This window comes from Dasypus novemcinctus, chromosome 12, assembly GCF_030445035.2.
Source record: "Dasypus novemcinctus isolate mDasNov1 chromosome 12, mDasNov1.1.hap2, whole genome shotgun sequence".
NCBI lineage: Eukaryota > Metazoa > Chordata > Mammalia > Cingulata > Dasypodidae > Dasypus > Dasypus novemcinctus.
This window is the reverse complement of record NC_080684.1, coordinates 96997774-97124387: the sequence shown is the minus strand read 5'-3', so window position 1 is coordinate 97124387 and position 126614 is coordinate 96997774. Positions and strand designations below refer to the sequence as shown.

The following is a 126614-nucleotide window of genomic DNA, read 5'->3' as shown; positions in this document are numbered from 1 at the left end:
ACAATGAAAACTTAAAGATACTTAGAACTAAAACATAATAAACCGTTGCATACCAAAACTGTAGGTTGCAGTTAAAGCAATATTTAAGAAAAATTTATGGCCTTAAGAGCTTACAGTAGGAACAAACAAGGCTGAGAATTCATGAACTAAGCATTCTAAACTAAGAAGTAAAATAAGAATAGTAGAATAAACCCCAAGAAAAGAAAAAGAAAGGAAGTAATCAAGAACAGAAATTAAGTGGAGAACAAATATTTAGTAGAGAGGATTAACAAGGCAAAAAGTTGGTTTATTGAAAAGATTAATAAAATTAATCTCCTCCTAGAGCAAGTGAGTAAGAAGAACCAGCGCTGAGGTACAAATAAATGATATTGGATGAAAAGGGGGGACATAACAGAAATTAAAAAGGACAGATAAAAATATGTAAAATAATACTATGGGTAGTTTTATATCAATAAGTTTGAAAACCTAAGCAAAACAGGGAACTTCCTAGAAAGAGATATCAAGACTCAAGAAGTAACAAAAATTCTGAATAGCCCCATGTCCATTAAAGAAATTGAATTAGTTTCTATTAATTCTACCCCCATTACTTCCAAAATCAGACCCAGAAGGCTATAACAAATTTTCAAATATTTGAGGAAGAAAGACCCCAAAACACAGTGGCTTGAAGAAGACAGAAGTTTATTTCTCTCCTGTGCAGAGGTGAGTGGTCCAGCTCTGCCATCCTCAAGCGATGACTTCCAGCGTTGCTTCAGCATTTCTGTTTCCTAGCCAGTGGGAGAGGGTATGACGCACAGGACAAATGGTTTAGTTTTCAAGGAGATGGCTCAGAAGTTGCACACATCACTTCCATTCCTACTCTTCCCCCCAAACTTGCCACATGGAGCTGAGCTCAGTAATTAAAGAAGCAGAGGAGCGCGATGTGGCTCAAGCAGTTGAGCGCCTGCTTCCCACGTGGAAGATGCTGGGTTCAGTTCCTGGTACGTCCTAAAAACAAAAAAACAAACAAGCAAACAAACGAGAAAACCAACTCAGGGAAGCCAACGTGGCTCAGTGGTTGAGTGTCGGCATCCTACATACAAGGTCCTGGGTTCAATCTCTGGCCCTGGTACCTAAAGAAAAAAAAAGCAGCAGCAGAGAGTGGAGCCTGAGGGGCAGCCAGCAGCACCCCCAAAGTGACTGTTAGAATTATGCAGGGGTGATGGAACAGTAGGAAATGTGTTCATGTAATTCAGCACATCTCCAGAGACACAGGAAAAACGTCTAATAAAAGCAAACACTCTTCTGATCAAAACAAGACAAAACAAGAACTGCCGATATGCAGAAAAGCATGGAAACTTCTTTACTTGGTAACAATACCTGTCAAAAGCCTGCAGTAAACATCATATAAATGGTGCGACACTGAAAGCGTTCTTTTCAAAGCAGAGATGAGAAGAGGATTCTGCGTCACTGAGTCTATTCAACGTTGCACTAAAGGTTCTAGACAAACCAAGGAATTAACATTGTGAAAATTGGGAAGGAAGCAATAAAACTGTCATTTTTCTCCAATAAGACTGTCTACAGAGACAGCCTCAGACTTGTTAGTAGAAAAATCTATGAATAAATGATAAAAAGAATTTCCTTTCTGGTTGCCATATTTATAGGTCCAATCTCCCAAACCTGACATTTTTTTTTTACGTATAAGCAACAAATAGAAAATGCAATAAAAAAAAAAAAACAACTTTTAGTTACAATGGCATTGAAATTAATAAGGTATAGACAAATAAATTTTATGAAAAATATACATGGCCTTTCTGGGGCAAATTATAAAATTTTATTGAAAGGTATTAAGGAGAAATATGCTGTAGCAGTTTGAGATGGTTATGAATTCCAAAAATAGATACTGGGTTATGTTTATCATCTGGTCTGTACCTGGGCAAGATTAAGTTATGATTAGGGCCTTGATTGGGCCACGGCATTAGGGTGGCCCTAATGGCATGGTAAGGCATGGCAAAGGACAGAGTTGAAGCTTTTCCATGCTGGGGGTTTTTGATGTTGGGGTTTGATGCTGAAGGGTTAAGCTCCAGGAAGAGAGGAACCCAGGAAGCCTGAGCCCTCGCAGCCGTCGGCAGCCATCCTGCTCCCACACGTGGAAATAGACTTTGGTGAGGGAAGTCACTTATGCTTATGGCCTGGCATCTGTAAGCTCCTACCCCAAATAAACACCCTTTATAAAAACCAACCCGTTTCTGGCATTCTGCAGCAGCACCTTTGGCTGAGTAACACACATGCCATGTTAATGAACAGGAAAGCTCAGTATTATAAAGATGTCAAATCTCCTCATATCCCTCTATAAATTGAATACAGTTTTAATCAGAATCCTGACATGGTTTTTCTTAGACCTTGACAAGCTTTTTCTAAAGGCGATTTGGAAGAGCAAAGGTCAGTGATAACTGTAAACAATTTTGAAAATAATTTTGAAATATGTAAAGCAAAATTTAAAAAGTTTCAGAAGAAAATGTAGGAGAATATCTCCATGAAATTGGGGTAGGTAGGGACTCCTTAGGCCAGATTCGAAGAGCTTACGTCATTAGGGGAGAACATTTAAATTTGGCTACATTCAAATTAAAATTTCTGTTTATTAAAAGTCACAACTTATTAAAAGACATTCCCCGAGAATCAACTGGCTATATGGAATTTATAAAAAGGTCTCTGTGTATTTTATTATTTAAAAATTGTGTATCACAATCCTTTGTGTTGGTAAGATTGATAATAAACGCATGCACCTATGTATACGAATACATATGAATACTTTTTTCTCCAAAGAGCGGTTATAAAACATTTGCCAGCACACCATGGGGGTGGGGATTGCGCCTCCCAAATCCTCAGGCTGAGGTGGGAGGAGGGAGCAGACTGGCTTGAAGGACCCCAGGACAGAGAAGTAGGGCGAAGGAAAGGGTGATCCAAGGAGGTGGGATTGGATTGAAAATAAGGAAGGACTTTCTAACAGGCTAGGCTGGTCAAGACATGTCCGCCAAGGGAATGAGCTCCCTGTCATTGGAGGTATGTAAGCCGGGCCAGGCAGCTGCTTCCTGCGTGGTGGAGGGTGCTCAGGTAGGCATTGGATAAAGATCACCTTTATGCCCCCTTCAGCGATGCGCACTCAGAAGACTCACAGTCCAGTGATTCAGTGAGTTTTGCCAAGGCTAAAGAGGATGGGCTGGGTGGATAAGCAGCCCATGATGCGTCCATGCGGCGGAGCACTGCTCACCACTAAAAAGGGACAAGCCACGACGAACGCTGCAACGTGGCTGGCTCTCAAGACCATGCCGCGTGAGAGAAGCCTTGCACAGGAAGCCCCACTGTGTGAGTCCACTTGCATGAAATTCTAGAAACGCTAGTGGCAGAAAGCAGCTGAGCCTGCAGCAGGCAGAGAGAGAGGGCGCGAGGGAACGGCCCGGGGAGGTGGAATGTTCTGTCATGCTCCACATCTTGTTGGGCAGGGGGCCGAGTGGTTCACGGGCGCGTGTTGTCAAAAGGAACGGAATTGTGCACTCTAAATGGGTACAATTTATTGTATGCAAATTATATCTCAGTGCAGACACTTAAGAAGAAGAAAAGGAAAATGAGAACTGACCCAAGGTCAAGGCTGCTGCCCTAGGACCTCCGCTTCGCCATCTCTGGAATGAGGGATTGGCCGAGGAGAGCTGGATGCACTCCCAGTGCCGTGGTGGTGAGCCCCGGTTCCCTCCTCTGTAAAATGGCGAACGCTAGGGAGCACCCCAGAGGCTGTCCTGTGGATGACCAAATGCTGCCCAAGGGCCGAGGGCGCGGCTGCCGCTTTGGAAGCACAAAAAGAATGTGGATATAGGGCAGGGTCCAGGATAAGGCTCTTAGGTGGCACGTGAGGGGGGGACACGTCGGGGGGCAGGGGTCGCCTGGCCTTCCTGACTCTGGGCTGGGCGCCTGACATGGAGCGAGCCCATGGTCTCATCTCAGCCTGGCCGAACTCAGAAGGAGAGACACCAGCGTGCTGGCAGATTTTCATAACTGACTTGCCAAGGGTTGAAGCAGGTCCTTGGGGAACTCGCAGGTCCCCTCCTGCAAAAGTCCTTTTTAGGACCCTGAAGTGTCTGTGGATGAGAGGTTTGGCCACCAGGCAGGACTTGCCTTCTTGGACACAGCCCGAGGCACCAGAGGCCAGACAAGCCTGCAGATACCAGGTGCAAGGGACTCTGCCCTCCCCGCTACTGGGTGCAGGGCCCTCCCCGTGCACTGGGTGCAGGCGCCAGGGCTCCAGGCCCTCCTGCAGGTTGTGTTCCCCAGCTTGTCCTGAGGGGCTGGTCTGGGATGTGACCAGTGAGTCCGACCCTAGGAGCTGGAAAGATGCTGGGGGTGGGAAGCGGTGACCGTAGACAGTAACGAGCTCGGCCGAGTGGGGGCCGAATGGGAGACCCAGTGCCCCTCCGGAGCCCACCCAGAGAGCCCTCGTGTCTATGGGGGAGGAGGCCCCCCCACCCCCCAGAACCACGAGCTGCTGAGCTCGGGCTCTGCTCCCCAAACAGCAACTGGGGGTGCCAGAAGGTCTTGGGATGTCGGGTTTGATTTCAGGCTGGGTGAGTCGACTGCCTTCTCAGGGCCTCAGTTTCTGCATCTGTAAAATGGGGCCATGGTGTTGGGTTTCACAGGGCAGCTGCGAGGTGGAAAGGAGCAATGGCTCAGAACTTTCCAGGAAAGTGCCTGGCTCATGGGGGGCACTGCCCAGCACTTCCTTCTATTGCCCCTTCTCGGTCAAGTCCCTCCACCAGGGGACCCCACTGCCCACTCCGGCCTCCTACATGGCCCCCCACATCCTTCCACACAGGGAGGCCCCTGCTTGGAGGAGCCTTTGCTGACGCCACCCCTCCGACCCACCACCTTTTTGAGTGCCAGCCTAAATGCCGCCTCGGGGCCCGCAGCTTTCCCTCCTTGCTGAGGCCCCTCCCTGGAACTCCCCTGTGGCCCCCTCGCTTCCTGCCTGCCTTACAGACACCCAGGTCTGTCCTGCCCTCTCTGGAGGTCCAGGGACAGGCTGTTTCTCTGGCATCCTGGGAGCGCCTGGTGCCAGGCCGGGCGCGCAGTAGGTGCTCACTGAAGCTTCTAGCTTAGCGTGGACGGGATGAGTCCTTGGCGCCTGCTAGTTGCCGGAGCACAGTCTCTCCAGCCAGGAGGGTCCCAGGGCGGGGGAGCGGGCGGGGGCGGCCAGCGCCCAGGGCGGCCCAGCACCTGAGGGCCGGGCCTCCTGCCAGACCGCACGCCCCGCCTTCCGCCAACGGCCCCGGGGCAGCGCCTTGGCTAAGTTCCCCTTCCGCTTCCTCCCGCCGCGCCCGTGCCTCTCCAGCCCTCCCTGCCTGCAGAGCCGCGCGCCCCAGCCCGCACGGCGCGCCCCAGGCCCCGACACCATGCAGGCCATCAAGTGTGTGGTGGTGGGAGACGGGTAGGTACCTGCAGGGCCCTCCTCCCAGCCCCCTAGGAGGGCCCTCCTGCCCCCGGCGTGCCTCGGAAAGCCCCCTGCCCGGCAAATGGAGGAGACCCCGGGAGGCGGATGGGAGGCTCTTTCTTCTCCCAGGGAGGACATCCCAGGGTGGGCTGCGGGCAGCTGGACCCTCTGCTGGCCCGGCTGGGGGGTGAAGGCCTGGCGGTGGGTGCTGGGGTCCCTGGCCAGTGCCGGGGCGACCCTCGCCTTCTGCTCTGTGGATGCAGGTGGGGATGGGGCTTTGTCCCGGGCTGGCCCGGACTCAGGCATGGGCTTGCTGCCGCTGCTGGGCTGCCTGGGGCTGGCCGAGCACCTCTCTGAACCTCAGCTCACCCATCAGGGTGCAGGCGGCGGGCCACGCCCCTAGGGTGGGGGCGGCAGCACTGGGGGTATTTTGAGTGGCATCCCCGCTCTTCCTGCCCCGGCCTCCTCTTCCCTCCCCCTGGCTGGGGAGGATGTGGGGGTGAGGGGGATGGGGTGAGGAGCAGAAGGGGGAGGGGACATTGAACCTCCAGAGACAGAGTCAGGGGAGGAGGCGAGAAGGGACGGGAGGGGGAGAGTGTGGGGGGCGGGGGACAGATGCCAACAGCCTCGGGCTGTCATGCGCCCTCTCTGGGCCTCAGTTTCCCCATCTGCAGAGTGACAGGCCCCACGCATTGAACCTCTCGTACCTGCCAGCGGCTGAGTCCAGGGGCCAGCCCACAGGCACGTGGCCACTGGCTCTGACAGGTCTGGAGGCAGCCTCAGCTGACTTGGAGGCACTGGCCCTTATCTGGGCTGTTATCTGCCCGGCCCCTGCTCACTTCTGCTTTGTGTCTGATCAGGGGAAGGGATCAGGGGCTGCGGTCCAGCCATTCAGTGTTACCTTGAGGGCAACGGTGCGCAGCCCTCAAACAGGAAGTGACAAAATGGAGCGGCGGAGGGCCCCAAGCTGCCCCTTCAGCCTTCCTTCGGCTTCCCCCTGTGCTACCTGCGCCCCCTTTTCACAGCCGGGAGTGGGGTGGGAAAGAGAACAAGACTAACGACACGAATAATCAGCATTTATTCAGCACTCACTGGGGCCACGCCTCCGCTTTATCCTCCCTCCCAGCCTCCGATCAGGCCCATTTTACAGGTGGGAAAAGTTAAGGAATTTGCTGGAGACCTGAAATCACCGACTCCAAAGCCCCGTGCGCCAAGTCCTTCTCCAGGCCTCGTGGGGTTTAATTCTCAGCTCGCCCAGGGGGAGGGCTCTTAGCTGAGGCAGGGGGAGGCTGAGGGACTTGCCCAAGGTGCTGCCCTGGTAGGTGGTAAGTCGGGATTCGAACCCCGCACCACCACCAGTGTGTTCAAAACGCGGATCCCCAGGCCTGCCCCCCATCCAGGGTCAGAATCTCAGGGGCAGGACCCCGACGTCCACACTTGAACGGCTCTCGCGGGGTCCCCAGGTTGAGAACACTGACTGGGGAGCCTCCGAAGGGGAGGCCCTGGCCCTGCGGTCTTCCCGCCGGGTGGGCACCCATGTCTTGGCAGGGCCGTGACTGCTGTCCTCTCCACTTCCTGTCTTTCAGAGCCGTGGGAAAGACCTGCCTCCTCATCAGCTACACCACCAACGCCTTCCCGGGGGAGTACATCCCCACCGTGTGAGTGCCTGGGGGGCGCGGGGCGGCGGGGGCGGGGAGGGGCGCACGGCCGCGTCCACCCCCGCTCAGGCACCTCCTGGGCCTGGGTACCCGGGGCTCTGGCAGCCGGGTGATGCCCTGGCAGAGCTGCCCTAATCCAGCTGGGGAGGCAGCCACGGACGATGGAGAAGAGGGCTGGGAACAGGGGGTGCCCTGGGCCCCCGGCTCGAAGGGAGACTGCGCCCAGTGAGGAGGGCTAGGGTTGGGGGGGCCTGAGGCTGGGCCTGGCCTCCCAAAATCAAGGTGGGGAGGGCTCCTTCTCTGGGCTGGGTGGGGTGGGTTTTAGGGAGCCTGGGGGGCCCTCAGGCTCGAGACCAGATAAGCTAGAGGAGCTCGGAACTGGGCAGTGGCCAGGCCAGGCGAACAGCTGAGGCTGAACCCGGGAACCGGGATCCCCCCCCACAGGCCCAGCCAGCCAATCAGACACTGGGAACTTATGCTGCTGCCCCCTGATTGGCCCTCCCTTCTGCCATTAGAGGCGAGTCAGGTGGGACCCGGAGCCCAGGGAGGGGCAGGGATTTACTCACCCAGCCCCCAGCACGGGTTTATAGCCTGTGTCGGAGTCAACCCCCACTTCACAGACAGGGAGACTGAGGCACGTTCTGCGGCTGGCCTGTGCTGCGTACCTGCCCTCGGGGTGCCTGTGACAGGGGAAGTTAGCCCCACCCCCTTTATCCCCCACCTCATAACCCCCGTGCAAACCCACCCAAGCCCGGGTGAGACTTTCAAAGTGAAAATCTCTCCCCTGTGGCTCCCTTCCCGCTTAGAGCCCGTCTCCTGTCGCGGGTTCAGATCCTGGAAGGACATCTCCCACCCCCACCCCTCCCCCAGCCTCTCTCCTCCCACACGCCCCCTTGCCCACCCTCTGCAGGTGCGCCCCCCGCACTCTGCGGCCTTCCCCACGCCTGGGCGTGCCCGTGTCCGCTACCTGGCAGCCCTGCTGTCCTCCGGCTCCCTCCGTGGGTGTCGGTGCCCTGACCCTGTCTAAGGCGGCCCCTCCCTCCTCGCGTCCCCCGCCATCTACCCCAGCCCCCACCTTGATCTGACGGCCCTGCTGCTCCTCTCTGCCTCCCCGGCTGGGCGGGACGCTCCATGGCAAGCTGTCCAGGTGGATTTGTGGCACCGGTTTCTAGAACAGTGCGGAGCGCGTCTCAGGGCCCCTCCGGCCTGCCCTGAGAAGGTGCTGGAGCTTGGCCGCCAGTGGGCCGTGCCCTGTGGGTGCCGGGGAGGAAGGGCACACTAGGGTGGGATCGCCCACTATTTGGATTTCACCTTCATTTGCGCCTGCCGCTCCACTGAACTGGTAAATCGAGCCTGGAATTTCCATGGCCAGGGCGGAGTCCAGCCTCTCTCGCTGGGTCCGGGGGCCCTGCTGCGCCTTCTGGCCCCGCAGGCCGCACCCCGGCCTCTGGGTGGTCCCCTGGCTGGGCCGAGCTGCCTGGGCCACCCTGCTGGTGCTCACGCAGCCCTTCTGTGCCATGCGCACGTCCCTCCATCTCCAGCCACCCTCACCCACCGCCTGGAGCCATTCTTAGAGCCACCCCGCTGGTCCCCCAAAGACTTCCAACCCAGCAGCCAGGAGGGGCCTTTGGAAACCCCAACCCCGTCAGCCGCCCGGCCCGGGGCAGCCGGTGGTCCCATCGCCCTGAGGACAGAGACAGAACGCTCACTGTGGCCCCTGCCCCCACTCGACCCTCCTTCGCCCCGCACGCCCCTTGGTCTCTGGGCTTCAGCCCTGGGACATCTGCCCCGTCCTGAGGGGTGGCCGGGGGCTGTGGTCAGGTGAGGCTCTGGCCCCTCCCAGCCCCATTCCAGGTCACGCTGCCCGGGTGGCTGGTCCCAGCAGCACCTGGCCTGCGGCCCTGGGGAGCAGACTCTGGTGAAACACCCGAGCTGTGTGACCTCGGGCAGGCCACTCGGCGTCTCTGAGACTCGGTTTCCTTGTGTGTAAAACGGGGACAATGCTTGACTCTCCCCTCTGGGGCCGCTGCAGTGACGGAGGTTTGAAGGGCTGAGCAGGGCCGGTGCCCTGGGTGCTTGGGACACGGGGGCTCCCTGCGCGCCGCACACTCGCGCCAGCCCCCGGGCCTGCACTGAGTCTCCTCTACGGAAGAGCAGCAGTGCTAACACAAGGGCTTTGCTAAATTGGGCCACAGGATCTGGTCCTTGCTCTGCCACTGCTGCGAGATCAGGTCCTTTCTTGTCTGTGAGCCTCAGTTTCCTCACCTGGAAAACGGGGCTGAGGGCTGACACGGTGGAAGGGGTCCCCTGTGGCACTCCACGCGGCTCTGGCAGCTGGTCCTCCGGGAAGGGCCTGGTGTGGCGGGGGGGGGGGGGGGGGCAGAGGCGTCAAAAACGCCTCCGCAGCAGCTCCCAAAGCGGGCTGGAAAGTCCTGTGTCTCTTTGGAGCCTCCTAATGGCCCCAAGAGGTCGGGCTGTTTTCACAGAGGCTCAGAGACGCTAGGTGCCTGGCCCAGGGTCACACAGCCACAAGGAGCTCTTTTCCCTCCTCCCAAAGCTGGCAGCTGTCCCAGGGCGAAGCAACCTTCTGCTGTTCATTCGTCCACTGATTTGTCACTAATGGATAGCACAGAGGGAGCAGGGCTCAAATCTGGGCTCCTATGCTAAAGAGCTGGGTGACCTTGGAGAAGTGATCTGACCCACTGGGGCCTCAGTTTCTCCATCTGTCTAATGGGAATAACTTGAGGTCCTTTCATTTAGAAACATGTGAGCCTTCAAGACCTCATGTACAAAGGCCTCTAGGCCCTGCCTGGCACTGAGGAGCTGCAGGTGCCATTACAAGGACCTGGACCGCAGCTCTTGCCCCGTGACCCCTGAGGGATGGGTGCCTTTGGCTCAAGGAATCCTGGGGGGCTTTTGGCACTGGAATTTCAGGTTGGATGTTATAGGAGAGAATGTCCTAACAGCCTCTGCTTGTCCCAAAGGAGTGCTGGGCAAAGCTAGAGACCACACAGGCACCCCTTTTCCAACTAAGCCCAGCCGTGTCTCCCGCGGCAGCACCCTTTTCCTGAAACGATGGGGTGTTGAGCCCCTCGTGTGCGCCAGGCTCTGGGGCGGCCCCCGGTGCCTTGAGGAACGGGCCGCTTGGTGCCTGCTCCCTGGGGCTCAGACCAAGGTGCTGAGTGCACCAGGGAGTGCTGGGGGGCCGTGCGCCCTGACCTGGCCTGCGGGTCAGCAAAGGCTTCCTGGAGGAAGGGACTGGAGAAATGAGCAAGAGTCAGCCGGGCCGGGGAAGGAGGAAGGCGAGTGGAAGGTCAGAAGTGGGTGTCTGCAGGAGCTTTCCAGGCAGGAGGGAGCGAGGCCGTTTGAGGAACCGAGAGGTGACCAGTAAGACTTTCCAGGGCTGAGCCAAGTCAGAGTGTTAAAAACATCAGCCTGCTCACTTTTGGGGGAGGGAAGGTTGTCTTTCTCAGGAGAGGCCCATCAGAGTGACTCTGAAGCATTAGGGTGCTAAGCAGCATTCTAGGAGGGCTGCACGGAGGAGGTGGCATCCAAAGCGTTTTGGTTCTGTTTGGGTTAAAGCCATTCTACCTGCCTTCACGAGGTGGCAAGCCTGAGACAGCAGGGCTCTTTCTGGGTAGGGGATAGGGAAGGATGTGGCTGGGAAGGTTTCCCCACAAAGGAGGAACTGCCTGGGCAGAGTGTTGAAGCATGAATAGGAGGCAAGGGTGAAAAGGGGATAGACGGGCATTCCAGAAAGAGGCACAGTCGGGAACAGCCTGGAGAGTGTGGAGAACCATGTGCCGGAATAGGTGGGGAATAGTTGGGCAAGCAGAGGGGGAGAAGAACCTCAGTGAGAACAAATATGGGAAGAGAAGTTGAGGAGCTGGAGATCTCAGTGGACCAGGTCAGGGGCATGAGAAGCAGGGCTTGTGAGAGTGACCACACTGAGGAGAGAGAAGGTAGTTGTTCCTAACTCCCAGGGGCAGCGGATAGGTGCATCCCTGGAGGCACAGCTTTGGCATGGAGCAGTGAGCACTGGATGTGGAGTCAGGTGGCGCTGACTGACTTTTTACCCAGTTTGGACACTCGCTGGCTGTGTGGCCTTGGGCAAGTTGCTGTACCTCTCGGATCCCAGTTTTCTCTTCTGCAGCATGAACTAGTACCTTCCTCTCAGGGATGTGTATATTGAGAAATTTTTAAGTCCAGCCCACCCTCCCCAACAGCGCTTAGAGCCCCAGGCTCTGCCCTCTTAGAGACCCCCGGACTTCCCCTTCCCTGTCATTTGTTCATTTGTCAGGCTCCTTGTAACATGTCCAAGTATCTTACCCAGACAGTGAGGCGCTGGGTCAGGCTTGTGCTCCTCAGGATCTCCAGCACCTGGCAGTGCGCCTGACACATAGTAGGTGCCCAACAAGTTTCTACCGAGTTGGATTAACAACAGCCACCTGCATCTGGAAGTTTGTTTGCTCTGGAGACCTCTCTGGTGCCAACAGAGAGACCTTAGCAGTTGCTGTAGGCGCCCCACCTCTGTCTGCTTGGCACCTGTCTTTCCAGCGCGTGCCGGTGGCATTTCCCGAAACCGCCTGTGAGCAAGAGCTTCCGGTGTGCGCTGTGGGGCGGCCGGAAGGTCAGGAAGTCAGAGCCCCAGGGGCAGCCCTCTGCCAGTGGGAGCTGGAGGGAGGCACAGATGCCAGGGGGACCCCGTCTGTGCTGATTCCCAGGTGTCCCAGCAGGAGTGAGCCCCGGTCGTCCCCAGCAATGAAGCTCAGCAGCGTGTCCTCGTTGGCGGCTGTCCCTTCCCTGTCTCTCCCCCACTTCCCTCTCCTGCTGCTTAGGATGACCTCACAAATAAACCACCTGCACCACCTCCCCATCTCAGGTTTGCTTCTGCGGGGTGGGGGCGGCACCCTAAGGCAGGGGGGAACATTCAACAACTCTCCAACCAAAGTGCCCAGCGTAAGAAATGAGTGGACTTCTGATGGCGCCGTGGAGGGAGTGGTACGCAGCCTTGAAAGCCACGTTTCCAAAGAACAGTTAAGGGCAGAAAACGATCAAGAGATGTTCCCTTCTTTTTGCGTACCTGCATTTTAGGTTTTTAAGATAATGAATTGGTAGTGAGAGAGTAAAAGAAAACCCCACCGCACAGTGCTGTGTATCACCAGCTGCTGCCCCTCCCGGGGTCAAGATCTCTGCCGTCGGACAGTGCAGTGGTGTTTGAGACTGACCGTTCCTTCCGTCTCGCCTGCTCCCATAGGTTTGACAACTATTCGGCCAATGTGATGGTGGACAGCAAGCCGGTGAACCTGGGGCTGTGGGATACCGCCGGGCAGGAGGACTACGACCGCCTCCGGCCGCTCTCCTACCCGCAGACGGTGTGCTGCCCCTACCTGCTCCTTGGGTGCTGGGAGTTAGGCTCCTGGGCTTTGCATTGTCTGTTCCCCCTGCTTAGGATGCCCTTCCAGTCAGCTCAGCCTGGTGAACCCTGACTCTCCCCTGTCATGCTGCTCCCCTGAGAAGCCTTACACCTCTCTGGGCAGAGCCAGTCCCCTGTAATCACTGCGCCCCGTCTTCCCAGCCCTCTGCCTCCTGGGCTCTGCCACCCCCTGGCTCACAGGGGTGGGCAGATCCTGGACAGGGCCCAGTCGGGAGCCCAGGACAGTGACCTCCGGGGTGCAGAGGGACAGAAGTGGGGGGGCATGCCTGGAGGCGCCCTTGGCCCTCCCCCAGGGTGGCTGGAGGGTGGGGCTGTAGCCAGAGGGCAGGGAGGTGCGGTGGGTGGGAGTCCCTGGGTGGGAGTGGCGCAATCCCAGTCGGCCCCTGCTTGGGTGCACCCGGGGAGCCCTTTGGCCTTGGCCAGCCTCCGTGGGGTGGGGAGCGGCCGACGCTGCTGCTGTCCCGGGCTGAAGCCCTCAGCACAGGGCCTGTCCTGAGCGTTAGATTCTAAACCAGAGCAGCAGCTGGCTCAGGGGGGCCTCCCTGCTCCGTGCCCCGACGCCCGCCCCTGGGCCGCTCGGGCTCTGGATGGCTGCTGAGGTGGGGGGGCGGGCCCAGCGCCCTCCCCTCACAGGCCTGCCCGCTCACCCAGGACGTCTTCCTCATCTGCTTCTCCCTCGTCAGCCCCGCCTCCTATGAGAACGTCAGGGCCAAGGTGAGCGGGCTGGGCGGGGCGGGCTACCTGGGGCAGGTGGCCCTGCGGGAGGCTGGGCCGCACGTCAGGCCTGTCCCTGGGGCAGCCGGCGCTGTGGGGGGTGCAGGGAGGGGCCCCAGGGCCAACCAGGGCACCCAGAGGGGTCTCGGAGGGTGCTGGAAGAGTTGGCTTTGCTCCCCACCTTCCACACCCGTGGCCCCTCTCCCCCCACAACCACGGACCCCGCTCCCCGCGGCCTCCTGCTCACCTCATCTCTGTACAAAAGCTTACCCCCTTCCCCACAACCACGTGCCCTCCTCCCTGCACAAGCTCCTGTCCCTTCTCCCCCACCCTCACCCCGCACCCCGCCTCTTCTCCCTCCCACTCTTCTGCCCTGTTTCCACTCAGTGCCATGTTCCCCTGCTGCCCCCAACCTCATGCCCCCTGCCCCCCCAACCTCGTGCCCCTGTCCCCCCAACCTCGTGCCCCCTGCCCCCCCAACCTCGTGCCCCTGCCCCCCAACCTGGTGCCCCTGCCCCCCAACCTGGTGCCCCCTGCCCTCCAACCTCGTGCCCCTGCCCCCCAACCTCGTGCCCCCTGCCCCCCAACCTCGTGCCCCCTGCCCCCCAACCTCGTGCCCCCTGCCCCCCAACCTGGTGCCCCCTGCCCCCCAACCTCGTGCCCCTGCCCCCCAACCTGGTGCCCCCTGCCCCCCAACCTCGTGCCCCTGCCCCCCAACCTCGTGCTCCCTGCCCCCCAACCTGGTGCCCCCCTGCCCTCCAACCTCGTGCCCCTGCCCCCCAACCTCGTGCCCCTGCCCCCCAACCTGGTGCCCCCTGCCCTCCAACCTCGTGCCCCTGCCCCCCAACCTCGTGCTCCCTGCCCCCCAACCTGGTGCCCCCTGCCCCCCAACCTCGTGCCCCCTGCCCTCCAACCTCGTGCCCCCTGCCCCCCCACCTCGTGCCCCCTGCCCCCAACCTGGTGCCCCCTGCCCTCCAACCTCGTGCCCCTGCCCCCCAACCTCGTGCCCCTGCCCCCCAACCTGGTGCCCCCTGCCCTCCAACCTCGTGCCCCTGCCCCCCAACCTCGTGCTCCCTGCCCCCCAACCTGGTGCCCCCTGCCCCCCAACCTCGTGCCCCCTGCCCCACAACCTCGTGCCCCTGCCCCCCAACCTGGTGCCCCCTGCCCCCCAACCTCGTGCCCCTGCCCCCCAACCTGGTGCCCCCTGCCCCCCAACCTCGTTCCCCCTGCCCCCCAACCTTGTGCCCCTGCCCCCCAACCTAGTGCCCCCTGCCCTCCAACCTCGTGCCCCCTGCCCCCCAACCTCGTGCCCCTGCCCCCCAACCTCGTGCTCCCTGCCCCCCAACCTGGTGCCCCCTGCCCCCCAACCTCGTGCCCCTGCCCCCCAACCTCGTGCCCCCTGCCCCCCAACCTCGTGCCCCCTGCCCCCCAACCTGGTGCCCCCTGCCCCCAACCTCGTGCCCCCTGCCCCCAACCTCGTGCCCCCTGCCCCCCAACCTCGTGCCCCCTGCCCCCAACCTCGTGCCCCTGCCCCCCAACCTGGTGCCCCCTGCCCCCCAACCTCGTGCCCCCTGCCCCCCAATCTGGTGCCCCCTGCCCCCCAACCTCGTGCCCCCTGCCCCCCAACCTGGTGCCCCCTGCCCCCCAACCTCGTGCCCCCTGCCCCCCAATCTGGTGCCCCCCTGCCCCCCAACCTCGTGCCCCCTGCCCCCCAACCTCGTGCCCCCTGCCCCCCAACCTCGTGCCCCTGCCCCCCAACCTGGTGCCCCCTGCCCCCCAACCTCGTGCCCCCTGCCCCCCAATCTGGTGCCCCCTGCCCCCCAACCTCGTGCCCCTGCCCCCCAACCTCGTGCCCCTGCCCCCCAACCTCGTGCTCCCTGCCCCCCAACCTGGTGCCCCCTGCCCCCCAACCTCGTGCCCCTGCCCCCCAACCTCGTGCCCCCTGCCCCCCAACCTCGTGCCCCCTGCCCCCCAATCTGGTGCCCCCTGCCCCCCAACCTCGTGCCCCCTGCCCCCCAACCTCGTGCCCCTGCCCCCCAACCTGGTGCTCCCTGCCCCCCAACCTGGTGCCCCCTGCCCCCCAACCTCGTGCCCCCTGCCCCCAACCTCGTGCCCCCTGCCCCCCAACCTCGTGCCCCTGCCCCCCAACCTCGTGCCCCTGCCCCCCAACCTGGTGCCCCCTGCCCCCCAACCTCGTGCCCCTGCCCCCCAACCTGGTGCCCCCTGCCCTCCAACCTCGTGCCCCCTGTCCCCCAAACTCGTGCCCCTGCCCCCCAACCTCGTGCCCCCTGCCCTCCAACCTCGTGCCCCCTGCCCCCCAACCTCGTGCCCCTGCCCCCCAACCTGGTGCCCCCTGCCCCCCAACCTCGTGCCCCCTGCCCCCAACCTGGTGCCCCCTGCCCCCCAACCTCGTGCCCCTGCCCCCCAACCTGGTGCCCCCTGCCCCCCAACCTCGTGCCCCCTGCCCCCCAACCTGGTGCCCCCTGCCCTCCAACCTCGTGCCCCTGCCCCCCAACCTCGTGCCCCTGCCCCCCAACCTGGTGCCCCCTGCCCTCCAACCTCGTGCCCCCTGCCTCCCAACCTGGTGCCCCCTGCCCCCCAACCTCATGCCCCCTGCCCCCAACCTGGTGCCCCCTGCCCCCCAACCTCGTGCCCCCTGCCCCCCAACCTGGTGCCCCCTGCCCCCCAACCTCGTGCCCCTGCCCCCCAACCTGGTGCCCCTGCCCCCCAACCTCGTGCCCCTGCCCCCCAACCTGGTGCCCCCTGCCCCCCAACCTGGTGCCCCCTGCCCCCCAACCTGGTGCCCCTGCCCCCCAACCTGGTGCCCCCTGCCCCCCAACCTCGTGCCCCCTGCCCCCCAACCTCGTGCCCCCTGCCCCCAACCTGGTGCCCCCTGCCCCCCAACCTCGTGCCCCCTGGCCCCCTGCCCCCCAACCTCGTGCCCCCTGCCCCCCAACCTGGTGCCCCCTGCGCACCACATGTGACCCCTGCACCCACAACCTGGTGCCCCCTGCCCCCCACAACCTGGTGCCCCCTGCCCCCCACTCTGGCATCCCCTGTCCCCACACAACCTGGTGCCCCCTGCCCCCCAATCTCATGCCCCCCCAACCTGGTGCCGCCACCCCTGCCCAGTGGTTCCCCGAGGTGCGACACCACTGCCCCAGCACCCCCATCATACTGGTGGGCACCAAGCTGGACCTGCGGGACGACAAGGACACCATCGAGAAGCTGAAGGAGAAGAAGCTGGCACCCATCACCTACCCGCAAGGCCTGGCCCTGGCCAAGGAGATTGGTACGGGGCTCGGGCTCAGAGAGGAGGGCTGGGTGCTGGCGCGGGGAGGGCACCCCGGCCTCGCGGCAATGACAGACCCAGGCTCCAGGCCAGGCTGTGCCATTCAGACCCTGGCTGTGCTGTTTGACCCTGGGCCAGTCACACAGCCTCTCTGTGCCTTTGTTTCCTCATCAACAAAGCATGTGACAGCTACAGTTCCTCATAGTGTGGCTGGGAGAAATAAGCGAGTTAGTGCAGGTGAAGCTGCTAGAGCAGGGTCTGCACAAGGGAAGCACTCTATTATTATTATTATTACCTTACGTGGGCATTGAAAATAAGGGAGTAAGGTGTGTTTGAACAGAAGAAGTAAGGATGGAGAGGGGTGTGCTGAGGTTGCTTGTAGGATGGGCAGCCAAGACAAGCTTGGGTCTCCTGGGAAGGCTTCCTGGAGGAGGTGTCCTTGTTGGATTTGAAGGAGGACGCATGCCCTTCCGCCTCTTCCCGGCTCCCCTTTCCCCCTCCCCTGGCTTCTCTGCTCGGCTTCTCTTTGCCTCCAGGTTGCTGGGCCAGGGAAGTGAGGTGACTCCTCAAGGTCACGCAGTGTAGGTGGCGGGGCACGCTCTGAATCCAGGGCGTTGAATTGCTGGCGTAGGGCCTTGGAGTAGCGGGGGCTGCTGGATCTAGGGGGATGGCGACCAGTGGGTGGCCAGGGCCCCGGCCGCTCGTGGCCTCCGGCCCGGGGATGGGACCTCACCCGGGCCTGGGCTTGGCAGCCGCTCGAATCCTGCAGGCCTCCCCACCCCCTCCCCCTCTTCCTCCGCCGGAAGTGGGAGGGCCCTGGGACTGCACCTCTTCACAGGAAGAGAAACCGCAGCCACCGCCCCAGGACCAGCGGGCGCCATCTTGCCCGGGGCCTCCCTGGCCTGGCCCGGCTCCTGGCCCACTGCTCTCTCCTTGCACCGTAGCGGGGAGAGCGCCCCTGTCTTCTCTTCCTTCCACCCAGCCTGTCCCCCAAGGACTCCTTCCTAAGACCATAGCCCTGGGCTTGCTGGCACCTGCCCCTTCCTACTGGAAGCGCAGGCCTTGAGTGCGGAACTTGGATTCTAGTCTGGGCTCCAGCACCGACTGGCTGTGTGTCCTCGGATCACTTGCTCTCCCTCTCTGGACCTCAGACTCCCCATCAGCACAGCTGGCCATAATCCCCAAAGGCCCTTCCTCCTCATAAGGCCGTGACTCAGGGTCCTGCCTGGGCCCCTTCCCAGTCCCTCTTGGACCTAATCCCAGGTGGAGATGGTGCAGGGACAGTGACCTTGACGTAGTCTCAGACCTGCCCGGCCATGAAGGCCACGGGAATCGCCGGGCTGATGAGGGCAGTGGCCGCCTTTGCCACCCCTGCCATGTCCGCTGCCCGCCCCCGGATGACGAGCTGGGGGGCAGCTCCTACCCCAGCTGATGCCCGTGGCTGGCGTGGATCGAGCCCTGGGCTGCCGGGCCCCACCTGTCCCGCCGCTGCATTCTCACGGCAACTCTGAGGGATCACTCTTATCACCCCCACTTTGCAGACGAGGAAACTGAGGCTCGGGTAGGAGACCTCACTGGCTCAAGGCCACCTGGGCAGGTGCAGCAGAGCCTGGACTTGAACTTGGGCCGCCGGGCCCCTCTGCCCGGTAAACGAGGGCGTCTGTCGCCGCCTTGCCTCCCCTGTGCCCTTTCTGCCTCCCCCGTCCCGGCCTCAGTTATGACAAGCAGCATGTCCTAGAGGAGTGAGGCCAGCAGCAGGGCCCTGGCCAGGTGCCAGGGCAGGTCAGCGGCTGAAGCGAGCCCAGGGGCCGGCTCAGGGCAGGGCGAGTCCTGAGGGGCGAGAGGACGGTGCCGGGGGAGGAAGGTGGGGGGAGGGGGGGGAGACAGAAGGAGTGGGCACTGGCTGATGGTCCCCTTCAGGAGACAGTGGCCAGGTACCTGGGGACCGCCGTAAGCAGAGTGCGGCTGGGAGATGTGGGCCAGCCTTGGGGCGTCTGTGCTGCCAGCCAAGTCCTGGGACCCTCTTCCCCCGTACCCTGGGACCCGCTGCCCCTGCGCCCTGGGACCCACTGCCCCCGCGCCCCGGGACCCTCTGCCCCCCAAGCCCCGGGACCCTTTTCCCCCATGCCCTGGGACCCTTTGCCCCCCATGCCCTGGGACCCGCAGCCCCATGCCCTGGGTCCTGCCTTCCAGGCGGGGCCCTGGCTCCCCTCTTCCCGGCTGCGCCTTTGGGCCCGTGGCCTCCCCTCTCCGGGCTGGTCCCCCCTTGCTGAGATGGGGAAGCACACACAGTAGGGCTGCAGGGCTGCTGGGCACCCAGCTGGGGGCCTGCCCGGAGCAGGTGCTGACGCGCGTCCCGCCCTCCTCCCCCGCTGAAGAGCGGCCGGGGAGGATGCAAAGTTCCCCCTTCTCGCCCCTCTCCTTCCTCTTGTTTCTGAAATAGGCCCCCGGGCCCGCAGCAGGGGTTTTTGCAGTTCCTCACTTCAGGGAAACCATTTGGGTTGTAGTGGACACAGGAAGTCACACAGGTTCCTTCCGGAAGGTCAAGGAACGCTGGCCCTGGGAGCGGGGCCAGCCTGCCTTCCCCACTGCCCGTGCCCCGGGCTCCCTCCCTGGTGATCGAGCAGGGGAAGGCCGCCCTCCAGCTCCCCGGCCCCTCGCCGAGGGCCCCCAGCCCACACCGGTCCCGTCCAGTGTGTTGACTTGGACAAGCGTCTCCTCTCTGAGCCTCAATTTCCTCATCTGTAAGATGAAGATGACTCTGACGTTGTCACGCTGGGCCTTGGGCCTCCAGAGAGCACTTGTGCCAAAACGGGGAGCCTGGAGGCCGGCAGGCACGTGGCTGCCTTCTAGAAGAAAAGGGAGGCCCCGACACTGTAGCCGCACCCTTCTTTCTCTTGCTGGGACACTCTCAAGCTGCCTGCCTGCCTTCCCAAACCCCGGGCTCACGGGCGCGAGGTGCCGCGGGCGCCCCGTGGGCTCTGGCCTCTCCGCAGAATTCAGGCTCCCTCTTCTAGACACGGGGCAACTGAGGCCCAGGGAGCCGGAGGCCCTGGTCAGGCGGCCCAGCTCCCCGAGGGCACCGGGCGCGCGGCCCGGGAGGGGGGCGCTGCCCCGGCCCTGACCCAGGCCTCCGTTCTGCCACCCCCAGACTCGGTGAAGTACCTCGAGTGCTCGGCCCTCACCCAGCGGGGCCTCAAAACCGTCTTCGACGAGGCGATCCGGGCCGTGCTGTGCCCCCAGCCCACGCGGCCGCAGAAGCGCCCCTGCAGCCTCCTCTAGGGGTAAGGGCCCGTCCCCACCATCCCGGGGCCCCTTCTTCCCCCCCGCAGGCTGAGGCTGGGAGGGGCTGAGCAGTGGCTGCAGTATCGGGGCCAGGGACAGAAGGCGTCCTATCGAGGTGGCCTCGGTTTCCCCAGCCTTCTGGTCACTTGCCCGAGTCAGTCGCAGCCTGGGAAGCAGGTTTCCCGGAAGGGAGACCCACGGCGTTGGGTGGGTGGGCGGAGCTGGGCTGGGCCACGGGTGTCACGGAGCCGCCACCTGCCCGTCCCTGCAGGGAAGGGTGGGGAGGACGAGGCAGGGGAGCTCCTTGGAGGGGGGAGGCCTGACACCCACATAGGTGGGCGGGGCCGGGGCAGACCGAGCTAAGAGGCTCCTGGGGTAGAAGAGGGTGAGCAGGGGTGGGCTGGCGGTGCGGAGGGGGCTGCTCAGAGGCCGGCACTGGGGGGATGGAGGTTCCTGGTAGGGGGGGCGGTGCAGGGCAGGGGGGGGGGCAAACGAGCCAGCACCGAACCCGCTCCCCTCATTCTCTGCCCCTGCCTGCTTCCTTCCAGGCTGCACCCCGGCCCTCCCAGCCAGATGGCCCTGACCTCTCAGGACCCCACCCACGGCCCGGCGGTGCCCCGGCCAGCCATGCTGTCCCCTTCCTGTGGCGTTTTTTTTTTAGCAGATGGTGGCAGAGCTTGGCCGATTGCCCTCTCTGTGGCCGGACAGGTGTGACTCTGCAGCCGCTGCCCCTCAACCCCCCCCCACCCTCCCGCCTCCCCACAGGCAGAGGGGGGCCCCAGGACCCTGGAGCCAGCGCCAGCCGCCGCATGCGTCAGCACCACCCACTTGCCCCGGTCCTGCCCAGCGCCCGCGTCCCCTCTGGAAACTGCGCCAGGTGGCTGCTGGCCACTACTCGCACACCTCCAGGCACGGGGTGCTCACTCCCTCCCAGACTGTCTGCTCTCTTAGTGACGAACCTGCTTGTCTGAAAGTTCTCCCTCCTACCGAGTTGAAGTGAGTGCCTCAGAAGTGTGCCCGCCTGGTGTTAAGTCTCCTTTCTGGGCAACATTAAACAGCTTAAATTCTCCGAATCTCTGTGGCTATTTGCCCAGCCATTCAGGAGTCTGGGTCCGACTCACCTTGGCCTCTTTCTAGACTTTCACTCTGTTTAGGGGGCTTATGAACTGGGTTTACCTTGCCAGTGAGGACTTTTGCTAATGGAAATAGAAAACTCAATTCAACTTGCTTAAGCAGAAAATAAATGTATTGACTCAAGTTTGGAAAGAGCATGATTCAGGCCCGGCTTGATCAAGGGCCCAACGGGGTTGTTCAGGCTCACTTTCCGGTACCTCTTGGCTCTCCCTTTGGCCAGCTGGTTTCACGCTCAGGCAGGAGGCTACTCTCAAGGCTTCATCCTTCCAGGTTCAAGTTCCGCAAAAAGGAGCCAGTGTCTTTGCCATGGCAAGGTTCTAGTTAAGGGTTACTGTGATTGGGCAGGTTTAGGTCTTGAACCTGTCTACCCTTCAGCCGGTCACATTTGCCAGGGGGATGCTGTGCTCTGATTGGCCAGGCCTGCCCCACAGGTCACTAGAACAAGGAGTGGAGCCAGCGCCGATGGAACCAGGGATTTCACACGAGGGCAGCGACTGGTTCCCAAATGGAAATCAAGACCCTTGCTGGAAATTGGGCCCCCTTGCTGGAAATGGGGGTTGGGTAGCCACAAAGTCCTCCGTCGCTGGGGCTTACGGAAAGTGTCCTGACCTGTGGGGGCAGTGTCGGTCCCCCAGGCACTAAGCCACAGTGCGTTTCTCTAGAAGGAAGGTGACTGCTTTTCCTCCGTAGCGGGGCCCATGGTCAGAGAGTGCACACCGCTGCCAGGCTGCCCAGGTGTGAGTCCTCTCTCTCCCTCTGCGTGGCTGAGAGTGGGGCCTCAGTTTCCCCACCCATAGAGTCGGGGTGTTGGTACCAAAGCACCCACCTCAGGGTTTATAGGGACTAAAGAAGCCACCAGTGCCAGGCACAGAGCCAGCCCCAGCAAGCGCCAGGCTGGCCGCTCCGGAAATTGCTCCTCTCTGCCTGCTCTTGCCGGGCGTCGTCCAGCATGTTTGTACCGACTGCCTACTCTGTGCAAGGCACCAGGGGTCCAGTGGTACATGCGAGGGCCTGCCCTCAGGGGGCTGGTAGTCTAGAAGGGCTCAGGTCAAAGAGATACGAGAGCCCACCCCCAAACACCGCAGTGCCCCGCATCCCAGCGAGGCTGCTGGGTGTCCACGTCTGCTTCCGCAGAGCTCCCGGCCGCACCCCTGCCCAACCGCCCGAGTGTCCCAAAGTTCCCAGGTAGGGCCCCTCCAGCCCACTCTCCTCCCAGGAGCCCCACCCTCTTGAAAGGGCCTGGGTGCGGGTGCCATGGGGAGGTCCTTTGCTTTGCTTAGCGTCAGCTCAGACAAGGTCATTGTCTTTAAAGATACTTCTCCAAAACAAAAAGAAAACATTAAAACCCACATACACAACACAAACGGACTCGGGGAGTCGGACCCTAGCCCCAAATAAAAGTTTGACAGCTATAAATGCCCGGAGGCCAAGGGCGAGCGGGGCTCCTGTGCGGATTCATTTCGGGTGGCAGTCACTCTGGTAACCTCAACAAATAGACCCTCCCTCGGTGCACGCCCCCCCCCCACCCCGCACACAGGCCACCTCGCCCTTCTCACCCCGGCCTTCTGAGGGTGGGACTCAAGGTCCCCTTTTGCAGAGAAGGAAATGGAGGTACAGCAGGCAAACCCATAAGGCCGACACGTTGCTTGCCGGGCCCCTGCCACTGCTCCCACCCTCCTGGCTAGCAGAATCCAGCGCTGAACCTAGCCGCAGGTGAAATGCTCGTTTACCCAGCCGGCTTTGCAGCTGGGGTTCCAAGGATGCACAGCTCTGGCTGACGTCAGTGAAAGTCGTCTGGAAAGTTGGTTTCTGTGAAAGGTTTTGCTTTCTTCCCAAGAAAAACGTCAGACCCAACTGGCATTGCACTTTGTCCTGTCCCTTTTCCTTGCCTTGACTATTAATGGGATGTCTGGAGCTGCAGCAGCCATCCTGAGACCCTGACGTCACAAGCAAGAAGATACAAGCTAACGGGCTAAAAGTGGGAGAGCAGACCCAGAGAAAGAGCCCGGGTCCCTGACGGCATTGGCTGGCAGCTGAGCCAGTGCCAGTGGCTGCCTGGTTGTGGGAACAAAACAGAACCGCGAGCCCCCATTCATTTATGCCCCTGTTGGTCGAGCTTTCTGTGAGCTGACAGTGCTTGTATGGAGGCCTTTGGGCCAGTGTTCTTTCAACGATGTCATCGTGCCCAGCAGTCACTGAATGTGGAGCGTCATTCGTTTCTGTTCTGCACGTTGGCTGAGCACCGAGGTCCTTCAGATAAGAAAGAGAAACCTTGAGAGAAGTCTGGGAGGGAGATTGTTTTGAAACAGGAAGCAGTGTTGGTTGTGGGTGGCAGCCGACGACGTGGTGAGGCTTGCTCGAGAACAGCTGCTCCCAGCCGCCCACCTAGTGCCAGGCCTGGGCTGGGCGTGGGGCTGCGATGCGTCAGACTGGGCCCCGGATGGCGATGAACTCACCGCCGGGTGGGCGAGGAGAGCACCTGCCAGGTAAGACCACTTCACCAAGGGCTCGGACAAGGAGGGCCTCCTGGTTCCCTCCTCTGAACCAGAGACCCTGGGGTCCCCAGGGGCCCCCCATTCCCCTAACCCCAGCATTCAACTGGCCACCAAGCCCGGCCACCTCGGCTCCCGACAGCCGTCGCAGCCATCCCCTCATCCAGCCCACTGCTACTTCACGGCCTCGGCCTCCCTCCCTGGGCAGTGGCTGCAGCCTCCTCCCCGGTCTCCCTGCCTCCACTCCCTCTGCCCGTGGTCCATCCTCCACCGGTGGGGGTGTGGGGGGGCTTTCCCATTTACAAACACAATTGTGCTGCCCAGGTGCCTTGATGTGTCCTGCTGCCGTCAAGCTTGCTAAGACAACCGTAGGTTCATCCAGTCAGTCCATCATTTCAGCCAGCACTTACCGAGGCTGTGTGCCAAACGCAGGCTTGGAGAGGGGCGTCAGCCGTGGGCCTGCTCTCGGGGCGCTCACAGCCCAGTGGGGGGGTGCTGGCTCAGCAGATAGCCCGGGGAACTAGGACCTATCTGTCGGGTCTCCTGAGAACCTCACACGCACATGGCCTCTCTTCCTGTCACCTCCTCTCCTTGCCCCCACTGCCAGCCTTGGCCATGCCACCATGGTTTCTTTCCTGCATTACTGCTAAGGCCTCCTGTCATAGCCAGCTATTGCCACAATAGTGTTGTGTAACAAATCACCCCAAAGTTTCAAGGCAAACAGCGGCAAGCCTTCATTCTCGTGATCGCGGGGCTGCAGGTTTGGCAGTGGATCAGATGCTGGAGGACGGGTTTGGCTGGGGGGGTCTGGGTCAGGCTGGGGGCTGGGCGGGCTGCTCCTCCCTGCAGGCTGTGCTAGGTGGACGCCCGGTGTTTCTTATCCTCCTAACACTAGCGGTGTCTGGGGTATGTTCTTCCCAGGTGGAGCCCAGGGCACAGGAGGCCACGCCATCTGCACAAGCACATCGAAGGCCTCCACTCACATTCCATGGGGCTGGGACAGAGAAGCAAACTCCCCCCACAGTGGGGGGGGAGGGATATTGGCTAACAGCAATCCCAGCTTTAACGTTCCGGTCTCCTTGCTTCTATTCTTGCCCCCGCCCTCCCCACCAAGCAACCAGAGGGGTCACGTGAAAACACACATCAGATCAAAGCACTCCCCTGGTGAACACCAAGTGGCCTTACAGGACACTTAGAAGGAAATCCCCAGCCTGACCTACGGGCCTGGCACGGTGTCACCGCTGCCACCTCCAGAATCCATCTCGTGTCATTTTTCCCTCTCTATGCAAAGCTCCAGCCATAAAGAACTGCTTCCAGTATTTTCATTAGACGTCAAGTCCTTCTCTACCACAGGACCTTTGCTCAAACCGTCCCCTCCACCTGGAACACAATCACACACAGCCCTCCCACAGTCGGATCTCAAACACCACCTCCTGTTTCTTTTTCTGTCTCTCTCTGGGCCCCTGTTGAGGAACAGTCCTTCTCTGTGCTTGTCATTGAGCATTTATTGAATGGCTTTATTTGTTTAACAAGTAGTTCCCTGCTAGACTGTAAGCTCCAGGAGAGCAGGGACCTGTCTGTTTGCTCCAGAGTTTGACACCAGCGCCCTGGTGAGTGCTGGGTACCCAGCAGATGCTGGATCAATGCTCGCTGCTCGTCCCAACTCCTTTGCAGGTGAAGGACTGGACTTTGATGGAGAGAGATGCAGTCATTCCACCAGTCGAGCCCAGCCTTCCAGCCCTCCCTGTGCCTGGACGACGGCAGCCCTGGAACAAAAGACCCTTGTGTGGTGCGGAATTCAAGGGCTGTCGTTCTCAGGCACTGTGCTTTGGGGTGGGGTGTCAGCCAGCCAGGGACCCTGAGCCAATGCCGTGTGGGTCTGGAGCCCCTGCCGTCCACTCCTGTGCTTTCACCTCTCCTCTCTACCCTCCATACACCCCCCTCCTACAAAGGAGTGGTCGCCTCTGGGAACATGTGAGTCCATCAGCCTCGTGGGATGTGGGACTTCTGGCTGGGTGGGAGAGGCAGGCCCAGGAGGCTCCAGAAGCCCCCGGGAAGGAGAAGTGAGCAGTTCCCCTCAGGGCCCAAAGCGCCATTTAACTCATCCCCCTTGTGCTAAGCACGTGCTCTATGTCCCCTGCGACAGGAGCCAGAGGTGCAGCGAAGAGTGAGACAGAGCTCCCCGCTCCTGGGCTCAGAGGCTAGGGGCCGACAGACAGGTGCATAAACAGCTGCCACGTGGCTAGGCCCACGGGTGCCGGAGCATATTGCCTACAGAAAAGTAGAGGCTTCCGACCTCAAGTTGCCAGGGGAGAGCAGTTTCCACTCTCTCCCCCTCAATGAAAAGCAGCTCACAGCAAGAAGAACAAGAAACAGAAACACAAACTCCCATCTTCCAAGAAACTAGTGATCCTGAATCACCCTGCTCAAGGGCTGGGAGCAGATGCAGGGGCAGTAAGTGACTGAACAGAGCCGGGGGAAGGTAAGCCTAAGTGCCCGCTGCCATGTGGCCGGGCCAGGTGAGGGATCTGGAGATGAAAGTGATGCATGCCCTGGCTTGGCAGAATCCAGAGAGCCTCAGAATTAAGGGGTGCAGGCACCGTAGATGGTGAGTCTGGAGGCTGAAAACGGAGGGCTGCTTGGAAGCCCCCTATATCCACAGTAAGTACAGGATACCTTAACAAAGGAGCATTCAGAAAACAGAAGAGAGGTCTTGAAAATGAAAAGCAGATTGACCAAAAATTTAAAAAATATCAGAAGGGTTGGAAGATAAAAATAAAATAAGCAAGCACGCAAACAAATAAAAAAGCTAAAAACACACAAAATTCCCAGGAGATAGAACGAAAAGGTGAGGTGGGCAACAAGAAAATTAAAGGATGAATCCAGGGGACCCAACATCACCTCATAGGAGTTCCAGAAATAAATCATAGAAAAAATTTTCCCAGAAATGAGGAATAGAAATATCCAGTTTAAAACAGTCCACTGAGTGCCCCAAAAAATAAAGAACAAAAGTCCTGACCAAAGCCCACTGTTGTGAAACATCTGAAATTCAGGCATAGAGCAAATATCCTAAAAGCTTTGAAAATAAAGAAAAATTGCTATGTAAAATTATTACAATAGATTGGGAATAAGAATAACATTGGACCTCTCAGCAGAAGCCTGGAACTGAGTCAAAGGGATTTGAATGTAGAATTCTATACCCAGCCGTACTATCAAAAGTGTGAGAGGAGGATTCTTTCTAAACGTGCTTTCTTGGGAAGCTACTGGATTATATGCGCCACCAAAATTAGGGAGTAAAGCATCAAAGAGCAAGACATAGGATCTAAGGAGCAATCTAACACAAGAAAAAGCTGCAGTGAATCCCAGCCACAACGGTGAGAAGAGCATCTCAAACGTCAGCTGTGCTCAGAGCTAGGGAGCAGGCAGTCCAGATGGGGGGAGAAGTTTGGGAGTCTCCAAGAAAAAACTGTCACTGCCACTGAACTCTGGAAATCGCACTGTGAGGTTTTTATGAAGCTGTAGGATGTGTGGGAGCCCTTGTTCCAAGAAAACTAAGATATTCAAAGCAAACGAAGCCAATGAAAACTTAGGCAATCATTAACTCCTGACTGAGCAGGATATAATATTTGCATTGCATTGATAATGAAAACACTGACTATGCCTTTTAACAGAAAATTATAGTCTGTTGAGAGGATGGGGAGAAGGGATGAGAGTATGCAAGAAATCTAAATCCCTCCTCTCCCTCATCTACCATAGTAGGAAGTCAGTAGAAAAGGTGTAAAATTGGAGAATCAGGAGATGGAAGGCAGCACATGGTACAGTTATCCCACCGACGTGGCAGGGATTGAGGGCGCAGTGTCCCTGCAATCTGGGAAATCCGTGTGAATTTTTTTGGCCCTCCCTTTGTACCAGAGAAGAAACCTGAATTTCTTCTTTTATGGGGTGTTTACAGTACCTTGTTGTAAAATGTGGGCTAAGTGTTTGGTCATAGACTATATGTAGGCTAGGATCAAGGAAAAATATTTCTTGGCGTTCTGGTTGTCCTGCATTGTCTAGAGGCAATGAATGACACCTTAAAGGGGCATCCCTAGCTGACGAGGTATTTTCTGACCTCCGGCACAAAGCACTGACGGCTTCCGTCAAGGAAAAGTGCTTTGGTCCCCCAGGATTTCTTACTGAACTTCCAGAAGGCAGGCAGCTGGTACACGTCCTTTCCTTTCAAAGCTCGAGCGTCAGCGGCTTCATACAGGGCTGACTTTATCAGGACTCCTAGGACACGGGCGCAAAGAAGCAGGGTGCCCTATCCCCCGTTGGTTTAAAACCTGGGTTTGCTCCTCTTCTCGGCTCGTGTGTGTCCTCTGAGGCATTTTTTCCCCAGTAGCTGTTTCGGTTTGTAGCCCTTCTCTTCCGTCAGTTTCTTCGGGGTCTCAGGAAGCTCCCTGGCTCCCTCTGCATCGGCAGACGCTGCCTCTCCCGTTACTTTTACGTTGTGTAGACTAAACCTTTTTAAAAATTTTCAGATCAGGCTTTGCTAGCCTGAAATCCGTAAGGGTAGACTCATCACCTACATTTTCCTGTAGGGAATCCTATAAGGACTTAGCCTTTTCTCATGTGATGTCAGAGCTCACCAGAATGTCTTTTTGATAGCAATCCTGCACCCCAAAGAACATTGCACTTTGTACGTGCGAGAGATGAGGATCTCGGGGTTTATGCAAATGATTTGCAGTTGATGGCGTAGCTTATGATATCAAAAGCTAAAAGATGTTGATCTTATCCAACACTATACATACGTTATGCATTTCTGAGTTTCTTAATTTTTCTGTGTGGTCTGCTGGCCTTTGGGTATCATCTGCAGCTTCTGCAAAACTCCCCAAACTTCCCATTTAATTTCTTATGCCGACCTGCAAAATATTGGAACAGTGATGGGGAAAGTCACGACGTGGAAGGAATAACTGTATAAGGCGAAAGAGCCAAGAGGGTGGGCTTGCCTCTGGGACCAGGGGTGGGCCAGGGATGCTTTTTAATTAATTGATAATTAATTTTGTTATGAGCCTTTTTAGAACGGCTGGCTTTTTAAAATTTACTTGCAAACAATATTTTGATAAAAATAAGAGAATATTTAAAAAGGAAGCCCAAAGGAGGTAGCTCTTGGGGGTGGGAGGGCTTCAGGGAAGGCTCCCCAGAGCAGGTGTTGCTGAAACCCATTGAAGGGGGAATACAGGGACCGTGGGAACAGCCCGCACGAAGGGCCCGAGGCGGGTCTAGGGTCAGAAAGAAGGCTTTAGAACGGGGAGGGGAGGAGGCGGAGGAGAAGCAGGCAGAAGGCAAGTTACGCGGGGCACTTGGGTCATGGGGGGGGGACTGCAGGTTTCATTCCATGAACAAGTGGTCATCGGCATAAGCGTGACATGTTTTCAACAGCCACCCTTGGTGCTGAGCAGGAAGTGAGCAAGGGTCCAACAAGAGGTGGCGGCGGCTTGACCCAGAAGGGAGGCTGTGGGGGTGGAGAGCAGTGGCCAGGCTAGAGGCATGAGCGTTCCAGGCAGAGGCAATCAGCCTTGGTGCTGAAGGGGAGGAGCTGACAGTCATTTCCTTCATTTAACCTTCTCTAGGTCAGAACTAGGTCAGAAGGTGGAGCATATTCTACTGAAGAAGAAACTGAAGTTCAGAGTGGCTGAGGGCCTTTACCAGGACACACTCCTTGATTAGTGCAGAGCTGGGGCTCAAACTCAGATGCCCAACCCATCTCCCTTTACCTGCAGAAGCTGAGATGGGGCAAGGATCATGCGAACATACAGCTCCTCTGTGTCCCTGGGAACTGCTGCTGTGTAAATGCATTAACTCATCCCATTGTCATAGCAACCCTAAGAAGTAGATGAGGGACTGAGGCTCAGAGAGGTTAAGTCACTTACTCAAGGTCTCACAGTCGGAAAGTAGCAACGTTGAAATTCAAACCTAGCAGGAGTCAGTAGGGACTAATGAGCCGAGAGCTGCCCTTGACGGGGACTTCCCAGGTGCTTTGGCTCATCTCAGCTCGTCTTATTTTAGAGAACAGACCTCAGCCTCAGTCGCTGGCACCCCACCCCCACCCGCACTGTGGTCTCCGGCCTGGGGGGGGGAGAGGAGGGAGGAAGGGGGCTCTGTTCTGGCTCTGTCTGGGGGGAGGAGCCTGGGCCCCCCTCCAGCACACTGGCAACTCTGACAGCACGAGGCACCAGTTCAGGCCTGAATCCCAGGGTTCTCGAGCTCCACTTAGAGGCTCCCAGACTCCCCTGAGGCCAGCGGCCGCCCCTGCCTGGACTCCCCTCTCCTCACAGGTGTGGAGTTGCTTCCTCTCTCTGAACTGCCACCCCCAGGGGGAGGGCCGGGCAGGGCCCCCAGGGTCACATCTGCCTGGGGGAAGCCCCCGGGTGGGGTGGGCCCCTGACTGGGTGCTGTCCCCTCCTGCCACCGCCCTGCTGCTAAGCGTCCATCTATCCTCTTTTCCTCAAACGTGTATCAAGCACCTACTGTGCGCCAGGCCTGGGACCCCGCGTGTGGACTCGGCATGGAGTCTGCCCTTCACAGCTCGCTGCCCAGCACAGAAGACGAACACCCTTTCTGAGCCGAGTGCCCGGATGGGAGGCCAGGGTGGGGGGCTCTGGGAGGTCTGGAGGAGGCACCTACCTAATCCCGGGCAAGGAAGGCTCCCAGGAGGAGGCAGCTGCCCGGCTGGGACCTGAAGGAGGACTTGGTGGCACGCCTGGGGGTGAGGTATTTGCATGTTTTTCTCACCTCCTCAGAGAGGCCTTCCTTGATTGCCCATCTACACTGGCTCTCCTTCCCCTCTCCTTCCCTGCTTCTGCTGCCTTTCCTGGCTCTGAGGTTGTGTAATAGTTTGTGTGTATGTGTGTATTTGTTTACTGCCTGTCTCCTCCGCGTGAGTCCCCAGAAGCAGGGGCCTTGCTTGTTCACCACTTTATCCCCAGAGCCTGGGAGATCAGCACACTGAGTAGCTGTTGAATGGATGAGTGGCTGTGTGGATGAGTGCATGGATGGATGGGTGGGTGGATGAATGAGGCTGGGTGTGCCTGAGCACAGGTGGGTGGGGGAAATCGGCAGACAGGGTGGCTGGGGCGGGTGGCAGGGCTCCAATGGCGCAAAGCCTGGTGGGGCTGCAGGGGTTGCTGTCTTCTGAGCACACAAAAAGCCCTGGGAGGGCCCTGGGCGGGGGGTGGGGAGGAGACAGCGCCGTGAAACCTGCCCCCCAACCCAGAGGACCGGCTCCCAGAGCGCAGCATGTGGAGGCTGACTTGGAGCCCACCTAGACCTCCTGCCAGGTACAAATGGGGAGACTGAGGCCTGGAGGAAGGGCCTGATGGGGGCATGCGGCAAGGGGAGGGGCACCGGCAAGAGGCCAGGTGGCTCCAGGAGCAGGTGAGCATGTGTCTGGTCCCACTGTGCGCTGCAGCATCCAAACAGCACCTGTTTAGATCCTGTTCTCTGAGGGCCTACTGTGTGTCAGCCCTGGTACCTAGGGACAAAGCAGGCGCAGCCCTGGTCCTAGGAACGAGCCACTGTGGAAAGAGGCCTGGGCGCACCTGGAACACAGTAGGTGCTCAGTCAGGACTCGTTTCCTTCTTCCCTCCCTCTCTTTTCCTGTTGCTCCCCTTGCCCTCCCCACGCAGGGGCTGCCGTCACGGGCTGGCGGAAGAGCACACCTCTGGAAGGAGGCCGTTTGGCTCCACCATCCGCGGGCTGTGCCATTGGAGAAAACTGCTTCCCCTCTCTGAGCCAGGGTCTCTGAAGGTGTGGGGTGCAAAGAAGCGGGCACCTGGGAAGGGCCTCGTGGGACACAGGTGTCACTCATAACGATGCGACCCGCAGGCGCTAATAAATGCCGGGGTTCAAAGAGGAGCCTGGAGATGACCTAGTCTCCCCTCCCCACCATTCAGATGAGGAAACTGAGGCCCAGAGCAGGGGGGATCCACAGTCACTCGGCCAGTGAGTTCAAGCTGGGACACGGCGGCCAGAGGCAGCCAGGCCTGTGCTCAGGCCCCGGGGCAGAGCGCCTTAGACCAGAGCCTGGCCAGCTCGGGCCGGGGCCAAACTCGCCCACCGCCAGCTTTCCGACAGCCTGCCAGCTAGCAATGGTTTTTATAGGCAAACATTCGTGATACCCTTGATAGGAAACGCTAATTTTGAACTCCAGTTGAGCCGAGTTTTATTACCCCAAACAGAATTCCCTTCTTTTTAGTCGATCTGTATTAAAAAAAATTATCCTCATTATTATTATATTTTGAATTTTGTCAGTTAAAAAATGGCAGAGATGTGTTTTCTCCGTGATAGCCTCGATTTGGCCTCTCGGGTTCTCAAAGTCTAAAATATTTATTTTTGGCCTTGTCGTCAACGCCTCACCCTGCCCAGGGCTCCCCAGATCCAGCCCCCTGGAGGCTTGACATCCCCCGGCCCCCCGCCCCCGCCCTCCTCCATCGGTCCAGCAGGGCCACAGGCCCGCAGGCTCCCCACCAGTGCTCGCGGGCCCTGCGCTGCCCGCCCCCCTCTCAGCACCCCCCAACCACGCTCCCGCCTGGCCTCTGCACACAGCTGTCACTCTGGGCAGAGGGGGGGCCTGTGCCACCACGGCCTGGGGGGCGACCCTCCCTGGCTCTCGGCCCCCACCCCGAGCCCACCCTCTTCTCCAGCTCATGCGGGAGCCAAGGCCTGCGTGGGTGGCAGAAATCTCCCCGGTAACAGGGTCTGCCCCCCTGCCCGCGCCCAGCCTCCCCCCCTGGCGTGCCCCGCCTCGCTCACCCGGCACCTGCTCTCCGGCCCCTCGGCCCCTCCTCCCGGCCCCTCCCGGGCCCCCACTCCTCTCCCTCCTTCGCAGGCGCTCCATGTCACCATCTGTGGCACAATCCTTCTCTGTCACTCTCCCTGCCACCCCCTCGTTCTCCTTCTTCCTTCCCGGCTCTCCATCCCGCTGCATCTCTCCCTCGCGCCCCTTCTCCCGCTCTCCTTTCCTCCTCCTTTCTGCCCGTCACGCATCCCTCCTCACTCCCCCTCATTCTGCCTTTCCACCCACTCACCGTCTCTCCCTCCCTCTCCCTCCACCTCCGGCTGCCCCCCCCCTTTCCGTCTATTTCTACATATCAGCTTCTTACAGGCCCCCGGGCCCCTTTTCTCCCTCCGCCCCCACCCCGGCCCTCGCCTGCCGTCCCCCCATCTGTGCCCCTGCCCCCCTCAGGATGTGTCCTGGAGAAGGGGGTGATGCACCAGGCGCTGGTGGGAAGTCGGGGCTGGAGGCCAGACGGGAGAAGCTCTGTGGGCAGACGTGGCCGCGGCGGGCCTAGGAGGGGGCCAGGCCGCGAGGGAGCAAGGAGTGGGCGCCGCGTGGGGCCCCGGCGACGGGGTGCTGCGGGAGCTTCCGGGGCCGGGCAGGGAGAGGGGGCAGCAGAATGAGGACTGACCTGGCGGCAAGGAGGGCCGCCTTCACCCCGTGGGCAGGTAAGGAGGCTGGGGCCCGGGAGGAGGCCCGGAGGGGGGGTGCTGGTGCCTGCCTCTGCCCAAGATGAAGCGGCGTGGGGAGGCCAGGGAGGAAGGAGAAGGGCCTTCCCACCTCCTCTCGGGGGGCTGCAGGGATGGGGCATTAACCGGAGGATCCCGGGCTCCGATTCTAGAATCTTGGAATCACAGAACAGCAGAATCTCAGGGTTGGAAGAAACCAGACCCCTCATAGCGTTTGGCCTCCCCAGCTCACAGGCCAGCTTTCCTGCTCCCCCACCGGGCCGGGCACTGTGCTCAGCACACTCCCATTTAATCCTTACCACCACCCTGGGAGGTGCGTCCGGCCTTTCTTCACATTCATAGAAAACTGAGGCCCAGTGAGGGGAAGTGACTTGCCCAAAGTCACACAGCAATTTGGCATCACCACTTGGGAGGCAGGGTCCAGGCACCCCCGCCTGGAGTCTGTGGAGCGTGTTCCTAGGGGTCTGCCCCCAGGCCTGGGGGGGAGTGGGCCAGTTGGCACTGAGTGGGGAAGGTCTGGGGGTGCAGGCACAGCCAGGTGGGCCTCAGTCCTGGCTTCCTCTCAGCCTGAGGCCATCAGAGGAGCCAGCATGGCCAGGAGGGTGCAGGAGCAGACGGGCTTTGGGTGCGAATTCGGCTTCCCTCTCTCTAGCTGGGTGACGTTGGGCAATTTCCTCAACCTCTCCCAGCCTCGGCACCCTCCTCCCTAAAAGCCTCCCCCTGGCTGTGCAGGGACTCGGTGTGAGTGGGAGGTCTCTGCCAGGACGAGCGCCCGGGCGCCTCCGAGCTCCGCGTGCTGACCCGCGTGTTTCTGCATGGGCAGATGCGCCGGACGCCGTCCCAGGTGCTTGCTGTCAAGTCAATAAACCGTTCAGGCTCCCTGCACCCCAAAGTCCACCCTCTATGGGGGTGGGGTGGGGGGCAGACTCACACGGAGCTAGACTGGAGGGCCCGGTACTCCCGAGGGGCCAGCCGGGGTGGCTGTGGGGCTTGGGGCAGCCTCTCACCCTCTCTGGGCCCGTCTTCCCCAGAACAGTCCTCACAGGAGTCTGCCCCCAGCTTTCAGGCTAGCTGGTGCCAAAGATAAACCAGACAGGGAGGGCAAGTCCCTCCTCCCGGAGAAGAAACTAGATCACGCACAGGGTTCCAGCTCCTTAAAGAGGAGGCGGCACCGAAATTGCAGGTCTGGCTTACGTGCGTGGAAAGCTATAATTTCCCAGCCGCTGGCACGTGGCCTGTTGCACTTTGATGGATAAGATGGGCCCAGACACAGATGGAGGCAGGGAGTCTTTGGGGGGGTCAGGGGTCCTGGGGGAGAGGGGCATCTCCTCTCCTGGCTCAAAGCGAGGGGCTGCCTGGGCACCCTGGGCTCCTGCCAGGCCAGCCGTGTGTGTGCTAGTGCGTGTACTTGTGCATGCGGTGGCACACGCGCGTGCCCAGCAGGTGGGGGGGTGGGGGCGGCTGGCCTCCCCGGGCATCTGTCCTAAGGCTCAGCTGTTAAGAGAGGCCTCGCTCACTGCTCCTCTTGGGAGCCTGGCGCTCCCTTTCTCCAGCCGTGGCGGGCAACTGCCTGACCCTCGGGGGTGCTATAGTGAGGACGGGGGCGCAGTGTGGCCAGGTGGATGGTGACCTGAGGCCCTCCCAGCTGAGCAAGCCGGTCTGATTCTGGCATTCTGGAATTCTGACATCTTCTGAGTCAACGCTGGTGAGTCCAAACAATCTGTCTCTAAGTGTGCACGACTGCTCGGAGAACCTGAATTCTCTCTCTAGGCCTCTGAGAGTCGGGGGGTTTGGGGCTATGATTCCGATAGTTGAGGATTCCGAGGGGCAGTGAGGAGAGTGGGTGCAGCCGGGCCCGCTGGCCAGCTGCGTGTGACACAAAGGCAAGGGCCCTCCCCAAGCCTGGCCTCTGTCGGAGGGCCCGCGAAGTGGGGGTGGCGGGGGAGGCCCCTTGCCAGCTGCATGCCCGAGCACGGGGCCCGGCCATCGCTCCCTGCCTGCTGTCCTCACAGGACACCATAAGACCCGCCTGTCCCTGGCTTCGCCTCACGCCCGCGACAGCCGGGGCTCGTTAAAAAGGAGCTGGCCGCTTTGTTAGGGCCCTGCGTGCCTGCTGCACAGATCCTCCTGCCTCACTGCTGCTGCCCCAGGCTCAGGGGAGCTGGCAAGGGACTGGCGTGAGGTGGGGGACTTCCCTGGGCTCGGGAGGGGCTATTCTGAACCCCACCAGCTGGGGGTGTCACCAGGAGGACCCATCAGCCAAGTGGGGATCCTTTGCCATCCTCAGCCCAGGCCCTCGGCAGCCCCGGCCACCTGCGAGCCCACCCAGCCCGGCATTTGGTGGGAGTCGGTGCTCCTCCCCTCCCCAGAAGCCCCGCCCCTGGAGGCCCCCCACCCCAGCGGGCCCACGCGGCCTCGGATCCGCTGGAGGAACTGCAGGCCCGGTGTGGGTGCAGGGGAGGCGCTTCTCTGCGTTTCTTCGTCCCTCAAAGTTTCCTGCTCCAGAGGGGACTCGAGGTGTGGTGGTGGGTCCACGGGAAGAAGGGGTGGGGGAGAGGTTCCGGGCCCAGAGGAGGCTCCGGCTCGCAGCCTTGGCCTGACGGGACCCCGGGAGCCAGGCAGTGCTGTGGAGGGAGGCGAGCACAGGCTCAGGGGTGTGCCTTGTCAGAGGGGCCCGGAACTCCACTGCGGGCCATTCAGTCCTCCTTCGGGTCAAGTGTCGTCCTCCCTAGTTCCACTTTGATCCAGTTGATGCCACGCACACTGCTGCAGAGCTTGTGCAGTGTGTGAAGAGACAGGTGGGAGTCAGTGGGGAACAATGCTCAAAGCTGCATAAGAGAGGGTCTCCACTTAAGGAGCTTAAAGTTTAGCTGGGAAGCCAGGAAAAAGATGCTAACGAAGTAAACGGAAAAGCTGGTTTCCACTGGGTCTGAAGGGTAAGCTCCTACTCATCCGTCAAGACCCACCTGAAATGTCCTCCTCTCTGGGAAACCTTCTGCCTCAGCCCGGAGGGAGGCAGCTGCCTTGTCGCTGCAGCCCCTGTCAAGTGTAGTGGCAAGCCCTCATCACGAGGCGGCCTCTGGGGAAGAGGGGACGAAGCTGTCCACCCGCCAGGTTCACAGCCAGCCTGGGCGGGGCCTTTGCCTGGATGGACGGGGGACAGTGGCATGAGCGGGGGTGAGGGGGTGTCCCAGGGCTCCGACTCCCAGAGTCTGTGGCTCTTCACTCCCTTGGGAATCTGAAGGCACTATTGAAAGCTCGGGACTCTGCCCAGAAAAGACACGGGCATTTTAACTTTCACACAATTTCAGGGGCTCATGGATCCTCTGAAGTTCATCTGGAGTCCTGGTTCAAGTTTAGGGCTCTGGGCTCTGAAGCCGTGTTTTTCACATGGGAGGGCTGAGACCTGTTGGTGGGCCGTGCGGTCATGAAACAGGTCCTGCCCGCTGGGGCATCAGATGAAAAAGGAGCAAATATTGTGTTTTGAAGCAACCCGCCTTCGGCAATTGGCCTGCTATGTAAAATGAATTTCTTAATATTGGGCGTAGGCATCAAAAAAAAAAAAAATAGAAAAACACTAATGTGGAGGAAAGGGCATATGCCATCAGTGAGTGGTGGCATGGTTCACTCATTCTTTATTCAGCATTTATGGGGCGCCTCCTGTGTGCCCAGGCCAGGGGACACAGTGGCGAAGAGGCTGCACCGGTGCCCGCCTCTTGGAGCCAGGAGAGCTGGCGCTCCGCTCCACGCCTGCGCTGTGCCTCTCTGAGACTCGGTTTCCTTACTTGAGAAACAGGGAGCACAACCCCTCCCTTGCTGGGCTGGGCAGAGGGAACGAGATGGTGGGTGTCAGGCTGTCCAGGTTCAGTGTCAGGGCAGCGGAGGGCACCTACCGCCATGACCGGGCTGTGTCCTTCCTCCCGCAGGCCCATAGCTGACCGCCGGCCGCCCTCTGCTCGGCCATGGACCCCCCCGGCTACCCCTCACCGGGCCCCACGACCTCGGGAGCCGGGAACGCCTCGCCGGCCTGGCCCGCGGCTGCCGCCCCGGGAAACGCGTCGTCAGGCCCGAGCCCGGCAGGGCTGGTGGTCAGCGGCGTCCTCATCCCGCTGGTCTACCTGGTGGTGTGCGTGGTGGGCCTGCTGGGCAACTCGCTGGTCATCTACGTGGTGCTGCGGCACACGGCCAGCCCGTCGGTCACCAACGTCTACATCCTCAACCTGGCGCTGGCCGACGAGCTCTTCATGCTCGGCCTGCCCTTCCTGGCCGCCCAGAACGCCCTGTCCTACTGGCCCTTCGGCTCCCTCATGTGCCGCCTGGTCATGGCCGTGGACGGCATCAACCAGTTCACCAGCATCTTCTGCCTCACCGTCATGAGCGTGGACCGCTACCTGGCAGTGGTGCACCCCGGCCGCTCGGCCCGCTGGCGCACGGCGCCCGTGGCGCGCACAGTCAGCGCGGCCGTCTGGGTGGCCTCGGCTGTGGTGGTGCTGCCCGTGGTGGTCTTCTCGGGGGTGCCCCGGGGCATGAGCACCTGCCACATGCAGTGGCCCGAGCCGGCGGCGGCCTGGCGGGCCGGCTTCATCATCTACACGGCCGCCCTGGGCTTCTTCGGGCCCCTGCTGGTCATCTGCCTGTGCTACCTGCTCATCCTGGTCAAGGTGCGCTCGGCCGGGCGGCGGGTGCGGGCGCCCTCGTGCCAGCGGCGGCGGCGCTCGGAGCGCAGGGTCACGCGCATGGTGGTGGCCGTGGTGGCCCTCTTCGTCCTCTGCTGGATGCCCTTCTACGTGCTCAACATCGTCAACGTGCTGTGCCCGCTGCCCGAGGAGCCCGCCTTCTTCGGCCTCTACTTCCTGGTGGTGGCGCTGCCCTACGCCAACAGCTGCGCCAACCCCATCCTCTACGGCTTCCTCTCCTACCGCTTCAAGCAGGGCTTCCGCCGGGTCCTGCTGAGGCCTTCCCGCCGCGTGCGCAGCCAGGAGCCCGCTGCGGGGCCTCCGGAGAAGACGGAGGAGGAGGAGGAGGAGGAGGAGGAGGACGGGGCGGAGGGCAAGGAGCTGAACGGCCCGGTCAGCCAGATCACACAGCCCGGCAGCAGCGGGCAGGAGCGGCCGCTCAGCAGCGCGGCGGGGAAGGAGCAGCAGCTCCTGCCCCAGGAGCCCCCGGCGGGGGAGAAACCCAGCGCGCCGCACAGCAGCTATCTGTAGGGGCCAGTGAAGGGCAGGCGTGGCCCCAGGAAGGGGCAGTGGCAGCACGTGCCCAGGGCTGGCCACGCCGGCGGCAGGGTGTTTGCAGGCTTCTGATTCCAGCGCTGCTGGGACTCACAGTGTAACCTTGGGTCGGCGGCTCTCCCTCTCCGGGCCTTGTTTTCCCCGATGTGACTCGGGGGTGGGGTAACTGGCCTGGATGAGCGCTGACCGAGGAGAGGCCTATGGAGGGGTGGCATGGGGTGGCATCTCCGCTGGGCTGACCTTCCTGAGGCCCAGGTGAAGGGGTCAGGCTGGCCGTCCCCCACTCTCAGAGACCCCAAGCATCCTGGGGGATTGGGCTGATTCTTGGCCTTCAACTAAGGCTTGGGTTTCCTGGGCTCAGAGTGAAGGACGTGGGGGACGCTGGCGGCCGGACTGGGGCCCAAGCAGAAGGAAGTCTTCCGTGGTGAGGGGGCAGTGGTAGAACTGCTCAGGCGCCAGCTCTGCTCTGCTGTGTGGCCTCATGCCAGCTCTGCTCCTCTCTGGGCTGGCTGGGCCACCCAGTGACCCCCAGGCCCTCTGGGCCAGACCGCTAGTGCAGGGGAAGCCCGCACTCCTGGACATGGCGACCAGAGGCGGATTTTCTGGGAAGCCGATCAGCCAAGCTTCCCAGCCAAGCTTCTGGAACTCTCACTGCGGGGGCCCTGTGGCCCTCCGCCTACTTTTATACTTGTAATTTTGTATTCCTTTTCTTAAAGGGGTCCCCATATTGTATAAGATTAGGCCACACAAAGCCTGGCTCAGCCCCTGATGCAGGCAGCTCACATTCCCAAAGAAGTTCATTTTGTGTCCTTTAGATGAGGGGCGGGGTCCCCATGTCTTTGCCGGTTCCAGGAGTCTCCTGACAGGAGGGACCAGCCTCTTCCCCACCCTGTGTGACCCACCCCCACCAGAGACCAAGGCAGGAGCCCAGTCCCTGCAGGCTGCAGGCTGGCCCTATAGCCTGGGAGGCAGAGGTGTCCAGACAGCACTGAGGAGGAGGAAGAGGAGGAAGGAGGAAGAGGAGGGAGGGGGAGTGAGGGAGGGGGAGAAAGGGAGGGAGGGGGAGAGAGGGGAGAAGAGGTGGGGGGAAGGAGGGAGGGGGAGGGGGAAAAGGTGGGGGGAAGGAGGGAGGGGGAGGGGGAAGAGAGGGAGGGAGGGGGAGAGAGGGAGCGGAAAGGAGGGAAGAGGAGGGAGGTGGGGAGAGAGAGGGGGTGAGGGAGGGGGAGAGAGGGAGAAGGAAGAAGAGGGAGGGGGAGAGAGGGAGGGGAGGAGGAGGGAGGAGGAAGAGGAGGGAGGTGGAAGAAGAAGAGGAAAAGAAAAGAGGAGGCGACATCTGCTGTGACCTTGGAGCTGTCCTTGGTCCCTCTGAGCTCCTTGCAGTGTCTGGAACAGGACGCCATGCCTGGCCTGGCCCATCTGAGGGAAGGCTGCCCTCTGGGGGGAGGAGCAAATGCCCTGGCCGCGGGGGCCGCCCGGCGCTGGCGAGGGGTGCCCAGCCTTGCTGGAGGCCCTGTGATGGCACCGAGAAAAGGTCCAGAGGTGAGGAGGAGGGGCAGCACAGCCTCCGCCCTCAATACTCTTAGTGGGGACAGATCAGGGAGGCCGGGAGAAGTCAGGGCAAGTGGGGGCTGGAGTGGGACCATGGGAGGGGCTGTGGCCCAGGGCAGGGCCCAGGCGGGCCATGCTCCCTCCCCAGAGACGACCCTGCCCAGCCAGGTGAGGCCGCCCTGGGGAAGGGGCACTTCTGGCTGAATTCCCCCCGCACTTACCCCACCCCCAGCCCTCATCGAGGAGGGCAGGGGGTCCTCAGGGAAAACAGGTGACCCAGCAGCTGGGGGGCCTGGCTCTTCAATCCACCCCGAGATCCTCGGCTAGCCTTGACCTCTCTGGGCCTCAGTTTCCCCCGATGAAGCGGGGGTGGGCTTTCCCAGCCTGCCTGCCTTGCCTCCTGGGATCCGGGAAGGAAAGTGGACTGGACAGTCCGGGTGCTCACTGCGGTGGGGGGGAGGGGGGAGCGAATCTTAAAGGGGAGGTGCCCCGCCTTGGCCTGCTCCCCCGTCCCTTGGAGGTGCGGGGGTGGGGGAGGGTGGGATGGGGGTGTGGGGGGGTGAGGACACTGCAGGCCAGGAGCCAGGAGGAGGTGGGGCTCAGAGGCCAAGGAACAGGGAGGCAGGGCTGGGAAGAGGCCCCACCCTTAAGGGACAGAGGCGTTCCTAAAACCAGACTTTGTCTGGAGGTTGGAGGCAGAGCCACCCATCCGTGGGGCTTGGGATCAGGTCACCCACGGGAGGAGCCGTGGGGCTGAGGGAGGGGACAGCCCAGCCCTCGCCTGCCCGTGTCTGCCCACCCCTGCGCAGGTGAGCACTGTTCTGCAAGGAGAGCTGGGGAAGATGGGAAATCCTTTGCTGCTCCTGCTCTTAGCTCTTGTCAATAAAGATGGTGACACCTGGCAACACAGCCGTGGCCCGGGCCAATCTGTCTGTGAGACACGTGGGTCTGTGTGGGACGTTGGGCATCTGTCACATCTGCCTGGATGAGGACGCTCCCTTTCTGTCCATCTCTCATGGTGTGTGGCCTCCTAGAGTCTGGGAGCTCCAGGGACAAGGAGAACACCCCTAGCAGCCTGTGGCCCACATCCTTATGGATCTGGGTCCAAAAGCAGTAGATTCGCTCTCTCCCTGTGTCCAAATAGCAAATCTCACGGAAGGAGGCTGGTTGACTCCTGCTTGCTCATACGACTGTCTCTCAGGCCAGTCCCCGAGGACAACGGCAGGGCAGGCAGGCCAGGCAGCAACCAGCGCTGTCTAGGTGTGTGCTGGGTTCCCTGTGTGCAGTCGTGTGTGTGTGTGTGTGTGTGTGTGTGTGTGTGTGGTTTGGGTAAGCACAGTGCAGGGCTCACAGTAGGTGCTCGGGGCACCTCAGCGGTGTCCAGGAGTGAATGTGTATCAGGCGTGTTAACATGCGGGACCTGCTGGGCGTGTGGCGGGTGGGCACCTGGGGTGGGAGCAGGGGGGGCTGCTGGGAGCAGTGCGGGGGGCCGCCGGGACAGGGTCGGTCCCTGCTCTGGGCTCCCACAGCCCCCAGGCTTCCCCACTCCCGGGGGCGCCACTGCCCAGGCATGCTCGCCCATGCATGGGGGGTGGGGGGTGTCCCACTGGGCTTGTCCCTCCCAGGGACGATGCCTGATCCATCTGTGTTCCCAGGGCCTGGTGGCACCATGGGCCCTTCAGATGAGTATTTTGAGTAAAGGAATGGAGGGGGGCTGCCACATTTCATGACTCCAGGAGACTCTAGTCCTGCTTGTGCCAATGGAGTGGCCCTAAAGTGAGTGTGGGGAGCACAGGGCATGGAAGGCCCCTGCATGGGGGCTGGGGTGGATTCTGGGCTTTACAGGGCCTCCGGGAGCTACACGGTGAGGGAGGCTCCGGAGGTGGCAGGGACTCTCCCTGCCTGACTTCCGCTCTCCAGCCGTCAACGCTGCTCAGCCCAAGCCCTTACCTTGAACTTGTCTCTCAGAGGCAGTTGCCAGGCAACAGCCCACCGCCATCAGGCTCTGGACCAGGGCTCTGTGTGTCAGCCTCGGTGGAGACGAGCTGCGAGTCTTCAGGGCCTGGGGTCAGGGAGACCAAGGTCCCCGGTGCTTTGGGCCCCTCCCCAGCTGGAAGGGGTGGGGGAGATGGCGGCCACTGTCCCTTGGGGGGATGAAAAACTGGGCTCCACGGACTTCAGACCCACCTGGAATCACTCTAACAGAGATGAGAACCAGGCTGTGAGGAGAGGATCGTCCTTGGCCTCGTGCCAGGTCACAGTCCCACCAAGGCCTCCCGTCACTGGCTGCAGGGGAAACGCATCCCCTAAAAGTCACGGGACCCAGAGTCAGGAGGCCTGGGCCCGGGGCTGCACTTGCCAGGAGCCAATGGGGTGGCCTTGGGCGTGTCCTTGCCCTCTCTGAGCACAGTGCATTAGTTGACAAAGATTTTTCTAAGCACCAGCTGTATGCAGGGCCCCAATACTGGGCTGGGGCACTGTGGAGGCAAACAGCGCTCCTGCTCTCTCATAAGGAACTCTCTGTGGTAGTTCGAGTTACCCCCCCAGAAAAAACCAATCTCAATCTTAATGGGTCCCTGTGGGTGTGGCCCATTGTAATCGGATCTTTTGAAGATGTTATTTTTAGTTAACATGTGGTCAATTAAAGCAGTTTAGGCCTTAATCCAGATTCCTGGAGGTCTTATAAAGAGAAGAAACTGGAAGCCAGGCTCAGAGACGTCCTCAGGGAGAAGCAGGAACCTGGAAGAGAAAGGAGATGACATCCTCATGTGAAGGGAAAGCCAAGACACTCCAAGGCTTGCACCAAGGCACCCCAAGGCTTGCATCCAGCTGACCAGAATGCCACTGGCCCCAGAGGGAAGGAAGTCTCGGAGCCTTTGAAAATATGAGCCAATAAATTCCTGTTGTTCAAGCCAAGCCCTTGTATTATATTTATCTTAGCAGCCCTGGCAAACTTCGACACTATGGTTAGCCCCTGAGCTGAGTGGGGAAGGAAGGAGAAGCGCAATGCGTGGTGTCCTCTGGGAGAGCCCGATGGGGGAAGGGGTGCGGTGGGGGCTGAACTGAGAGCAGTGGGTGTGCCGGGCAGAGGAACCTGCTCTTGCAAAGGCCGGGGGCTGGAGGAATACAGGGAATGAAAGGGACATGCGCAGAGGACGGATGGAGCAGAGGCTGGGGCAGACTGGCCTCCCAGGGACAATGAAGAGACTGGCCCCTCCCCTTCCGGTTCTCCCTTTGGACTAACTGCCTCATTGCTTCATTCATTCTTTCAACAAGTGCTTATTGGGTGGAAAGCCAAGGGCAGAGAAGCTCAAGGCCTGTTTTCCCAGAGTAAGGAAGTTGCAGCAAAGAGAGGGTGTTTCCTATGCACACAGATGGACTCTGGGATGGCCTGAGTTTGAATCCTGACTCCTCCCCTCATTGGCTGCTTGACCTTGGGCCAGTTAATTAACCTCTGTGCCTCAGTTTCCTCCTCTTTAAGGCCAGGATGATAGTAAATGTCCCTATTTTGTTAACAGTCCCAGCCCACGGTAGGTGCTGGGTGAGTGCTCAGTGATGAGAAGTGCGCTGACAGAAGCCAGGATCAGCCCACGGTGGGGTGGAAGTCTCCCCAAGAAAGGGTACAGCCCAGCTGACTGTTAGGGAGAAGCAGAGCTTGTCCACGGGGAAGGAGGGGTGGAGGGCCTTCCAGGTCCAGAGAAAAAGCCCTGATATCCATTTTACAGCTGAGGACCGTGAGGGCCGGGAAGGACCCTGGTTTCCCAGGCCCCAATCCTGTGCTCCCAGTTTAAAAAACAGAAACCTATGAAAAGGTGAAGGTGCTTGGGGGCATGGGTGGACAGGAGTGCTGCTGGGTGAGGAGAGGCCCTGGCGGCCCGCGGGCTGTGGCAGATGTCCCCCAGGCAGCCACCGTCCAGCCAGCCCCGAGGCAACAGGGCAGAGGGCACGCAGCGGGAAAGTCAGATGGACACACCCGTGCAGCGGGCAGGCCAGCTGGACCTTTTCACAGGCTCACAAGCGCCCAGGCCACACTCAAGGTCCTCCAGGGTCTCAGACGCCTGGGGTCCCGGCTCACAGAACCCCGCACGTACCCTGTCGGCAGGCCGGAGCCCATGTCCTCCACCGCCATCTCGTTACGGGCTGGGAAAATGAGGCCTGACTTGGGGGAGTGCGCCAGAGCCAGGCAGTCGGGGCTGGCTCAGGTGGGGGAAGGGGCAGCACGTGGCCTCTCAGCCCTGCTATCTACTTTGATGACCACAAAATAGGTCAATATTTGCTCCTGGCAAGTGCTGGCTCCGCACACTCGGTCAACATGGCGAGGCCCTGGCCCCATCGCAGAGGCGCCAGAGGCCGCTCGGTTTCTCCATCGGTGAGATAAGGCGTAGTCTCCGCGCCGCCGCCCCCTCGCCTTCCGCGGGCTCCTGCGACTCCTCCAGCAGCAGCGAGGCAGCTCTCCAGAGGAGAAGGAAACAAACGCACAACGCCCGCCGGCGTGGGCGGCGCTGGCAGGTGAGCCACAGGTACGACGGAACACCAGCTCCACCACTTCTCAGCTCTGCACGCCTTCGGGCCAGCCTCGCAAACCCTTGGAGCCTCAATTCTCTTATCCGTGCCGCGGGCTCCACACTCCCTGCTCCCAGGACTGGCCCGGGAAGAGCCGAGCGTGGTGCTCTAAGTGTCCGGCAGGGGGCGCCGCGGGACCTCAGGCCTCGCCCCTCGCCGTGTGGCGCCCGCCCGGAAACTCCGCTCGGACGAACCCGGCTCTATTCGGCCGGACTCGGATATACTCGGTCAGATTCGGCTGTGTTCGTCTGGGCACGTCTGGGCTCGGCGGCACTCGGCTAGGTTCGGCCGGCCTGGACTGCTTCCGGTCGTCTTCGGCTGCACTCGACTAGTTTCGGCTCTGCTCGGCCAAGCTCGGCCTAGTTCGGTCCTGCTCGGTTCCGTGACGCTCTGGACGCGCAAAGATCCCTCCCCCGCGGTGCAGAGGCTCCTCCCTTTCTCTTCGTTTGGCTTCCCCGAGGGAGGTGGGGGTGGCGGCCTCAGAGTCGCGCCACGTCCTTCACGCTGGCCTTTCCGCCGCAGGGGCGCGGTTTAGCTGCTCCGTGGGCTGTGCCGAGGGAGCCGCGAGCCTGGCCGTGACTGGGCCGCGGTCTTTCTCCATCGCCTGAGGCTGAAACTGGGTGGGGGTGGAGGGGACGGCCGGGGCTTGGAGCGGGGTTGTCGGTCGCCTTAGGTTCGGGGGAGAAGGGGGAGATGCTGGCGCTGGCCGCACACGCCCTGGCGGCGCCATGGCCCTGGCTCTGCCGCTAGCCGGCTGTGGGGCGGGAGCCGGGTGCCGCGCGTCAGCGTCGCTGAGCGTGTTTCTCCCCCTGCGACAGCAGGGAGTACGGAGCGCCTGGAAGGTGCTGGTTCTTGCCTTCCCTGGGCCTCTTGGGGTTCAGTTCCCCTCCGTAAAGTAAAATGGCCTCAAACTCGTCCAACCTAGACTGACTCCGTCGGTGGGGATCAACCGAGGACGGAAAAACAGCCTCGAGGGTGAAATTCCCGGGGCCAGGCAGCTCGTCGGTGGAGGGCCTGGGTGGAAGCAGTGCCGGGGTTCTCCCCGCAGGAGGGCAGCGGCTGGGCCGAGGGAGTGTCCCACTGGGCTCTGCCAGCTTGCAGGGAGTGCTGCGGTTTGGAGGAGGAAGTGAGCGAATGGGAGCCCAGCCAGACCGAGGTCACAGGGCCGTCGCAGCCCCTCGGAGGGGAGTGGGGCTGCTGGGGAGCCCGCGGGCCGGCGGGTGCTGTCCCCGGGCGGGAGGTGGCGCTCAAGTTTTCTTTTGTTTAGTGTCTTAATTGGTTACTGCCCTTGAACAGTTAGTTCTGGGGCTTATGATTCACAATTTATTTAGCTGATTCCAGGAATCAGATGTTCTGTTCTAACATTTTTTTTTTATAGGAACACATTTTTCTAAATCAATGACTCCATGAAGCACATAGATGTCGTCATGTGTACACCTGCCCCCAACCCTGGGATATTATGTGGGGGAGGCAGAGTAGGATCTTGTCATTGGTTCTGACATGAGTCTGTGCCTCGTTTTCCTCCTCTGTACAATGGGGAGAATAAGAGTGCCCACCTCAGAGGGATGCTGGAAGAGTAGATGAGTTAACAGTGTAAACCCTGGGCCCCGGGCCTGGACAGGGTAAAAGCTGTCTTCTGTGGGCAGGGGCAGAGAGCAGGGTGGGGAAACGCGGCACATGTCCTGGGTTTCTGACCTCGGTGACGAGTTCAGCTGTTCTGTTTTGGGGTTACAGCTTTGGAGTTACTGCAGGGTGCTGAGGGGCATCCAGCTCCCCCTGCTGGCCTTGCGTTTGCCTGGATTCCAGGGAGGGCTTCCAGGCGTGCATCAGGGGAAAGGGCTGACGCCCTCACCACGCGCAGGGTTAACCAGAGAAGCGCAGCAAGAAGGCCAGTCTGGGGCACCCTCATTGGGAGGCCCACCAGGCTGCTCAGATGGTCTTGTTCTCAGAACCATCTGGCCAGGACCCACAAGGCTCAGAGAGGTTGGGAGCCTTGCCTGAGGTCACACAGCCAGGAGGAGGTGTTGCTGAAACACCCAGGTCTGGGGCTCTGGCTCCACGTGTCCCGGCCCCCTGGGGAGATTTTCAAAATGACTGGGCCAGCTGAGGAATGACCTAGAAATGGAGAACTTCCAGCAAGGAGGGAAGATAAAGAAGTATGATTTCCGGTGTCTTGCTCTCATCTTCCCTGTCTCTAGCCAGCTGCTCTGGACCAAATAGGACAAGGGGCCCTTCTCTAGGGTGTTGGTGTGGCCGGGAGCCAAAGGAGCTGGCCCTAGACCCTAGGCGAGTCACATGCCCCTCCAGACCTCAGCCTCCCCATCTGTAAGGTGGGTGAGGGGTTGCTGAGTACAGCAGGGTGCACCATACCCACCCCTGACAAATCACTCCTGGTTTGTCATCAGGAGTGATACCCCAGACTGCTGCTCCCTGTCCCCCGGCCATCTTCTCCCTCCTTCCCCCTTTTACCGCAGAACGTTTTCTCAGACATTCAGGCTCTCTAAGCCAGAAGGCTCAGAGACAGCCAGGAGTCCCCTCCTGGGAGTCGCCCCCCAGTGCTGCTGACTCAGCCCTTTTCCCTCCGTGGCGGCAGCGTGGGGACCACAGTTCCCCTTGGCTCCCCATCTCTGCAGCCCTGGCTCTGTGCCCTGGGCAAGCTGCCCTGGGCCGGCCACGTAGCGGGCACAGCTGGTGGGGGCATGTGGGCCTGCCGTGTTCCCAGCAGCCAGAGTCCTTCAAATAGCTTTCCTTTGGGCATCTGCTGAACTTCTGAAGAGGCCGGGGGTGGGGGGGGGGCGGGGAATACTCCAAGTGGGTTGGGGGACGGGGTTGGGGAACAGGAGCCCAAGGCTGGGTGTTGGCAGGGCCTGGGCTCTCCCTGCCGCTTGTACTCCACAGTCTGCTGTGTGACCTTGAACCAAAGACTTGCTCTCCTTGGGCCACTGTCAGTCAGATTAAGGAATCAGCTTTGATTCTAAGGGCCCTTGCAGGCCTGATGCTCTGCTGTTTGATTATCCCCCAATCAAACAGGAAAACTGCGTCTGAGAGATGAGTCCTGTCAAGGACACACAGCCCAGGGGCTGCTCCATCCTCCTCATTTTGCCCAGCTGTGGGAAGTGGGGGCCACAGACTAAAACATCCGCCCCATCTCTGCACTTCCCGCGGGCAGTGCTGTCACTGCCTCCCTCTTCTGATGGGACAGAACCCTGAACTGCAGCAGTGGCCCCACCCTCACCCCCACCCGCAGGCTGTGGGCTCCCCTTCCCTAGCTTTGTGACTTGGTCTGGTCACCTCAGCTCCCTTTCTCCAAGCTGGGGCAGGAGTTGTTAAAATAATGGCTGTGAGCACCCCTCGAGTGCCAAGGTGGAATGAGAGAGGAGGGGAGGGCGGAGGACAGTCGAGAGGGTCTTGCATGGGGGTCTCTGATCCCAGGAAGCCAGGCCGTACCTCAGAGCCAGGGCTGCGGCCTTTGCTAAGCCGCCCCAAGCCTAACCTGAAGGAAACTGAGGCAGGACCCTGCCCTGGCCCAGGGCACACACGCTGCTCGCCTATGAACTTCTGGGAGTCATTTCCCCAGGGAATTGGCCCTAGAAGACCAGGGGGGTGAGTCAATAATGGCAGAATCCCAGGCAGGGCAGGAGGGCTGTGGGGGGTAGGAGTGTTGACCCGGCTGCCCCCCTCAGATGACACCTGAGGAAGTGGTGCCTGCTCATTAGCTCAGCATTTACAGAGCCCTCCAGTGTGCTCGGGGGCTGGATTCTGCAGGCACCCAGGGTCCTAGGGGCAAGGTCACTTGCTGGTGGGTGGCAGTGCCAGGATTTCAACCTGGACTGTAGGACCCTGTGCCCAAGGCCTGCCCGATCCAGAACAAAGCCCTTCAGCTCCCAGAGGAGGGGGTTCTGGCTCTGCCTCCCCCTTGCTGAGCAACTTCAGGCATTCCCTCCCCCCAAGGCCTCAGTTTCCCTGTCTGTATATCAAGGGGCCTCAGACCCCCTCCCACCGTGACTTTCAAAGGCCTTTGAACTGAACAAGACCCCACTGGGCCACCAAAGTGCCAAGCAGAGGAAACCCAGGGTTCCCCGTAGCTCCCAGTTCTGAAGAACTCCAAGGCTGGAGAGGAGGGAGCAGGGGGGAGGGGCCACGGGAAGGCAGCTCGTTGCGGCCCGCTCCCTCCGCCCTCCCGCCAGCCCTGCCTCCCTCCCTCCTCTCCAGGGCTCCTGGGTCTGCGCCAGAAACAAGTTATTACCACAGACATGGGCCAAGGAGCCAGAGGCGGCCCGGAGGCCGGGGACCGGTGAGCCAGCTGTGCAAGGCTGCAGGATCTGGTGAGTGACACGGAGGCTCGGCAGCCTCTGCCTGCAGACCCGGGGCCTGGGGTCAGGGCCTGGAAGTCGATCTCCCTCTCCTCTTCCTGGCCACCTCCCAGACCCTGCTTTCTCTCTGTCTGACTCTGGCCAGCCCCTCTAAGCTCTCCCTTCCCCACCGGCTCCTGCCTGGATACACACCAGCTCAGCTCGGCCAGGCCTATCTGGACAGAGGGGGTCGCCCTGGCTCTTCCTTCCCCCACCCCTGCCCTCAGAGGTCCCATCTCTGGGGTGGAGGCAGCAGGGACCCCAAAAGTCATTCCTGATGACATGGTCCCCCAAACCTGGTCCCTGCTCAGGCCATCGATGCTCACAGCTGTGGATATTATTTCTGCTGCTAAAGGCTGCTACCAGGGGAGCTGCTTCCTGCCCCTGCGAGCACAGTTCTCTCCTAGCTGGCTGGGGCCAGTGGGAAAACGAGAAGTCCCCAAACCATGCCAGTCCCCTGGGAGTTCTGCGGCTTCCTATCCCTGCCAGGCACGGGGAGAGATCTGTGTTGGGTGGAGGGAGGAACAGACTTTTTACTAGGAGACTTCTACAGGCTGACCCTTCTCCTTGTCCATGCCAGGGAGCAGGAAGCCCAGGCACGGCTAGGTCACAGCTCGTAAACTGCCCTGGGATCTCAGGCCTCAGCTTTTCCCATGAGGTCACATGTAGGGCTAGGGAAAAAGGGGGAATTCTGCTCTTCTCAAAACCACTGGAATGCATAGTTTACAAAGAAAAGATGAGGGCAAGGGGAGGATAATGTGACCTCTGGGGACTTGGCCTGCCTTGAATAGAATGGGAAACCTGACTTGCAGAGGGGCCCCTTCTGCTCCTTTAAAAACTAGCTCCCACTCCAGTGTTCAGCTACCTCCAGCTGAGATAGGGTTGGCATTAAAAAAAAAATTACCTTCTCTACACATATTAACCACAGAAAAATATTTTTGAATTGTGCTAAATGTTAAAGAACAAAAAGGAAATAAACAAAGAAACGCACCAAGTGTAAAAACCAGTCTGGTTTCAAAAGTCGAGTTTCTGATCCTGTGATAACGTGGTGGCGTCAGCCCCCAGAGCCTCCACCACCTCAAAAGCTCCTTGCCGGGCTTCCTGTCTGCCGGGCCCCAGGCCTGATGCCAGCAGCTAGTGTCCAGGCTCCTCCAGGCCCCTCTCCTGCAACGCTGGACGTCTTCTCGGCCAAGGCCAAAGATACATCCTCACAAACCCTTGGACCTCTCTGATCCTTCTGACTTTTCCAGACCTCTTAGTCCTACGCCTTTATTCCACTTTCCCACCTTGGCAGCCGATTGGCGGGTCTGTGATTATTGACACAATCACCTCCCAGTGAATTCGCTCTCCGGCAGGAGCCTTCCCTGCAGGACCTCTTTATGAGTTTGAGTTGCGTAGGTTGTTGGTTGTTCACAGCACAAAGGTGCTAAGAGGTTAAGGGAGGCTAACACCAGCCTTGCTGAGAGGCACACCCTCAGCACTGCATTCCTCCGGAAGGATGGTTTTCTTGTTTCTAATTTGTCCATTCAGTGGGTGCCTTCTTCCACTTTGCACAAAGGCCCTGTAGAGGGTAGCAGGGCATGCAGCCCACGCCTCCAAACGGTTGTATTGGACTTCTCTGTGATAACATAGCATCACCATCATACAGTCTCCCCTTATTTTCTCTGATGGACACGGCTTCCCATCTGCAAGAAAAAAATGAACTTTCCCATTTCCTTTGTCAGGAACAGGGTGCTCACCTGCGTGGGCTTAGCTATGTGTCCCCTCCCCTAAAGAATCCTTTGTCTTTGTCCCAAGTGTCCATGAACCTACCTCATGCCATCCTGGTGGCAGGTGCTTGCTAGAGATGGCAGGGTTTGTTTGCAACACATGGGCGACCCCAGCATCCTCCGCCCCCTCCGCAGCAAAGGCCTCCTGCGACCCTTGTCTGCTCTGGGCTGTGGGTGTCTTTAGAGGGTCTCCTCCTTCCTAGGCCCACAGGGGCAGAAGCCTCTGAATACTAGGTGCTGGAAGACTCAGCCTCCAGGCCCCGTCCTGCCTAAGGTCTGCTTCTTAACCTTAGGAAATTGGTTCCCTGCTTAGGCCTTGGTATTCTCATTTGTGAAATGGAGGCAATAACAATTCCTCACCAAGGCATGTCAGGAGTGGACTTGCTATGGGTGGCAGCACCCATTCTGGGCACTGGCACATTAAAGATGCTAATGTAAATATAGTTTCTATCCCTTCTTCCATGTTCTAGGTCACCATGGGGACAGTTGCCCTGAGTCCCCACTGGGCGGTGCTCCTGCTCCCTCTCTTGGTGTATGGAGTTTCCACTGAAGAGCCTACCACTGGGGAAGCTGTGACCTCCAATTCTCCTGGGGGTTGTCGAATGTGCTGTGACTCTGTGGACTCCTTGGCCCCAGCTGATGCTGCAGATGTGTCTGTGGCCTCTCCATCTGCCCTCCCGTACATCCTGCCTGAGGTTAGGCCCTACATTAACATCACTATCCTTAAGGGTGAGTACCCACACGTGGTTCAGCTTAGGGCCTGCACTGGACTGGCCAAGTTGGAGAAGGGAGGCCATGGGGGCTCTGCCTGGATTAGAGGAGGTGAGGTGCTGGGAACAGGAGAAAATACTACAGAATACTATCTCAGACTCTTTCTTCCATTCACACATTTAATGAGCACCTGCTTTGTGCCAGGGCTGTTCTAAACACTGGGATTCAACAGTGAGCAAACCAGACAAAGATGTGCACTATAAGGTTTTCATTCTAGCCAGGGAGGCAGACAATGAAAAATAAGTATATTAGGTAAGTTAATAAAATGGAATGTTAGATGGTGATAAATGCTATGGAAAATGAAAAGATACAGCAGGGAGAACTGTGGGGAGATACAGTAGGAAAAAATTGGCCCCTCCATTAAAATAAGTATTGGACTGGGAGAAACTGTCTGAATAAACTATTTTGGAATTCTAGAGTCTAGTGGAACACTTGCAGCATCCAGGGGAAAACTGCAGTATATATCATTTAATTTCAACTTCCCTGTAGCAGCAATCATTCCCTATTACTCTATGACCAGCAGTGATTCAGCTTGCTGGTGCCAGGATGAGCTATAAGGACCTAGTCCTCCAAAATCTGGGCATATGTGCTCCAATTGCTGATTACTGCTTTGATAAATTACTTTAAATTGCAGGGGTTGGGGGCAACAGGAAGGGCAGCTGTTGTTTCAGCCCCCTTTGGGCAACAGTACAGAGGCATCCTGAAGAGGCACTACTTCTTTTTTTTTTTTTTAACTTCTTTTTTATTTTTCTGTTCTCCATCTGGGAGTAAAAATAGTTTAAAAAAGTCACAACTGATGATTCCAGCCTTAAGCACAAAAAAAAAATCCCAGCATAATACTAGGAATATCCAATTATCAACAAAATATTATAAATCACAATAAGAAACAGGAAAATATGGCTTATGGGGGAGGGGAAAAATGACAGAGACCATTCCTGAGGAAGCACAAACATTGGAACTGTTAACCAAAGACATTAAATCAACTATCTTAAATATGTCCAATGAACTCAAGTAATCCATAACAAATAACTAAAGGAAATAATCAAAGCATTGTCTAAACAAAATAAAGAGCAACAAATTATAAAAAGGAGCCAAAGAAATTCTGGAGCTGAAAAGTACAGTAACTGAAATGAAAAACTCACTAGACAGATTCAGTGATAGCTTTTGAGCAGGCAGAAGAAAGGATCAATAAACTTGAAGAAAAGACCACTGAAATTCCGCAGTGTGGGGAACAAAAAGACAAAAGAACAGAGAAAAAGGAACAGGGTCTGAGATGTCCTTAGGACACCATTAAGCATACCAAAATATACATCATTAGAGTCCCAGAAGGACAAGAGGGAGATGGAGACAGAGAAGGAGACAGAGACAGAGGGAGAAAAGGGTAGAAAAAGTATTTGAAGAAATAATAACTCAAAACTCCCCAAGTCTGTTGAAAGACATGAAATACACATCTAGGAATCCCCATGAACTCCAGGGAGGATAGCCTCAAAGAGATGTAAACCAAGACCCATTATAGTGAACATTGTCAAAATCCAAAGACAAAGAGTATTTTGAAAGCAGAAAGAGTGAAATAACTTGTCATGCAAGGGATCCTCAGTAAGATTAGCTGTGGGTTCCTCATCGGAAAACATGGAGGCTGTGACAGTAGGATGACATATTTATTGTCCTTAAAAGGAAAACAAAAACCTGTCAACCAAGAATTCTATATCCAGCAAAATTATCCTTCAGAAATGAAGGAGAAATTTACAGATAACATAAAGCTGAAGGAGTTTGTTACTAGAAGACTTGCCCCATAAGAAATGCTAAAGGGAGTCCTTCAAGCTGAAACAAAAGGACACTGAACAGTAACTTGAAGCTATAGTAAAAATGAGGACCATTATTAAGAGTAGCTACATAGGTAAACATAAAATCCTGTGTTATTATTTATACTTTTGGTTTGTAACTGCCCCCTCCCCCCATGACTTAAAAGGTAAATGTGTAAAATAATAATTAAAATCTATGTTATTGGGCATAAATGTATAAAGATGTAACTGGAGACAATAACAATATAAAGGGGAAGGGACAGAGAGATATATAGGAGTAGAACATTTGTATGCTACTGAAACTTGGTTGGTCCTATTTGAAATAGATTGTGGTAGTTTAAGATGTTAATTGTAATTACAAAGGTAACTACTAAGAAAATAAATTAAAAACAGAAAATGAGAGAAGGGGGGAGTCAGAATGGTACATTATAAAAAATAAACTAAATTTTAAAAAGGCATTAATAAAGTAGTTGAAAAAACATGAGAAATATAGAAAACAATAGCTAAATGGCTATTATCAGTTCCTTATCAGTTATTACCTTAAAGGTAAATGGATTGGGAAGTGGATTTGGCTCAACTGATAGAGTGTCCACCTACCATATGGGAGGTCCAGTGGTCAAACCCAGGGCCTCCTAACCCGTGTGGTGAGCTGGCCCATGTGCAATGCTGATGCGTGCAAGGAGTGCCCTGGCACGCAGGGGTGTCCCCCACATAGGGGAGCCCGATGTTCAAGGAGTGTGCCCTGCGTGGAGAGCCACCCTGCACAAAAAAAGCACAGCCTGCCCAGGAGTGGTGCCGCACACACGGAGAGCTGACACAGCAAGATGATGCAACAAAAAGAGACACAGATACCTGGTGCTGCTGACAAGAATGCAAGCGAACACAGAAGAACACACAGCGAATGGACACAGAGAGCAGACAATGGGGCGGGCAGGGGGGAGGGGAGAGAAATAAATAAAAAGTAAATCTTCTAAAAAAAGGTAAATGGATTAAGCGATCTTATTAAGAGGCAGATGTTGGCAGATTGAATGAAAAAACATCATCCATTTCTATGCTAGCTATATTACTTCAGATATAAAGACACAAAGAGGTTGAAAGTAAAGGGATAGAAGATATTCCATGCAAACAGTAATCAAAAGAGAGCTGGAGTGGCTATATTATCATCAGACAAAATAGACTTTAAGGAAAATAAGGTTACAAGATACAAAGAAGGATGTTGTAATAATAATTCGATACTTCAATGCAACAAACAATTGATAGAACACCCAAACAGAAGATCAGTAAGAAAACAGAGGACTTGAACAACACTATAAACCAATTAGACTTAATGGACATATATTGAACTCTACCTGACAACAGCAAAATACACATTCTTCTCAAGTGCGCATGGAGCATTCTCCAGGATATACCATGTGTTAGGCCAATAAAATCTTTATAAACATTGAAATAATATAAAGTAACTTCTCTGAGTACAATGAAATGAAGCTAGATATCAATAATAGAAAGAAAACTGGAAAATTTACAAAAATGTGGAAATTAAACAACACACAATTAACCAATGAGTCAAACAAAAAAAATTATAGGGGAAAACTAGAAAATACTTAGAGATGAATGAAAATGAAAACACAACATACCAAAACTTATGGGATGCAGTGAAGGCAGTGCTCAGAGGGAAATTTTTATCTATAAATGCCTACTTTAAAAAAGAAGAAAGATCACAAATCAATAACCTAACTCCACACCCATAGAGGCTAGAAAAAGAGTTAACTAAACCCAACATTAGCAGAAGAAAGAAAATGGTAAAGATTAAAGCAGACATAAATGAAATAGAGAATAGAAAAATAGAGAATCAATGAAACCACAAGTTGTTTTATTTAAGGATCAATAAAATAGACAAGGCTTTAGCCAGAATGACAAAAAAGGGGGAAATACAAATAATATCAGAAATAAAGGTGGGATATTATTATTGACCTTATAAAGAGGATTATAAGAGGGTATTATGAACAATTTATGCCAACAAATTAGAAAACCTGGGTGAAATGGACAAATTCCTAGAAACATACAAATTACCTATTCTCTAGAAGATGATCTCACAGACCTATAACAAGTAAAGAATTGAATCAAGAATCAAAAACTTCCGGAAAACGGACTTTGGCCCAGTGGTTGGGGTGTCCGTCTACCACATGGGAGGTCCGCGGTTCAAGCCCCGGGCCCCCTTGACCCGTGTGGGGCTGGCCCATGCGCAGTGCTGATGTGCGCAAGGAGTGCCGTGCTACACAGGGGTGTCCCCCGCGTAGGGGAGCCCCACGCGCAGGGAGTGTGCCCATGAGGAGAGCCGCCCAGCGCGAAGGAGGGAGCAGCCTGCTGAGGAATGGCGCCGCCCACACTTCCCGTGCCGCTGACGACAACAGAAGCGGACAAAAGAAAACAAGACGCAGCAAAAAGACACAGAAAACAGACAACCAGGGGAGGGGAGGGGAATTAAATAAATAAAAGTAAATCTTTAAAAAAAAAAAAAAGAATCAAAAACTTCCCAACAAATGAAAATCCAGGACCAGATAGCTTCACTACTGAATTCTAGCAAACATTTAAAGAATTAATGCCATCATTCTCAAACTCTTCCAAAAACTATGAGGAAGGAGCGCTTCCTAACCCATTCTATGAGGCTAGCATTACCCTGATACCAAAGCCAGATAAAGATAGCACAAGAAAAGAAAATTACAGAATTTGGATTCAGGGATCCCCATGATTACATGAGACAATTTTATAACCTCACATAATATTTACAGATGTCTTTGGTCGGTTCTGTTACCCTAGAGAACCTTGACCAGTACAAATATGGATTCAAAAATCCTCAACAAAATACTGGCAAACTAAATCCAACAGTATATTAAAAGGATAAACACCATGACAAAGTGGGATTTGTTCCAGGAATGCAAGGATAGCGATACCGAGCAAAAGCAAGTTCTTTTTTCCTGATGCATCTTTAAAGCCAATTCTTGAGACATCAGGATTTCAACGAAAGAAGGAGTTTTGGTTGCACAAGCAATGGAGCACAGTGGCCTCCTGGCCCAAAACTGTCTCCTGTGAGCCACAGCAATTTTAAATCTAGCCCCACTTGGATTTAATTGCTTAGTTGATAGACAAAGGTGCCTAGTTTTGAAGTGAAAATGAAGCCTGAAAGTTAAGAATTCACAAATAATTATGATTATAAACTCATTATGTAGATGCCTTTGTACTATAAAATAGCATAAGGTTATTATCTGAAATTGCTGAAAATGGCTGGATTTGGCCTAGACCTGCTATTATGATGGTCGTTTAAACAGGTCTCACCTCTGATTATTGTTACTCTAGACTTAGCCCCTCCCTTGTGTATACTTAACTATTGTGATGGTTTATTCTAAACTGAACTTACCTTTGTTTAAGGTTATGTCAAGACTAGTCTCACCCTTGTGTATACTTGCCAATGTGATGGTAGCCACTCTACTCTCTCCTGTTTGAATCCATAAAAACTCCTGCTCCCCATTTTTGGGGAAGGCAGATTGGAGACACCTTATCTCCTGCTCTTTTGCCTACACACAAAAAAAAGCTCTAGCCCTTAATAACCACCTCTCAATCTCTCTGCTTCTTCTGCTGTACATAGCTGCTATTGTTTTCATCTTTCTAATTTATTTGTATTTATATTTTATATATATGGAGTCAAACAATATGTAATACCTTTTGTCTAGTTTCTTTCACTTAGTATATTTCTTTTTTTTTAAAAAAAAAAACCCTTAATGAAAGATTATTAATATGTTAACTATACACTATTGGCCATATTTTCACTTATATTTTTGCCTATATTAATATTTTATAACATTAATGCACATTTGCTCAGTTTCAAGGAAAAACTGTCTTATATATGCAATATTACCCATACTCATATTTCACATGAGGTTTTGCTATGCAGTCCCATGTTACCTTTTTAAGTTTTCCTTAAAAATGTTCCCTTTCAACCACTGTCATACCCATATATTAGCATTGCTAGTTACACTGTGATGTGCTTTCACCATTTCTATTCATTTTCAAAGATTTCTGAACAACCTTTTTTTTTTTTTAACCAATTCTGCACAGGTTAACCCTCAAATTTCCATTCTCTAACTTCATTGTATTTTCTGGTGAACTATATTCTAGTTGTTAACTCCATGAGTTTACACAATATATTTAGTTCATAATAGCACAATCGTAAATAAAGTTTATGATTTTAAAATATTGGTGAATATTTTAAATTCATCTTCATATTTGAAGGGCAGTTTTGCTGAATACAGAATTCTCAGCTGGCAATTTTTCTCTTTCGGTATCCTAATTATATCATACCACTCTCTTCTTGCCTCCATAGTTCCTGTTGAGAAATCTGCACTAAGTCTTACTTGGTATCCTTTGATGTGATGGTTTGTTTCTCCCTTACTGCTCTCAGAATTTTCTCTTTATTTTTGATGTTTGACATTATGAGTAGTATGTGTTTTGGAGTAGGTCTATTTGGATTTATTCTGATTGGGGTATACGATGCTTCTTGGACATGTAAATTCATTTCTTTCATGAGAGTAGGGAACTTTTCAGCCATTATTTCTTCAATTACTCCTTTCCCCTCTTTCCTTTCTCTTCTTCTGGAACTCCCATGACATGTATGTTGTTGTCCTTCATGTTTTTGTTCAACTCCCTGAGCCCCTGCTCATTTTTTTCCCATTCTTTTCTCTCTCTTCAGTAGTTCTGTCTGTTCTGTCTTCTGCATCACTTATTCATTCCTTTATCATTTCAAGTCTGCTGCTGCATGCCTGTAATTATGTGTTTATCTCATTAATTTTGTCTTTTATTCCCATAAGCTCTGTTATTTTTCTATTCAGGTTTTCATATTTTTCTTTGTGCTTTCCTAGTGTCCTCTTGATGTCCTTTATCACTTTAGCCTTATTGTCTTTCAACTTGTTGATTTGATTTAGGAGATTTGTATGAACCTCATTGATTAGTTGTCTCAAACCCTGTGTCTCATCTGGGGCTTTCATATATTCTTTTGCTTGGGTCACATCTTCCATTTTCTTAGCATAGCGTGTAATTTTTTTGCTGATGGCTAGGCATCTGATTATGATGGTGAGTTTACTCTGATGCTCAGTTTCTCTTTCTTGCATAGGGATTTAGTGGCAGGAGGCTGCGTGTTACGCTATTCTTTGATTCTTGGTTTAACCTGTTTTAGATCTTTAGGATTATCCCTGTTTAGATGCTCAAATCCAGGCCATGGACCCAGTGATTGTTTGCAGACCCACTTCTAAGGGCTTTGGGGTGGGAACCTGTAAAGGCCTGAGGAAGCCTCTCTTGTTTACTTTTAATTTCCTTGCATGCAATTCCTTGGTCCATCAGAAGATGGGACTTCTCAGCAGCCCTCTTTGTTCAAAGCCTGGTTGGAATGTTTGCTGCAGCCCTGAAATGTGACAGAGCTTTCTGCCTCAAGGTTAGTCAGCGCCTTGCAAATCAAACTTTCTCAGAGGCTGTTCTCTAACCTTTGCCTGCAGACCCTTCCCTTTTCCCCAGTAGGACGTAGTTCCACTCCCCTCTGCGTCCTCAAAAACCAGTCCTGGTGAGTAGGGAGGGTGTTTGTGAGAGCTGGATCTCTTTAGTCCTGTGCTGGCTCCCAGGGTAAACAATGGCAAACAATGATGCAGCCCCACCCAATTTGGAAGGACTTGTGGGGCACAGTCCACCAAACTTGTTGGCTAAAAGGCTGTATTCCTCTCCCTTCCCTTTCTTGGGGAGGTGGCCCCTTGTGGCCCCCTCTGTCCGTTGCCACTGGCCAGAGGCCAGAGAAGTCAAATCTATCTGTTCTGAGGGTGGGGGGATGGGCACTGGCAGCTGCAGTTTTTACTCACAGGGTTATCCTGTTGAGAGCCTTTCCTTTTCCTCTCTTCTGGGTGGTGCCCAGTCTTCCTCTGGTGCCTAAACCCTAAAAAAAATTTTGTCACGCTGTTTCTGCCTGTCTTCTAGCTATTTTCTGGGAAAGAACTAAAACCTGTGTCTCTCTAATCCTCCATCTTCCTGGAAACCACTCCCTAGACTTTTTAAGGGCCTGTATAATGCCTGGAAACTCAGAGCTAAATCTAACCAACTCAAAAGGTGCTGGAAGAGCAGCTTGATTCTGAAAGACCACCCCAATTAAAGAAGCTAAAAAGAATCAGACTTCAATTAAAAGGTAAATCTAAAGACTAAGGAGAATCAGGATACATGGAAAAAAGCATTATTAGTATCTTAAAACTTTAAGTACTATAGAGACCCAGAAAAATAAATTTATTTTATCAAGAAAAATCTTTAAATTTCTGTGGAGCACTATCTAATTTAACCTGACTAGTCAGTTTTTATAAACAGCATAGCTAACATGGAATCTAAAATAATAAATGATAGTGTGAAATTCTGTACAGAATTGTTGTAATACCTGGATGCATTTCAAAGTGCTTTGGGCATGAGATAGAAAAGGATTTGCAACATCCCCTAAGGCACTGGGATAAGCCTAAAAGTAGTAAACTTCTTCATCTAGGAAATCCCTCCTACTTTCTCAAACAATAGGAGCTTCCAATTTATTGAAATGGTAGTGTTACCAGATTTTATTTAGGCTCTTGGCTATGCTGCAGAAATGAATTTCAAGAGCACGCTGGGTGAGTTAGGTCAGTAATTTATTCAGGCAGGAAGGGATGAGAAATGGGAGAAAATAACAGAAAATAACAGAGCAGGGGTCCCACATAGAGAAGAAGGGGGTGAAAAGGGATGAAGAGGGCTGATTTACAAGCTACAATTTCCCATTATAGATTATAAACTCCCAGGTTTACTTGTGTGGCCACATGGCAGGGGAAAAATGGCAAGAGTGGCGCACAGAGGGCAGGGAACAGGTCCAAAGGCAGGAGAGCAGGGCGAGTATGTGCTCAAGCCTCACGATTTGCTTTTTTTTCCCCTTTTTTCACTGTTTCTTCTTTTCTTTTTTTTTTAAAGATTTATTTATTTATTTCTCTCCCCACCCCGCCCCACTCTGGTTGTCTGTTCTCTGTGTCTATTTGCTGCGTCGTCGTCTTTGTCCGCTTATGTTGTTGTCAGCGGCACGGGAATCTGTGTTTATTTTTGTTTTGTCATCTTGTTGTGTGTCAGCTCTCCGTGTGGGCGGCGCCATTCCTGGGCAGGCTGCACTTTCTTTCGCGCTGGGCGGCTCTCCTTATGGGGCGCACTCCTTGCGCGTGGGGGCTCTCCTACAGGGGACACCCCTGCGTGGCAGGGCACTCCTTGGCGCGCATCAGCACTGTGCATGGGCCAGCTCCACACGGGTCAGGAGGCCCGGGGTTTGAACCGCGGACCTCCCATGGGGTAGAGGGACGCCCTAACCACTGGGCCAAGTCCGTTTCCGCGATTTGCTTTTAAACTGCTAATTATTCCACCCCTTTGCTAATGGCAGGGGAGGGAGTGTCAGCTGTTCTGTTTTGATTGATTACCTCACCCATCAATCCCTTAGTGAGGACCCAATGATAAATTTCCTAGGGAACATCCCGGGCTTTTCCTTGCTCCCAGGAAGAAGACTTTGTTCTGGATAGCAGAATCTTGGGGGTGGGGGTCTTCCAGCAGCCATCCTGGGGGTTACTGATGTCACGTGGTCTCTCTGTCAGGTTCCAGATCTATTAATTCCCTATCTTACTAGCCTGCTTCAGTAGAACTATGCAAGGTAAACCTGTGAAAAAGAAACAAGCTAGTAAGCTGAGCTCTTGATCTAGAGGCTTGCACTCCTGAAACTTATTTCTATTATGATGAAGCTAAACTAGCTGTAAGCAACGCCTACGCGTCACCTCTAGAGAACCTCTCTGCTACTCCTCTGTGGACTGCCTCTCTAAGCCAGACTCACTGCCTTCACCCCTATGTGGGGCAGGACTCCAGGGGTCAAGTTTTCCCCGGCAACGTGGAACTTAACTTCCAGAGCTAGGTTAAGAGGATGGGCCTCTCTGACAACATGGGATTAGATTAAAAAAGGGGAAAAGAAATAAAGCAGGATAAAGTTTTAATGGCTAGGAGATTTCAAATAGAGTCAAGAGGTCATGCTGGAAGTTACCTCTTATGGAGATTTAAAGCCTTGCCCCATTGCCTTGCTAAGAGTAAGAACTGCTTCCTGAAGAGGATTTGGTTTAAGTTCTTATAAAATGATTTATGGAAGGTGATTTATTGAAAATGAGTATATAGGTAACATGTATGCTCATCCTGAATTACCTACTGTCCACTACGTTAAATCTTTGGGTGCAATCCTGAATGAGGTCCAGAGCTTTGCTTCTAATCACCTTGAATTCCCCACAGTCCTCCCATTGCATTGAATTGAACCAGGAGCCTTGGGTGTGGCTTTGCATCTAAAAGGTCACCATCCTGTATGTCATCTCAGCCCCAAGTGAACTGGGCCCCACCTAGTGTTATGTGTCACTCATTCTTCTCTCAAATTGGAGGGAATCCCACTGTCAATCTTCCACACCAGAGTGAAACAACAGGTGTTCCAGGGGGAGGCAAAATTACTTTCAGAAAACATGCTCTGCCCAGGGAAAGATTATCTGGCGCCCAGCGAGATAATCTAGACTTTTGGGTTTTCCTCCTCATCAAACCCCACTAAATACCAGCATAGCAACCTTAATTTTGTTCCTTGAGATTTTGTCTTTCACAGCTTCCCTTGCCTCATGAGTAAGTTATCTTAAAACTAATCACATCTTTTTATTTCTAAGTGCTTGCAGGCTACTGGACTCTTTATAGCATAGCAGCCTCAAGACCAGTGACCCAGTCAAAGGAATGTCCAATCAACAGTCTCTCCATTGCATGGATCTCACCTTTTGATGTGGGCTATGTGTGGGAGGCTCTTTGTCCCTTCGGAGATAACTTTAACCTAAGCTGTCTGTCCTGACGTGTGGGTGTGGGATGGTGAGAGGTTGCAGCCCTGCCCTTGGTAACCATGGCAACGACTCCAGTCCCAGGAAACCGTTTATCAGTGCAAACTCTATATACATACCAGTCAGTCCAGGGAAACTGATGGTGGTGATGCCAAAACTTAAGGGAACTTGGACTTGGCCTCGAATGGGAAATATAATATAGCCTGTGCATAAATTCAAAATCATCTAATTCTGTATTCAAGTGTGCCCAGTCTCTAGAAATCCTGTTAAGCGATATGGGCTTTGAATGTTCAGAAAGGATGTAAGACTTAATGTATATTCAAGGCTGCATCCAGACACAATGTGGGCAAGAAGCTAATTCAAGCTCACCTGAGGTGTGGGCGATATGTTAATTCAAAACCTATCTGGTACTCAGGCAAAGACTTAACTAACAAAGAAAGTAGTTTTCTGTGATAAAAGTACCATTTGACTCCCCACCCTGTATAAAAGGCACTTGAAAATGTTGCTCGAGGCTCGGGTATGAAACAGAAAGCTCCCCAGTCCCTCCGTCCGTCAATAAACCATTTTTCCTTCTCAAAATCATTCCTGAGTCATCGCCTTTCTATACACAAATAATTGAACCTCTCTCAAATTCTACAACATTTTCACCAGAAAAACCGGTAACATTGCCCCTTGCCAGCAGGAAGCAGTTAAAAGCAGTCTTTGTCCCTTCCCCAAGACTGGTGAATGAGCCTATTCCAGGGGAGATTTGAATCACAGCAATTTAAATCCAGCCCCACTTTGGTTTAGTTGCTTAGTTGATGGACAGAACCTAGTTTTGAAGTGAAAATGAAGCTGAAGTTAAAAATGTAACCTAAAGAATTAACAAATAATTATGATTATAAACTCATTATATAGTTGCCTTTTTATCATAAAATAGCAAAAGGTTAATATCTGAAATTGCTGAAACTGACTAGATTTAACTTAAACCCCTTATTTTGATGGTCATTCTAAACAGTTCTTGTTGTAGACATCGAGAGGGGTTCAATTATTTGTGTTTAGAGAGGCCAGGACTCAGGAATAATTTTGGGAAGGAGAAAGGATTTATTTACAACTGGCTGAGCTTGAAGCTTCTCATTCAAAATCCGAGCCCTGAATAGAATTTTGGCTCCTTTTTATACAGATGATGTAAGGGTGAGGAGTCAAATATTGCTTTTATGAAAGAAAACGGCTTTTCTTTGTTAGTTAAGTGTTTGTCTGAGTACCAGATAGGTTTTGAATTAACATATCGCCCACATTCCAGGTGAGCTGGAATTAACATCTCGCCCACATTCCATCTGGATGCAACTTTGAGTACACATTTAGTCTACATCCTTTTTGAACATTCAAAGCCTATAGGGCCTATATTACTTAATTGGATTTCTAGGCACACTTGGATACAGAATTAGCTAAATCTGAATTCATGCACAGGCACAGGCTATATTAGTCTCGTCTCTGATTATGGTTACTCTAGACTTAGCTTCTCCCTTGTGTATGCTTACTATTGTGATGGTTATTTTAAACTGAACTTACCTTTGTTGATGGTCATTTCAGATCTAGGCTCTCCCTTGTGAGTACTTTCCATTACAATGTCAACCACTCTACTGTCCCCTGTTCACATCCGTAAAAACTCTTGCTGCCCTTGCTTCAGGGAAGGTAGATCTGAGATACCCCAGTCTCCTGTCCTTCCGCCAGCCTTAAGAAACCTACTTTCTCTCATGACCATCCCTGTGTGGACTCCAGTTCACCTGCTCCCGGCAAGAACCCAGAGGGACTCCTGTGGGGTTTTTTCATCTAGATCTGCAGAAATTCTAATATTTTATAACATCAGGATGCTAATGAATAATTGGGGTGGAGCTGGACACAGGTTCCTTCATTAGTAAACATTAAGGGGCTGACCAGGGGTGGGTATGGTAGCAAACCAGGGTCAGTCACAAGGATTTGGGATAGGGATGTACAGAACAAAGGACAGTTACAAGGTCTTTCATTTGGATGTTAAACGGGAGAGCAGAGTGGTTACCATCCCAATAGTAAGCATACACAAGGGTGAGACTACTCTAGCTTCAGTCATTTCAGGTATTAATTTTACTATTGGTAATAGAAGAAACATCTGTATAATGATCATAATCATTATACAGATCTATATAGCAGATCTGTATGACAAATCATAATCATTTGTTAATTCCTAACTCTTGGTTATGTTCCCCTGCCTTGGTTTGTTACTTCCCCAGTCTTGGGGATCTGGGTGACAGCTCTGGATGCTTCCTGCTGAAAAGGGGCGTTGGCCCGAGGGGTTGGGGAAATGGAACTTGTTAGATTGTAGTTGTACATATTCTTCAACTTCAGGTTTTGGCTGGAGTAGTACTGTTCTCTCAGTAGTTCTGTTATGGCAAGGCTGGGAAAAGAGAGACAAGTTTTATTGGTGACTGTGCCTGTACTTACTAGTAACACCATTAGCCCTGCTTGGAAGCCATGATCCTCTTCTTGGGGGAAGCCAGCTAAACAGATCAAATACACCGTAGGAGGGGAGTGGCAGCATCTATCGCATTAACTTGACTTTTCTTATGTTCTAATACGTTAGTTACATTATCAGAATCATCTGGTCTGTAACATTCGCTTTTTTTTTTTTTTTTTTTTTGAGATACTAGAGTGCTAGAGTTTGAACCCGGGACCTCATTTGTGGGGGACTGGCTATTTTTTATAGTACTGCTTTACCCATTAGTCTCATTTCAATAATTGAGAGATATGGTCGTTTTTTTGCCCTCTCTAATTCCATATGCTTAAAAAAATTTTTTTTTTTTTTAATTTTTAAAGAAGCTTTAGATTACATAAATGTTACATAAAAAATATAGAGGTTGTATCCACTTTAACTGTCTGGACATCACCATCCCAGGGTCCACAGGATGGAGGAATAAAATATGGATTACAGTGGATTTACTGATATTCTACTATGAAACTATTGTGACTAGTAATGGAAGAAACTGTAGCATTGATGTGGAGAAAGTGGCCACAGGTAGCTGCTGAGGGCAGGGAGAGGGAAGAAGACGTGATGTGGGGGCATTTTCGGGACTTGGAGTTGTCCTAAATGATATTGCAGAGACAGATGCTGGTCATTATATATCCTGCCATAACCCACTGAAGGTACTGGAGGAGAGTGTAGACTACAATGTAAACCACTAACTATCCATGTGGTGCAGCAGTGCTCCAAAATGTATTCACCAAATACAATGAATGCCACAATGATGAAAGAGGTTGTTGATGTGGGAGGAGTGGGTGAGGGAGGGTGGGGGGTATATGGAACCTCTTATATTTTTTTAATGTAACATTTAAAAAAAATAAAGAGATCATAGAAAAATATGTATATATAGGGGATTCCCATATGCCCCACTACCTCCCTCTCCCACACTTTCCCACATTAACAACATCCTTCATTAATGTGGTACATTTGTTATAATTGATGACTGTAATAAATGTACCACATATTGAAGCATTGCTACTACCTGTGGACTACAGTTACCCTATAGTTTACACTTTGTTCCGCACAATTATGTAGGTTATGACAAAATATGTAATGTCATATGTCATGTAGGACAATTTCAATGTCCCGAAAAAGCCCCCGTATTACACCTATTCTTCCTTTCCCTCCCCTCAGAACCTCTAGTGGCCACTGCCTTTATATCAATAATAGAAAGTTCTCCCATTGTTAGAATAATAATAAGTCTATAGTGGAATAATAGTAAGTCTACTTTAGTCCATTGTTCATTCCCCAGTCTTGAGGATTTTGGCATGGTGATACCCATTCTGCTTCTAATTGAGAGAGAGGTTTTGGATCACAGATGGGTCACAACTGTGGCAGGGGAGGATCCCTGGTGCCAGGTGTCTGTGATGGGGAATGCATGGGGAGGGGTGCTCCTGGGGCATGCCTCTGAGGCATATGAATATGTTCAAGTATTCATGGAGCATTGCCTTGGTGGGTGGAGATCCACACAATAACTGAAAGAATACATTCTCTAATAGGACAGCCAGAATCCTCCGAGTGCAAGGCAGTGTCTAGTGAAGTGTAAAATTGTTCAAGGCTTCTATCCCAAGTGTGACATCCTCCATGCCTAATAATAGGAGAAATAGAGCTGCTGGGTGATCATACCAATTGAGCTCTTAATGAAGATAGATTTGGTCCTGATAGTAAAGTTTTATAAATAGTTCCTTGAGCCCAGGGTAATCCTAAAGTGCATCTGCCTAACCAACCTGAGGCAACCAGGACCATAAGTTGATGCCGTGTAACCACTGAGTTCCATTCGAAGCTACCCAGCAAAATCAGGTCTGTTTAACCAATCTGTTCTGAACCAGTAAAAACTTTCTTGTAGTATTATAGTTTGGAGACATTGCTCTGGAGGCAGCCATCCCATTTTTCTTGCCGTAAAGGGATTATTATGCTGAGAATGGTTCTGTTGTTCCCAGCAAAGAGAGCTGTCTGGCTCAATCTTCCAGATCCAGGTGTTCGCCATACCACACATCCTAAAGTTGTAAATGCCCCTCTTTTTCTTTAACAGTTGGAGGGTCAACCTTTTTGTCTAAATGATTTGCATATGGAGTAGCTTTTTTAAATTGTCATATTATAAGACATAGAAATTCTATGTCCTGGGGTTTCTAAAGTAATTAGCTATTTCTTTGGGTCTGTATTAGTTATGTTTAGGGTGTCTAAGGTTCCTTTCTGTTTTCGCATCTCTTTGATTAATTTTCTTAGTTCTTCCCAGTCATTCCCTGGAGGGGTGATATGCACCAAGGTGGCTCAGAAACACTAGATATAGGTAATTGGCCACATACCCAACAATCTGATTTATTCATTGAATTAGCATAAGCTTGTGCCCATTGCAAAAAGACATTAGTGTTGACAATATGTCAGTTCCTTGGGCTATACAATAGCAAGGATAGAAAACAAGGATATAAGGCCAGAAATACATGTTGGGAAAAATTTAATAACTTTATACCGTATTTTATCTATTGGCTAAAAGTGGAAGTATCCCACTCTTTAGTCAACATACTTCTAGTAAAATTTAGAATGTAATGTGCTTAACAATACTCAAAGTAAATGCCCTAATGATTATCATTTCTTATCTGTTCCCTGAAGATGTATTTTGAATCTTCTAGAGGTTTGCACTAATAATCTGTCTGCTGAAAGTTCATCAGCTTCCTCTCCCTCAAGACTGACAGTAATTTATTCATTTGGTATTTGTTCTGTGAAGGAATTTGAGAAGGGTTGGTTAGAGGGTACTGTTTTTACCCTACTGTGGCAGTATGATATTATTTATGAATTCCAAAAGGAGATATTGATTATGTTTTAAACAGTTCTGTTCCTCTGAGCATGATACTCTTTGACTGATTTAAATTCAAAGACTTTACATTTACTTGATTAAATCAAGATTAGGGCTTTGATTCGACCACTTCATTAGGGCATGCAGGGTGAGTCCCGGCTCCCTTGGTGGGCTATATAAACGGATGCTCAATCCAAAACACAGAAGTAGATGAACAGAGAAGATACACAGAAAAAGAGATGGCTTCACAGACACAGCAGAGGCCCCCGGAAGAGAGATGAGCCAGCCATCTGCCAGATAGTCTACAGCTGACCTTGTGAAGAGACCAGAGCAGCTGAGCCCAGAAAGAAACAAGCCCTGGGAGAGAGAAGATCCGTATGCCAGCCTGCAGCTGAGGTCAGAAGAAGTGGGATCTACGGGGCCTTAAGAGGGAAGAGGAAGGCTGAACCCCTGCAGATGTCGCCCGCCATCTTGCTTCAACACGTGGCAACAGAGTTTGGTAAGGAAGTAATCTTCAGCTGGACTCTTTAGTTCTCTGCATTTAGGCCCTCTAATGTAATTCTTCAGCCACTGGTACATGACATCTCTTCCATAGTGAGTGCTTGGATGTAAGTAAGAACTCTTTCCATTAAGTGTTCAGGGATAAGGATGATTCCCTCTTCATTAACAATCCGTCCTGCCTCAGTTCCTCTGTGTGGAGGGTTTGACTGAGAACTGGCATCTGTTTCTTTTAAGTCAAAGCCCCACTCTTGCTTTCAACAGATTGTGGGCTGAATACTGAGGAGAAAAGTTTTTTAGTTTTATATCTGCTAACAGAGAGAAGCCTTACTGTGAGGATGGAGGTTTTAATTTGCTGCTTTTGCCTCTAAATCTGCTATTTGATTACCTTTAATAGAGACTCTTTCTCCTTTTTTTTAAAAGTTTATTTTTATTTATTTATTCCCCCCTTGTTGTTTTGCACTTGTTGTCTGCTCTCTGTGTCTGTTCGTTGTGTGCTCTTCTTTTTTTAGGAGGCACCGGGAACCGAGCCCAGGACCTCCCATGTGTGAGTCCCCCGACTGCTTGAGTCACATCCACTTCCACCTTTCTCCTTTTTGATGACTTAACAATGTAGTCTGGCAACTTATTTAGGTAACATTACTACTTCTAATAAGGCTAAGATGATGCCTGTGTGTTTGATTTCCTTTTTACCAGCTGTTAAGAGTCCTCTTTCCTTCCAGATGGCCCCATGAGCATCAACTATCTTAAAAGCATACTTAGAGTCTGTAGATGCTTATTCACTGTCCCTTTCCCAAATGTAAAGCTCTGGTGAGTGTAGTAGGCTCTGCCTGTTGTGTGGATTTACCTGGTAAGAAGGCCTAACTCTCCAAGACTGTTTGTAGAGTTACTATTGCATGGCTGGCTTTTCAAAGCCCTTAATCCATGAAGCTGCTTCCAGCAGTGTACATCTCAATGTCTGGATGTTCTAAAGGTTAGTTGACTAAGTCTGGACAGCTGGAATAAACTGCATCAATAATTTGTATACAGTCATGTACCCGTTCGTTCCCCTTTTTCACTTGGCAGTAAGGTAGCTGGACTTAAACTAGGAGAAGCTTTGAGGGGATGTTTGGATTATCTAGCAGAATAGTTTGATAGTCACCGAACAGCGGTGAGCTCATAGCCAGCTTCTGTTCCAACAGGGGCAGTGGAAACAGGGGCCTATGCTCAGTGGTGGGTCGTCCTAGAGGGAATTTTCCCGCTTCTTTGAGAATGTCACAGGTGGCTGCTAGAGCCCTTAGGCATACTGGCCATCCTTGGGCTGTTGCCAGTTGTTTAGAAAATTAGGCTACTGGGCATCTGGCATTTCCTAATTTTTGAGTAAGCACCCCTAACCCAAGTCCTTGCCTTTCATATACAAAAAGGCCAAAATGCTTCCTTGGGTCCGGGGGCCCCAGGGTTGAGCTGTTAAACGTTCCCTTTTTATCTCCTGGAAGGCATTTTTACATTCTCTGGTACAATCTAGAGGGTCCTGCTCAGACCCTCTCAGGGCTTTATATAAGGGTTTTGCTATGAGTCCAAAATTAGGCATCCAAATCCTACAGAATCCTGCATTGCTAAGAGCCCTCCAAGCTGCCTTCTTGTAAGTGGTTCTGCCACTCGGGCAGAAGCTTCCCTCCCATCCTGCAATAGATTTCTCCATCCTGTGGATAGTTCAAAACCTAAATATTTTACTGAGGGTTGTGAAATTTGAGCCTTTCTCAGACTTTGTAACCTCAGTCTGCCAAAAAATTCAGTCTGGATAGTCATTTTCTACTTTGACTGGCAATTAAGGTATCTACATACTGTAATACTACTCCACTTGTAGGAGCAATTCTCTTAAATCTCTAGCTGGAGCTTCTCCACATATTGTGGAGGCATTCTTAAATCCTTGTGGATGAACAGTCCAACAGTCTTGCTGTTTTGTGTTAGTAGCGGGTCTTCCTATTCAAAAACAAAAGCTTCCTGAGCTCCTGGGTTAAGGGGTATGCAATAAAAGGCATCTTTTAAATCAAAGACCATGAACTAGCGATCTCCAGATAACGGAGAGAGTAAAGTATATGGATTCAGAACTACTGGGTGGATGTCTTCTACAGTTTGATTAATAGCTCAGAGAGCTTGCACAAACCAGTATCATTTAGGGTGCCTGACTTCCGTCCTGGTCATATTGGAGCGGTATGTGAAGACTGACAGAGTCCTATTAATTGATATTTGAAAAACGTCTCTATTAAAGGAGCAGTTCCTCCTCTGGACTCTAATGTAAGTGGGTGTTGTTTAATATGTCGTACAGTTTCACTGTTTTCGCACGCCAGGGTTTTCCATTAGCCCACGCCTCCGGTTTCACTGCTTTCAAGATCTCTTCTGGGATAGGGTGATCTGCTCATCTTCCTCAGCGAACAGCAGTGCAGCTTGCAAAGTATGAACTTGGCTTGGCGGTACTGCTATCAACAAATAATCTGGGGAGGTTACCTGGGCATTTAATTTAGATAACAGGTCTCTTCTCAGCAAGGGAACTGGTCATTCCGATACATATAGAAAACTATGCTTTAAATTTCTGGTCCCAATTAAGCAGTCTTAAATGCTGCAAAAATTCCTTGTTTGTACTTTTATCGGATACTCCTGTTATGGTAACTGAGCGATTAGAAATCACACTGGTTTTTTATTGAATACCGAGTACATGGCTTCTGTATCCACAAGAAAGCCAATTAATTGTTTTCCCACCTGTATAGTCCCCCGAGGCTCTTGGGAGATAGAGAAAAGTTGTGTTTCTTCTAGCAGAACCCCCGGGAGCCTTCATTCTGAGTCACTGTCCAGAGCATCCTCTCGTCGAGGGCCCAGGGATCTTGCCTTTCTGCTCGTGTCTTGTTGTGGTTGCTTCATTAGAGCCCCAGGAGTGCTGTTTGCCTCTTAAGACAAAGATCCTCAAGCACTGCTTGCGTTCAGAAGTACCTGTCTTCTTTGGCTTCGTCCCTGTTACTAAAGACTTTAAAGGTGATTTCAACTAGCCTAGAGAAAGGCAAGCCTAGCCCATTATCAACGTTCTACAGCTTTCTCTTTAAATCAGGAAAACTCTGAGCAATAAAGGCCCTATTTATTTTTCTGGCATTCTCTGGACTTTCTGGATCTGTGTCTGTGTACTGCTGGTAAGTAGCGTAAGTCCTTTCAAGGAAAGCTGAGGCACTTTCTTTTGGCTCTTGTATTTCTTCATTAATCTTTTGTTAGGTTTATGGGTTTGGGGACCTCATTTCTTAGCCCCACAACAATCCAACACTCTTTATGATGTTCCAGTGTAGCCCTGTCACCAGCGTCCTTTGGGTTCCATTCAGGACGCCCCACCACTGAATTTGCCCCAGGATACGCCGCATTGCCAGGATTCTCTCCCGTTTCCTGCCTGCTTCCGGCTTTGCCTTTTTTATCACCGTTCTGCGTTCTTCCCCTGTCCTCAGTACTTTAGTGTTGATTAGAGCCTGATTATCTGCCCAATCAGGGTTAAGAGTTGCAAAAACTGAAGCAACTAAGCTTCCTATTTTCTTTGGGTCTTCTCTATAGAATTGGGTATTATTTCTTCACTTAGGTAAATCTGATCTGGAGAATGGGGGCGTGCACATGTACAGATCCTCTTGGGGCTCTCTGTTCGTCTGTTCCCACGGGCATTTGCCACATGGGTAAAAGGTTTGCTGGTGACTCAGCTGCTGGTTTTTGAGAGCAGCCCCAACTGAATTGAGTGCCCTGATGGGTACGACAGGGAGAGATCATTTCTATTTCTATTTCAGGCTCTTTTACCTCCGGTAATGGAGGAGGTGGTAGAGCCTTCTCTCCTGACCTGTTGGCCCTTGATTTAGCGTGGAGGTGGAACAGATGAAAGTTTAATAAAGGCTCTGCTAGGTCCTCTGGATTTGAGCCAAGAAGGACATTTTTCTTTTCTCTGTTCACCTTTATAGGTAAAATTTTATATTTTCTCATTAACATAGATTGCCGAGACCAAGGATTGAGCATGACATCATCTTATCCCATTCCTGCTCTATTTTACAGAACAGTTCCCGCTGTAATGCCGTGTTCCTTTCTATAGAACTATTCTCAGGCCCTTTCTCTCCTGATTCTAGATCATATTGAGGCCAGAGTCAGTTACAGAAATAAACCATTTCCCCCCCATAGGCTCATAACTAAAATTTGTCCAATTCTTAAAGATAAAGCCCAAAAAGCTACATTCAGGAATGCTCTTAGAATTAAACTTAGAATTTCCCATTCTAAAATACTTCAGTAATCAGTAACCAGTTAGGAACACTTGAGCAATATACGTGTAGCTAAACATCAATGGAACAGTTTAGAAAGGAACTGAACATTTCCTCTACCTAGGTAATACACACCATTTAACAAACAGCCACTTAACACTTGCACATTCTAGACTAATTTTCAGGAGTTAAGGTGGGGACTTTTTTTTTTTTAAGTTTTTTTTTTTTAGATTTATTTATTTATTTATCCCCCCCGCCCCTCCCCCGGTTGTCTGTTCTCTGTGTCTATTTGCTGCGTCTTGTTTCTTTGTCCGCTTCTGTTGTCGTCAGTGGCATGGGAAGTGTGGGCGGCGCCATTCCTGGGCAGGCTGCATTTTCTTTCGCGCTGGGCGTCTCTCCTTACGGGTGCACTCCTTGCGCGTGGGGCTCCCCTACACGGGGGCACCCCTGCGTGGCAGGGCACTCCTTGTGCGCATCAGCACTGCGCATGGGCCAGCTCCACACGGGTCAAGAAGGCCCGGGGTTTGAACCGCGGACCTCCCATGTGGTAGACGGACACTCTAACCACTGGGCCAAGTCCGTTTCCCTAAGGTGGGGACTTGAACCCCAAACAGAATGGTAACCCCTGCCCACCCCCTCAAATAAAAGCAAAACATGAGGTAAGGGTGGAGAGGTCAGAACAAAGGGAGTCATTCTGGAGGGAGTTTAAGGGACTTAAACCACTGAGCTAGACAAGGACTGAACATCCATCATCTCTAACTAACTTTCTGACTCGCTTCTGTCCTGGTGACCTGCTCACTCATTCAGACGTCCGGATTCGGGGCTGGAACTATTTCTCTCCTTGAAGCTTTAAAGCACCTTTAGGGCCTGGAGTGCCAATGAGGTAGGAAAAACCCGATTGTTGAGATTTTAGACCAAGAGGGTCTAGCGGGTGCGGAAAGCTCAGTGATGGTGCTTACCTTTCTGTCTGGGGCCCCAGAACCTCAGGCAGTCGGACTCCTTCAGAGGACCCTTTGCCCTTTGTCCTTAGTCCCACCAGAATCACCAAACTGATACTGAGCAAAAGTGGGTGTTTTCAGGGGAGTGGATGTAGCTCAGTGGTTGACACCTGCTTCCCATGTACAAGGTCCCAGGTTCAATCCCCAGGACCTCCTAAAAATAAAACAGACATATAAAACAACTCTCATTGGGGAGCGGATGTAGCTCAGTGGTTGACACCTGCTTCCCATGTACAAGGTCCTGGGTTCAATCCCCAGTACCTCCTACAAAAATAAATAAATAAATGAGTGAGTTCTTTTCTTCCAATGTGACTTTAAAACCAGTTCCTGAGACACAAGGGTTTCAGAGAGAGAGTTTATTGGTTGAGCAAGCAATCGAGCACAGTGACCTTCTGACCCCAAACTGCCTCCTGAATCTGCAGAAATTCTAATCTTTTATAACATCAGGTGCTAATGAATAATTGGGGTGGAGCTGGACACAGGTTCCTTCGTTAGTAAACATTAAGGGGCTGGCCAGGACAGGGGTGGGTATGGTAGCAAACCAGGGCCATCACAAGGATTTGGGATAGGGGTGTACAGAACAAAGGCCGGCTACAAGGTCTGTCATTCGGATGTTAAACAGGAGGGCAGAGTGGTTACCACCCCAACAGTAAACATACACAAGGGGAGACCACGCTAGCTAGCTTCAGTCATTTCAGGTATTCATTTTGCTATTGGTACTAGAAGAAGCATCTGCATAATGATCTATTAATCATAATCATTTGTTAATTCCTAACTCTTGGTTACAATAGTGCAACATAAGAAAATCAACCAATGTAATACGCCACATAAATAGAATGAAGGGAGGATAAAAGCTACATATCATTTGATGCAGAAAAGGCATTTGACAAAATCCAATATCCTTTCATGATAAAAATACTTGGAAAACTATGAGTAGAAGGGAACTTTCTCTACATGATAAAGGGTACTTATGAAAACAATAACAACAGCAAATATCATACTCAAAGGCTAAAGACTGAAACCTTCCCTACTAAGGTCAAGAACAAGACAAGGATACCCACTGTCCCATTGTTAATTCAGCGCTGTACTGGAAGTTCTAGCCAGAGCAGTCAAGCAAGAAAAAGAAATAAAAGGAATCCAAATGGGAAAGGAAAAAGTAAAACTATCCCTATTTGTATATGACATGATCCTGTATATGGTAAATCTTGAAAAATTCAGAAGAAAGACACTAGAACTAACAAATTCAGAAAATTTACAGGGCACAAGGAAAACATGCAAGAAATCAGTTGGGTTTCTATGCATCAGTAATGAAACAATATGAAAAGGAATTTAAGAAAACAATACTCTTTACAGTAGCATAGAAAAGAATAAAATCCCTAGGACTAAATTTAACCAAGTGTTGCCTGATTTTCTCTAGGTTCTTAGCTGTGTCACACACACACACACAAAATAATTTTAAGTACATGCCAGTTCAGTTAGGCCAGTAGTTTATTAAGAAAATTAGAGACAAGAAATAGGAGAAAATAATACATTATGGATCCCAGGTAGAGAGAGGAAAAGGGCTGATTTATAGACTACAGGTCCCCATTACAGATTACAAATTCCCAGGTCTACTTTCATGCTAATCCGCGCAGGGAGAAAGGGTGAAAACAGGGCAGGTTTGGTTTCCATGCTTGCTTTTTAAACCATTAATTATTCTGCCCCTTTGCTAATGCTGAGGGAGGAATCCCAGTTGTTTGCTGTTTTGATTGGTTACCCCACCTGTCAACCTCCCAGGAGGGCCCAATGATAAGGGCCCTTGAGAATACCTGGGGCTTTTCCTGATCCTGAATGAAATCCCACTTCGAATGGGGGTTCTCCTGGGGTTCTTTCAGCAGCCATCCTGGGGTATCCATGGCCATGTGTTCCACGGCTGTTTTTCTGCCAGGTCCCAAATTGGTTTATTTCCTAATCTAGCTTGCCTCACAAGGAGGTGAAAGACTTGAACACTGAAACTATAAAACTTCTGAAAAATATTAAAGATGGAAAGATATCTCTTGTACATGGATTGGAAGACTTAATATTGTCAAGATGTCAATACTACCTAAAGTGATCTACAAATTCAATGTAATTCCTGTTAAGGTTTCAGCAGTTGTTTCTGCAGAAATGGAAAAAGAAATCCCCAAATTCATAGGGAATTATAAGGGTCCCCCCAAAGCCAAAACGATCTTGAAAAAGAACAAAGTTAGAAGTTTGCACTTCCTGATTTCAAAACTTACTACAGAGTTGCCGTAATCAAGACAGTGTGGTACTGGCATTAGGATAGCTATGAGAGTCCAGAAATAATCCCACCCATCTATGACCAGTTGAATTTTGACAAGGGCGCCCAGTCCATTCGATGGGGGAATGGTACTCTTTAATGAATGGTACTGGGAAACCTGAACATCCACCTGCAGAAGAATTGGACTCCTACCTCTTAGCACATACAAAAACTAATCTGAAATGAATCAACAGCCTAAAAGAAGAGCTAATACTATAAAACTCTTTTAAGAAAAAGAGTTTTAGAACTTAGTATTAGAAAATGGACTGGCCCATGCGCAGCGCTGATGCGGGCAAGGAGTGCCGCTCCACGCAGGAGTGCCGCACCACGCAGGAGTGCCGCGCCACGCAGGGGTGTCCCCCATGTAGGGGAGTCCCACACGCAAGGAGTGCACCCGTAAGGAGAGCCGCCCAGCGCGAAAGAAACTGCAGCCTGCCCAGGAATGGCGCCGCCCACACTTCCCATGCCACTGACGACAACAGAAGCGGACAAAGAAACAAGACGCAGCAAATAGACACAGAGAACAGACAACCGGGGAGGGGGGGTGAATTAAATAAATAAATCTTTAAAGAAAATGGATTCTCAGATTTTATACCCATGGCATGAGCAACAAAAGAAAAAAATAGATAAAATGGACCTAATCAAAACAAAAAAATTTATGCATCAAAGACTACCAAGAAAGTGAAAAGACAACCTACAGAATGGGATAAAATAATTGGAACACATATATCCAATAAGGGTTTAATATTCTGAATATATAAAGAACTTTTACAATAAACCAAAATGACAAAGAATCCAATTAAAAATGGGCAAAAGATTTGTATAGATATTTCTCCAAAGAAGATACACAAATGGCCAATAAGTATATGAAAAGATGCTTAACATCATTACCAATTACAGACATGCAAAGCAAAGCCACAAGGAGAGGGAGCAGTTTGTAGCTCTAGTGGTTGAGCGCTTGCTTCCATATACAAGGTCCCGGGTTCAATCCCCAGTACCTCCTAAAAACAAAACAAGCAAATGAAAAATCCAACTTGGGGCAGCCAGTGTAGCACATTGGTTTCAGTGGTTGAGCGCTGGCTTCTCACATATGAGGTCCCAGGTTCAATCCCTGGCCCCAATGCCTAAACAAAAAACAAAAACCCTACAAGATACCATTTTACACCCACTAGGTTGACTATTAATAAAAAAACCCAGAATTGAACAAGTGTAGGTGAGGATGCAGAGAAATAGGAACACTCTATACATTGTTGGTGGGGATGTAAAATGGTGCACTTGCATGGAAAACAATTTGGCGGTTCTTCAGAAAGTTAAATACAGAATTACCACATGTCCTGGTGATTCCACTTCTAGGTATCTATTCAAAAGAATTAAAAGCAGGGACTCAATCAGATATATGCACACTGATGTTCACAGAGGCATTATTCACAATTGCCAAAAAATGGAAGCAACTCAAGTGTCCATCAACAGATAAATGGATAAACAAAATGTGGTATATCCATACAACAGGATATTATTCAATCGTTAAAGGAAATGAAGTGCTGATGCAGTCGACATGGATAAACCTTGAAGACATGTTGAGTGAAATAAACCAAATGCCAAAGGACATATTGTTTAGATTTCTCTTATGTGAAATACTTAGAATAAGCAAATTCAGAGAGACTGGAAGGAGAGTAGGAGCAGCAGGGAATGGGGAGTTATTTCTTAATGGGTACGAGATGAAAATGTCCTGGAATTAGTGGTGAAAATTACACAGTATTATCAATGTACTTAATATCACAGAACCGTTACAGTGATTTTTGTATTGTGTGTATTTTACCACCATAAAGTTTAAAGTGAATGTGGAGCAGGCTAAGGGGCAGGGTGCAGAGTAAACGGGGTGGTCGGTGTAGGTCTCACTGAAAAGGTGAAATGTGGGAAAGACTCAAAGGAGGTGGCTAAATGGAAGGAGCTCGCTCCAGACAGAGGCAAAGCCAGTGCAAAGGCCCTGGTGCAGGAGAGGGCTGGGGGGATTTAAGGAGAGGGGGCAGTGGGAGGAGCTGAAGTCCTGTCAAAACAGGATCAGATGATGCGGGGACTTGTCAGCCACTGCTGGGGCGCCGTCTTTACTCTGAGTGAGTCTGGGGGCGGGGAGGGTTTTGAGTGGAGGAGGGACTTGATCCCACTCAAGTTTCAGATGTATTCCTTTGGTGCTGCTGGCAAATAGACGGCAGGGGGCAAGCGAGGAAGCAGGGAGACCTGGGAGAGGTTGCTGGGCTGTCCGGGTGAGAGCCGGCTCCTGCCCTCTAAAACTGGCCATGGACCACGTGGCTCCCGTCTGTCCCGGGCTGCACATCCTCAGCCTCGGCGCTGGCTCACATCAGCCCCGGGAGGTGGACCCCTTTTCTCTCCGCTTTGCGCATGGGGCCGCTGAGCCTCTGAGGGGAGGAGCTCTCCTGGGGTCGCACAGCTGTCAGGGGCAGAGCCAGGCTTTGACCCTGAGGTCCCACAGGGCCACTCCCACCCCCCCGTTAAAATTTCGTGGGTGAGGCCACCTCTGTTCCTCCTTTCACCCCCCTTTCCCATCACCCCACACATCCCAGCTTCCCCAGGGCAGACTTTGCCTCCGGTGTGGGGCCCCCACAAATATTCCCCCCACCAAAACAACTGGGATCACTGCTCCTGGGCTTAGCTGCCTGCTGGGAAGAGAGCCTGGTGCTGTGGCAGAAGGAACCTGGGGTGGCGTCAGGAGTCCTGGGCCCCAACCCCGGGTGTTCAGATCCCTTGGGTGGGGGCCAGGTTGGTCTGTCCCCTTCATTTGTGAAAAAGAAGGCACCCCCCCTTCTTATAGCCACCCTTCTGCCCCTACCTTGGAGAGGGGGTGAAGCAAGTGCTCTGCAAACTGTGAAGTGCCATGCACATGATGGGGTAGTTCTCCAGGGAGGCTGCAGGGCCTGACCTCCCAGGAGCTGTGGGCCCCTCCCTCTCCCCTGCTCTCTGGGCTTCCCCTCCAGGGGCCCATGCCCTCCCTCCCCCACCTCCCCCCCAACCCAGCCGCGCTGCCGTGGTCACAGGGGGCCTCGGGGAAACCCTCAGGGGGTAAGGCTGATGGTGTGTTCAGGAAATACCTGGGATCGGGCCTCTTGAGGTGGACACCTGCTCTTATGTTCCAGAGCAGGCTGGAACCAGGCCTGGGCAGCTGGGCAGAGACGTGCCTGCCCCGGGGCCGGGCAGGGGAGGGCTGGGTGGGCGCCGTGGGGTTCACCCTCTGGCCTCAGATGCGTAGAGTTTGCCAAGCACTTTCCCATAGGACGTTTTGCTGAGGACTCATGGGGTGGCTAGGCCTTCCTCCTGGTCCTATAGGAAAACCAAGACCCCGACCACAAAATGTGCCCACCACACACTTGGGCCATGGTGCCAACCGAGGCTGCAGGCTCCAACCGGGCTTTTCCCACCAGGAGGCTCGTGGCCTTTGTCTTGCTTCCCCTCTCTGATCAGAAACGCACAAGTGCCTCCCACCACGCCCCTCCTCCCCACCTGGTCTGGTGGGGGCAATGACCCCCAGCTGGGGGCTGGGCCTGGCTCCCGGGGGCCACAGTCAGACCTTCGCTGCCAGGGAGGGAAACAAGGCGGGCTGGAGACAGGCCATATTTTGAATCCTGCCTCTTCCGCTCCTGAGCCACGTGAGCTTGGCCAAGTCACTTACCCCTTCTGAACCTCAGTGTTCTCCCCCAGGAAGTGGAGAGGCTCACAGTGTCTCCTTCAGAAGGCTGTTTGGAGGGTCATGCCCGGCATGCTGTAGGTGCTCAATAAATGACGGCCCCTCCTCTGGGCCCGGGCAGGGGCAGAGCCTTCTGCAAGGACGTAAGTGCTGGCCGGTGCTGGCCGGGTGCCCGCTCTGACTTCTCCCCTTCTCCCTCCCACAGGTGACAAGGGAGACCGAGGCCCCCTGGGCACGCCGGGGAAGCTGGGCAAGGATGGCCTCCGGGGGGATCGGGGCCCGCAGGGCACCAAGGGCGCCAAGGGGCAGGCGGGCAGCCCCGGCAGCCCCTGCCAGCTGCGCTTCTCCGCCTTCTCGGTGGGCCGCAAGGCGGCGCTGCACAGCAGCGAGGGCTTCCAGCCGCTGCTCTTCGACACGGTCTTCGTGAACCCGGACGGGCACTTCGACATGGCCGCCGGCCACTTCGCCGCCCCCCTGCGCGGCCTCTACTTCTTCAGCCTCAACGTGCACAGCTGGAACTTCAAGGAGACCTACGTGCACGTCGTGCACAACGAGGAGGCGGCCGTCATCCTGTACGCGCAGCCCAGCGACCGCAGCATCATGCAGAGCCAGAGCGTGATGCTGGCCCTGGCGCCCGGCGACCGCGTCTGGGTGCGGCTCTTCAAGCGCGAGCGTGAGAACGCCGTCTACAGCGACGACGTCGACACCTACATCACCTTCAGCGGCCACCTCATCAAGCCCGAGGACGATGACTGAGCGTCTCCCGGGGCACCCACTCCCCTCCGGGACTTGCCCCCCAGCTGGGCAGCTCAGGCGCTGGGTGGCCTAGGGCAGGTCCGGTCCCCCTGCAGGGCCTCAGTTTGCACCTCTGTAAAGAGGGGTGGGCAGGGGGTCCCCAAGGACCTGACCAGGCCGCCTCTCCTTTCCTGGCCTCCACCGTTCCTTCCAGTCTGCTTTTGCCTCTCTTTTCTCTTGGACATATTTTAAGGAGCCTTCTAACCTAGATATTCTAGAACTTTCCCAACCTTTTAGACTCAAATTTGAATGTTATACAAATTCCCGAGAATCTTTTAAATTGCAGATTCTGATTCAGCAGTTCTGGAGGGAACCCAGGATTCTGCATTTCTAAGAAGTTCCTGGACAATGCTGATGTTTCTGGTCTATGGACCATACTTGATTAACAAAGTTCTAGAACTATCCCAACATTCTAGTACTCTGAACATCTAGGATCCTCCAAAGATTCTAGAATTCTCCCAATATCGTCATATGCTGTCATCACTCTAGAATGCCCCCCTGTTCTATTTTGTCCCCTCTCCTTTTCTCTCTTACCCTTGTCTCCACCCCCACTTCTGCAGCCACCACTCAATTATTCATTCATCAAACACTCACTCTGTGCCAGGCCCTGGGAAAGCCAAGGTGAAGCAGACACAGTTGGGGGATGGAGGGGAGACCAGTAGGTACACAGATGGTTTTGAACCAGAGCCAGAGAAATGCATGGGACTCTCATCAAACCAGACCTGCTTCCAGGGGCTTAAGGCAGGCCCACGTCCTGGGTGCTCAGGCACAGTGGGGCCTGACCCTTTTCCATTTCCCCCTCTTCTGCCCAGTACCCATCAGTAAAGCAAACCCCAGAGGCGGCTTGATCAGGTCAAGGTACCTGGGAGGAGAGGGCCCATGGGTTTGGGGGCACTTGGGGGTGAAGGGGACCCCCAGGAAATAGAGCCCAGCATCATAGCCCCCACACAGCGGGGAAGGTAACCTGGAGGGCTCCTCCCCTCCTCCCGGATCTCCCTGCCCCTCTCCTGGGTGCTCTTAGGGCCTTGCTCAGCCCCTGTGCCAAAGGTGCCTGAGCCCCAATTCTCCCAGAACTCCCAGCCGATGGCAGACCCACGTCTGTCCCCAGGTGCTGACACTCCTCGGCTCTTGCTGTCCTGGTGCCCCCCGACTCTCCAGGCGTTATCAAGGTGCTATGGCCCTGGTGGGAACTCCTGCCCAGTGGAGTCCTCCTCCGGCCCGGTGCTGCCTTGCAAAGGCTGGTGGGTAAAGGGCCAGGAGGGAAGGCACCAGTCTTTGGACCCCTCAGCAGGTCTGGGGAACTGAAGTGGGCAACAGTCCAAGTCAGTCGGGGGACCCTCCTCTGAGCCACAATGCCAAGAGAGGTGCTGGGAGACGCTGAAGTGCAGTACAGGACATCCGGCCTGTGGCCCCTTGTCCTTCCCACCACCCTTCCTGAATCCCAGTGGGGAGAGGGGGCTAGGCCCCTCCACCTCCAGGTAATCTCAGGCTGCCGTGGCAGGTGGAGCCTGGAGGGAGGTAGCAGGGGTCGTGTGGTGGGCGACCCGGCTCCCCTCTAGCCTCCTCCTGCCCCCGCTCCAGGGGGCCTGACCTTCCTCGAGGGAGGGGGCCTCCACTCATTGGTGCTTACGCAGCCTACGGGGCAGAGGGGCCCCAGTGGCTGTCTCTGGTGCTCAGGGCCAAGGGCACCACGGCTGCCTGGCTGTGATGGGCTCAGGGCCGAAGTGTCACCCCGGCCCCCTGTGCTCCTGCCCTGCTTGTCCAGTGTAATTAAAGATCGCTTGCTTTTTTGGCAGTTTGGGCTGATTCTTTCTGCTCTGCAACCTTTGCCCACCTTGGGAGGGCAGCTGGCCTCTTGCTTCTGCCCAGTCTCCTTAGGGGGTAGGCCTGGGGCCTGGGTCCAGGGCTCCACTCCACGTGATCCCCACCCACAAATGACACCTCCCTTGGTCATTCAGGCAGCTCATGCACCTTGAAGTTAGTTGAAAGGACTCAGAGGCTGCCGTGCCACTTCCTGCTGTGACCTCAGGAAAGTCGCACATCTCTCTGAGCCTGTTTCTTTGTCTCAGAAATGCGGAGAATGATCATAGCTGCCTCATGGGATGGGCACAAGGACTGCACGAGAGGCTGAACCACGAGTGCTGCGTGCAGCCCTTGAACCAGCCCCCGTGGAGCCCGACTGTGGGCTGGGTCCCCGGCCAGGCACGGAGGTTACGGTGGGGAGCACAATCTGCCACTTCTCCTTGGAGAGGACCCATGGCACTTACCTTCAAGATTGCTACGTGGAGGTACGAACAAACCATAGCTCCTCACTTGGGGATTCCATCTAGTGTTTGTGTTTACTATTTACAAGAAAACCGTTGGCTGTGCTCTGGAGGACAGTGCACATTTCAGTTTTCAGTGGACTATTTTAACTGCTGACAGGTTCTGCCTCCCTAAACTAGCACGGGGGCTACTTACATAAATGCATTTGCAGTTACCCTCTTGGTTCCCTTCCTGACTTGATGGAGCCCATGCCCTGTTGCTGGACGTTTTGCTGTCATTGCTGTGTTTTGATGACTTTCTGAGTACCATGTGGAAGCAGCAGGCTGTGAAGCATGAACCCACTATAATTATTCCAGGATTCAAAGCAGGTCTCTGTGCAGAGGACAAGAACGTTCAGGGCCCTCTCCCAAGGTGCTGGGAGCAGGAACGTTTTACCTGGAGCCCATCTGGGCACTGAAGAAAGGCTCCCCACAATACCTGTCCACCTTGCAGCTCTTATAGATGAGGCCCCGAACATTGTCAGAGGCTGCCCAGAGGAAGAACTCTCACAGGATGCATTTAACCAAGGCACGGTTCATTTTTATTGGCCTAATCAGCATCTCAGGTTCTAGTTCTGAGTGCCAGGCAGAAAGTTTTTGCTATGCACATTTTAAAGGCAGGCAATTTGCTCATTACTGAAACTTCTTGCCAAGAACCTGCAGGAGGCCTGAAGATTGCCCTTCACAAATCAAGGCCAAAGTCACCAGACATTTCCAGGCTGTATTAGTTCAGGGCTCCAAAACCAGCAGCTTCTCCAATGCCCCATCTGATTGGCTGCAAACACTTCTTCCATTCATGATTCAGAGGCAGCCCGTTGACTAGCTTGGCTAGTTTTCCTCAATCTTGACTTGGTGGCATGGCTCCAGTGGGTGGTAAGAGCCACTAAATCTTAGTGACTGAGAATCTCTCAACAGGCAAAGTCTTGGTGAGTGTTGGGCAAGGGCCCTGGAAAACTGTCTGGAAGTTCCAACCCTGCTGCCAAATGGTGAAGGGCACAGCATCCCCAAGGTGACCTCCAGGGAGCTAGTGAAATGCATCTACCTCTCCCACCCCAAAACAATTCCTTCTGTTACATTTCCCCCTGAGGTGTTAGGCAACAGTGATGGGCAGGTAGAGGAGGGCCAGCAGGAGATGCAGCCCCATGGAATGGAAAATACCCCAGGCTGGGAGTCAGGGGACCTCAGCTGCACATTGGCGTTGCTTTGTTGGGTGGCCTGAAGCAAATACCTTCCCCTCTCTGGGCCTCCAGTCTCCTGTTTTGAAGGAGGTGCTGGATCAAGTGTAAGAGCTTTTTGAAATTGTCTCTTCCACCCTGAAGACCAGGTCTGGATAGTGTCAGGGAGGAAGTGTAGAGGTACTGAGGTTTTGGAGCTATCCCTCCACCACTGAGCTGAAATGGATTATCCAGGGAAGTCATGACCAGAGTCAGGAATCCCAGGCTAAGGGATGAGGTGAGCAGTGGGACTTGGTCATCACTCTCTCGCTTGCAAGCAACAGAAACTCAAAGGGGCCTAAGCAGACAGAAGAAATTCACCAGCTTACATAACTTAGAAGTTCAGAAATTCAGGCACAGTTTGATCCAGGAACTCAAATAATGGGCCCAGCGCTCTGTTTCCTTCTCTCCATCTTCCAGCTCTTATATTTGCTTTGTCCCAAGCTTGCCCCTGGGGAAGCTGATGGCAGGTAGTAGTTCCAGCCTTATCTCCAATCAGCATAGCAACCCCAGTGGGGTCAGTTCTCAGGGGTCTGGCTGAGGTCAGGGGCCCAACCCTAAACTAATCAGTATGGCTAGAAAATAGGAGTGGTTCAATCCCAATTGAACTACCTGGATTGAAGGAGGTGGGAGGAAAGGGGTAGTTCTGTAAAGAAGTATCAGAGCATCCTTACCCAGAGAGGTGGGACAAGATGCTGGGCAAGTAGAAACAGCAGGTGCCCACCACAAGGGCCAGAGCTGCAGTTGGGTGGGCTAGAAAAAAAGGATTTGGACCTGAGTACATAGAGATGGAGGCAGGACATCACAGGGGAGGGTCTCCAAACCCCTCCCACTTCCTGATCTCCACCAAAACCCCCAGCACTGATCCCTGTGGATCTGCTATGGGTATAGGCATGGGTATAGGCACTTCCCACCTCCTGCTTTATTCTCTCTCATATTAGCTGTTTGCATTTCTCTGTCCCTAACCCCACCAGATCTTAATGGTTAACACCCAGCAAACACTTTCTAAGTGCTCTCCACATATTAATTCATTGAATCTTCACATACCTCATATCCAGCAAGAAAACTGAGGCAGAAGTGAGATAAGTAATTTGACCAAGGTAACCAAGCCAATAGAGGTGGCAGTGGAATCTGACCAGTTCCAAAGCCTATACCTTAAACCACTGTATACTCACCACTGAGAACAGAGGCCATGTCTTAATCCCCTCTATTCAATTCCTAAGAAGTCAACTAGCCTAACCGCTTAGAACGAAGGTTCTGGCAAAATGGCAGAGTAGGAAGTTTTCTAAATTGCTCCCTCCATTAGAAGAATAAGAGAGCTGGAAAAAGAGACTGAAATTAACTAGGTGGGAACCCTGTGACCAACCCCCATTTTTCTGTCCCAGGGTAGAAGCTGCAGAAATGGCTACAGCTGCAGCAATTCAGCCCAGATTCTGAGACTGGCTGGCTGGGCCCAGAGCTGGCAAAGGAAATCACCTCCTCTAAAATTTGGGATTGAAGTTGAGGCCATTCTGGAAGATCCCTGAGGGACCAGAACAAAACCTGGCCTCACTTTCAGCCCTCTGGGCAGCACTTCCAGCCTCCTGCCGGCATCCACCTGGAAGTAAAGAGCAAGTGCACCTTCTTTTGGTGTTGTTCTTCCTTCTGTGTGTGGGTGTTTCTTTGTCTGGCAGACCCCTGATGGCACAGCATAGACTCTGGCCTTAGTGCCAGCCCTCTCTGTAGCTTTTGGCCTCAGACCAGCCTCTATCAGGACTTAAAGACCCAGTGCACTTTTCTTTTGCTTGGGTTTCTTCTCTCTCTTTCTTGTGTTGTTTAGTCTGGCAGATCCCTGAGAGTAGGGCAGATAATAGCCTTGGTTTCTTGCTGAAGCAGAATCTGCTGGTCTTACACCACTATCTACAGGAACATAGAGAGGAAGCACACCTCTTTTTCTTTTCATTTGTTTTTTGTTCGGATGGCTTTTTTCTTTCTCTGTGTTATATTTTTGGGTTTGGTAGATCCTGGAGGGATGAGCAGGGATGCTGGCCTAGGTTTCAGCCTTGAAAGCAGCAGCTTCTGCTTCCCACTGGCACATAATAAGATATTTGGAGAGGCAATGCACTTCATTATTTTTTTTTTCCTTTTCCTTTTTCTTTTTTGGGGGACGGTGGGTGGGTGTTTTGTCTCTTGTTTTTTGTTTTCTGCTCTCCCCTTTCTTTACTTTCTCCCTCCCCCTGCCTTTCCTTCTTCTTCTTCTTAGTCTGGTGCACTGAAGAGTGGGAGAACTAGATTTCCAGAGTGACCACAACATAATACTCAGAATGTCCAGTTTTTAAGAAAAAGTTACAAAACATACAAGGAACCATAGGGAAAAATGAATTCAACAGAAAATATTCAGAGGAAGAGCAGTCTCTGAAATTACTAGTCAACGATCTTAAAACAACTCTCATAAATAGAATCGACGAACTAAAGGGAAACATGGACAAAGAACTAAAAGAAGTCAGGAAAACAATACATGAACAAGATGAGAATTCCAACAATAAGACAGAAATTACAAAGAAGCAGCAAGTTGAAATTCCGGAATTCAAAAGTACAATAGCTGAAGTGAAAAATTCAATAGAGGGTTTCAAGAGCAGACCAGGGAAAATGAAAGAAAGGATCCACAAACTCAAAAACAAAACAATTGGAATTATTCAGATTGAGGAGCAGAAAGAAAGAAGGAAAAAAAAAAAACCCAAAAACAGAGACTAAGGAAACTGGGATACCATCAAGTATACCAATATAACCGTTATAGGAGTCCCAGAAGGAAATTGAGATGTAAAGAGACAGAAAAAATATTTGAACAAACAATGGCAAAAAACTTTGCAAGTAAGATGAAAGGTATGAATATAAAAATCTAAGATGTTCAACAAATGACAAGCAGATGAACCGAAACAGATCCAAACTGAGACACATTATGATCAAACTATCCAATGCCAAGGACAAGGAGAGACTCTTAAAAACAACGAGAGAAGCATCATGTTAAATATGAAAGAGCCAAGAAATCCTTAATTAGATTAATACCCAATATCTCAGTTGAAACCATGGAGGCAAGAGGCAGTGAAAGGACATTTTTATTTATTTATTTATTTTTCAAAGAGGCACCTGGGATTGAACCCAGGACCTTGTACAGGGAAGCAGGCCAATGAATTAGATAAATAGAAGAAATGGAAAACTTCCTAGAGATACATCAGTTACCCAAACTAACTCTAGAAGAAGCAGAAAACATCAAGAAAACTATAACAAATACAAGTGGCGTCAACTTTCTGTGCCTCAGTTTCCTCCTCTATAAAATGGGCATAATTATGGTGTGCATCTCACAGGGTGGTTGTGAGGATAAAATGAGCTCCTCCAAATAGAGGTGCTAGTACATAATGGACACATGGATGATAATAAATGGGATTGCTATCAGAGTTGGGAGGGTCAGAGGCTAGTGACAGGAGCCGGGGTGGACTAGAGCAGGGACCAGTGAGGCTTAAAGGGTGATGAGACAGTGGTCTGAGTTCATACCAAGGGCAGAGCGGAGGAGCTCGGCCACATCCCTGGTTGCCTGCTGCGTAGATGGTGGGCTGCATCCAGGCCCTGGGCTTGGGGAGTGTTTGTCCGCAAGTCCTCAATCTTCCTGGGGAAAAGCCCCATGCCGGAGTTCCTCTGCTTCATGGAAGTGTGGGAAGGGGAGTGGAGAATGCTGGTGAGGGTGATCTGGATAGACTTCTTAGAGGAGGGAGCATTTGTACAGGGCCTTGAAGGAAAGACAGGCGTTTGAAAGGCACATGCTACAGGGAAAGAGGACAATGAGAGGAAAGGGTTGGAGGTGGGACAGGGCAGTCTATATGTTAGGTACATGTTTGATAAGGAGGCAGGGAGAGACAGGCTGGGAATTGGGGCTGGAAAGGTAGAGGCCAAGCAATGAAAGGCTCAAATGCCAGGCTAAGTCTGGACTTGACCTGTCAGGTGCTGGGGAGCCTCTGGAGGGTTCCAAGCAGCATGATTGCTAGTTGGAGCTGACTTGGAAGGTGCCGGGGGAAGGGGAGAGGGAGTGTGTACTGTAGAGGGTGAGGAAAGAGATGGTGAGGGCCCCTGCTGGTCTAGGGGAAGACACGGACCATCTGGTAAGCGGGCGTGCAGTGGCCAGTGTCCTGGAGCAGACAGCTTTAAAGGTGAGATATTGATGAGCAGAGGGGAGGGAGGAGGGCAGCCAAGCAGGGGTTCCGCTTGGGAAAAGGTCTCCAGCCTCTGTTAGTTCTACACACTTTCCTCTGACGGTGGGAAGAGGGCAGGCTTGGGTGCTGGGAAGGAGGTGCTATCCCCGCTGTGCTTGGGAGAGTCTCTTGATGAACTTGAGAACTGGAGGATGCTGGGCAACTCATTTAGCCTCTCTGGACCCCCTCTTGTCCTTGTCTGTAATATGGGATTCAGAACCCCTCCTCTGAGCCCACTGAGGCCCTTAGAGGTATCCACTGTTACAAGGGAGTGACTGTATTTTCACAAGCCCAAATCAGCATCCCTAGGCCAACAAGAGGGCAGAAAACTTGAAAGTTAGGGCTGACTGTCCCAGAAAACACAGAGTGGATGTGAGGGGGACTTGGGAAGTTTCAGACAAGAGTTAAACGCCCCAGTTCTGGAGCTGTGTGGGTTCTAGGTTCAGATGCAGCGTCCACCTCCTCCTTAGAAGGGCTCCCAGCTCAGAGCTTGCCAGGTCCTCGCTGTTGCCGTGCGTCTGGTCCCGAGGGAGGACAGGAGGCGCGGGTGGGTCTGCGCATGCGCACAGCGCGGGCACGCAGGGGAGGCTGGCAGAGCAGTTGCTCAACGAGTGCTTTCACTGGGTGCTGGGCAGCCCAGCCACGGGAAGGCAAGGCCTGGCGCCCTCGGCCCGCGGGGAGGCCGAGAAACGTTCTCTTCCGGTTCCCCCTCCCCTCCTCCGCTGCTGCACACGCCACCCTGCAAGCCCCTCCCAGGAGCCACGCTGCCACGTGGACGTCTGGAGAAAAGGGCAAACCTAAGCAGAAACTCGGGACGACCCGGAGGGCGGGGCAGGGAGCGCGGGGCGGCGGCGGGGAGCCCGGGAGGAAGGAGGGACTTGCAGGGCCGGGGCAGCTGAGCGCCTGGCCGCGCGGCGGCCGCCCAGCTGCCACCCGAGGCTGCGGCTGTCGCAGCGGAGGGGGCGGGCGCTGAAAATCGCCGCCTGGACGTGGCTGCCGCGGCCGGAGGGGCTTCCCCGCCGGGGATCCGGCCCTCGTTGGAGAGGCGCGCCCAGGTTTCCGCGGGGCGCCCGCCTTCATCTGGCTGAGGCTGGGGCCAGGCATCCCGGGGGGACACACGAAACACAACTTGCTTTATTTCTCCGGGACTAAACTTAATTTCCACTGGGCACTTGCCTTCTGCCGAAGCCGAAGAAAGGTACTTTGGGCCAGCCGGGGACTTCAGGGAAGTGCCCCTCCCTGGCAGCGGCGGGCCACCCTGAGCTGCGGGGCATCTGCCAGTTCCTGTCTCCCATCCGTTCCGGGGTCCCTGGATATACCATGCGGCCATTTCTTCCCCGGGGGTCTTCCTGGAATGAGAGGAGTGGTGCACCCACCCATGACCCAAACTGTAGGAGGTCCCTGCACCCTCCCAGCACCAGGCTCGGCCCGCGGAGGGGGGACAGGATTCTCTGGCCAGGAACCTCAGGGCTGACCTAGTCCCTGCTTCCCCTCTGCCCTTCCCCACTCCCAGTTCAGGGGCCTCTTTAGTGTGCAGGGGGACATCTGAGGGGACCAGATGGGGGGCCAAAGGACCAAGGGTGTCCTTTCCCAGAGCATTTGTCTAGGCACACCTGTTCTCCCTTATTTAAAAACTCAAAAACCTAGAGCCCTTCTCCCCCTCTTTTGTTTTTTAAAGATTAAAAAAAAATTTTTTAAAGACACAGAGATCGTACGAAACTCCCCCCTTCCCCTCTTTTTTGCTGCCTATCCCGTCTGTATTTCTTAGGATGGTTTTGGGTGCAAGGAGCAGAAATCCAACACAAAGCGGCAAAAAGGAAAAGGAGCCCTAAGTCCCAAGGTTGGGCAGCTCTACTCTGCTTGCCTCCCTTAAGGCCCCGGGGTGGCAGCCACAGATGGTGGCCATAAGGTGGCTGTCCCTGTGCGGGCGTCACTCGCATCCAGCTGTGACAAGGGCCAGTGAAAGAAGAATCTGAGATTCTTGTCTCCAGTGTCTTCTTATTGGCCAGAATGGTCACATGACCACACCTAACTCTGCCTCTGGGAGAAGTCTGGCCCAGTGTGATTTACCCCTGACACTGGTGGGGAGGGCTGGACGCTAAGGGAGATAAGAGGCCTGCAGAAGGTCTGGGGGAGCTGTCATGGGTCCGGCTGGTTCCTACTTCCCAGAAGCTCTCTGGCCACACTGTCACCTGGGCCTCTGGTTCAGCGGGTAACCTTGGTTCCAGGAAACCTCTCAGACTTGGTCGGGCATGGCCTTGGCTCTAAGCCTCCCCTGATGACAGCGTGTAACAGCCTCGGCCTGCAGCAGCACCCATCTCACCACTCGGGGAGCCCTCCCCAATCCCCCACGCCAAGCTGCGCGTCCCTAATGCGTGGTGAAAGCCTGAAAGCTGTGGCTGCTGGAGGCACTGCCTGGGCTCAGATCTAAAGGGTGAACGAGGGCAGATTCCTCCCTCTGTGCCTCAGTTTCCTCACCTGAAAAACTGGGTTGAGAATAAGTAACTATCCCAGTGGGCTGTTGTACTGATTAAAAGGGTGAGTACCTGTAAAATACTGTAGGTGCCCTAAAGTGTGAAATATTCTTTAATGTAGACACTTTTATCACACTCACTTTCCAGATGAAACTGAAGTGCAGAGATTGAGTAATTTATTCGTATATCGTTTGTTCATTCATTCAACAACTGGGGACGGGCAACGTGTTGTACGTTCAGAGCTGGGCTAGGTGCTGGGGGCAAAGTGGTGAACAAAAATCACCCTGGCCCTGCCTTCTCGGGGTGTACAGTCTAGTGGGGGAGCGAGTAGGGGTGGGTGGGCGTTCGGCAGGGAATCACACCAGGACTGCGCACTGGGTAGTGCCCCTCGTTTGGAATCCGGTGTGGGGTGGCTAGAGCTGGCTCAGCTGGGATCCCGAGGAGCGGAGGAGGTGGGGGGGCGGCAGGCAGAGAGATGTGTCTATGTAAAGGCCACCAGGAAGGAAAGGGCTGGGTGATTTCTAGGACCCAAAAGAAGGACCTGGAGGCAAGAGGGAGACAGGGTTTGCAGGTCTCTGGCAAAAGGACTTCAAGGTCACTGGGAGGAAGGTGGACCCAGCCCTCTCTGAGCTGTTACTTCTCAGAGAACGGCTGGAGGATCTGCCGCCTCCTCGGGCTCTTGGGTTAGGCCTCACGACGGGGCGGGACTCTGGGAGGCCACGAGAAGCCTCACACCCTCAGACCCCCGCGTCCCTGGCCAAGGCTGGGTCCCCCACCTGGTGGGAGTCGACTGTGCACACCCCTTCCCTGCTGCAGATTCAGTGACCTCACTTTGGTAGCTTGAAACTGGCCGGGTGGGGGCAGGAAGGGCAGTGGGGGTGGTATTTACACCATGGAAATTGGCAAACCAAACACAACAAATCAGGGTTCCCCACTGCCACCCTGGGAGCCAATTTACCAGCCCTCAATATGGTTCTCAGTTAAGGTGTTTTACGTTTTCTTTTCTAAAACTGCACCCCCACTAAGGAATTGTTCCTGGGTGCCTTTAGCTCTATCCCACTAGCCATTCCAACAAGGCTGGCGTCCCCGGGCCTCTCCATAGGGTGAGGATAAGGGCAGGTTCAGCCAGGGGCTGGGCCCAGTGAAGGGGGGTACTTTGGGTGTGGCCACCAGGCTCAAGGGGACCCCCCCTACCCTGGGACACTCACCCTGGGAACCACCTTGCTACCTCACCCCGCCCCTGGGGGACTCGTGGTTTCAAGGGAGGCACCAACCCCAGCGGGGCCAGCCTGACTCCTGCTCCTGGGGTTTGGGCAGCAGAGCCACAGCAGAGAGCTCGGGAGCTGAGCACATTGAGGGCTGCGGTCAGGGATCCCGGGCACAGCATGTGCCAAGGTCCTGGGGCTGCCCTGGTTTGTTTCTCTCTGAGGTTTTGAAGTTTCTTTCTCTGCTCTGCAAGGTATGCAGCCTTCAGCACCTTACCTCCATCCCCAACATCACTTATTTTTTTCAACTTTAGCTAACAGGAGTTGAATTCAAAAGAACCTCAACAGATGCATCACAGGTCCCCAGAAACGCAAGCCACTTACCTGGAAAGGAACATGCAAGGGAGTAACAGTGCATTTCAGTTTGGCATCCATTAACCCAACATCTACAAGAAGTTCTGGGGTTCCAGAAGAACCTGGGGCAGGTCAGATCTCTCTTGAGGACTCCCAGGCCAGGGGAAGACCCCAATCTGCAGAAAAATAAGGGAAATGCAGTACATCATGGGGCTATAAGAGAAGTCTGTATAAGGTGCAAGGGTGGGTAGCTCAAGGAGGGAGCAACAAACTCTGATCAGATGTTTGGGTTTTGAAGGATGCATAGGAGTTTGCTAGGAGGAAAGACAAAGAAGAGGGCTACAGATAGCATTCCACTCTACAATCCCATCCACAAATTTCATTAACACTTTTTTGAGGGCCTATGGAAAAGCAAGCATTCTTCCCTTCTGGAGCTCACAGGCTAGTGTGAGCAAAGGCATGGACTGTGGAACATTTCAAGGAGTTATAAATTGTCATGAAAATTCCAGAAGCATTCCACATTTTTCATCCTTCCCCTAGTTCTTCTCTCTGGATCTGTCTGGATCCCTGCTGCTTTCAGGTTTCCATCACCTTCTCACGAGGTCTGCTCTGACCACCTTATTTTAAATCCCTGTATCCTGCTCTTTTTCTTTTTCCTGTAGTGTTTGTCTCTTTATAAAATCCTATGAGTGTTATAAAGAAACAAACAGCTCCCCAGACTGTAAGCTGTATGAGGGCAAGAATCTTTGTTTTTTGTTCACTGTTGTAAACAGAACCTGGTGTACAGGAAGTGCTCAATAAACACTTGTCAAATGAATGAGTACAGGTCTTAGAATGCGGGAAGGTTAAAAGCATGTGTGTGATGGAAGGAGAAGTGATAAAATCCATCCTCATCGATATTATCCGAAGTTCCATGGGCTGGTGGCAGCCATCCCACCGTGTATTAAACTTCCAACCAGAGGAAGGAAGCTCCACGGAATTTGCAGGAGTTCTGTGGATTTGCTGGGTGCTGGTCTTTGTGATTGTCTCATCTCTTTGGAGATGAACGTAAGCAGGGATCTGTGTCCTTGTGTATGGTGGCAGCAAGGGAGGGGCATTGGGGAGAGTGAGGCCTGGTCCATCTTCAGGATGGTGGGAGGAAACCACCAGCCACATCAGTGACTGCTTGGAGAATGGAATGTTGAGCAGTGTTTTAACTTCCTGGCTGCCAAAGCAAACATTCACGCAGTGGTTTGGTTTAAACAACAGGAATTTATTGGCTCACGATTTTGGAGCTAGAAGTCCAAAGTCAAGGAGTCAATTAGGCGCTCTTTGGTCTTGGCTCTTATGTCAATGGCAAAGCACACAGTGGCATCTTCTTTCTCCTCCAGGTTCTGTTGACTTCCCCAGCTTCTTCCCATGGCTCTCGCTCTGTGGCCTTCTCTACAAGGCCTCTAATAACAGGATTAAGGCCATCCTGATTCAGTTGGTCACACCGTAACTAAAAATAACACCTCCCAAAAGTCCTATATATAGTGGGTTCACACCCATAGGAGTGGATTAAAAACATGCTTTCTACTGGACGTACATACAACTCCAAACCACCACAGGGGGTGCGCATGTAACCTAACCTTAACCAATCAGCAGATCCCACACCTTTGCTCATGGTGATTAGTTTAATCTACCACAGGCAGGATCCCAGGCCTGAGTGGTGGGTGGCTTGGCAGGGGCAAATCGACCCTTCCTGTATCTCCACAAGCAGAGACCATGACATGGGCCCCAGACCTCCATCCCAACAGGTCAAGCTCATCATCTTTCCAGGCCCTGGACAGATACACATCCTTGCTGCAGATTAAATCCTTCTGCCTCTTTGGAAGAAGGGACAGTGTGGAGCCTGCTTCTGCCCCTGTCCTGAACCCCCTTGCCTGGACTGTCTCTGATTGGAGGCTGTAGCTCCTCTTGGCTACACTCGTTAGGTCTTGGAACCGGTATCTTCCTGTGATGTGGCAGTTTGGGCCCACATCACGGGTAAAGCACACACCCAGGCTCCTCTTCAAAGCAACATAGCTCTTTTCAGCCTCAACCTTGGTAAACACCAAACTTCCCACGGCTGTCTTGACCCTGTTGAGTCCTTCTGCTGCGTTCCAGTTTTTGTCACAGGTGACTCCATCCATCTATCCATCCATCCATCCATCCATCCATCCATCCATCCATCCTTCCACAGTCCAGCCATCTACCCACCCATCATTCTTCCATTCTTCTATCCATCCATTATCCATTACCTGCCCTGTCATCCATGTCACAATAACTGAGCACCTACTATGATTCAGACACCTAGTAGGCAATATAAACACAGAATGAACGCATATAGATACAAAAGTTCAATCGGCAACTGCAAAGACTGCAATTACTCATTCCAATTCCTACACTTAACTACCTGGACTTAGACTAGACTCCACAGGCTAAGGTCCTTTCTCCATTAGATTGTCCCTCAGGCATGAGACACAAGTTTGGGGAACCAGGTCACCTACACTTCTGACCAAGTGGCTATAAATTTGGGGGTTCCCACTCCCCTTCTGGTTCAATAATTGGCTAGAATGATTCACAGAACTCACTGAAAATTCTATACTTGATTATAGTTTTATTATAGTAAAAGGAAACAAATAAGAAGACAAATAAGAGACATATAGAGTGAGGCTGGGAAGGTCTCAAATGCAAACTACCATGTCCTGTCTACATGGAGTCAGAACCTATCTCCTTCCTGGCACAGTGATGTGTCTTACCAATCATGGAAGCTTTCTTGGACATTGCACGCCTGGAGAATGTAGGTATGATTGATAGAATTAAAGTTCATGTGATTATCCCCCCAGTCACATGGTTGGGCTTTCTGGTGTGGTCAAACCCACCCTAAGATTGCGGATGTGGCTGGCCCCGACCTTCACTTCTTAGGTGTGGTCCTGGGCCCACAGAAAAACTGGTCGTTCCTATCGGGAAATTCCAAAGATTCAGAGGTAAGCTCTCTCCTCACCCCCAGGAACTGGAGACCAAGAACAGCTACATTTGTCACTATACCAGACTGGGGCAGAGTCGCAGCCTTCATGGAGCAACCACCCCAGCTGGGGAGAGGACTGCAAGTTAATTCTGGAGTTCTGCATGGCTTGAGAACTGGATGCAAAAGAGGGCCTCCAGGATGGGGTGCAATGGAGCCTAATCGGATGGCCTTGCCAGCCAGGCTTAGACATTGTCTTGAGGGCAGTGGGGAGCCATGGAAGAGTTTTGTGCAAGGATTACTCTGGCTTGGAGTGAAGGGTGGCATGGCAGGGCCCAGGCAGGAAGTGAGAAACCCTCTAGCACAGAGACTAGGGTGGGTCGTCCAGGAGAGAGAGGACAGTGTCGCCCACCTGCTTGCATTCCCCCACATGGCTTCTCTCTCGGCCCCCCCTTCCCTCCACCCCTGCCCATGGAACACTTGTCCCCATCCTTTCAGGGGAGGGGAAGGAAACTAGCATTCATTGGGCACTCCCTGCGTGCCCGCCACTGTGTGTGCTGATTTCTGTGCAAACACGACCTCACGCAGTCTTCATGGCACCCTTGTCAGGCAGGGATTGTTCCTATTGTTCAGATGACAAATCTGAGGCTCAGAGAGATGAAGTACATTCTTCAAGGCCACACAGCTAGGAAGCAGCAAGGCAGGATAGGAATCCAGCTCTAACTGCATTTGCGTGTTGGTACACAGCCCACAGCACCGAGGTCACTTCCTCTGGAACCATCTCTGTTTTCTCCAGTCGAGCAAGGCTCAGTTTTTGTCCTCTGATGTGCTTTTGCGGCAGGCTAGTTTAGGGAATAAAAAGATGAGTCCGGGACCTGGCAGAAGACCACGGCAGTGAAACACGTGGCTGTGGGAACCCTCCCTGAGGGAAGGCCCCCACAAGATGGCTGGAAGAACCTCGCGAGAACTCCCCGTTTGAAACGGGATTTCATGCAGGATCAAGGGAAAGCCCTGGATAGTCTTCAGGGGCCTTGCCATTGGGCACCCCAAGTGGAATTGACAGGTGGGGTAACCAATGAAAACAGTGAACAGCTGGGACCCCTCCCCAGAACACTAACAAGGGGTGGGGTAATTAATGATGTAAAAAGCCAGCAAAGATACTACATTCCACCCTTTTCTACCCTGTTCTTACCCTCTCTCTGCCTGGACTAGCACACAAGTACACCTGGGGATTTGTGAATGTAAATCAACCCTTTTTTTTCCACCCTTTTCCCTCTCTCTGCCTGAACCACCCCACAAGTGTATCTGGGACTCACACTCTGTTATTTTCTTTCTCTTCTCTCATTTTCTTAATAAACTACTGGCCTTACCAAACCAGCCTGTTCTTAAATTCTTTTTTGTAAAAGAGCCAAGAACTTAGAGAAGATCCAACAACCCTTGGTTTGAACTGGGCATGCTGTATGTCTCTTACACTTATGATGACCACGTTTTCTAAAGATAAAATTGCATATACTGTCTGACAAATTATTTTTCCTGTCTTGTTGATTTATTTAGATAGTCTGCATTGGTTCTTCTGAGGGCTACAGAGACCCACAGTTTCTATGGTCATGGCAGATGGAGTTCAGTGCCATGTCAGTTGGCCCTACTTTGGAGTTTGTGTTCCTGATGTGTGTGATGTGTGATGGAGTTGGACTCAGATGTGATCTTTGTTCACAAGCCTCTCCTGTCACTTTTACCGGACCTGTGATTGGCACGGGGGTTTAGTGTATACTCAGGGGACCTGGATCTCTGGACTGTCCATGTGATAGCCAGGCCCTGAGCCTCAACAGACTTGCAACTCCTACCCTCTGGTTTATTGGACTTACCCCAGCCAGCTAACAGGGAGGTGAAGAAAGTCAACCACCACACCAGGGAGCCAAGAGTGCCTACAACTGCAAACAGGAGAATTGCATCCATCATCCAAGTGGAATCTAAGCACCCTCTCGATACAGAGATGGAGCAGACATAACCATTCCAGGGTCCACAGAATGGAGGAATGGAGTATGGATTAGAATGGACTTACTGATATTCTATCTGGAACTATTGTGAATAGTAATGGAAGTAAATGTAGCATTGAGACGGAGAAAGTGGCCATGGTAGCTGCTGAGGGTGGGGAGTGGGAAGAAGAGATGCGATGTGGGGGCATTTTCAGGACTTGGAGTTGTTCTGGGTGGTGCTGCGGGGACAGTTACTGGACATTTTCTGTCCTGCCATGGCCCACTGGGTGGACTGGGGGACAGTGTAAACCATAATGTGGACCACTGACCATGTGGTGCAGCAGTGCTCAGAGAGGTATTCACCAAGTGCAATGAATGCCCCCTGATGATGGAGGAGGTTGTTGTTATGGGAGGAGTGGGGTGAGGGGGGTGGGGGAGTATAAGGGGACCTCATATTTTTTGAATGTAACAAAAAATACAAAGAAAAAGAAATTAAAAAAAAAAATCAAATCACGTGTACCTACTCTTATTACCTGATACCAGAACAAGCCTGAAAATTCAGGCAAGTGGCCATTGTACTGTCCTGCTCCCTTGTGTTACAACTCAATGTGTACTCAATGCCCCCATATTAAGAGAGGTTTCCTTGACTTAGGCAGAACTCGAATGCCACAGTGCCCAGCCTGGTGCTTTCAGCAGATGCTCAGGAAATCCTCAGTGAATTAATGAAAGGATAAATGGACTCCTCATGCCCAAAACCACCACCATCCATCCTTCATAATTCCATCCCTCCAGCTCTCTATCCACCCATCTCTTCCTCCTCCTCTGCCATTCCTCCTTCCCTCCATCCATTTTTTCAACAAATGTAGATTAAGCACTTACCCTGAGCCAGGCATGGCCTTCGGTGTTGGAGAAGCCATGGGACTCCACAGACTTGACCTCTGACTTGAGGAGCCACAGTCCAGCCTGGAAGACACACACCCAGCAAATCCTCCCACCAATGTCCAGCCAATAACCAATGCAATTCTCCCCTTAAGGGAGACTTGCAGGTGCTGGGGCAGAGTCTGGCAGGGTCTGATTTAGATGGGGTTGTAAAAATTAACAAATAATTATATTATAAAATAGCTAAAGGTTAATACCTGAAATTACTGAAGCGGGTTAGAGGGGTCTCACTCCAGCTCACAGTTACTCTAGACTTACCTCACCCTTGTGTGTGCTTACCTATGTGATGGTAATTCTAGATTGACCTGACCCTTGTTTACTATTGTGTTGGTAATTCTAGATTGAACTTAGCCTTGTTTATGGATCAAGCTTTCCCTTGTGTATACTTACTGTTGGGATGGGAACCACTCTACCCTCCTTTGTTTAATATCCATATAACTGACCTTTATTCTGTACCCCTTCCCCAAATGACTGGCCTAGTCAACTCCGTAATGTTTATTAATGAAAGAACCTGTGTTTAGCTCCACTCCAATTATTCATTAGCCCCCAATGTTATAAAATATTAGAATTTCTGCAGACCAGGGAGGCAGTTTTTGGGCCATGAGGCCTATTGTGCCCCTTTGATTGTGCAACCAAATAAACTTCTCCTCTCTTTGAAGACCCGGTGTGGCAGTTTGAGATTACTTATGAATTCCAAAAAAAATACTGATTATGTTTGTAAACTGGTCTGTTTCTCTGGGTGTGATAACCCTTTGATGGTATTAGATTCAGCTGAGATGCCTTTGATTCAATTATGTTAAGATTAGGGCTCTGATTCAACAATGTCATTAGGGTATACAGGTTGGTTTCCTGCCCCCTAGGCGCCTCCCCCTTGGTAGGCTATATAAAGGGATAATCAATCAAGAAGGCAAGAGAAGTAGATACACAGGAGAACACAGAGAAGGTACACAGAGGATCCTGTGGCCGGGAAAGAGAGATGAGCCTGATACTTTGCAGCTGAAGAGAACAGAACAGCTAAGCCCAGAAAGCAATGAGCCCTGGGAAGAGAGATGAGCCTTACGCCAGCCTACAGCTGAGATTGGAAGAAGATGGGACCATGGAGCTTTAAGAGAAGAGGAAGGCTGAACCCTCCCAGAGACAAGAAGCAATCTTGCTCCAACACATGGAAACAGGCTTTGGTGAGCGAGTACCTCTTATAGTACCTTTTTAAAAATATATATATGCCCATTTTATTACATGTTAAGAATATGAGCTTGTCAGTCAAATATTTGGTCTCTACAACAAAGTAATATTCTAAATGTGTTATCTGCAACATTAAATAGAAAAAATCTTATAGTACCTTGAGTTGGACTCTTTAGGGCCTTGTGACTGTAAGCTTCTACCCCAAATAAATACCCTTTATAAAAGCCAACAGAATCCTGGTACTTTGCATCAGCACCCCTTTGGCTGACTAATACACCCGGTATCTCAGGAATGGACTTAAAAGATGCATCGGGATAAAAGAACCCACTTTTGCTCAGTACCAATTTGGTGACTTTGGTGGGACTAAGGACAAAGAGTCGCCTGAAGGAGTCCAACTGCCCAAGGTTCTGGGGCCCCAGCGAGAGAAGTAAGCACCGTCATTGAGCTTTTGCAGACCCTAGCCCTTCTTGGTCTCGAAGCTCGGCAACTAAGTTTTTCCTACCTTGTTGGTACTCCAGGCCCTAAAGGTGCTGTAAAGCTTCAAGGAGACAAATGGTTCCAGCCCCGAATCTCGACATCCAAATGGTGAGCAGGTCACCCAGGTAGAAGCAAATTGGGAAGTTAGGCGGGTTGAGGCCCCTTAAACTTCCTCCAGAATGATTCCCCTTGCTCTTACAAGCAGAAAGCTCTGGCTCTGGGTTCTTGGCTTTGTGGCATAAAGGAATTTAAGGACACGCCATAGGGTAGGCAAGGGAGTAAAGAGTTTATTAAGAAATGAGAAAAAGGAAAAGCACACACCCGAGACATGGGTGCAGCTGGGCTACAGGGAGAGACGTGCACGTGGGGCCCCGGGTAGGCCCTCGGAGGGTCTTTCCTCCTCCCCTTTCCCCATATGAAGGAGGGACCCCAGCTGTTTGCTGTCCTGGTTGGTTGTTGTCCTTTGTCCTTTCTACCTTCACCTGTCAGCTGTCAGGGGACCAATGGGGAGGCCTTTCTGTTTGGAGTTGTCTGGGGCTTCTGTTGAGCCCGGGAGTTTCAAATAGGACCTCGTGACCAGGGTCTTTGGTGGGTTTTTTGGCTGTAAGGGCTACAGCTGTGTTCACAAGCAGCGCCTTCCCTCAGGGGGGCTTCTGGGCGGGGTCTCGGGGCTGTGTGCTGACCAGCAGCCTTCCTTGTTTCCTCTATTCACCTGCCTCACTCTGACCTCCCCACCCTTTCCTGCTCATTTGTTTGTTTTTTTTTGGGGGGCGGGGGAGTCCATTCTGCCTGGGGTTCAAGTCCCCACCTTAAGTCTGTCTGTGAAGTGTACTCCTGAACTGTGCGTCTGTTGGTTGGAGACACTCTTCAGCCTTAGGTCTATCAGTCAAGCATCCTCCTGAAAGTAATCCGGAATATAGAAGTGTTAAGTGTCTGTTAAGTGGTGGGTGTTCCTTAGGTATAGTAAATGTTCAGCCTCTGTCTGAACTGCTAAATTAGTGTTTAACTGCATTTATTTATTTATTTTTTAAAGATTTAATTTTTATTTATTTCTCTCCCCTTCCCTTGCCCCCCAGTTGTCTGCTCTCTGTGTCCATTCGCTGTGTGTTCTCCTATGCCGGCTCGCATTCTTGTCAGCGGCACTGGGGATCTGTGTCTCTTTTTGTTGCATTATCTTGCTGCGTCAGCTCTCCGTGTGTGCAGCACCACTCCTGGGCAGGCTGTGCTTTTTTCACACGGGGCAGCTCCTTGCAGGGGCACACTCCTTGCACTTGGGGCTCCCCTATATGGGGGACACCCATGAGTGGCAGGGCACTCCTTGCACGCATCAGCACTGTGCATGGGCCAGCTCCACACAGGTCAGAGAGGCCCTGGGTTTGAACCCTGGACCTCCCTTACAGGAGGCGGATGCTCTATCAGTTGAGCCAAATCCACTTCCCTAACTGCATTTATACTGTCAAGTATTCCTAATTGGTTACTGGTTACTGAGATTCTTTAAAATGGGAAAGTCTAATTTTACTAGCATTCCTAAATATAACCCTTTAGGGTTGCATTTTGAAAGACTGGAAAAATCTTAACCACAAGTCTATGAAAAAGCAGGAAATAGTTTTTTCTGTTATATAGTTTGACCTCAATATAACTTAGAATCAGGAAGAAAATGGCTGGAATATGGTTCTATAGGGAAGAACTCTGTGTCTTCATTCAGCAGGACTACCCTCTCAGAGAAGCAGCTGAGCTGGAAAAACTTTCATTCCTCCAGGTAACGCCTCTAGGACTCGATGAAGAATTGGTGTCCAGGTTTATGCCATCCCCAAGTCAAATTTATATAGGTGAGAAAATGGCCCATTCTATAAAAAAGGACCCAAAGAAAATAAAAAGCTTAATTATTCCACACTGTAATTGGATTGGTATTGAGCCTTTGTGGATAACAGATGATGGGAAAACAGTCAATGAAGAAGGAGAGCAGGAAACCGGTAAGAAACAGAAAAAAAATTCTGAACCCAGGATATGCTAGAGAGAAATTAGCAGCCCCAGTAAAGAAGTTTAAATGAAATGCTAGTGGTGCTGAGAGCCGGCTAATTGAAAGCAGAAAGAGATCCCCGAAGCTCTAAACTTACCAAGGATAAGTGAAGTAATACAAGAATCAGGAAAAAGTCCCTCTGCTTTCTTAGAAAGAATTTGTGTTGCCTATCGGCAATACACTAATATAGATCTGGAAAGTCCAGAAAATACCAGACTTTTAAATATAGGCTTTATTGCAGGAAGTTCTCCAGATATAAGAAGGAAGCTATAGAAAATCGACGGGGAACTAGAGGTACGGATCTCTGGTTTAGTTGGCAGTGCCTGTGACGGCTCGTACACGAGGGACTGAGTTAGGGAAAACCCGCACTTGGGAAGGCGAGTTTAGGGAATGGAGTTTAGGGAATGGGAAGACGAATCTAAGAGCTGGTGGAAGAGCGTGGCTGTGAAACACGTGGCGTGGAACGCGCCTGGAGACCCCTGAGGGAAGGACCCCCCAGAAAGCTGCTGGAGGAGCCCCGTGAGGACCCAGCCACGGGAACCCCGTTTGGAATGGGATATTGTTTGGGGTCAAGGGAAAGCCCCGGCTACCCTCAAGGGGCCTCACATTGGGCCCCTGGGGAACTGAGTGTGGGGTCATCTATCAGAACAGCAAACAGCGGGGGCCTCCCCTGAACCTTAGCAAGGGGAGCGATCATTAATAGCTTGATAAAGGTGACCCCACGAGCCAAATCGCTCTCCGCCTGGAGCAGCCCACACCTACGTGTAGATGTGTCGTCTGCTCTTTTCTCCCATTTCTGCTCTCTTCTCCCATTTTCTCAATAAACTATTGGCCGAATTCAAATGGCTCTTCTTAAATTCTCTTATGTAGCACAGCCAAGAACCTGGAGGAATACCTTCCCGACCCTTCCCCCAGCCTCATTCGGCCAGAGCACCCGGGGTTCGGGAGGCAGGTAACTGCCCCAACCCCGGTGAGGGCTGGTGAGTCTGAACTATGAAATGGGTCCCCAGATGGGCCCGCACAGGACGTAATCCCAGGCTGGGGGTGGGGGCCGGGGCATGGGACCCCTCCATGTCTGTGCTGCGCGCCCAGGCTCTTGGACTTGGGCGGTCCAGGAGTGTGGGGGTGCAGGGCGGGGCTGCACAGTAGCGCCCCGCGGAGACGGGGTTCTGGGCCGGGCTTCAGGGGCAGTGGGACCCCCCCGATGGCGCATCCCCACTCTAAAGCCCCAGTTTTTAGCAGCCAGTCCTGTACCCCGCGCTGGCAGCCGCTCTTCCTCCGGGGTCATCCCTCCTTGTGGCTGCAGCAGAGAGCCAGAGATTTGCGCTCCTCTGGGGGATCCCAGCCTTGCGCCCGCACCTTTCCACCAACCCCACCCGGCTCCCCCAGTCTGGGATGGGGAGGGAGAGCCGCGGCGGGCAGGGCTGAGGGGGTGTGTGGGGGGCCCACCTTCCCTTTCCGAGGGGGTCTCGGGCCAGGGGCAGCGTCCGCGTTGGCTCCTACCCACCTTTGATCTTACAACTGCTGCTGTCCCCATCCTGGGTCTGCGAGATGCTTTGGAATGTCTTAGAAACTGGAAAGGCCTTTGCTGGTGAGGCTTTGGTCCTACCCTTGGTAGTGCCGGGAAATTCTGTTCCTCCGAGGTCCCGGGAGGCCCTGACATTGCCGAGGCTCTTGGCAGGCAAGCAGCAGGACAATTAACCTCTAATCTCTTAACGGACTTAAAAATTATTTTTCATTTAATTTTTTAATTATCTTTTTAAAAAAGTTAATGGATCACACAAAACGTTACATTAAAAACCATAAGTGGCTCCCATATACCCCACCCCCCACCCCCATCATTTTTTAATCTTTTTTTGAAGATACATAGATCACAAAAAATATAAGAGGTTCCTGCATACCCCACATCTCCCCCCTACACTCCTCCCACATCAACAACCTCTTTCATCATTGTGGCACATTCACTGCATTTGGTGAATACATTTTGGAGCACTGCTGCACCACATGGATAATAGTTTTACATTGTAGTTCACACTCTCCTCCAGTACATTCAGCGGGTTATGGCAGTGGGATATATAATGTCCAGCATGTGTCCCTGCAATATCATTTAGAACAACTCCAAGTCCTGAAAATGCCCCCATATCACGTCTCTTCTTCCCTCTCTGTGCCCTCAGCAACTACCGTGGCCACTTTCTCCACATCAATGCTACAATTTCTTCCATTACTAGTCACAATAGTTCCATAGTAGAATGTCAGTAAGTCCACTCTAATCCATTTTTATTCCTCCATCCTGTGCATGCTGGGATGGTGATGTCCACTCCACCTCTATACCGAGAGGGGGCTTAGATCCCACATGGATGATGGATGCAATTCTCCTGCTTGCAGGTGGAGGCCCTCTTGGTTGCCTGGTGTGGTGGTTGACCATCTTCACCTCCCTGTTAGCTGACCTGGGTAAGTCCAACCAACTGGAGAGTGGGAGTTGCAACTCTGCTGAGGCTCAGGGCCCCGCTGGCACATAGACAGTCCAGAGATTCAAGTCTCTTGAGTATATACCAAACCTACTGCCAACCACAGGACCTTTTTTTTTTTTTTAAGATTTATTTATTTATTTATTTATCTCCCCTCCCCCCACCCCCAGTTGTCTGTTCTCTGTGTCTATCTGCTGTGTGTTCTTCTTTGTCCACTTCTGTTGTTGTCAGCGGTACGGGAATCTGTGTTTCTTTTTGTTGCGTCATCTTGTTGCATCAGCTCTCCGTGTGTGCGGCACCATTCCTGGGCAGGCTGCACTTTCCTTTGCACTGGGCGGCTCTCCTTACAGGGCGCGCTCCTTGCACGTGGGGCTCCCCTACGCGGGGGACACCCCTGCATGGCACGGCACTCCTTGCGCGCATCAGCACTGCGCATGAGCCAGCTCCACACGGGTCAAGGAGGCCCGGGGTTTGAACCGCGGATCTCCCATGTGGTAGACGGGCGCCCTAACCACTGGGCCAAGTCCGCTTCCCAACCACAGGACTTTCAATGTCTGGTTTACCTGCGAAGCTCCCAGGTGCAGCCTAAGTTGAGACCACTCCAGCCCCTTTCCTGGGATCACGTGCACAGCTTGGTAGCTTCAGTCCAGGATCGAGGTCCAGGCATCTCCCAGGTCTAGGATGCCACAGGGATGCCTGGTGGCAAGGGCTCTGGAGCAGTGGCTCTGAGAGTCTCCCAAAACCTACATGACCCCTGTGCAGTTGGCATCCCCTAACTTCTTAGAGGGACAAGTATTTTGGAAGCTTCTGTTTGGAGGGTAAAAGTTTAGTCAGATTCAGACTCTGGGACACCAGATTGGCTGGCAAACTTCATTTTTCTAGAACAATGGGCGTCTCTAATATTCCAGCAGACTCCTCATTGGGGTGTCTTCTCAGGAATCGGGACAACCTGCCTACTGATGGTCTAAAAAGGAAGAGGCTCGTCTTTTCCTACCACAACATGTGGCTGCAGTATGGCCAAGAGTGGCCTCTGCATGGGGCCCTGAATTCCAGTTAAACCTGTGTAAGAGAGGAGAGGACAGGCAGATCTGAGGGCCAGAGACCATGTGGTCATGTTCCTTAAAGAGATGAGGAAATGAACTACCAAAAACTGGTCAATTTTAAATAAGCTCAAGGAAATTACTCAGGCAGAACCTAGAAATCCAGCTAGTCTACCTCATCTATTCATAGAAAGCTGCAGAAACTTTCCCATGGCCCTCAAACGCCCATTTAGAAAAGCCTCCTCAGTTTTCACCCACCGTGTCCCACTGCCGAGATGGAGGAGGTGAGGTGCGGGAGGCAAAGGTCAGAAGCAGGCTCACCTTTAGACATAGGAGCCAATGATTCGGTCCTAGCCTGCACTCCGGACCTTTCTAGACTCGGTTGTGCCTAATAAGGGGAGTGAATGGGGTTGCTTACTAAACCTCTCTCCTGGTAAATAAGGAACCTCCTCATATGCTGTCAATTAAGATGAAAAATTTCCTGGACAATGACTTCCGTCAGGTCTTTCTCGATTCTAAGGATATAAAATTTTCTCTTCTGTTCTAATCTGTGCTTAACTTTGCGTTTAATTTTTATTTATTTGTTTCTTAAAAATTTATTTCTCTCCCCCCCCCCGGTTGTCTGCTCTCTGTGTCCATTCGCTGTGTGTTCTTCTGTGTCCGCTTGTATTCTTGTCAGTGGCACCGGGAATCTGTGTTTCTTTTTGTTGCATCATCTTGCTGTGTCAGTTCTCCGTGTGTGGCGTCATTCCTGGGCAGGCTGCACTTTGTTTTGTGCTGGGCGGCTCTCCTTACGGGTGCACTCCTTGCATGTGGGGCTCCCCTACGCGGGGGACACCCCTGCGTGGCACAACACTTCTTGCACACATCAGCACTGCGCGTGGTCCAGCTCCACATGGGTCAAGGAGGTCCTGGGTTTGAACCACAGACCTCCCATGTGGTAGGCAGATGCTCTATTCATTGAGCCAAGTCTGCTTTCTGTGTTTAACTTTTTAATCTGTGTGTGTCAGTCTGCTCATGCCTAGGGAATCAAATTTGGGGTTCACCTGTTACACTTGGATAACGGTGAAATGTAACTGAAAAATGAGTCTTTAAATGTCAATGCTATCTTGCAATTGGATTTGATGTATAAGAGAAATCACTTGAAATTAGTTCAACTGCTGGAATAGTGGGAAAACTTAGCAATGCTGTTACTAATAAAATCATTTTAGTTAGTGTATTAGTCAGGGTTCTCTAGGGAAACAGAATCAACAAGGGATATCTGTCGATAGTAAGAGATTTATCAGAGTCTCTTACACAGCCGTGGGGATGCACAAGGCCAGGTTCTGTAGGCAGGCTGCAACCAGGGGCTCTGATAAAGTCCAGTGAAGATTCTTGACAAGTTCTGGGAGATGTTGGCTGTCCAAAAACAAGCTTGGAAATTCTCTCTCAATGCTGGAATCACTTCCCCTTTTAAGGGATTCAACTGATTGGGTTAAGCCTCACTCACTGCTGATGGCAATCTCCCTCACTGATGTAATTATAACCAGCTATCTATGATTTACCACTGCAGTAAAGTCAGTGGTGACTAAAGTCCATAAATGCCCTTGTATTACAGTTAGCCAAGTGCTTGCTTGACCAAACAACTGGGCACAATTACCTGGTTGAGTTGACACAATAGCCTAACCATCACACTTAGGTAATAAACAAAAGTGCCTAATTTGCTTTAAAGTAAAAACTTATTAGAAACTGTAACCAAGAGTTAAGATCTGGGAAGCAGATGTGGCTCAAGTGATAGAGCTTCCACCTACCATATGGGAGGACCTGGGTTCTATCCCTGGGGGCCTTCTGGTGAAAAAGAAGAGACAGTGTGCCTGCATGGCAAGCCAGTGCCTGCATGAGTGCCCACATGATGAGCCGGTGCCCAGTGCAAGTGAGCGACACAGCAAGATGATGATGCATCAAAAGAGAGGCAAGGGAAGAGTCAAGGGGAAGTGCAGTAGAAACCAGGAACTGAGGTGGTGCAATTGACAGGGAATCTCTCTCTGTTGGAGGTCTCCAGGATCAAGTCCTGGTGAATCCTAGAGGAGAGAAAATGAGAAGAGAAGACAACACAGACAGCAAAAACAGCAGGGTGGGAGGAGGGGAAGGGGGGAAAATAAATAAATAAATAAATCTTTTTTTAAAAAGTTAAGATCATTATATAGAAGCCTTTATATTATAAAATAGCAGAAGGATAATATCTGAAATTGCTATAACTGGGTGGAGTTAGCCTAGAACCTACAATTGTAATTAGGTAATATTAGACAAGTTTACCTTTGTTTATGGCTACTTCAGATCTAGCTTGTGCTTGCTATATACTATTAGGTAATTTTAAACTGAACTTATCTTTGCATGTGGTTATTTTGTGTCTAGCTTCTCCACTAAATCTCCTTTAGTAACAGTAATTCTAAACTGAGTTTGCCTTTGCTTATGGTCATTTCGGGGCTGCCCTCACCTTTGGGATGGTAACTACTCTATCCTCCAGTTTGTAGCCTGGCAACTTCTGCCCACTATGGCTCAGGGGAAGGCAAACTTGAGCTAGCCCCATCTCGTCCTTCCACTGGTATTAATAGCCCTGCTTTCTCACATGACTCCAGAGGTGGACTAAATTGCTGCCTGGTGGAATGTCCCCTCTTCCAGTCCAGTGGCCGCTGGAGTCCTGTTATCTTTGAGAACTGGGGAGTGGTGGGAGGCCTCCTACCTCGAGAGCTGAGGTTCTTAAAAGCAGCAATTCATGAGAGAAAACAGTTTCCCTGAGACTTCAATGACCTCAATAAGTATATATTGGATTTAGGGTTGCTCATCCAAGGTCTGCCAAAGGCAAAATGGGAAATAAGCAAAGTTCTGAAGTAAAGGAAAAGTGTATTTTAAAGCATTGGGGACATTTTGGTTATAAGCCAATAACTAAAGAACAAATTCTTGTGCAAAACTGCATGGTCACAGTGCAAATTAATTAGAAATAGCCTTCAAAGGGAAATTTTAAATGTTATTTTACAGCTAAACTTATTTTGTAAGAGAATGAAAATTATAGGTAACATTAATGAGTTATATGTTTCTGTGTCTAACCCTCTATTTCTGTCTGCCTGTTTGTTCAGTGTATATCTTCATACATTCGGGTGGTAATATCAAATAAACAAGTGAAAATTCTTAAAGGAGCTCTATTCAAATAGTAAAATTGGATATGCACTTACATATGTGAGTAAGTATTCCTGGAGCCCACATTAGGCTAAGCAGGATGGTAAGGCATATAGAATCTGGACATAGAAACTATTGGGAAAGGGAAAATGTTTTTCCTAAGCTCTTTGACATACCCAGCCCCCAGGGCCTTCTCTTTGCAAGAGCTGTGAGGAAAGGTTGAGGTGTGACAGATTAAAACTTTATCTTCTAGGCTGGAGAATTAAGAATCATAGTTTGTCCTGTAATCCCCCAATTTAAACCTGTTAACAGCCTTAAAATAAGGGTGGTTAATAATCCTATTACCAAATTTCAATAAGTAAAAGAAAAGTCTTTGAAAACGATGGAAAGAGCTTTTAAAACAAATTAAACAATTGTTATTATTCCAGAACCTAGCAGTCAGTATGCTTTGAGGAATATTCACTGTTTCAATTTTATTTAGCTTAATGTAATCTTTCTAGTTTTATAGGTTACTAATAAAATAAATCAAGAGATATTAAATCTTTATGATGATGAAAGTTGTAAGTTCATGTCTAATGAAGTTAACTTAAAGAAAGACAGGTAGGTCTGTCCTCTCTTAAATGGATAAAGCAAATTACATTGGTTACTCATTGTAATTTAATAAGCTTATTTTAAGGTAAAGTAACCAGTCTATGTGGTTATGGTTAATTATAAGGAGTTCATAAAAGTATGTTCTAAACTGAAGCATTTATATGGCTAATTTCAAGAAGTCATATTAATTAGAAATCTAAGTGGATATTAATAACAAAAAGTAACTTTATAACAGGGAAACCTGTCAGAGGTCATCTCAGTCTGCATATTAAAGTTGTGGTAAAGAGAGATAACCTTGATTCCATTGGAAATCTTAGGTTTTCATAAAATAATGGAGAAAGTAATTTTTCCTGTACTGCTAAAGTAAAATACCTGTTAATTAACATAATCATGGTAAAGGTGTAAAAGTAAAAAGTGAAGTACAAAATAGTTAAGATCATCTGATATGTTATACATTGCTTTGGAAGTGTTTAGGAAGTACACAAAAATTAAGAGATGGATTTCAATATTGTCAAACTCTTTTGTGCATTCAAATTCAGCCTTTAGCACACTGCGTGGTGCCTCTCCATTTGTGTTATTGTCTAGGTTGGTCACTGACCCCTAAAACAATACATCTATCTACTACATCTCTGGTTATTCTCCTGAAGTGGATGGAGAGTATGTTGTAGTTTGAAATTCCTGCAGCAGCCAGTGATGGCTTGATATGGCCAGATGTACAATGGGCATTGCCTCCAGACTGGCTCTGTTTCATAGTGCCAAAAGGCGCCATGCACCAGGCTGGTGAAACACTGGAGCTTTACTTTCTTAGTCTCTTTCTAGGATCAACAGTACTGCAGCGAAGGGGTTCACTGCCATGACAGATAGCCCTTCTTTGGAGCTGGTGTTTCTGCGTGATGGAATTGGACTCAGAGGGGATCTCTTTTCACAAGACTTGCATGCTACTTTATTGGAATTGTAGTCGGTGCTGGGTTTAAGATATATGTAGGGGATTTGAATCTCTGGACTGATAATATGACACCCAGGCCCAGAGCCTCAACAGACTTCAGCTCCTACACTTTGATTTATTGGACTTACCCCACTCAGCTAACATGGAGGTGAAGAAGGTCAACCACCACAACATGGAGCCTAGAGTGTCTACAACTGGAAGCGGGAGGAGTGCATCCAGTACCCATATGGAATCTAAGCCCTCACTTGACATAGATGTGCAATGGACACAACCAATCCAATGTCCACAGAGAAAATGTGGAATGGGTGTGGGAACGGTAGCCATGGGGGCTGCTGGGTGTGGGGAACGGGAGGAAGAGATGAGATGTGGAGGCATTTTCGGGACGTGGAGTTGTCCTGGATAGTGCTTCACGGACAATTACGGGACATTATAGATCCCCCCAGGGCCCACTGGATGGAACGTGAGAGAGTCTGGGCTATGATGTGGACCATTGACTATGGGGTGCAGTGATGCTCAGAGATGAACTTACCAGGCGCAATGGATGTGTCATGATGATGGGAGAGAGTGTTGCTGTGGGGGGAGTGGGGGGCGGGGGCAGTGGGGTTGAATGGGACCTCATATTTTTCATAATGTAATTTTAAAAAAAATAATAATTAAAAAAATAAAAATAAAAAAATAAAAAAATAAAAAAAATAAAAAAAAAGAATGAGAGACATCAGAAAGAAAAAAAAAAAACAAAAAAAAAACAGTACTGCAGCATGCTGGCTGTGTGAAGGGCATACCAAGTAGATCAATGATTAACAGACTGATGTGAGGAGAACTTAAACCAATTGCCATTTTGGCCTGCTCCCATGGAGAGATAACATTTATGGTGTTGCAAACCTGGAGCTTAGATCTATTAACTATTGCTCAAAGAACTTGTGCATTAACTAATATTAAGTACTTATGGTAGTTTGAGATTATTTATGAATTCTAAAAAGAGAGATTTTATTTGTAAACTGGTCTGTTCCTCTGGGCATGATACCCTTTGATTGCATTAGATTTAGCTGAGATGCCTTTGATTAAATTATGCTAAGATTAGGGCACTGATTCAACAACTCCTTTGGGTGACTCAGTTTGAGTCCCCGCTCCCCTTTGTGGGCTATATATCTATGGACACTCACTCAAGGAGAACAGAGAAGTAGATACACAGAGGAAGGGAGCTCCATAGACATGGAAAAGAATCCTGCAGCCCTGGGAAGAGAGATGAGTCATTCACCTGATAGGTTACAGCTGACCTCGTGATGAGAACAGAGCAGCTGAGCCCAGAAAGAAATGAGCCCTCCAGCCTACAGCTGAGATTGAAAGGAGCTGGGATGATGGAACCTTAAGAGGAAAGAGGAAGGCTGAACCCTCGTAGACATCTCCCGCCATCTTGGTTCAAAACGTGGCAACAGACTTTGGGTGAGGAAGTAACCTCAAGTTTGACTCTTTAGGGAAACGGACTTTGGCCCAGTGGTTAGGGCGTCCGTCTACCACATGGGAGGTCCGCGGTTCAAACCCCGGGCCTCCTTGACCTGTGTGGAGCTGGCCCACGTGCAGTGCTGATGCGCGCAAGGAGTGCCGTGCCATGCAAGGGTGTCCCCCGCGTGGGGGAGCCCCACGCGCAAGGAGTGCGCCCGTGAGGAAAGCCGCCCAGCGTGAGAAGAAAGAGCAGCCTGCCGAGGAATGGCGCCGCCCACACTTCCCGTGCCGCTGACGACAACAGAAGCGGACAAAGAAACAAGACGCAGCAAATAGACACCAAGAACAGACAACCAGGGGAGGGGGGGGATTTAAATAAATAAATAAATCTTTAAAAAAAAAAAAAAAGTTTGACTCTTTAAGGCCTTGTAACTGTAAGCTTCTACCCTAAATAAGAACTCTTTATAAAAGCCACCAGAGTTCTGGTACTTTGCATCAGCATCCCTTTGGCTGACTAATACAGTACTGTACCTATATACCTGATGAATATGATAATATCTCTTCTCTTCTAGATCATATGCAGAAGAATATTGAACATGTTAAAAGTCTTGGTAAACTTAATTCACTTTATAAGTAGTTAATGAACATGCCTATAAGATAAAGGAATCGCTCTCTTAAGCAGTGTCTTTATTTTGCTTCCCATACGCTTGTCTTGTTGCCTTTCTGTCTTTGTGAGTTTATGTCCAGGGCACTGCCTCTCTTCTTACCTCTCCTAGCTGTCCTAAGCATAACCACCACCATGAGAGAACTGGGGTTGACAATTTATACCAAACCCAGCTTGTCTACCACAGTCTCTCCTTAAAGTTAACCAACAGCATAAAAGAAAGAAAAATGAATGCTGTTTCCCATCAACTTCGGGGGGATGCGGGTCTAAAAGCACCTGCCCTTCCTTACTCTCATGGTCCAGTATGTCATGGTTAGCCCCTTCTTGGGCCTGCTTACCATCATCTTCTTTATCCTTTTAGTCAAACCATGCCTCTTAAATTCTAACTAAGGCTATTTCTTTCAGAATGGACGCCTTAGTAGCCTGCAGGGGTCTCATCCAGCCCCGCCCGTGGCGCCGGGCTTGCCTTTCCTCAGTTGCAATGGGGTAGCCAGAGGGTTTTACACTGTCGGGTAACCAGGAGGAAGTAGTTGTAGAAGAATGGCCATCATCCTTCAGTGCCCCCTAAGAAGAAGGGTGTAACCCCTCTGAGGGGAGGTTGAGGCAGGTCAGGTTAGGAAAAGGGAAGATGTGTCTCAGACCTGACAGAAAAACATGGCTGTGAACCACACGGCCGTGGAACCCTGCTTGGAGCCTGCTGAGGAAAGGCCCGCCACCAGGAAGGCTGCGGGAAGAACCCCGCCATGAGAGCCCCTTTTGGAAGGAGGTTGGAACGAGATATCATTCGGGGCCAAGGGAAAGCCCCGGATACCTCAAGGGGCCTCACTGTTGGGCCGCCTGGGGAACTGGTGGGTAGGGTCATCAATCAGGACAGCAAACAGCGGGGTCCCTCCTCTGACTGCTAGCAAGGGGAGGAATAATTACTAGCTTGATAGAGGTCACCCCACAAGCTCTCTCTGCCTGGAGCAGCCCGCACCTACATGTGGGGGTGCGTCACCTGCTATTTCCTCCCGTTTCTGTTCTCTTCTCCCATTTTCTCAATAAACTACAGGCCTAGCTAAACCAGCATGTTCTTCAATTCTTTTATGTAACATGGTCAAGAACCTAGAGGAATCCATCATTCCCCGACTTCACTACTCAAAATGCGAATACACTGAACACGATCGGAACAAGACCGTGTCTAAAAGGTAAGAGCCCTTGGGCCACATGATGAAAGAGGTTGTTGATGAGGGAGGAGTGGGGGGGGGGTGTGGCATATGTGGGAATCTCTTACATTTTTTAATGTAACATTTCTTGTGATCTATGTATCTTGTAAAAAAAGACAATTTAATAAAAATAAAAATAAATACATGAAAGGTAAGACCCCTGTGCTCAAACTTCACCCCTCCAGGGACAGGAGAAATTTTAAAACTAAGAACCTATCAATGTGCATTTGAAAAGAAGGAGGACACTGGAAAAGGTACGGTCCTAGAGCCCAGAGAAAGACCTCAAGAGCAGCGAGGTGAGGATCTGCAGAAACCTGGAACGAAAAGGTGGGGGGGAGGGGAGCTTTACTACTGAATTAAAACCTAATATTTGAAGCAGAGCTTCCTAAATATACCTTCCTGGCTAAAAACATATTAACCAAATAATGCTTAGATACTTTTCCCTCCCAATTTTTATATATACATATTACAGGCAACACTGCTTCCAGAGGAAATCTTAAAAGCAGTAAAAACCAGAGAAGTGGAATAATGGAAAACCTGGAGACAACCACACTGAAAGAGTGAGAATTATGAGTCGACATCGTGAGTTTTATGTATCTGCTGGTGTGTCTGTCTATTTGTGTCTGTTCAGTGTATGTTTTCTTACCTCTGGATGGTGAGATCAAATACAGCAAATGAAAATTCTTAAAAGCGCTCTATTGAAATTGCCTAAAAGTAAATAAGCATTTATATATATAAATGAATACTCTTGGAGTCCAAATTAGAAAAGCCAAACAGGATGATAAAGATCATATAAAAATCTGACTTAAAAAACTGTTTAAGGGGAAAAACAATAACAACACTAAAAACTTTGTCCTGAATTCCTCCACAATCTTTCTTACCTCAGGGTCTTCTCCTAACTGTGCCTAATTCCAGTGACGCATTAAAACCGGTTTAGGAAACTGTGGGGGATGGGCCGGGTATGGAAAGATGGGGGAGATTGTAAGTTTAGCTTAGAATTCCCTCTCCTAGGCCTGGAAATAAAAAGTGATAGGAGGAACCTGATGTGGCTCAACCAATTGGGCCCCATCTACCATATAGGAGGGTCCAGGGTTTGATGCACCAGGTGGCCTCCTGGTGAGGGCAAGCCGGCCCACGTGGGAATACCGCCCCGCGCAGGAGTGCCCCCTGCGTGGGAATGCCGCCCGCACAGGAGTGGCCCCTGCGTGGGAATGCCGCCCCGCGCAGGAGTGGCCCCTGCGTGGGAACGCCGCCCGCACAGGAGTGCCCCCTGCGTGGGAACGCCGCCCGCACAGGAGTGGCCCCTGCGTGGGAACGCCGCCCGCACAGGAGTGCCCCCTGCGTGGGAACGCCGCCCGCACAGGAGTGCCCCCCTGCGTGGGAATGCCGCCCAGCGCAGGAAAGCCGCCCCGCACAGGAGTGCTGGCCTATGCGGAGAGCTGGCGCAGCAAGATGACACAACAAGAGACACAGAGAGGAGAAAATAAGAAGACGTAGCAGAATAGGGAGCTGAGGTGGCACAAGAGAGTAATCGCTTCTCTCCTACTCTGGAAGGTCCCAGGATGGGTTCCTGGAGCTACCTAGTGAGAATACAAGCAGACACAGAAGAACACGCGGCAAATGGACACAGAGAGCAGATGACGGGGAATGGGGGACAGGGAATAAGTAAATCTTTAAAAAAAAAAGTGACAGGGACAGATATTGCAGAATAAACCTTGATTTGCATAGCTGTCCTGTAATTCCCCAGAACAAATAAAACAAGTATAATATATTCTCAAGAGCCTAATAGTGGGGATACTTTTGAGGTTATTCATAATATTAATGTATTATAAAAACAAAGAGACTTTACCCTCCTGTGAAGGAAAAGAAAAAAAATTCTTACATAAAATATCATTATTTTAATTTTATTCTACTTAGGTATAATCTCCCTAAGTTCATCCGAATACTAATAGGCTAAGTCTGTCAAATCTTTAAGATGATAAAATTGTAAATTTTTAATAAAATTATTATCTTTGCAAGTGTCTTTTAAAAATAATTGTTTTGCCTAAAGTGAAAAGAGGAGTTTATCACAGAATGAAAGGAGGGAAATAAGACAAGACCTAAATGGATATGAAAAGAAGTAGAAGGTTTGTGAAGGCTTCTTTAAGGGAGTGTGTTTTGTCCTAAGATAAGTTGGCTGCTTTTCATAAAAACAGGGTGGAAATATGTAGGTTAAGGCTTGAGTGGATATGGAAAGTTGTGGAAGGGTTGTGGAAGTAAATTTTCCTTGCTGCTGACTGTAATTCAATAAGCTTACTTAAAGGTAAAATTTGTCTTAAGGTAAAGTAACTAGTCTATATGATTATAAAGGGTTATAGAAGATTATAGGAAACTATAGGATGTAGAAATTGTATAAAAGCATTTTCTAAACTGTGAGATTTTAATGTAAAAGCTGATTCTGGGAAGCCATTATTTAGTAAATTTCTGGAAGTTGATATTGATTTTAAAAAGTACCTTTATAGCAGAAAACCCGTCAGATACCACATCAATCTGTTATGATCTATGCTAACTAGGATTTGTTGACCAAATGGTATACTGATACAGAACTAAAATCTCACTTTCTTTCTCTGTTAGAGTAAAACAGTTTTCTTAAACAGTTGGACTGTTTTGAATGGAATGATCTCAAAATCTCTTTTTTGAATAATCAATATGTATGAAGAGCAAAGAATCTGTGCCTTATCAGAATGCCTCCATCATAACCTTAATGGCTGGAAAAAAAGTACAGAGCCACTCCTGTTGTGGAAGCTGTCTTTTCCAAACTGTTTTATAATACTTATTTGTCAATGTGTAAATAGAGGCCTGTTTAAATATAATGTTTAGACCTGACAACTTCTAATATTTTAATAAAACCCTTAAGGGTATCTTTAGTTGCAAACTCTTGCAAAAGAATTTCTTTCACCTTGTAAAAATGATGCGCTAAAATGTATTTGTTTATGAAAATTAACATTATCAATATATTTTAACTCATAATGGAAAAATATATTCCAAAATTGGAAACTCACAATACTTGTATAAACTGTGGAAAAGTTTAAATGGAATGTTATTTTGACAATGTTTTAAGTTTTAGTTACATTTTATTCTGATTAGAATTTTTATCAAGGCTTTAAACTTCTTTAAAAAAACCTGGTTTGTCATAAAATACTGTGTGTAATTACAGTATTTATTTCCTAAAACTATTGTAAATGTAGAGACTTATATTTACTGCTATAGGAAAAATATTATTCATAAAATAATAGCAAATCCAAGATTACCTGCCTATTTCAGATACTTAATAGTTGTAAAGATCTGTATTATGTTTACCACTCTGAAGTTTTAAAGGATCACCTTCATTGTTTTGTTTTTTTAAAAGATTTATTTATTTATTTGTTTCTCCCCCCTCTTGCCCCCACCCTGGTTGTCTGTTCTCTGTGTCTATTTGCTGCGTCTTCTTTGTCTGCTTCTGTTGTTGTCAGCGGCAAGGGAATCTGTGTTTCTTTTTGTTGTGTCATCTTGTGTCAGCTCTCCGTGTGTGCGGTGCCACTCCTGGGCAGGCTGCACTTTCTTTCGCGCTGGGCGGCTCTCCTTACAGGGCGCACTCCTTGCATGTGGGGCTCCCCTACGCGGGGTCACCCCTGCGTGGCACCACACTCCTTGCGTGCATCAGCACTGCGCATGGGCCAGCTCCACACAGGTCAAGGAGGCCTGGGGTTTGAACCACGCCCTAACCACTGGGCCAAGTCCGCCGCTACTTTCAATGTTAAAAGTAATATATTCTTAGGGTAGGGATAGTAATGCTTCAATAAATGTGTACTTATATTAAGGTGGTGGTAGTGAGAAGATAATTTTGATTCTTAGATCTTCAGAATTTACTAGAAAAATAGCTTTTTTCCAGTACTGCTGAAGTTTCTTTGTGGTAAGCAGTATTTTTCTAAAAGAGGAAACATGAAGGAGAATTAAATGTGTAATTTACTTATATATTTGGGGGATTGTAAAAATTCTTAAAGACTTTTAAAGTTCTCACTGTCTACTCTACCCTAATACTGATCTGCTTGATGATATGGTTGGTTATAGCTTTAGTTATTCTTAGAAAAATGTGATGTTATGAAAATAACCAAAATCTCTTATCAGTTACACTGTTTTGCTCTGCTGCTTCTCTAAAAGAGCATGCAGTCACCTCATAGTCAACAAAAAGGGCTTTAAAGGAAAAGCAAGACACGGGTTTATAAGTTATCTTTTGCCTGTTGATGAACATAATCTTGGTAAAAAGTAAAATGAAACAAAACTTCTACTATGGTCTGTAGTTAATGGTCTCTAGAAACAGCTTTATTCAAAATATTCATAATAAAATTAGCGTCTAGTTTGTAAACTCTTGCAGCAGTCACATTTATTCCTGAGCTCTGATCTCTAATTATTTCTAAGTCCTAAGGTGCTTTATTCTTTATGTGTAGCCTAATAGCTCTCTAGAAATTTAAGGGCCTATCACCTAGAACTCAGTGCTAAAGTCAACCAACTTTAAGGTGCTGTAAAAGCAACATTAATTCTAAAAACCCACCCCAATTAAAGAAGCTAAAAAGAATCAAACTTCAATTAAATTTCTGTAGGACACTATCTAGTTTAACCTGACTAGACAGCTTATTTAAACAGCATAACTAACATGGAAACTAAAATAGTGAATGAGATTGTAATTTTCCGTACAGAACTGTTATAATACCTGGATGTATTTCGAAGTGTTTTGGGCATGAAATAGAAAGCTATTTGCAAAGTCCCTTAAGAACTGGGGAAAATGCAGACATTAAACTTCTTCAGCTGGGAAATTTCTACTGCTCTTTCAAACAATAGGGTCTCCCAATTTGTTAAAATGGTATCACTATGCAAGGTAAACCTGTGAAAAATAAACATGCTAGTAAGCTCAGCCCTTGATCTCGAGGCTTGCACTCATGAACCTTATTTCTATAATGATGAAGCTAAGTCTAACTGTAATTAAAGCTTAAGAGTTCCCTCTCGAGAACCTGTTACTCAGATGTGGCCTGCCTCTCTAAGTTAAACTCTTACTACCTTCCCCGCTACGTGGGACAGGATTTCAGGGCCAGTCCCTGGCAACACGGGGCTTGACTTCCAGAGATTTTTCCTGGCAATAACTCCAAGGGATGGGCCTCCCTGATAATGTGGGATTAGACCAAAATGGAGAAAAGAAATAGAACAAAATATAGTTTTAATAATGGCTAAGAGATTTCAAATAGAGTCAAGAAATCTTTCTGGAGGTTATTCTTATGCAAGTTTCAGCCAGCAGGCAAAACCCAAACACTATTCTGGGTTCTAAAAAAAGATGTAACATTATTTCCCCAAGGTAACAGGGTTATTTAAACCTATAATGCTCAATTAGTATATTCTGTTTATTTTTCAGAAAGTTCCTGAATTATTCCTATGCCAGCCACACCTTGGAACCCAGAGATCAAGGAGGTAAACAGTAGCATTCCTTCACCCGGTCATGTTGGCGCCTGTTTTCAGCATGAAGAAGCCAGAAAGCTCTGGCATCCAGATTATCCACAAGATTGGGAGTTTCACAAAAAGAGAGGGAGGAGTTGTAACCGAGGGTTAAAAATTAACAAATAGTTATATTATAAAATAGCAAAATACCTGAAATGACTGAAGCTAGCTGGAGCGTCTCACCCCTGTCATGATTACACTAGGCTTACCTTCCCCTTGTGTGTGCTTACCTGTGTGATGGTAATTCTAGACTGAGCTGACCCTTGTTTACTACCGTGGTGGCCATTCTAGATTGAATTTACCCTTGTTTATGGATTAGGCTCGCCCCTGTGTAGGCTTACTGCTGGGATGATAACCACTCCACCCTCCTCCCGTTACTGTCCTTCTGGAAGACCTTGTAACTGATTTTTGTTCTCTGTACCCCTTTCCCCAAGCCTTATGACTGACTGCGGTTTACCTTACCACCATCAGTCATGTTCAGTACCGTAATGTAGCTTAATGAAGGAACCTGTGCCCAACTCCACCCCAATTATTCATTAGCACCCCGATGTTATAAAATAGTAGAATTTCTGCAGGTCAGGGAGGCAGTTTTGGGCCATGAGGCCTACTGTGCCCCTTTGCCTGACCAATCAAATAAATTCTTTTTTTATTTGACCCCACCCCCGGTGTCTCAGGTACTGGTTTTAAAGATGCATTGGCAGTAATCCTTCAGTGTCAGGGAGGCTCGTCCCCGGGAGTCACGTAGCACCAGCTGGAGATGCAACTGGAAAAAGACCTTGAATAAAAGGGGGGAAATGTAAAGACAAATGAGTTTATATGGCTAAGAGGTGTCAAAGTGAGTTGGGAGGTCATCCCAGAGGTAACGCTTATGCATGTCTCAGCAGGATCTCATAGACAGCCAAAGTAGACACTGCCCCGGGTAGTGGGGCTCCTGAGGGCTCTGGAGACACCCAGGTCCTACGGTCATGGCAGATGGCTCCAGAGTTTGGTGCCTTGCCAGTGGGTCCTACTTTGGAATTTGTGCTCCCAAGTGTGATGGAGTTGGACTCAAATGTGACTTCTCTATACATACCTCTTCTGTCCCTTTTATTGAACCTATATTTGGTGCTGGAGTTGGTAGGTGTATGTCCTAGAGACTTGAATCTCTGGGCTGTTCATGTGCCAGCTGGGCCCTCAGTGGAGTTGCAACACCTACTCTCCAGTTCATTGGACCTACCCAGGACAACTTACAAGGAGGTGAGGATGGACAACCACCACACCAAGGAACTGAGAGAGTCTACAACTGAAAGCAAGAGAGTCCCATCCATCAGCCACATGGGATGGAAGGCACCTCTCAAATAGAGGTGGAGTGGGCATCACCTTTCCAGAATCCTCAGGACTGCGGAATAAAATATGGGCTAGAGTGGACTTACTGGTATTCTACTATAGACTTAATTTGTGATTCTAGCAATGGAAGAAATTATATCATTGATGTGGAGACAGTGACCACTGGAGGTGCTGCAGTCAGGGAGAGGGAAAAAGTGTTATACTGTGGGGGCATTTTTTGGACTTGAAATTGTCCTGAATGGCATTGCAATGACAGACACAGGTCTATATATATCCCGCCATAACTTACAGAATGGAGTGGGAGAGAGTGTAGACTACAATGTAAACTGTAATCCATGCTATGTGGCTATGCTCCAAAATGTATTCATTAACTGCAATGAATATACCACATTAAAGAAAGAAGTCGTTGATGTGGGGAAAAGTGGGAGGTGTGGGAAGTGGGGCATATGGGAATCCCTTGTATTTTTTTATGTAACATTTTATGTAATCTAAGTAACTTTTTAGAATCAAATTTAAACATATATTTAAAAAGAAAAAAGATGTATTGGGAGAAAAGAACCCAGTGCTGCTCGGTAGCAGGGTGAGTGGGGTGTCAGGGAAGGCCTCCCAGAGAAAGGGACCTTTCGGGTGAGGCCTGTGTCGGGGCACGTGGAGGAGCATCCAGGGCAGGAAAGAACTGTGACAGGCAGCCAGGACCGGGGGTGTCAAAAGTGAGAAGGAGCCAGAGAGGCCACTGGGGCTGGGCCACGCAGGGCCTGGCAGGTGGGGGGGACAGTAGATGGCATCGGAAGTGCAGCAGGAAGTCCCTGGGGGAGTTTCAGCAGGGACATCTTCCTATTTTTTTATGTTAAGAGCTCACTCTGGGGACTTGCAGGAAGAAGGAGGATTAGTGAGGCAGAGAGATCATGTCTCTCCCAGAAAAATAGCTAGAGGACAGGTGGAGAGTGTCTGGAGGGCTGTTCTGGGACTAAGGATACCAGGGAAAGGCTAGACACCACGCAGAAGAGAGAGGGGCAAAGGGAACGAGTCTCAACTGGCTAGAAAAATCCCCAGAGTAAAGCTGTAGCAGTAGGTGCTGGTGCCCATTCCCCCACCCTTGGAGCAAACAGCAGGGGTCCACCGGCCCCTGGCAGGCAGCTGTGGCCTGAGGGAGTTGTGGGTGCCCTCTTCCCAAGAAAGGGGAGAGGGAGGGACACAGCTAACAGCAAATTCAGGTTTTGGCTAGTGAGCTTTGTATGCTGTGTTGGAGGGGTTGCACGTTTCCAGGCTGGGTGGGGCTGCAATGCTATTTGCCCTGTGTGGCAGTTTGAGATTATTTTATGAATCCCAAAAAGAGAAAGGTTATGTTTGTGAACTAATCTATTCCTCTGGGTGTGATGCCCTTTGACTGCATCAAATTCAGTAGGGGGTGTATTAGCCAAAAGGGGTGCTGATGCAAAATACCAGAAACGGGTTGGTTTTTATAAAGGGTATTTATTTGGGCTAGGAGCTTACAGATACCAGGCCATAAGCATAAGTTACTTCCCTCGCCAAAGTCTATTTCTACATGTTGGAGCAAGATGGCTGCTGACGTCTGCGAGGGTTCAGGCTTCCTGGGTTCCTCTCTTCCAGGGTCTTGCTTCTCTCTGGGTTTAGGGTTCCTCTCTTCCTGGGGCTGGCTTCTCTTTCCTCTGTGAGCTTACTTCTTGGGGCTCCAGCTTAAGGCTTCAACATCAAACTCCAACATCAAAAACCCCCAGCTCTGTTCTTGCCATGCTTTTCATCTGTGCATCCCCCCCCCCACCAAGGAGTGGGGACTCAACGCCCTAATGCCTTGGCCCAATCAAAGCCCTAATCATAACTCAGTCATGCCCAGGTACAGACCAGATTACAAACATAGTCTGGTATCTATTTTTGGAATTCATAACCATATCAAACTGCTACAGAGGGCTTTAATTAGACTACCCATTAAGATGGATTTAGGGCTCTGGATTAGACTATGTCAGGGGGCATGACTAATATTGAGTCCCTAGCTGGGTCTGATATAAATGGACACTCACTGAGACGGACACAAGGAGAGAGTGCTCTGTCATTTCTGATCCTGTCATGTGACGGAAAGGAGAGGCCCAAACAGCTGAGGCCCTGGAGAGAAATGAGGCGTTTGCCCTGATAGCTTAAGAAAGCAGAACAACCAAGGCTGATATAGGAGGCCTGGAAAGAAACAAGCCCAATGCCAGGAGAGAGAGGACTACAGGATCCTCTAAGCATGAAGCTTCAGGAGCTCAAGAGGAGAGGGTGAGCCAGAGGGGAAGGAGAAACCTCGGCCGAGACTGGCGGCCGTCTTGCTTCACCACATGCCAGTGTGCAGGATCCACAGCAGCCGACTTTGTGAGAAATCATGTCTTACAGTGCCTTTGTTTGGATTTTTCACAGCTTTGGAACTATATATAAGCCTTTACCCCAAATAAATCCCCTTTATAGAAGCCAACAGATTTCTAGTACTTTGCATTGCCAGCCCCTTGGTAGACTAACACCCCCTGATAGCTGGCGGGGAGCTAAAGCTAATTTGCCTCCTCAAATGCCCTCCCTACTGCCCTGGGCTGGTTGCTGAGGACACAGAGGGAGGGAAGGTGTGGGTGGCAAAGGGCTGGCAGAGGGAGGATCCAGCTTCTGAGAAAGTTTGTCTGTGAGGCTTGACCTGCCCTGAGGATGGGGTCTCTGCACTGCCTGCCGATGACGTTGAACGCATGCCCCCCTAGGGCCTGGGGTCTGAGCTGAGAGGGTTGCCAGAGAGCACTATGGCTGGCAGACCGGAAGGTGCATGAAAAGAAGGAGAAAATAATAAATAATAAAAGAGGCAGTCTTTTAACCCCTCTCCAGTGCCCTTGGAAACTGGTCTGTACCCTATTGCTGGGACCTTAGCCCTGTGCAATCCTCAACATCTAGAAAAACTGGAACCAAGAATGAAAGAACTGTGGTAGCATACAGCTACTTAACAGGAAATCCCTAGGCAAGGGAGAGAAACTGAGCATTAGAGTAAACCCAGTATAATAACCATATGCCTAGACATAAGCAAAAAATTACAAGACTTACTAAAAAATAGGAAAAGATGACTCAGGCAAAGAAACAAATCAAAGCTCTAGACAAGACAAAGGACTTGAAACAACTAATCAATGAGGTTCATACAAATTTCCTAAATCAAGTCATGGAGTTGAAGGGCCATATGGCTAAAGAAATAAAAGATGTTAAGAAGACACTGGGCAAGCACAAAGAAAAATTTGAGGTCTTGGGTAGAAAAGTAACAGCTTATGGGAATGAAAGACACAATAAGTGAGATTAAAAATACAATAGAGGCAGACAACAGCCAATTTGAAATCATGCAAGAAAGAATCAGTGGTGGAGAGGACAGAAGAGTTGAAATTGAAAAGAGAGAAAAGAATGGAAAAAATTGAGTAGGGACTCAGGGACTTGAATGACAGCCCAAAGTGCACCAATGTATATGTTATGGGAGTTTAAGAGCTCCCTCTGGCCACTGTGTGGTAAACAAACTGTAGGGGATGGAGAGGAGACCCTGATGGCCACAGGGCAGGGGGATGGGGTCGGTGGTAGCCCAGGAGGGAGAAGACAGTGGCTAGGAGTGAGAGTGTGGCAGTGGACTTGGGAGGCAGAGTTGCTGGTCTTGGGTGGTGATGGGGGAAAAGGGACTGAGGATAACATCAGGCTGGACAGATAGACTTGTGCATCATGGCAGGGACCCACTCAGGGGAAGTTGGTGCTGGAGGTAATTGGTGGACACCATCCCCCAGGGCTAAGGGAAAGAGATGCAGGTGGTGCAGAGGGCTGGGGTTGGGGCTCTCAGGGCCCCTAACAGTTGAGGCCAGGAGAAGGAGGTAAACCATTTCTGATCTCCATCGGTTGAGCAACCTGCTCTAAACCTGGGGTTAGGTGGGTTGAGGTGAAAGGGCTCCCAACTGCGAGGCTGGAGGCCAGAGTTCAAGCCCCTGCCCTGCTCTATGACCTAAAGCTAATAGCTGCCCCTCTCTGAGTCCAGACTCATTAGCTATATAGAGAGGGGCTGGACCCAAGAGTCTTCAAGACCTCTTGCAGTTCTGCTTGTCCTGAGAGTCTTGTTCTGGTGGCCTGCTTGCTTCTCCCTCTTGTTCTGCAGGCTCCTGGGACTCCAGGGCAGGAACAGTTACTGTCCAGCCTGGATCTCTTTTCTCACCTTCGTCTCCTTCCTGCTGCCCTTCGTCCCCTATCCCTTGCAGAAACCCTGGCTAGAGGTTTGGCAAAAGCAGGTGGCGCCCTCTGGTGGCAACTGGTGGAAACTCCCGGTCCCACACATCGCTATGTCCTGCTATGTTGCAACTCAATTATTCCTGAAGCAATTGCTGAGTGCCTTTTGTGTGCAAAGTCCTGACGTGGGCATGAGGATAAGGAGGGAAGGAGCCCTGAATGTGGTGCCCAGAGCACGACTGGAGAGTAAAGCCAACCTCCTCATCCCTCTCAAATGCTCGGCGTCCTCATCTCTCCAATGATGACGAGAGAACGGAGCTGGGGAGTTCCCACGGCTGTAATGAGGATCACGTGGCACAGTGCACAGCGTGCACTTTGCCCCATTGCTGGCCCGGGAATCACAGTCCGTGCCTCTAACACAGATGGCATGCCAGGGCCTTCCAGGTGGCGCGTGGACTTGCCAGCCACGGAGTTCATCCCTGGGTGGGTGAGCTCAGGTGCCGAGGGACCCCTTTTTAGTCCACCCCCTCCTTCGCGCAGCTGCTCCAGGGAGGGACACCGGGCTGTGTACTCCTGGTTAACAGTGGTGGCCTTTCTGGGGAGCCAGGGCTTCAGGGACCTCAGGACATGAGGGGCCCCACCCACTGCTGCAGAGCCCCTGGGTGTGTGGCTCACCTCTCACTCTATTATCAGCTGAGCGAATCGGGGTCCTCATGGCTCATCTGCACCCGCAGAGGCTGGGAAGACCACACCTATGCGCACGTGCGCACACACACATGCACACTGATGTTCACACCTAGAGACGGCTGGGCTCAGGCCTCTGGAAGGGAATGGTTTCCTGACACAGGGAATTGACAGGAGGTGGGTGAGAGGCTGCAGGGGGCCACTGGGGTCGAGGTGGGCTGGACGGGGGGGGGGGGGGGGGGGGGGGAGCGGATGTAAGCTCCAGGTGTCTGCTTCAGCTGATGGGTCTCTTCAAAGCTGAGTCCCTTCCCACCTCGCCCCTGGGCTCAGGCTGTTATCCGGGCTCCCGAGGCCAGGCTGAAGCCCCTCCTCCACGCAGCTGCCCTGAAGCTTGCCCGGAGGGTGTCTCATACCAGCTCCTGGTATTGTGACAGCCTCAGCCCATGTGTCCTTGGGCAGTGTCCCCAACTGGGTGTGGACTCCTGGAGGGCTGGCTGTATCTTGGGCATCTGTTATAGCTGCCACGATCCCGGCCCAGAGCTGGGGTAGTAACAGATGATTGATAAATGCTCCTTGCAGACTGATTTTCTTACCTTCTATGCTGAGAAAAAGCGTGATTTGGATCCTCCTTGGAGAGAAGGGGGTGAGAGAAATGGTGGGAAGGCTGGGCGGCCAGGGGCAGGCATGGAGGTGACAGTACTACTTGTCTTCCCACAGGGCTCTCATTCCAAAGCAGCCCAGCAGTTAGGGGCACATGTCCTGGAGCCAGATGGCCTGGGTTCAAATCCCAGCCCTGCCACTTAAGCAGCTGTTGAACTTTGGGCTAGACATTTACCCTCTCCGTGTCTCAGTTTCTTCCTTTGTGATATAGGAGTAAAGAGAATAACTGTGGGCAGATGAAATGAGTTGATTCGGGGCTTCTCAAACTTTCATGTGCACATGAATCACCTGGAGAGCTAGTTAAAATGCAAACTCTGACTCAGCAGGTGGGGCCTGAGGTTCTGCATTTCTGACAAGTTCCCAGGACATGTCAATTTTGCAGAACCGCCAGCCTCATATGGAGTAGATGGGCGAGTTGGAAGCTGGAAAGTGCTTCCAACAGGGCTTGGCAGGTGGGAAGGGCCGCGGGTGGAGCCAGGTGCTGCTCCCGGCTCCTCCCAGGGAAGGTAGGGCCTGGGGAGCTTTGCAGCCCTCTGTCCTCAGGTCCTTTGGGGCTCTCTTCGCTGGAGGCTTGGGGATCCTGAGGCTAGATGGGCTGATCTGTGCCTCCTTGGTGGTTTGTGCACAGACAGGTGTTGGGGCAGGAGGTAATTTCAGGAGAGAACTGAGAAGAGAAACAGGAAGAGGGCGAGAGGCGCTCCCCGGGCCCACTCGCTGAGGGTCCCGGCTGGCTCACAGCTCCAACCGCACAGGGCACAGGGGGCAGCTTCCACCTCCCCGCCCTGCTCACCTCCCCCCCACACCTTCGCTCCTGCCGCCCCCTGCTTCCTGCTGCCAGGGTTTGGGGAGCAGGAAAGACACAGGTGACTTAGCCAGCGTGCCAATAGCACCTCGGGGCTGGGACCGCAGGCCCAAAACCATCAGCCACATCCTCCTGATCAGGGGACAGCTGTGGTCCCTTCGCCGCCCGTGCTCCCCAGCCCACCTCCAGCCCCCTGGGGTGCTGGTCAGGCTGGGTCTGGGCCGCTGGCCCCTGGTTTGGGGAGGAGTGAGGCTGGGGTTCCCTGATGCTTCTGGAGAGGAGGAGGCTGGGGTGGGCAAGTGGAGGGGCCGGGGGGCAGGGTGCTCCAGCAGGGAGGATTCTGGAGGGAAGGCGGGATATGGGGGTCTCGGATCTGCCTCCATCAGCCGCCTCTCTTCTGTGGGACGGAGTGAGTGAGGGTCTTTGTCTTGCCCCTTTACCGGGCTCCACGTGGCAACCTGGGCGAAGCCGTGTGGGAGCAGGGGTGGGAGCGGGACTTCAGGTCAGCGCAGCCTGAAGCTGTCCCGATCGGGGCCATTTCCCAGGGGGCCACCCCACGAGAGGGCAAAGCAGCCTGGGGCCTTGCATCTGACTTCAGGCGGTCTCCTGCGCTCTGGGGGGCTGGGGCATGAGCGCAAGGCTGCAGGTTCCAGCCCCATGTGGGGTGGGGGTGGAGGGTGAGCATCCCCCCTTTCCCCTCAAGGGACAGTCCCAACTCTCCCTGGCTCGTTCCTAAGTGGGGAGGGGTGCAAAGCCTCCCATGCCAGGAGCTC

The 126614-nt window shown here is 52.0% G+C and overlaps 3 protein-coding genes and 1 long non-coding RNA gene across 5 annotated transcripts; 3 read left to right on the top strand and 1 right to left on the bottom strand.

The window, feature by feature from the left end:
* The first annotated feature begins 5311 nt into the window (after positions 1-5311).
* On the top strand, positions 5312-21098 carry RAC2 (Rac family small GTPase 2). The gene is made up of 7 exons (XM_058308781.2): positions 5312-5452; positions 7042-7113; positions 12371-12488; positions 13202-13264; positions 16397-16556; positions 19708-19840; positions 20390-21098. Exons 1-6 carry the CDS (start codon positions 5418-5420, stop codon positions 19836-19838), a joined length of 579 nt encoding a protein of 192 aa, XP_058164764.1. The 5' UTR covers positions 5312-5417; the 3' UTR covers positions 19839-19840; positions 20390-21098.
* Positions 21099-32258: 11160 nt separating this feature from the next.
* On the top strand, positions 32259-39255 carry SSTR3 (somatostatin receptor 3). Of its 2 annotated transcripts, XM_058308780.2 has the most exons (3): positions 32259-32953; positions 34528-34679; positions 36901-39255. In XM_058308780.2, the coding sequence occupies exon 3, from the start codon at positions 36937-36939 to the stop codon at positions 38179-38181; it is 1245 nt and encodes a 414-aa protein (XP_058164763.1). In that variant the 5' UTR covers positions 32259-32953; positions 34528-34679; positions 36901-36936; the 3' UTR covers positions 38182-39255. The 2 variants fall into 2 exon arrangements, with proteins under 2 accessions (XP_058164763.1, XP_004447087.1); XM_004447030.5 differs by lacking the exon at positions 34528-34679.
* Positions 39256-42318: 3063 nt separating this feature from the next.
* On the bottom strand, positions 42319-44475 carry LOC131280653 (uncharacterized). The gene is made up of 2 exons (XR_009188358.2): positions 43845-44475; positions 42319-42492 (listed from the first exon to the last, which is right to left on the bottom strand). It is a non-coding gene; the product is annotated as an uncharacterized lncRNA (long non-coding RNA).
* Positions 44476-48432: 3957 nt separating this feature from the next.
* On the top strand, positions 48433-81596 carry C1QTNF6 (C1q and TNF related 6). The gene is made up of 3 exons (XM_004447027.4): positions 48433-48641; positions 50908-51166; positions 79212-81596. The coding sequence occupies exons 2-3, from the start codon at positions 50914-50916 to the stop codon at positions 79760-79762; spliced, it is 804 nt and encodes a 267-aa protein (XP_004447084.1). The 5' UTR covers positions 48433-48641; positions 50908-50913; the 3' UTR covers positions 79763-81596.
* The last annotated feature ends 45018 nt before the right edge of the window (positions 81597-126614 follow it).

Excerpts from the sequence above, each read along its gene's own strand:
- RAC2 (XM_058308781.2), top strand. The coding sequence starts at position 5,418 with ATGCAGGCCATCAAGTGTGTGGTGGTGGGAGACGG. Across the intron at positions 12,489-13,201 it reads CGCTCTCCTACCCGCAGACG|GACGTCTTCCTCATCTGCTT; the intron begins GTGTGCTGCCCC and ends CCGCTCACCCAG. Across the intron at positions 13,265-16,396 it reads ATGAGAACGTCAGGGCCAAG|TGGTTCCCCGAGGTGCGACA; the intron begins GTGAGCGGGCTG and ends ACCCCTGCCCAG.
- SSTR3 (XM_004447030.5), top strand. The coding sequence starts at position 36,937 with ATGGACCCCCCCGGCTACCCCTCACCGGGCCCCACGACCTCGGGAGCC.
- C1QTNF6 (XM_004447027.4), top strand. The coding sequence starts at position 50,914 with ATGGGGACAGTTGCCCTGAGTCCCCACTGGGCGGTGCTCCTGCTCCCT. Across the intron at positions 51,167-79,211 it reads TAACATCACTATCCTTAAGG|GTGACAAGGGAGACCGAGGC; the intron begins GTGAGTACCCAC and ends TCCCTCCCACAG.